Below are 144,179 nucleotides of genomic sequence, written 5' to 3'. Positions count from 1 at the left end.
GCCCATGCTCCAAGTGGGGCGGGATTCATAGAATCATAGTATTGTTAGAAGAGTTCCTGAGTAATAATAATAATAATAATAATAATAATAATAATAATAATATATTATTTATACCCTGCCCATCTGGCCGGGTCTCCCCAGCCACTCTGGGCGGCTTCCAACAAAAGAATAAAACACAATAATCTATTAAACATTAAAAGCCTCCCTGAACAGGGCTGCCTTCAGATGTCTTCTAAAAGTCTGGTAGTTGTTTTCCTTTTTGACATCTGTTGGGAGGGTGTTCCACAGGGTAGGCACCACCACCGAGAAGGCCCTCTGCCTAGTTCCCTGCAACTTGGCTTCTCACAACGAGGGAACCGCCAGAAGGCCCTCGGTGCTGGACCTCAGTGTCTGGGCAGAATGATGGAGGTGGAGACGCTCCTTCAGGTATACTGGACCGAGGCCATTTAGGGCTTTAAAGGTCAGCACCAACACTTTGAATTGTGCTCGGAAACGAACTGGGAGCCAATGTAGATCTTTCAGGACCGGTGTTATGTGGTCTCGGCGGCCGCTCCCAGTCACCAGTCTAGCTGCCGCATTCTGGATTAGTTGTAGTTTCCGAGTCACCTTCAAAGGTAGCCCCACGTAGAGCGCATTGCAGTAGTCCAAGCGAGAGATAACTAGAGCATGCACCACTCTGGCGAGACAGTCTGCAGGCAGGTAGGGTCTCAGCCTGCGTACCAGATGGAGCTGATAGACAGCTGCCCTGGACACAGAATTGACCTGCGCCTCCATGGACACCTGTGAGTCCAAAATGACTCCCAGGTTGCACACCTGGTCTTTCAGGGGCACAGTTACCCCATTCAGAACCAGGGAATCCTCCACACCTGCCCACCTCCTGTCCCCCACGAACAGTACTTCTGTCTTGTCAGGATTCAATTCAGTCCCTACCAAAAACCCTAGCCCCAGAAAGCAAAAGGAAGGATGGAAGTTAGAGTCAAACAATGTCTGCGGGTGGCGATGCAGGTTCCCCATTGCTGCTCTAGACACCAGCGCTCTCTGAGAGCATCATGCTCTTACTGAAAATGGCAATTTCAGGGTCTTAAAAGCAGCCGTTGCTTGGGGGGAAAGAACCATAGCTCACTGACAGAAAGCCTGCTTTGCATGCAGAAGGTCCCAGGCCAAATCCCCAGCAGAAACTCCTCTTTGATGTCATGGAGAACCACTACCAGAACTCAGGTACATTAGTCAAAAAACAGCGCTTTGAATGCATGATAAACATACAACACCAGATGGCACTGGAGAGCACAAAACTTTTCTCTGTGTGATTTTTACATAGTATTCTTTTCTTTTGTTACAACAATTTAATTTAGGACTTATTTATAGCGTTGTGCCCCCCCCCCCGGTGTAGATCCACCCCCAGGCAGTGTAGAACAATAGTCTTCAATGCCTTCTGACCCAAGACTTGCTTTTAACCAAACATGCCTTTCGGTATCCATTTCTTCCTATTTATTTTTTGCCATATATTTGCCCTGAGAGAGTTCTGCTGTTGCAACCTATCTCACATTCTGCAATGGTCTGGCAGTGAGTCCTTACTCATGAGATGGATGGTGCAAACAAGGGACCAACGCTGTGGCTTGGCATAAGGCAGCTTTCTGCGTTCCTATTTGGCTAATTTTCAGCAGGAAAGCTGGCTCTCACTCAGATCTGGAGTGCTGTCAAATAATAATAATAATAATAATAATAATAATAATAATAATAATAATAAATTTATACCCCCATCCATCTGGCTGGATTTCCCCATCTACCAGCTCTATCAGGTACTCCGCCTGAGACCCTACCTGCCTGCCCACTGTCTCACCAGAGTGGTATATTCTTTGATTATCTCCTGCTTGGACTTGCCTGCTCCCTGGCCCACTCACTCACCAGCAGGCACTGTCTGTCTGTCTGCTCCTTTCTTTGCCCCCTGGCACTGGTGTTCCTGGCATGCCCTCCACAGAGGCCACTGCCACCAGCATGGCCTCTGCGCAAGCTGCCACAGACACGGGCTCCACCTCCTCTGCTGGTGCTGCAGATGTGCTTCTGCAACCCAGTTTCCAGAAGTGCCAAGTGATGGAAGGAGGAAGAAGAGTGGTGACACGTGGGGGGCAAGGTAGGTTTTGCTTCCGCTTTTTGGCCCTTTGCTCTGGTGTGAGCCAACTGACTCGTGTCACAGGATGGAGTGACACCCGTCTTTTGGTCCTGCGCTGTCACTGGTATCAGGATCAGAAGCCAGGGCGGCTTCTGTCAACCTGGGATGTTCCACTTCAAACGGGACAGTTGTGTGGTGTGTCACGGCGCTCCCTTCCACAAGAGGTCATGGTAACCCCCCGACTTTTGAAGAGGATTCCACAAACTGATGGCAGATAAGGCAATCAGTTCTTCTTAGCCAAGACGGCTGTGTTCTTCCTCCACCTTCCAAGGCAGCGTGCCTCTGAAATCCAGCTACTGGGAATTGCAAGTGAGGAGAGCTGCTACTGTACCCAGGTCCTGTTTTCAGGTTTCCCATAATGGGCATATGGTTGGCATGGTGAGAACTGGATGCTGGGCTATGCTGGGCCTTTGCTGGGCTATGCTGGTGAACCTTGCCATCAAAAATTCATTGTGCAGTTTCACATCTGGTTAGCCCAAAGCTGCAGCTGTTCCTTCAGTCTCCTGAGGGAGTGTGCAAAGCCACTCCTTGATTCCTGCGGCGTTTTCCACTTTTCAATCGCATGATCTTGGGTGTCCAACAAAAGTTCGTGTGTGTGTGTGTGTGTGTGTGAACGGACGGACATGTATGTGTGACCCCTTCCTTCACATTCATCTGCTACTACACTCAGCAACCACACCCATCGCCATCAGCCACTAGTTCAGACACAGCGAGAATGGGTCATGCCTGCATATAAACATTTCCCTTGTTTTTAAAATACAATATATTGAAATACATGCAGGCTGATCTACTGCACTGAAAAAATACACCCATGGCTGAAATGCATGGTCATCTGTGAAGGAGTGTGCTTAAGAAGCGAAAGGTTGCCAATCTTCATTAAATTCATCACATTTTTATTTACTATGGTGATGTTTTAATAATGTCACTGTAGTATTTATTTTCCCAGGCTTCTGTTCCAGGTGCCTCCCTCAGCATTCACCATGGAGCTCAGAAGATCATTGGCTGTTAGAATATAAACCAGCAGTTCCTGGAATCCACCGTTTATAGCTTCATCAATAAATATATATATGAAAGGTTCACTTCCTCCCTTCGACTTGTGATGACATCTATAAATACAAAAAGCAACTATGTCACATACAATTAACGTCAAGAGCGAGTTTTCCTAGATGCTGAGCAGCTGCAGATACTGGGATGGGGCAGATGAGGCCGATTACTGAACATGCTTCTGGGCTCTAAACCAAGCCAATACAGAGCCTGGCTCCAATCTAAGCCAATACCGAGGCGTGCCTGGCAGCTCCTGCCATACCAGTTGCAAAGCAGTGAACTCCAGCTCTCAGGACTGCTCCCGCGCCATCCCATCCCGTCCCATCCAATCTCATATCTCTTGTGATGCAACGAGGAGAGCAGTTGACCTTTGCAAGCTGCAGAAGGGATGGGAAAGGCAAGGCACATCTCGACAGGCTGCTTGGCAGGGCACCATCTCCTGCCAAGTGCTCTGCTGTGGACCTGTCACCTTTGCTCAAGTCTGCCTGCCAGCCTGCTAAGCAAGAAACCAGATTCAGGAGCTCAAAGGGCCTTCCCAGGTGGCACTGGGATAGGAGAAGACATCTCCATAACATAGCTGTCAACCCTCCCGTTTTTTGCGGGAAACTCCCTTATTTCAATCCGTTTCCCGCTGCTATATCGTTAGATATCCTGTAATTTCCCCAGATTTCAAAGGAAGCAGCTCCCCCCCCTGCTGGCCAGGGAGGCTTCACTTGGCAACTCCCCCCCTCCCGTGAGCCACCCGCCACCCGGTAAAACGCCTCGCTCACTCACTTGCCGAGTGCTGCCGGAAATCGCCTCTGCGTGTGCCTGGGCATGCACAGAACCAATTTCTGGTGCCGCTCTGCCCATGTCTGGGTACCAGACATGCGGAACATGGGCAGCCCGGCACCGGAAGTTGCTTCTGCGCATGTCTGGACATGCGCAGAACCGATTTCCGGTGCCACGTAGCTGGCTGATCCCTTATTTTCCAATCTGGAAGTTGACAGCTATGCTCCATAATACTGCTGCTTGCCTCGCTTGGGGTACTGGTGGGCTACAGGTATAATAGACAAGTATAAAGATAACAAAGGGTATGGACAGAGCTGGCAGTAGAACACTCTGGGAACCTGCAGGGCATCTACAGCTGACCTCTGAAGCCTCCTGCATGTCCTCCTTGCTTTAAGGGGTTCTCCTTGAGGGCTTCTGATTGGCCAAAAGAAGCAGGACTAGAGGGACCTTTGTTCCAATCCAGCAGGGTTCTTCATATATCCTTCTTGTAGGCTTCCCATTAGGACTTCTGGCTGGCCACTGTGAGAAAGACTCAAATGATGGGCCTTTGACCTGGTTCAACTGGGCTCCTCTGATCTTCACATATTGCCTCTCGAAGATGGAGACCAAGCCACCAACCTGGATGGCTTTAGAAGAGGATTAGGCCATTTCATGGCAGATAAAACTATCGGTGGCTACTAGTCATGCCGCCTATGTTCTGCCTCCACTGTCACAGACTGTGTACCCTCTGAATACCACAAGTATTCGCAAGTGGGGGGGGAATAGCTCTTGTGCTCTGGTCCTGATTGCTGGTTCCACACAGGTATCTCCACTGTGAGAAGAGGATGCTGGAGCAGAGTCCTCCTGCCCTCCCCCAATTTGCACTGTGTTTCATTTGCACAGAAATGAATGGAGTGGAATCACATAATGTGCCTAATTAATTGCCTCAATTACATAAGTCGTAGCAGACAATGAAATGAACAATGTTGTTTATGGTGGAGGGTGAACCGCAGTGGAGCAGCAACAGCGCCGCCTGAGATGAATACAGGGCAGAATGGAAAACAACGCCCTTGTCATAAGCTGTGTGGTTTTCTTGTAAGGATTAATGTGATGATGAATGTGAGATGCTTCAAAAGGACTACACAGATTTTCAGTGTCATTAATATTTGCCCATGAGAGAGTGTGCACCAGAGAGAGACAGAGAGTGCACATGTAAGCTCACATAAACCTCGGCTGGGTCTACGTGCACCCGATAACCCAGCCTGCTGAGGAGAGGTGTCTCCTGTGGGTCCCTAAGGCTAAAGCACCCTGATTCTTCATTGAGTGCTAATAGCCATTAAAGATCTTGTTGCCATGGGGCTGAAATATCCAGAGGCGATATCCATTATCTGTAAACGGGCTGCTGGCGGGCAGTTAACAAAGGAGCTCGGAGGCGGCTGAGCCCCTGCAGATTTTCTGAGACATGCCTAAAATAGATGCAGGAACTCCCAGGGCTTGGGGGAGATGCTGAAGACAGCAGGCAGGCAGGCAGGCACAGAGAGAGCAAAGCATGACAGAAGTGTATGACATTGTGTATGGTGTAGAGAAAGAGAAGTTTTTCTCCCTCTCTCAATCCTAAAACTCAGGGACATCCAGTGCCGCTAAATGTTGGAAGGTCCAGGAATGTTGCACCCCCCCCCCACAATATCCAAGCGGTGTGAGCAGGGCCGTCTTTACCTGGGGGTGAAAGGGTTGAGGGGCACCCGGGTGCCAAATTCTGGGGAGTGCCAGGCACCCGCCGCTGAAGCCGCCTAAGCTCTTAATTATCTACCTGTTGTGAAAAAATAAATAATTTTTATCAAGCTAGAAAAACAAAATACATATAGACCAAGGTATTGCCTAAATGTATACCTACTGTTTCACTAAAGGACTTTCGACTTTGTGCGCTCATTTACCAAAGATGCGCCGTGCCAGGGGCGGTGCTTATCATTCACAACGGCGCCGTGCACACGAAATTAACTCTTACATCAAAATATTATGTTACGTATTGCCTTGAGCTGCTATGTGGCAGCGGGGTCAGCGGCATCTTTGACACAACTGATGTTTCTCCTAAGCAGGAGCCTAAACAATACTTATAAGTGAAATGTGGTGGTGGTGTATACTTAAGTATAAGTGTATTGTAAATAAATGAGCAAATAAAAAAGTTTGTTTCTTTTTCCTCCCTTCTTTCGTAAACAAGAGATAAGGCGTAAGCGTGGTGTCTGACATAAGCGTAATAAAAGTTGATTTGTGGGCTAAACTAAATTTGGGGGCGTTGAGCGTATCTTTGCAACCTGGTCACATATGCTAAAAACAGCGCTGGGTGTGAGATAGCAGGGGTTCCAGGCCTATGCCCAGAGTTTGTGCTTCCTCTGAGAATGAGGCACAGAGGAGACTGTGGTGTCTTCATGATATCTGGTTTATTTACACATATATGCAACCTGAGCCTGCGATGGAGGGGCTCACAGCATCAACACCTCATGTGAATGCCGGACAAGATGGGCCTTGGGCCTGATCCAACAGGAGTGTCCCCATGTTCTTATCCTTCTTTTTGGCCCCAGTCTGTGTTTGCTTCCCACCTTTGACAAAACAAAAATCAGTGCTTCCTGTGGACACAGCAGGGTTTGGAGCAGAGGCAAGGCTTGGGCCCGTTTCTATGGTGTGTGCAAACACTTATGTGCAGATTAATTCTGACTGCTTCTTGTGCCATTCAAATCAGAGTATTCCAGGGTGAGCTGAGTTTTCATGCTCTTTTGCTCCACGTTGTTCCCCAACTCCACTCTTGCATCATTTCCCCAAAACTTACTGAGCTTTTTGGGGGGTTTTGTGTGTGCAAAATCTCAAACAACAACAATTGAGCTATTTTTTAAAGGAAATCCACCAAAACCCACACTCCTCACATGTATGGGTTGCCATACATTCAGATTTTCCTGAACATTTCAGCAATTTCTGCCGGACACTGCTTCAGACTGCAGTATTCCGGCTACGTCCAAGAAATTCCAACCCTATTCCAGTTCAAAACTTCCATTCTGGCTCGGCTGAGCTCTGCAGTTCTGGGCTGGTGATGGGCCAAACTGCATGCTACATTATTCAATCTTCTGCCACTCCCCAAAGTATACTTAAAACTGGCCAATTCAATTAAAATGGACCCCAAAATGGCTTTACTCTATTTTCAAAGGACAAAGTCAGACACCTACAAGGAATTATTGCTCTTTTTATAGCAGCTCACGCAGAAATAGCACATTTCTTGGAATGAGAGGAAAGGTCTGCAATGAGGAAGTGGGCCAATGGAATATGGATGGCCACTGGCACATGCTGATGAACTAACACAGTCATGAAGGCTTGGTAGGGGCAAGGTGAAGCAAGATACTCCCCCCCCCGGCAGGTGATTGGTAGCCTTTTCATTCATATATTAATTCCAACCCCGGGGAACCCAGACCGCCACTTTCTCAGATGTCATTTTGGCCTCACCGATATGTGTAAGAAGTCTGAAATAGATATTATGCCCAGACTTTGAATGTTGAAAGATGGGGCGTAAGCATTATCCCAGGTGTGATATACAGTATATGCTATGTATAAACCACTGAGCCTCTTGGACTTGCTGATCGGAAGGTTGGCGGTTCGAATCAAGCGACCGGGATGGCAGGTGATTTGGAGGGTGGGGCACCCCGATTTGTCCTCCCGAAATGTTGGAGGGTATGACTTGATTTGACTGGGGGACAGGCTGTCTCCAGCATGTTAGTGTCTAATCCCTTATATCTCTGAGGTCTTTGGGGGGGGGGAGAGTTGCTGTCAGTGATCCCCCGTGGCTTGAATGCACAGCTCGCGTCCACCAGGAGTTTTTCTATGTCACTATTGTGGGTCCAATTTTGTGGAACTCCCTTCCAGCTGAGGTGAGGCAGGCCCCCTCGTTGTTGAGCTTCCTTTAGGGTTTTTATCTTATTTTTATTTTTATGTATCATTATTTATTCAATTTTCTGTTCTGCAATTTAGAACACTCATTTAAGCCTCCTTAAAATATCAATGACTTCCCTTCTTCTCTTTCCATGGTTCATTTTGAATATCATAAATCCCTGCATATTTTACAAAAACTAAACCATTCAGTAGGCCATCAAAATTGATTTACACTGTTGAATTTATCTTAATGCTGCTAGTGTTTTCAAGTGTACACAATTCCCCCCCCCATCAATTCAATAAACGTTTTCCAGTCTTCTGGTTTTTATTTTATTTTAATTGGAGCCTGCTTTTATAGTTTTAATATATTTTTTTAAATTGTTCTGTATCATGTTTCGTGTACACTGCATAGAAACCATTGTCGTTAAGCAGAATATAAATGGTGCCAACTTCCCTCAACTTCCTTTTCTGGTTCTTTAAATATTTGTTTCTTCTGCTTGTTTTATTCTACCTTAATTTGTAATCTTTTAGCTAAATATTATTGCATTCATATCGTTTTAATGCCGTATTTCCCAAATTACATCTTGTGCTTTATTATTCCCCCAATTATTGCTTCTTAACTTTTATGCTTTTTTTCTTAATTGTAAGTGTTTAGTCAAACCCTGCTAGTGAGTCTATTTCTTTACAATTTTTCTGTAGGTACATCATAAACGGTTCCCAGTTTTTAAAAAACAACAACTCTATTGTCTTTGTTTCTAAGTTTTCCAGTGAGTTCCGCCATTTCAGAGTATTCCATCACTTTTACTTGCCATTCCTTTTTTGTTGGTATCTTGACGTCTTTCCATTTTGGGGCTAGTAATATCCTACCCACTGTTGTAGCATACATAAATAGTTTCTTCCTCTCTTTTGGCAAGTCTTGACCTGTGATGCCTAGCAAAAAAAGCTCCTGGTCTTTGAAACCATTGTTGTTAAGCGGAATAGAAATGGCTTAAAAATAAAATAAAAAACAGCTTTGTGGACATTGCAGAGTTGGATTGGTGTCTTAGCACAAACCGAGGCATGTACCTTACAGCTCTGGTCTGTGACGTTGCAACCATATTTTTGTGCTGCACTGAATTCCGAAACAAAAGTTTTTAAACAATCAGACTGTGGAGAGCGTTTGTGTTCTGAGTCTCAAGAGGGGAGCCAGGACACATCTCTGCCTGAGCGGTTATATCAGGAATGACCATTTCCTGATTACAGGGGCTTGCTGCACTTACCAGGCCCAGTTCAGCCTGCCCCAGCCACTCATTCTTTCTGTTCCCATCTCTACCTGTCCCTTCGCATTCCCAGTCATCCTTCGGGAGCCCCAGGGTGGCCAGTAGTGGGCATCTACTGCCACCTGCAGGCTGTTGCTTAACTCTGGGCATCTCAGAGAACGGAAAGTAAATATGAGCAGGGCGGTTTGGGGATTCAGTGGTTCACCTTTTAATACAGATTTACTTAAATCACACCTCCAGAATCAATGTATGAACGGAAACACAGTTATCCTCTCGAATCTGCACTGTAGCAATGTAGCGTTCCAAACAAAAAAAGTGTATATTCAGAGAAAGTGTGCATAAGTATTGGGGGGGGGGATATTAGTGAAAATAGCAAGCAGAAATGCATTAAATTGGGGAAAAATGCTTGCACAAAGGCATGCGCTCAGCAAAACTGCATGTAAAATGTGTAGGGTTGCCATATTTTGCCAACTTCTACTTTTGCCGACTTCTACTTTTGCCGACTTCTACTTTTGACTACGGATCGCTATGACAGATCTCATTTTACATGCGCATGAAAAAGAGGCCATGTCCCGGAGAAAGAGGACATATGGCAACCCCACATGATTAGGAGAATTGTGCACCATCATGATACAGAATGTTCATGCACACTTTTCTTTTTGACATTGCATAACAGACTCACAATTATGAAGAGCTGAAGAGTGGAAAAACAAGAAACCAAAGTGCTGTAGATAGATCTGTCCATCCCCAGCTGAAAGAACCAGTAATACCTGCAAGTTTGGATGCTGTGGATATTCGGGGTAGACCTTCTGAAATTAGCAGACCTTGGTTAGTCAGGTGCTTGTTGTACAGAACTCCAAGACAGATGCTGCCCAGAGCCCTCTTTAACCAGTGCTCCAGTCCAATGAACAGCACTGAGCCTGCAAGCTGATATTTTAATTTCCCATAATGCCCCTGAAGTAGTGTCACTTTGGGGCATGGTGGGGAATTAGAATGGTGGATCCCCTCCCCATAGATTGCATTATGGGCAGGGGTCAGGGGACCATTAGAAGGTGCATTGCTACGAGGCCCCTCAGCCCTGGAGTAAGCCCACCCACACTTCATGGAGTTCCTCCACTAACGCATCTAGATGTTTTGCTTATCCGTCAACTAGTACCAGATATGGAGCCCTCGAAGGATGAACCAGGCACCCTACAGGTTCAGGACCTTGGGGAGTGAGCTGTCATGGACCGGCTGTGCACAGAAGAATGTTGGGAGGCACCTGGAATTGGTGGTGGGACAACAATGAATGGTCTGAGGGAGAAGCCTGGGAGGAGAGGGTGGTGGAAGCTGAAGAGGCAACAGGGTTTTGTGAGCAGGGAGAATCTGTGGCAGAGGGAAGTCCATCAGAGTCAGAAACTGAAGCAATCAGAGTCAGAAACTGAAACAAGCGAGGGAGACCAAAAGGTAGAGATGAGTCAGACTAGTGAAGAAGCCAGGGTGTCTCCCCCTCCTGCTGTGACCAGCTCCCCTCTATCCTGGTCCCCAGAACCAAAAGATGTATGAAGAGGGAGGAGCAGGGGTGGCATATTTTCTGGTTGCTTGGAAAGGGAATAGGGCAGTATATGAATTTAATTGCTTGATTGATAACCACTGGTTGAAAAACCCTAATGAAACATTTCTCCCACCGATCCCAAATTAATTTCGGGCTGAATCCGGCTCATGTGTCCCCTGGGTTGGGTCTGGCTGAGGCTAATCTGGGTCCCTGAACAGCCCTGCTGAATACTGCATCAAACACTTTGCAACACCATCAAAGCAGAGGCTGCTTACCATTATTTCATCACGTTTTTTTTTCTTTGATTCCCCCAGCCACTGCTTTGAGGTGTGGCTTAGCCATGGCAGACGTGCCCTGCAAGGAAATGCCCTGGGTGTATTTCAGGCAAATCTCGGTACAAAAACTGTGCATATATCAAGGGCACACTCAAACACGGACTGATTTTGCTGATGACTTAAAAAAGAAAAGAAAAAAAGATCACCAATCAATGTAGGAAGGTAGCAAACTCGACAAAACTGGACAAATGAGAAACCAAGAGGAAGGAAAATTGGGCAGATGCTTTCGCTTGCAAACTGTAGAGGGATGGGGAGGGAGGGAGTCTGGGTGCACCTTTAAAAATGCTAGGAGGTGTGTGCTCTAGTGCTAGAGAAGGTGAGTGCCTAGGCACCAAAGAGCAAGCCTTGCAAGGTTTATCCCCATGGAAAAGAAAATCTTCCCAAATCTTCCTTGCAGCTGTCCTTCCCCCCACTGCCGGCTGAGCAGGCCATGCTGAGCCCCTTTTATGTGCTCATTAAATGGGTCACCAGTAGGTAACAGGAGGAAATTACCCCTCATTTTATTCCGAGGAGCTGCAGACCCAGCGCTCCCCTGTAGCTAAACAGCAGGGTTGACAAAGGAGGTTTGAGAACGGGAGCTGGCAATGTGGCTTAACCCCTTCCGTGCCTCTTTCGTCCGCCTGGGGGATGTGCAACGTGATCGAGGGCTCCTGCTTTCTCCTGTGCTCTGTTTGCCTCCAGCTTCCCCTCCACCCGCTTCTTACCTTTTGCCATGTTGCCCATCCCCTGACATGGTAGGACATAGTTAAGTAGAGGGAATTCACTCCTGCAAAATGTAATCATCGCCACCAACCCGTGTGGCTTTAAACGAAGATTGGAACAATTCAGAGGGACAAAGTATACCGTGCCATTGGTTCATCTAGCTCAGCGTTGTCCACACTGAAGTTCGGGATTTCAAGCAGGAGATTCTCACAAGCCTTCTTGAAGATGCTGAGAGTCCAGCCTAAGGCTTCTGCAAGCAAAGTAGATGTCTAGCAGTGTGCTTCGTGGAGGATAAGACTATTGATGATTACTAGCAATGACGGCTACATTCTGACTCCGCTGCCAGGGCCAGTAAGCGAGTTGCCTGGAATTGCAGATGGGGAGCATTGCTGTTGTGGGCTTCCCAGAAGTAGTGGGTTGGCCACTATGGGAGTAGGATGCTGGACTAGGTGGAGAAGGACTCCTCTTATGTTCTTCCTGGCATCTTCCTGAGATTTAGAGTTGCTACCAAGTTTTGCATTTCTGGGTTCAGAAGCCCTCATGTTCTAAGTGCAAAGGGGAACATTGTTCCTGGCTGCAAGTAATATCTCAATGCAGATAGCACTTCCTGGATCAGGATGGGGTTGGAACAAACTCAGTGGGCAAACTCACTGAGACTCTCACTGGTTTGGCTCAGCGGAGGCACATGTGCAAATCTCCCTACCTCCCAACAAATAACAGTTGGGGATGGGAATTCCCCAAGCCAAACCGAGTCATTGCAGCCTGGGTAAGAACGTGATCTATGTGATGGACTCTGGGCTCCAGCCATCAAACTACCTTCTCAAGAGTTGACCAAGCCTAGATTGCTCTTGTTATTACTATTGGAACTGTTGTTCCTCTTAATAAGAAGGGAAGAGGGGAAAGGCAGGAGGGAGTGTGTGTTGGAATCTGCCCTTGATGTAGGTTGCTTTAGGCATTTGGGCAGAGGTGGACAACTTTCTGAGAAGGGCCATAGAGAATGCTGATTTTATGCCAGGAACAGGGATCCTGTAGACCTCCAGATGTTACTGAACAGCCCTTCCCCTCATGCCCAATGACCATGATTGCTGGGGCAAGGCTGAAGGGAGCTTTTAGAGGATCCCAAAACATCTGGAGGTCTGGAAGATGCCCTATTTCTGGTCAAGAGTGTTTCTATATTGCTTGAAATCCTCTCTGAACAATTGACTCCCATTGACCAGTTAGCAATTGATCCTTCCAGACCATTAACCATATGCATTTCTGTGTACACTTTCTCTCTCTCTCTCTCTCTCTCTCTCTCTCTCTCTCTCTCTCTCTCTCTCTCTCTCTCTCTCTCTCTCACACACACACACACACACACACACACACACTTTCCTCTTCTTTGGTGATCACTCGTAGCCGAGTAAAATGGTCTTCCATAAACACGGTTTTAACAATGAGTCTGTAAGTGACTGTGGAGGCCAATTCTGGATCCACAAGTCCTTCCACAGTGGGGACATTTGTTTCTGGGCGGGAGTTGATCACGGTGTGGATTTGCCAAGCGTACCTTCCCCTTAGTACATTTATCCCTTGCGTCCTGAGTTTGAGTGTCTTCAAAGCCCATTACACCTTTGGTAAAGACACACACACTACAGATAACTTGACTGAAGAGCTGTACTGCAAAATTCAGAGAAGTGCGAATTTCACAGGATGGCTCTTTTTCAGTTTTCACATTGTTTTGGAAAGGATGAATTCAGTTGGTTTGCCTTTAATGTGACTTGAGTCGAATTCCCTCCCCATCCCTAATGCAGAGAAGCCCTTACCGAGCCTTACCTAACTGGCAATTCAGAGCTACATCCAGCCATAATTGTCACCTCCTCCCACAAAGATGTAGCTTCTGGAAGAGTGGCGCTCACGTTCAGAGGTGCATTCATGTTCGGAGCCCCACCTGTGACCCTGCTTGCTAGGTGGGATCCCTTTGACACAAAACGAAACGAGCCTCTTTTACAAGGTCACCTTCAGCCCTTGCCTTGTAGTTGTTAGAAGTCAGTGCTTTCCCCTGGGTGGAGAAGAGGCCAAAGATTTTTTTTTAAAGGAGATAGCAAGCTATCAGCAGATGCTGGGGCTGTCAGAGCCCCATCAGAAATGGGTACAAAAGACTCCACAGTGGGGAACAGGCAGAGAATTAATTGGCCTTGTATTGACAAAAGCAGCAGGCAACACGGGATTGTCAAGGTCAGCAAGGCAAGGCTGGAATCAGGCTACCCAAACGTGTGAGATAATAGGCACTGAGAACAAATGCGGAGGGGAGGGGGGCAGCAGTGGGGCAGCCCATCAGCACAGCTAGTACACCGAGTGCCATGCAGAGGCAATGGCTGAATTGATGGCTGAGGTGCATGCCATTTGCTGAGCCTGCAGAATGAGTTGGGTGTGCAGGAGTGGGCTTGAAGGGATTTGGTCTGCATTGGTGGTGGAGGAGCATATCTTGAGCATGATGGGATGGAAATAGCTGCTGGAGGCTCCCCCCTCATCCCTCATCCCTACATAGCTCAGTGGTAGAGCACCTGCCTTGCAAGCAGGAGGTCCCAGGTTCAATCCCCAGCATCTCCTAGTAGAGTTGGAAGGGACTCCTGCCTGAAATCCCAGCGTAGACAATACAGAGATAGATGGACTTGTTCCTATATGGTCACCTTCCACAGAAAACCACTTGATGTTTTTGAGGGTAGGTGGTATCCAACTAAGCTTTATTCAGGCCTCCATGTGTCTCAAGAGACAATAGAGTGCACATCTGGGGGTGAAGCCAAACCTCTGTGCTAGTAGCACTGAAGCGACCTCCTTGGGGCATGTTTATGGAGGTCCTAGGCTGCCTAGATGACAAGACCCCCCCCCTCTCAGCCTTGCTTATGTGGACCAAAGGAAAGCAGAGCAATAAGCTTGGCACCGGCTTGGCTGCAGGAGTTGCCGGAAGGAAGCATACAAGGAGGCATCCAACCGCCTTAGGGACTCCACCCTGGAATTGTGTAGGGTTTACTCCTTAGCCTTTTCTTCTCCCGAAGATATTCCGGAAGGCAGCAGAGGTTTCTTCTGTAATTGAAAGACCGCATCTAAATATCCTAACAAATATACTTTTTCTAGAAGGGTTGCCATATGTCCTCTTTTTCCAGGACACGTCCTCTTTTTCATGGGTAGAGTCGTCACAATGATCCACAGTTAGAAGTCGGCAAATTGTCCGTCCCCCCACTCTTCTGAATATGGCAACCCTAATTTCTACTATATAATTTGGAAAGTGGTTTCCCTGTTTCTAACCAATTTTTTGTGTGTGATGGTTCCAGGGATCCAGGAACAGTTTGCATACAGCTGGACACCCTTTTGATACAGGATTGAAGATGGAACCTTTAAAAACTGCAGTGCTTTTAACCACGGGTTTCAGAACTGTACAGATTTGGGGGGCTTCTTAGAATTCTTGAGCAGCACTAGTGACAAGGCTGCTAAAACAGGATTATCTCTGCTGAGTTCCTAGGAGAAGACCATTCCTCCATCGTGAATTTTTCCTTTTTTTTTTAAATTTTAAAATGTAAACTTTATTGAATCATTCTTTAAAACATGTACAGTAAAATTATTTGTGCAACTAATCCATACAACAAATATAAGAATAAAACCACTTCCCAAAAATCGTGAATTTTTCCAATGCATGAATGGGGTTCAGCTGAGCCTACTTCCCAATTCTTTCCAGGCATAACCTTCAAATGAACATAAATGGGAATTTGTGATAAATGGTCCCAAAGCACCCACAAAACCAACACACCATTTGCATGGACGTCAGAGTGTTTTGAGTTTTGTTTGTTTGTTTTACAACTGGTGAAAATTAACATAGAATCAGAGAGTAGCTAAAAGGAATGGTGTGTGGAGGGGGTGGGGGAGGCAGAGCATTGAAAGCAATGTCTGCTCGCGTTTCCAGCCAACTAGGCTGAAGTGGCTGAGAGGCGTCAATGGTGCTGTTTGTGTGGCTGATTCCCAACACTTCTCACTTCCTCCTCTCCTCTCTCCGCTCCCCACACCTTCACCTCTGCTCCCCCAACCATCCTCCCCCACCCCCTCCATTCCAGGGACGCTACAGACACTTCCCGGAGAATAAATCAAGGCAAATTGCACAAGGCAGCCGATACACACATGTCAAACATTTCTTAATGGAGTAGCTCAGCGAGGGTTTCTGCCACCTGGGCGTGGGGGCTGGGGGGGTAGGTTGGCCCTCAACTTAGGGAAAGAGAAGATACGGAGAGGAAGCAGAGTGCAGGGGAGAGAAGAAGGAACAAAGAGAGGCAGGAGATAGGAAAGAGATTTCTTTTTGTTCTGTCTTTGCATCTCAGAGTATGAAATGATCTGGGCTTGTTTTCAAGGTGGAACTTTAAGGAATTCCATAGAATACAATCTGAACGTTGTGTGGTGCATGTTCAATTCAATCCTGTTTTCCCCTGCCACAATAATAATAATAATAATAATAATAATAATAATAATAATAATAATAATACTTGCCCTTCACCAGCAGGTTCCAGGCCAGCTTACCACACCTTAAAAGCAGTTAACATTGATGCACATGTGTGACAAAGAGTCCCCATATTGGTACCAGATTTTTTTTTTGTTGCAAACCACTTTGATGATTTGTTATAATCAAGATGTATCTACCAGTAAATCTTGTGAAATAAATAAGATTGTTTCTGCAGGGAAGTAAGAGCTTTACCTTTGTATAATAGACTAATTTCCACACACACTTGCACACTCTTTTTTTCTTCCATCCAGGCAAGGAAGAAGCATTATTTGGGTTCATGGCCACATCCCAGCCAGACAAAAGCATTCAAGGAGTGTACAAGGAGCAGCGGAGTGGGGGTGGGGGTGCTCTGAGATTCTCCAACCATGGGATAGGTCTCATCCAAGCCTCATCTTGGAATGAAAGGATTTCCCTTACATTTCTTATTCCTCTGATACTAGGGTTGCTAACTTTGTTCTGGCAAACTACAGGGCAGGGCGGGGTGGTTGGGGGCCATTCTCCCTCCCCCCATCTGGTGCTGAAGTGACTTCAAAGCAATCCATTGCAATCTATTGCAGCCTAACAGGATGGCCCTTCTGGAATTTGCCCCACCCACTCACAAATTTGTTAATCTGTCTTGGCTACACAGAACTTAAATACATGACCTTTCACACACCCTTTCGAAGACATGCATTGGAGAGGATCCCTAACTTGGGGAGAGAGAGAGAGAGAGAGAGAGAGAGAGACCTGAAATCAGGGCCAGATTTAGCTTTGATGAGGCCCTAAGTTACTGAAGGTAATGGGGCCCTTTATATGCCCAGCTGTCCTTTGTCAACAACAAATTGTCACAGTTTTTTTGGGTGTTGAATATATGCTATATGGTAATTTATGGACCTAATAGGTATCTAGGGACGTGGGTGGCGCTTTGGTCTAAACCAAAGGCTTACCGATCAGAAGGTCGGTGGTTTGAATCCCCGCGATGGAGTGAGCTCCCTTTGGCTTGGTCCCTGCTCCTGCTAACCTAGCAGTTCGAAAGCACATCAAAGTGCAAGTAGATAAATAGGTACCGCTCTGGCAGGAAGGTAAACAGCATTTCCGTGCGCTGCTCTGGTTCGCCAGAAGCGGCTTTGTCTTGCTCGCCACATGACCTGGAGGCTGTACGCCGGCTCCCTCAGCCAGTAAAGCGAGATGAGTGCTGCAACCCCAGAGTCATCCGTGACTGGACCTAACAGTCAGGGGTCCCTTTACCTTTAATAGGTATCTAAAGCCATTTGCACATAACAAAATATGTATTTCATCAAAGTAATTGTTGAACTGAAATTAAGAAGTATATTAATAGTGAAATACAATTAAGAAGAAATATATTAATAGTGAAATTAAGCTATAACTTAAAATTTTGGAAATGTACATCCAGTTTTTTCCCTTTAAGATTTTTGGGAGCCCCAAGAGAGTGGGGCCCTAAGCTATAGCTTGTTTAGCTTATACATAAATCCGGCACTGCCTGAAATACAGGACAAAACTGTATCAAGACAGGATGCAGCATTTTACATTGAAATACAGGACAATCTTGTATTATACAGGAGGGGTGGCAACCCTATCGGATACCCACTACTGCTTTTGAACTCCAATTAAACTAGAATAACTTCCAAAGTTACTTCCCAAATCAGAGTGCTTTTTGTTTGCCACAAATCTGTCCATTACTTTGCACCTTTTATGCTACCAGCGAATATGTGACCTCCACATTAGAAACGAGGGTGGAGAATTTGGAACTGCAGATTGTAAGGGGAATTCAGAAGAGGGTTTCAGAAGCTCCCCCTAGGATTACGTTGCAGAAGTTGGGCCTTTTTGGCAACCAGAGCGTTCAGGGTTTGCCTCACTGAAAAAGGGACATTGTACAGCTGGAGGGAAAGTTGAGATTTGGACAAGCAAAATGACCAAGGGGGTGGAGCAACACCACTGTGAAGAAAGGTTCAAATATACAACATTATTGTATATAATAATGGTAATAGTTTAGGGAAGAGGCGAGCCAATAGGGGCATGATAGAGGCTTATAAAATTAGTGCGGAGGAAATTGATCGGGAAAACCTTTGCTCTCCCGCTCATAATAATAGAACTTGAGGACACTCAATGATGCTGAATGTTGGAAGACTGAGAACAGAGATAAGAAAGAAACTTATTTATGGAGTGCATAGTTAAACTGTGGGATCTGCTCTCCAGTCCAGTTCTGGGCACCACAGTTCAAGAAGGATACTGACAAGCTGGAACGTGTCCAGAAGAGGGCAAGCAAAATGGTCAAAGGCCTGGAAACGATGCCTTATGAGGAACGGCTTAGGGAGTTGGGTATGTTTAGCCTGGAGAAGAGAAGGTTAAGGGGTGATATGATAGCCATGTTCAAACATATAAAAGGATGTCATATAGAGGAGAGAGAAAGGTTGTTTTCTGCTGCTCCAGAGAAGCGGGCACGGAGCAATGGATTCAAACTACAAGAAAGAAGATTCCACCTAAACATTAGTAAGAGCTGTTTGGCAGTGGAATTTGCAACCAAGGAGTGTGGTGGAGTCTCCTTCTTTGGAGGTTTTTAAGCAGAGGCTTGACAGGCATATGTCAAGAATGCTTTGATGGTGTTTCCTGCTTGGCAGGGGGTTGGACTGGATGGCCCTTGTGGTCTCTTCCAACTCTATGATTCTATAAGATGCCCATCAACTTGGATGACTTTAAAAGAGGATTAGGCAAATACAAGGAGGGTAAGGCTATCTGTGGCTAACAGCCACAATGTCTATGTTCTTCCTTCACTGTTGGAGGCAATATGCCTCTGAATACAAGTTTCTGAGAATTAAAATTAAGGAGCAGGCTCAGGTCTGGCTTGTGGACTTCCCCTGGGGGCATCTGGTTGGCCACTGTGAGCACAGGATGTGGAATTAGATGGGCCCTTGGCCTTATCCTGCAGCAGCTCTCTTCTTAAATTCTCACGTCGTTCTCTCCAAGCTGTTGAAAATGAGTTTGGTAAATGACTGCTGTGAGAAATGAGTTTGTTTGTTTTTTTAAAAAAAGTTTTAAAAGGGAGTTCTGTTTTGTTTTCTCCCCAAAAGTCAAGCAATAGGACAAAGGAACAATATAGTTCCACGTCTTCAGGGATTCTGTGCTCCGCATGGCTACGGGCTCTGTCATTCCTAGGTTGACTTTGCAGTGTCTTCAGATTAAGAGTGGCGCAAGTCCTGGAGAGCTTCTTTGACCTGAAATTTTGCTCATTTTTTTGCAGCATTTTCTGCGGTTGTGGGAGATCGTTCCCTCTTTACGCTAGCAGCAAACATGGCGCCCCGTTTTTTTTAAAAAAGCGCGTCTACGGACTGTAGCGCGTCTACAGACTGTACCGATAAAATGCTGGGCTTTCACTGTCCAATGGTATTGGGCTTCTGCCAGAATGCTCCTCCAATCACAATTAGCCAAGAGAACAGGAAAGGCGAGAATTTCCCAATTATCCTTATTTGGTGCGAAACACTCCCTCCCCTCCCCCACCCGTCATGTTTTGGAACAGGGGGGGGATGTTGATCTCTCCTGATGCGCACTGAACTTTTGAACCCGCGACGACCTATTTTAATTTTTTTTTTTTTTAGTTTTTCAAGAGTCATGTAAAGTTCATTGCCCTTTTGCACATTTGCACCACCAAGGGGACACAAGGGAGCACATCAAAAGCAATATCCGTCAACCTGAGGATGCATTCAAGATCCATCATTGTATTAGCAACCCCAGTGAAATACCAGTAGCTGTGGGAGGTGCAACGCGGAGCATAGGCACATGCAACAATATCTCTTTGTATAGAGCATGGGGACCTTCCTTCATCTGCACCAATTAGGAAGCTGCCTCGCTGTGAGTCGGAGGGGTCCGCAAGACCGACACCCAAATGTACCCAATTTTCGCCGGTTCAGTGCTTTTTCCCTTCCTGCCAGAGCTCATAAGGATCCAAACACCAATTTGCTGCGCACACAAGGGGTGTGAAATCCCTTCTCAAAGTTAATTGGAGCCGATTGAAGCTTCAGAGAGATCGTGGACAAGCGAATTCTTCCAGAGCGAATTGGACATGTTCTATAGATAAGAGCTTGGTGGGGCGTTTTCTCTTTCTCTCCCCCGCCCATGCCCCACAAAGCTTTGATCGGGGATGAGCTGCACAGCCATTTTGGCATCAGCGACTCTAGTCACAAGGCATACTAAAATGGCCGTCTCAGTCGCTTCTGATCTTGGTATTCTAAACGTTATGCTTTCCGGCTGGGCTGAATTGGATACCCAGGCAGACCCTGAGTGCTGAGCAAGCTCTAGATTTGGAAGAACCGCCCCCTCCATGCACAATAGTGTCTCCATCTCTACACTGTTGCCAGCACTCTCTTCCTTGCCCATGTTATAGGAATTCTAATGTCTTAAATATAGAATAAATGTGGATAATTGCATAAGGTATACACATACATACGTATATAAACCACATGTACAAGAGAGCAATCCACAAGCCATCTCGGCTCTCCTAAAGACTAAATATTTCCTCTGCCTGCTTAATCCCCCCTGCCTGGGAACAGACAGCAACCAGGGGAACGGATTCCTGAAGGGATTCCTCTCCTAGATCTATGAACTTCCCTTGCATTAATGGTCATTGTTTGCCCAGATGTTCTGCATTGAGGGATATCTGACCGGCCTGCTGATTGTCTTATCAAATGCTAATGTTTTGTGTAAACTGTGTCTTGAACTAAACTTGCTAAATCCTCAGGAATATCACACCTTGGCCTGCCTGAGCCGCAATAACCCCACCTTATGTGTGATATAATTTCTGACTGTTTGTAGAGGGGATGTGTTTCTTCTCCATGCCAAAATGCAAACCCTTAAAAGAGATGTTTCTTCTTGGTTCTGGGTCTCTCTTGCCTCCTTGCTAGGAGGAGAGGGAAAAATAAAGATCTGCCTTGCCTCCCACTGCATCCTGCCTCCATCCATTCATCTCTGACCGATCATGGACTTAGGGGGCTCAGGGGTCCCATGGGGAGTTGGACAGCAAAAGCCAACCACACCTATTTTTTTTTCTATATCACCCAGATATAGCTGTTGGGAAGATGAGCAAAGTAAGAGATGACATGATGGAAGTTTATACTGTAAAATCATGTGTGGCATGACGAAAGTGGATATAGTGATTTTTTCCTCCCCCCTCTCTCATAACACTAGGACTTGTGGACACCCAATGAAGCTGTAGAGTTAAATGATGGAACTCGCACCCACAGGAAGTAGCGATGGCCACCAACCCAGATGTCTTTGAAAGAGAATGAGATTAGTCCACAGAGAAAGCTTTCAATGGCAACTTTCTGCAATGACTATGCTCCGCTTCTGAATTCCAGTTGCTGGCAATTTCAGGGGAGGGGAGAGTACTCTAGTGCTTGTGGTGTAGTGGTTAAGAGCGGTAGACTCCTAATCTGGGGAACCGGGTTCGCGTCTCTGCTCCTCCACATGCAGCTGCTGGGTGACCTTGGGCTAGTCACACTTCTCTGAAGTCTCTCAGCCCCACCCACCTCACAGGGTGTCTGTTGTGGGGGAGGAGGGGGAAAGGAGATTGTTAGCCGCTTTGAAACTCCTTCGGATAGTGATAAAGCGGGATATCAAATCCAAACTACTCTTCCTCTTCCTCTTCCTCTTCTTCTTCTTCTTCTTCTTCTTCTTCTTCTTCTTCTTCTTCTTCTTCTTCTTCTTCTTCTTCTTCTTCTTCTTCTTCTTCTTCTTCCAGATTGCCCATGGGCATCTCTGGTTGGCCACTGTGACAATGGGATGCTGGACTAGATGGGTCAATGGCCTTTTCCAGCAAGCTCTTCTTAGGTTCTTAGGAGAACAGGTGGTGGAGCATCTTTCGGGCAGGTAAGTAAGAGAGCAAGGGGTGAAGGGAAAACAGTTGCTAATGGAAATACCCAAGTCAGCAGTAGGCTGATGAGAAAGTATCAACGGCAGTGAGGAGCCAGCATGAGGTGTCCTTCGGGGCCACCAGGGTGCTAATTGCTGGTGCTGATCTTGAGAAACATTTCCTATGGGGAAGCTGTGGGTCCTAATCGTGATGTTGGGACACTAGTTTCCATCAGCCCCAGCCAGCGTGGCTAATAGACAAGAATAGGGAGAGATGGAGTCCAGCAACATCAGGAGAACCACAGCTCCCCCCCCCCCCCGGCCGGCCCAGGAGCAGCTAGGGTTGCCAGACTCAATAGAGGACAGGACTTCTGTGCCTTTAATTGCCCTGCTCTCTTTTGAGTCTGGAAACCTTAAAGAGAAACCAGCAGACCCTTTGCTTGGAAATTAAACAAAGGGTCTGCTGGTTTCTCTCTAAGGTTTCCAGGCTCAAAAGAGAGCAGGGCAATTAAAGGCACAGAAGTCCTGTCCTCTATTGAGTCTGGCAACCCTAGGAGCAGCTCTTCTTTACCCAGCATTCTTTTCCCAATCCTATGTCTGACATCTGTGCTCAAGGTCAGCCATGGGAGAAGCTGATTCAGAGCATGTGCACCAGCTGTTGGGAGTTGGGGAGTTGAGGCCTTTGAGAGATGCCTCCTTAGAAGCAGAAGGCAGAAGACCAGGGCTTTATTCTCTGCACCTCGTTCCCAAAGCACACATTTGTCACACGCTTTTGCCAGGAACTGCTCATAGGTCACACTTCCCCCCTTCCACTTGAATTAAAGTGGGATGGCACACATCAATGTAAGTATGCAAAATAAGATTTACCTGGATGAGTGATTTTGCCGTATGCCGCTGTGCTCCACTGTGAGTCAGTGTCCTGCATGGTGGCCATTGTTTGGAAGCAAGCCAGCAAGCCCAGATTGTTAACTCACACAGAGATGCAGGGCACCTTCCTTAGAGGGCAGATGATCCTGACGTTTCTCTGCCTCAAGAGTGATCAAACAGTCTCATCCCACTTAACACAACAGAGCTAGCCTAGTTAACACCCAGAGCCATGAATGATGCAGCAACCGGACATTAATTTGTTAATTTGCTCCATTCTCACTGTGCTCTTATAGCCATTTTCTCAAAACAGCCCTGAGCGTGCCCAGGGCTGGCATGGAATTTCAGGTTTAATCTATTTCCAGTCTGGTTTACTGAATAATTGCAATTGGAGGGTCCTCCCCTACACTTGTGGGAGTGGGAGCCTCCTCTTGGGGAGCTTGCGCTTACACGACTCAATGTTTCGGTGAAACTTTCCTCAGTCCGTTTCCTCCAACACAGGGCACAGGGATTGAGGGTGACCTGCTGTGGGTCACTGCTTCATGATCCTGTGGATTTTCACACAAACGGCACAGCTGCAGAGGGGAGAGGGCAGTTTCTAGCTCACAAATCTGAACTGTGTTGAAGGGAGGCAGCAGAGTTCTGATTGGTGAGGGAGAAACTTTCAGGCTAAAAAACCAGGAAATAGAGTGCACCCTCAGGCTAAGGCAACTGAGTTTCTCAGATGGCTGCCAGAGACCCAGCAGAACCCAAGCTTGGGTGCTGCCCAGTGACACAAACAACGCCACTCACCACCCTCTCTGACAACCCCTGACAGCATTTTAGCAATGAAAGGGGGGCAGTGCCACTTTTGAATGGAAGCTACTCTCAGTTCCCATCCACTGTGGCGCCCTTCAGTTGTTTGGGGCAACCAACCCTTATCAGCCCCAATAAATGTGTGTTGGTGAAAAGCTCCTATAGCTTTATGAGCTCTGTAACTTTCATAGGCTGGGTTTTATAGACCAGGGTTTCCTAAACTTGGGTCTCCAACTGGTTTTTTTTTGGACTACAACTCCCAGGACCAGTGGCCAGGGATGATGGGAACTGTAGTCCCAAAACATCTAGAGGGCTGAGTTTGGAAAACCCTGTATAGACTATCTAGAAACTGGGCATTGCCTTTTGGGTAAACAATGATGGCAAGATAGCCACCATGGGTGGGCACCAAGCTTCGCTCTCAAAGGTGACACCACTAGGTGCCCAGTAAGGAAGGCCTTGAGTGGCAGCATGCCTGGGTCAGGGCACTGAAAGGCCTTTTGAGACCCTTCACCAGTGCCCCAATACCACCACCCCCACACACCATGCTGTGATGGGCACTAAGGGGCTCATTGCCTTCCATAAAGGGGGGATACAGTGGTACCTCTACTTACGAATTTAATGCGTTCCAAACGCACATTTGTAAGTAGAAAAAATTGAATCCCATAGGAATGCATTGGGAGAAAAAATTCGTAAGTAGAAAAAATCCTATCTAAAAATTCGTAAGTAGAAAAAATCCTATCTAAACCGCATCCAAGATGGCGGACGGAGCTCCATTCATAAGTAGAAACATTCGTAAGTAGAGTTATTCGTAAGTAGAGGTACCACTGTATATGGAATTCAAATCATATGAAACCAGGGCTCCAGTCTTTACATTTCTAGCTCTGCCTACTTTTACCTGTGCCCTTACCTGCCTCTGGCATGTGGAAGCTTGCCCAGAATGGAATGTGACCTTCAGGCTGAATTCCACCCCCCCCCCAACCCTGAGGTAAGCCACTAGGTAGGCTTATGGGGAGTGAGGCAGGCTACATCAGGCAGGACTGACTAAAAGCCAGAGGCATCCCTAAGCTTCACTTCCATTCTGCATGGTTATCCAACGAGGCAGTCGACAGCCGGCGAACAAAGAAAAAGAGCCCGCCAGTGAGTGCTTCAAACTTTTACACTTCACATTTATTTTGAAAAAAAAGTCTTCTTAAAAATACTCCTACAAAGGCATCGGAGCAGCAGATTTTGTTTCCTTTATAAATACATCTGGTTTATTATTATTATCATTATTAATTATTATTCTTTCCTCCCCAGCAACATCAAAAGATGCACCACGGAGCCAGGAGAAGGCCCTGGTCGGAATGGAAGACACCCCCATGTGATCAGGGCTGGAACGCCACTTACCTATTCACATTTTCTAAAAAATACAAACACGGTCAGGGGAAACAGCAAATGTCGCACACCCAAGGCCACAGCCCGTGGGCAGATGGAGACTGCACAGGCATTCTGAAGTAGAAACCTGTGCGATAAGTAGAAACCATTGAGCAGGGAGAGGAGGCTTGGCGACTGAAGACGCTGCTCTGAGCCAGAGCTGAGGTGCAGGGCTGCAGGGTAGGGGTGGGGTAGGAGAGAACCCAAAGTGGCAACAAACGCCAGGCCAGTTTGGTTTTCATCTTGAGACTGGTGATAGTTGGTGCATGGGGATCTTCTGGGGTGGGGGTGGGGAGATCCTTTAGCTATCATTCCTGCATTGCAGGAGGTTGGACTAGATGACTCCAGACGATGCTGAAGGAATCATTCTATGCTGCTATGACTTTTTTCGGGGCTGTTTGTTGCAGTTGGCAGCCACTCTTCCCTCCTACACCTGCTGCTTCCCCACCCCAACCCCCGAGTAGTGTTCATTTCAACCTCTTGGTTGGTTCCAGCCAATCAGGGATTATGTACTGGATGCAATGATACCAGCCAATCAGGAATCACAGACTGGATGTGAACTATGGTAGCCAATTGGAATGAGTGCTGATGGGCTAATGTCAGTTGTGGCTAAATGAAACCCCTTTCAGAGCCAGCAAAGTGCTTTCTGTACTGTTCACAGGGACACACCTAACCTATCAAGCAGCACTGCAAGGAGGGAAAGATCTCTCAGAAACCACCCCAATGTACTTCCTTCTAATCCTGATACGGTTGTAGGTGAAACTGTCACCTGCTGTTCTAACCCTTGCATTAAGAGATCTCCCAACTTGGTGGCAACGGCAGTGGTGTTTCCAGTTGTCTTTCTAGCAGCATTAGAACACAGGGGCACTGGAAGCAGCAGGCAGGGGTCTTTCCCAGCCCTGCCTGGAGATGCTGGGGACTGAACCTGGGACCTTTCTGCATGCAAAGCAGGTGCTCTACCCCGGAGCTACAGCCCATCAACCAGTTTCATCCTTATTGGATCGGGCATGGAACTTAAAAACCAAAGTCTACCCCTGGAACTGCTGATGGGGCATGAGTCAAAGGAGGTCCAGCTGGAAGAGGACAGCAACTATCTGAAAACAAGGCCAGGCTGCATCAGTTGCTGCAGGGCCCATCCAGAATTTAAAACAGTATGGCTTTCTAGATGTTGTTGGACTCCCATAATCCCTGACCACTGGCCCTGCTAGCTGTAGGGGCTGATAGGTATTCACCAACATCTGGCTCCTCATTGCTGATCTGTAGAGCATGGAAGTGTAGACAAAACTGAAAGGGGGCACAGACAAGGCAGCCTGCAAGAGCCAAACCAGAGCCTTCTAGCCTGTTTCTCTAGGCAGCCCAAGGCCTCTGGAAAACCTGTTCTCATGAAAGAAAGGCAAGGAAGATGCTGAGGCCATTGAGTCTTCCTGGAAGTCACAAGAGGGACAGGCTGTAACCCCACTTTATAGGTATGATTCTCCAGTAGAAGGAATATCCACTGAGGATGAACCCAATCTGCCCCATGTCTGTTCTCTCAGCATCTCATATTTTCTTCCACCCTTTGGATAATTAACCCATCATTATCCTCAGCAGTGTGAGATGGCCCCATGGGGAAACGGCTTCCATGCTACTGGACATGTGTGAAGGGTGGGGTTGGGCAGCAGAGACCAAGATCTAACAGAGGGCTGGGGAACCTGCAGCCCTCCCAATTTCTATACCCCACAACCATTGATCAGGCTGGCAAGGGCTGATGTATATTGGGAAACCAACAGCACATGGAGGACTCAAAGCTAAGCTTTAACGCATAAAAGAAGACCAGATGAGAAGAAGCCCAACACACAACTCATTTGTTCCACTGAATTCAATGGGACTGACTTCTTGAGTTGGCATGTATAGGATTGCACTGCAAGGTGGGGTTGTTCATGGGTAGAGTTTTAAAGCAGGGGGTGGTGAACTGGATCTGGCTAATGGGCTGGATCCTTACAACCCCCTCCCACTATGGGTCAGGTTTGGCAGGTTGCAGGCAGCCTGCCCACCTGTCAATCACCTGACATCAAGGCCAGGAAACCCATTTTTGCCCATGTGGTTTGGAAGCAAACTGTGTGGGTATAGGCACTGCACTTCACCTGCCCTGGTGATCAGCTGATTGGTGGTAACAGCAACACCCCCTACTTCCAGCCACATCCTTATCTGCCCCACACCTGACATAAAGTATGTCATCAGATGTAGGACATGTGAGCATGGCTTGACCAAAACAGTCTAGTGTTCCAAATCTGGAGACTGGTGGACCTAATGAAGCTAGCTAGGAGAAGCTTCTCCACCCCTGCCTTAAACCAAGGAAGTTCAATTCCAGTTCAGTTACTGTTCTGCTTAAAAAAGAAAAGAAAATCACAGTGAAATATTTGAGTGTTCTATCAAACTTTTGCATTTAGGAATTGCTTTTCTCTGCTCCTCTCTCCCAGCAGCCCCAAAGTGCTTGCCTTTGATATGCAAATCCTGGCTCCCTACTGAGAAAGTTGCTCTTTCCGACACAACAGGCCACCCCTCTCCACTCCTAGCCCTATCACAGTGTCCAGAAGTGCCAGGGCCCAGGGCCTGACGATTTATTGCTATCTTCAACAGAACGCTGCCAATCCCGTTTCAGCTCCAGGATCGCTGAAGAAAATGTGGCAATGGCAGAGGAAGGTGGCAGGCATGGGATGAGGAAAGGGTGGGTGCTGGCTCAGCGTGTTGGAAGAAATCAGAAGGGTGACTTGAGCAGTTGCAATGGGGTGATGCGGACCGACAGGACAGCTCTGGTGAATTAAAGGCAAGTGCTTGGCATGGCAGAGTCCTGATTCTGAACACCGCACTTGAAATACCTGCAAAATAAGTCTCTCTGCTGGCTTAAGGACAGAGAAAAGAGAAGTGTGCGTGTATGCGGGGGGGGGGGGCAGGAAGGAAGCACAGTCGAGGAGAAGTAGGGGAGATTTCCAGGATCCTGGTGAGGTCACAATGAAATATCTAGCATAGATGGGTGAGTCCCATCTCATTAGAAAAATGGAAGAAATGAGGCGAGTCTCCATAAGCCCCCTTCTCTTGAAATCATAGTCTGCATTAGGCGTGCTGCGAGTACACGCTCTCTCTCACACACACAGTGAAATGGCTCAGGTAGATGTGTGTGTTGTGTTGTCTTGCCCGTCTGCTGGTGATGACAGCTCCCCTGCCCTCCCTCCCGTGACACCAGCAGCACCCAGTGGAACAAGACCGGGCCTTCGTCAGGAGGGAAGGGTCAGGGCAGCTTTAGTGCAAAGATACGCCAGGTCCTCCCCCGTGCAAAGGAGCTTGCACAGAAAACCAGAAGGCAGGCAGTGGAGCACAAAGGCCAAGGCTGGCTCAGGTTCCAGGGGATAGCTTGGTGTGGCGCTAAATGGGGATGGCTTGAAATGGGACACCCTCCCCCACCAACCCAAGGGATCAATGCTACCCATGGCATTGTAAGAGCTCTTTGCTCTATACAGCCAAGCTACACCTGATTCTGTAATAACTGTATGGGATGATGACAGATTTCAGGACATTGAAATCTGTTTCTCCCTGCCATGCGCACATACCTCTGGCAAAAGTATATGTACTTTTGCCAGCATTTGTATTTATTTATTTTTAAATCAGCCCAGGTAACCTATCTACAGCAGCCCAGTTCAGGAGTAACAGAAAATTGGGGCTTTCTGCCATGACAAGCTAAGGGTTGTATCTTTCCTTTTCTCCTTTTCCTCTTTTCTGGTCACAAGGAAGAGATCAGATGTTTTTGATCTGTTTTTAACCAAGGCACAGTTCCCCACAATGTCCGAACTCAAAGATTGAAGGTTTGTTTAAACTAGGATTTAAGAACAAACCAGGATCTGAAAAAATGTTTCAGTGCTGGTTGAGCTCATTAGCTCTACTTTAATTCTTCATGACATCTGAATACTGGAAACCATGATTTGTTCAAAGCTGGAAACCAGGAGCCCACCTAGGACTCTAACCTTATTTTACGCAGCCTCGGACACCTCCAGAAGCTGCCCCATTCTTCTGCCCCATCAGAGTTCCCTTCTTCCTGTTCCCCCCCCACTCTCCCAGAGTTTTCCTCTCCTTCTGTGTACTTTCATGACCATTTGCACAATATTTAATTGATAAAAAATGAATCTATGCTTTTATTTGGGGATACGTTTTATTCTGGATTTGTCTTTAGTCTGGATCCCAGATTGTTCTCTCTAAGGTGAAACAAACCACAGTTCGCTAAAGTTTGGATGTCATGGGGAATTGTTACTACTTTAAAATTAGAAGCCAAAGTTTACAAACTCCTTCTGATTTGCATGAAAGAGGAAGCATTGCTCATTCATGTAGCAGATGTCTGCAATTTTCCATTATCCTGAACCAGGCCTTTGTCTCTCGAACCCAGAGAGATGAAAATTATGTGAGATGAAAAACTATTGGCACTGCTGGTTATCATTACCTTCTCCTACAGAAATAAGAGACCCCGAGCTAAGCAGAGTGACCCTTTCCAACCTGTGATCCCCCTGACAGTGGCATGGTGGGTTTCCAAACTATTCACAACTTTCCCTGTTCTTTGAACCTTCAGAAGGGCAGACTGAGTCAATGAGGATAGACTTTCTGCAAGGTTAAGCTCCAACCAACAGTCCTCCTCACAACCTGCCAGAGCTTGGCCATGGCAGGTCTGAGACCCACAATACCACCCATGTGCTGAGCACCAGCTGGGCTCCAACTTGTGGCTGCCAAGACTGAGATATGGGGCCTTGGGCTGGAGGTTAAAAGTCCTGCCGTGAGCCTTTCCTGACAAGGCTACAGGCTCCCCTGTTGTTGACCTACCTCCACTTTTGTTTCCAGTCTCCTCAGGATGCTCAAGGACAGTTGAGGGTGTGTCAGAGGACTTCAAGAACCATTGGCCCCATGCTCCTCCAGCCCTCTTAGATGTTTCTTCACTCCCAGCTGAATTTCTCAGTTTAAGGCCCCCTTGGAGCAATTCCCAGGTTGGTATCTTTTTGAAAACTATCACAACATCTCTGCACGAGATTCAGCAAGTGGTCCCCAATATGAAACAGCAGACAAGCCAACTAACTTTGAGACAACTGCTAAGGGATGACAAAGGACTTAGGAGCAGCCTGGCAGAACATGGGGAGGGGTTAGAGTGTGTCTGAAATGCTCACGGCCCCCTGGGAGTGCTCAGCCAGGAAGCTGTCCAGGAGGAGACAACAGAGTGTCCCTGGGGGAATAGAACAGTGGATTTGCCATCCCGTTTTCATTTTTTTTGTTAAAACAAAACAACTCGGCTCCCCCCAAAATAATAATTCCCCCCTCCCCCCACATCCCATTGTAAACAAAGTAGAAAAAGATGGAACAACGACAACCAGATGGAAATGCACATCAAATCTACAACATACTGCATGGAACGGGACGAGAGGGGCAGGGAGTTTCCCGCCGGAAGCAGGTCATTGGCAAACCATGAAGCCTTTCAAATGTCTTGTGCATATTGATATGTAGGAGCTGCCACCGGGAAGTGCAGCGTGCAGAGCCTCTAGGAGGCGCCGCTTGCAAAAACAGTCCCAGCGCAACAGAGACCAAGACCTCCGAAAGCCCCATGACTTTGCTTTCCCCAGTGTGGGGAAAAGATTCTCTTTCATACAGAGGAGGAGGTATGGGTGGGTGGGTGAGCTTCGCCTGGATCCAGTCCTTCAGAGGAAAGGAAGTTAAAAAGACGTGTCCATCTCTGAAGTCTGTGACTCTAGAGGTGACCCCATTACATGGGTGGAAAGTTTGCCGGCGCTTGTCCCCTCTTCGGTCCGCAGGTCTGCTGGCTGTTGTGGGAAGGGGAGGGCATGCCCAGCAACACATGCAGTTTTGTAACCTCCCCCCCCCCTCCCTGAAGACTTTCTGGTCCACTCTGTGCCCCAGGAGGTCCAACTCGTGCAAAGGTGGAGGGCGAAAGGGTCCCTCTGGATCCCTCCCCAGCTTGCTTGTCTCAGAGCCCTTAAAGAGAAATCCACTGCGGTTCTGTTTCATTTTAAAACATCCTTCTAAATAAGAGTCCTTCCTCTTCCCTTTTTTTCTGGATTCTTGAAGTCTGCAGCATCTTTGCCCTGTGGCTGCCCCTTCCCTGTAGCTGCTGTCTCCATGGGGGAGCATTAAGACCCGCCCAAGGGCTCAGACACACAGGGACAAAAGGGGAACAGGACCTTGAGGGAGAGGTGTGTGCAAGTACCCAGCTTCTCAAACCTCCACGGACTGGATTTGATTCATCTGTGCTCGCATCACCTGGATACTGTTCAGGATTTTCTTCTGGTGCCCAGCTAATGTGACCCCTACTCGCAGGATGTCCCTAGGGGAGGAGGAAAAAAAACCCACAGCAACAACAAGAGAGAAGCATTAGTGGCAGCAAAAATTGGGGGCACCGCACACTATTAATTATAAACTCAGTCATAGGATCATAGAGTTGGAAGGGACCATGAATCTCAACATGTGGTCTCCCATCTAGTTTGAAACCATACTGGACCCTGCTTAGCTTTGCTAAGTGGTCAGCCAAATGCCTTCGTGGGAAGCCTACAAGCAAGACCTGAGTGCGACAGCAACTCTCCCCACTTGTAATTCCCAACAACTAGTATTCAGAGGCATTGCTGAGAACATAGGCCTCATGGCTAGTACTCATCCACCTCTTCTCCCCTGGAACTTACTCCATGTTCATTTGGGACACCACATCGAAGTTGGTGAAGCCAGCACTGGCAAAGCTCTCCTTGTACTGCCCCATCTTGATGGCTTCAAGCCACTCGTCCACAGTATTGAAACTGGAATAGTCTGGAATGGTGCGGTCCAGTAAGGGGAGGTTAATCCTGGAGTTGAGGGGGTGGGGTGGGAGAGATTGCAACAAATGAGCAAAAGAAAAGATCTGGATTTGTTTGGCATGGGAGAAACCCACCCTGATCATTTTCACAAGGGAAGCGCCTAGCACCTGCTTTGCATGCAGAAGGTCCCAGGTTTAACCCCTGGCATCACCAGGTAGGGCTGGAAGACCCTCTTGGTTCAGGGAGATTATAAGACCTGACCCACATTCTTGGAAACTCTAATGATTCAGGGGCCATGATGTGCATGGTGTAGGACTTCAATGAGGACAGGTCCCAGGCTACTTTCTCAGGGGAGAACCCCGGGTGCTTCATTTGGGAGCCTTGTGGTCAGGGAATGCAGCTTGGCCACCACCCTGTGATTCAAAGGATGAGTCTCCTGCAGTGCCTCTTTCTTGCAAAAGGCAACAATGGCAAAAGAAGGCAATGGCCCTTTAGCCAACCAGGTAGTTCCCTCCTCCCCACCCAGGGGCTGGAGCTTGACACATTCCAGGAAGGATCAGCCTGCATAAGGCTTCAGTTGGCTCTGGCTCTCTATCCAGAGGTCTTCTCAGGCAGTTGCCTTTGCAGGACCCCTTGGAGCTGTCCAAGGTCCTGTAGGCTCCCTGCTTGACTTGGGCTCCTGACTACTAGACACCACCTGCCTCCCTTGTGAACCTCAAGCATCTTCAGCACTCAGCAGTAAAGCACTGCATGTAGGCATCCCTGACCCAAAGTGCCAGGCTCTGGGAAACCAGAAACCCATTTTAGCTTGGGTAAAATTCTGGAGCAGCCTTCCCCAACCTGCTGCCATCCAGAAGATGCTGAACTCCACTTCCCATCAACCCTAACCAGCATGGAGTGATGGGAGTTGTTGTCTAGTCAACATTTGGAGGGGCCGCAGATCCCCCACTGTGTGCCCTGCTCCCTACCCAGAGGAAAGGGGTGCCATGGCTTTCAGGCTGTTTGGGTTCCGGATCATCTTGTCCAAGGTGTTGACAATCTGTCCAAATTTGGGCCTGTGGTTACGGTCCTTCTGCCAGCAGTCCAACATGAGCTGGTGCAAGGCACTGGGGCAATCCATGGGTGGTGGGAGCCGATAATCTTGCTCAATGGCGTTTATTACCTGCAAGGGGGGGGGGAAAAAGCCCACATGCATCTTTTTGTCCTGTAGATGCTGACTGCTAGCCAACCACTGATGGCTAAAGGACACCGTTCTCATGGAAACAAATGTGACTTGAGAGTTCATTCACAGGTTCAGCCACAGCTTTCCCCTCCTTCGTTGTCTGAAGCGGCTCATTAATTGGCCACGTCAACAGACTTAATCCACATCCAAAGGGAAATATTGCCTAAGCATCCATCGGCCTTGACGTCTGACGGGCAAGGCTGCCGCTCCCAATCTGTAATTGGGGATGTGACAATGCACATTATGCACATGCAAATACACACACATGAATTTGCTCCACCCCCCCCCCGGGAACTCCTCTCCTCTCCCCTCCCCCACCTACTACGCTAGCCGCACAAATGCCCTGCTAGAGACATGAGAGGCTCTCCCCTCTGCTGGTGTTCGCAGCCCAGGTCGAGGAGGCTAATCGGGGGTGAAGTTACTGAACGCTTTGCCCTTGCTGGAAAGATCACTGTCAATTAGCCAGCAATGGCTTCTGGGGTGGAGAGCTCCAGGGCTGGAGGAAGGGCAGGAGCACAGAGCAGAAGGAGCCGGTCAAGGAGAAAGGCTGGGAGCTGCTACGAACTGAGGCAGCTCCCTGAGACGATCATGTTCCTACAGGGGCAGGGATTTGACATCAGACTGAGAATGACAGCAGTCCACAGGCTGAGACAGAATGCCTCTCTTGGCTTATGATTATTATTAATACCCCGCCTATTCCTTAGACTGGGACTCAACATGGCTTACAGACAAAAATACAAACCACAGATAAAATACAAAAACATATAAAAGGCCATCACTAAATAATAATTAAACCTTGATAGAATTAAAACAATGCAGGGGGGGGGGGGAATCTATCAAAATGCAGATATTAAAAACAGCACAGCACTATTAAATGCCCTTTCCTTAAAAACAAACAAACCATATAAGGCTTAATAAGTCATAACCAGCACTTTGAATTGTCCCCAGAAACAGACTGGCAGCCAAGTGGAATTTCAGCAAATCCCTGCCAGACCTCCATCCAACCTCTGCTTTTTGTTGTTGTTGTTTAGTCGTTTAGTCGTGTCTGACTCTTCGTGACCCCATGGACCAGAGCACGCCAGGCACTCCTGTCTTGCACTGCCTCCCGCAACCTCTGCTTAAAAACCTCCAAAAAGGAGAGCTGACCACCTTCTGGGGGAGTCAGCCAGCTCCACTGTCAAACAGCTCTTACCATCCGGAAGTTCTTCTTAATATTTAATAGGAATTTCCTTTCTCGTCATTTGAGTCCATTTGTTCAGGTCCTACCCTCTGGAGCACCAGAAAACCATCTTGTTCCATCTTCCACGTGACAGCCCTTCAGATATTTGAAGATGGCTACCCTATCATCTCTCAGTCTAAAGATACCCTGGTCCACCAGCAGTCCCTCATACTTACATCTTGGTTGGTCATGTCCCAGTACGGCCGCTCTCCATAGGACATCACCTCCCACATGACTATCCCGTAGCTCCACACGTCGCTTGCAGAAGTGAACTTTCGGTACTGGATGGCTTCCGGTGCTGTCCAACGGATCGGGATCTTTCCGCCCTGTAGTGGGGGTGGAGCACAGGGTTTCTCGCTTGGGTTGCTTGCATCAGCCCCAGCCAAGTGGAATGGCTGCTAATGGAGTCAGTGGGGAACAAGTAAATAAGAGTTAGCCCTAACCAACTTCTTGTAAGGAGGCTAGTATGTTGGCATAGGTCCAATTGCACCTGTACTCATACCTGGCAGCACCGCAGCACCATTAAGAAGAGGAGGAGAAGAAGAGTTTGGATTTGATATCCCGCTTTATCACTACCCAAAGGAGTCTCAAAGCGGCTAACAATCTCCTTTCCCCTCCTCCCCCACAACAGACACCCTGTGAGGTGGGTGGGGCTGAGAGACTTCAAAGAAGTGTCACCAGCCCAAGGTCACCCAGTAGCTGCATGTGGAGGAGCGGAGACGCGAACCTGGTTCCCCAGATTACGAGTATACTGCTCTTAACCACTGCACCACACTGGCTCTCACTCATTAATGCAAGTGTAAGTATCTCATCCCCTGACTCCTCAGTTGAATATTTCACCGGTTGATGAAGTGATAGCATTCAATGTGGGCTGCTGAGCCTAGGTTTCTTCAAGCAAGCAAGGCTACCACTAACCCAAGAATCCTCTCCATAAGATACTGGTTTGAAAACTATGGGAGTCACTCCATATATGTCCACTTGACTGCTTCAATCAGCAGAACTGGCACCAGTACAGGTGAAACATAATACCCATTCCGCGTTGGTAAGAAATCCTTATTTTAATGTGGCAGAATCTACACACTGGAACTCAGGCAGCTGCCTTCACCAGGGCCGGCCCACCCATGAGGCAAGGTAAGTGTCAGAGACTGGGCAGAGGAGGAGGAATGCTGGAGACCGCCTCCCCATCCTGACCCTTCCAGGGAGGAGGAAGAGGAAGACAGTATAGATTTACAACAGTGGATTGAAGGAGGTCACAGCTCAGAGGTAGATAAGGGGAAAAGTTGGGAAATAATGGGAGAGGAGGAGGAGGCAGAAGCGGAGTAGCAGATGACTGACACGTTGTCATTAGAAAGCACCCCAGACCCTCCGTCTCCCAGAACCCGGCGAGCCTTAAAAGTAGGAGAGCAAAGAGCTCAAAGACAGAGGGCATGTAACAGCACCCATAGGAGTGACGAATAAGGAAGTGGGAGAGACAGGTGTGTGTGGAGATTCACTTGGGACAACGCCATTATCCAAGAGGCTGGGTTCGATAGCCTTTCTCTGTAAAGATTGAAATAAAAAAGGATGGTAAGAAACCTTTCCTTGTCTTTATACTTTCCTGAGCAACCAGCCGGGAGCAACTGACAGCATCCTGGCAGTAAGGTGAATGCCTCAGGTGGCAGGATCTACAGGGACAGAAGCTCCGAATGTAGATCTTTATTGCCCCCTTGTTCCTGATTTAGACCTTCACTCGCCCCTTCTTCCCTAGTGGGGAAAGGGGTGCCATTTTGTGGTTTGCCTCTGGTGCCAAAATATCTTGGACTGACCCTGTACTCTTTTCAGTGCCTGCTAGAAACCGTTTTGTTTTGGTTTTTTTAAAAAAGACATGCCTACACAGACATGCAGAACATGGATGTGTATTTTGACATGTTGCTGATTTTACCTTTTGAATGTCTTAAAGGGCTGCTTTTGCACTTTTTACTGATAATTTCATTTTATCCTCTTTGCGAAACGCTTAGAGGTGCTGTTTTTCTCTTTACAATCAAGCGGCGCATAAAGTTTATGCAACAAAAGTGAATAAATACAATGAGAAGGGAGCTTTCGAGGCACGAGAGCAAGATAGAACTAGAACTCCCATGTTGAGATGCAGTCGGCTTTTGAATACTAAATGCTTGTGCGGGGGGAGGGGGACACCCCCTTTCTGTCCTGTTGGTAATGCTCCCCAGTGGCAACAAGTTGGGTACCGCTAGATACAGACATGCTGAATGAGGCAGATCTTTGCTCTCAATCCAGAAGGGTCCCCCCCCCAATATATTTCCTTATTTTCAAGGAAGGTCAGGAAAAATTAGGTTGCCTGTTTTCACTTTACCGATCCAGTTCTGTGACAGTACAGCGCCAGACCCCCACCCAGCGCTGTTCGCACCGACCAAATAAAAAATGCAACGGGAGAGGCTTCATTGCCAGCATCAGTGATGCTTCAGCAGCCTCGCTGATCATCAAAGAGGAAGAGCCATAAATTCTTAACACTGCCGTGCCGGGTCTGAGTTAAGAGGCCTTTGGCGAAGGCCATTTCTGTCTGCTGCAGAGAAAAGCCAGATTCCTGTGGAAGGTTGACCCAGATAAGGTGCCCCGTGACCCTTCCGACTCATCTCTCCAGAAGAAACTTCTTGTGTGTGTCTTCTCTCCTGTGCATGATTGGGCTGAGCAACTCACGCCATTGGGAGATGTCCCTGGCCTGCCCAGAGTCCTCTGATCCACTGTGCCAACTCTAGAAACAGTTTTCTTTGTGTTTTTATGGGAAGCATTTCTTGAACCATTTGCGCCAGGGGCGGGGAACCTTTTTGGCCCCACGGGCCAGAATCTCACCAAGATTCTGTCCTTGCGGGCCAAATTCGACAGGTGGAGGGAGGCTTCCACCTGCTAACCACATGATCTTACAACTACGCCATGTGCGAGGTGCTGCTAAATGAGTTGTGTTGCCCACCTCCCACATCATTTTAGCAGACTTCCATGGGGTTTTCTGCTAAAGCGATGAGTTGGAGATTCTGAAGTATACCTGTTCCCAGCTCCTTGTGGGCAATGGACACTTAGGTCCATTAATCTGAGTAGAACTCAGTTGAATAGCATCAGAATAGAACGCCCGTGATGAAGCGGTGGCAAGGCAATTTCTCAGGAGGGGAACATAAAGATGAGCTTGCTGGATCGGGCCAATGGCCCATCTCATCCAGCATCCTGTTGTTATGGTGGCCAACCAGCTGTCCGTGGGAAGCCAACAAGCAGGAATTGAGCACAAGAGTGCTCTCCCTTCTCCTGTGGTTTCCAGCAACCGGTATTTAGAAGCATTTCTGCCTCCAACTGTGAAGGCAAAGCATAACCATCATGGCTAGCAACCATTGATAGCCCTCTTCTCCATGAATTTAATCCTCTTTTAAAGCCCTCCAAGCTGGCCATCACTACCTCTTGTGGAAGTGAGTTCCATAGATGACCTATGCACTGCATGAAAAAGCCCTTTCTTTTATCTGTCCCAAATCTTCCAATTTTCAGCTTCATTGCATGCCCATGAGGTCTAGTGTTTATGAGAGAAGGGGGGGGGTTCTCTATCCACTTAAGTGTGGTGCATGTTTTTCCTCCCAGAGATTGACCACCCACCTGAACACCTGTCAGGGACTCGGCAGAGGAGGAATGGTGGAGACCGCCTGACCCTTCCAGAGAAGAAGAAGACAGTTCAGAATTACAACAGGGGCTTGAGGGAGGTCACAGCTCAAAGGCAGATGAAGGGGAAAGCTGGGAAATAATGGGAGAGGAGGAGGAGGAGGAGGAGGAGGAGGAGGAGGAGGAGGAGGAGGAGAAGGAAGAGGACACACCAGGGGGAGTGACAGCTGACGGACACGGTGTCTTTAGAAAGCATTCTAGAACCCCCCTCTCCCAGAACCTGGCGAGCCTTGAAAGTAGGAGAGCAAGGAGCTCAGAAGCAAAGGTCCCTCAGCGCCACCCATAGGGCAGTGATGACAAATGGGGAAGTGGCAGAAAAAGGGGGTGGAGAGTCACCTGGGACAACGCCATTATTCCAAGAGGCTGTGTTCCCAAGCCTCTCTCTGTAAATATTGAATAAAAAGCAGATGATAAGCACTTTTCCTGGTCTTATCCTGGTGCCGCCTGACACCACCTTGGAAACCACTGAGTTTCCCCTCCATCCTGCCTTCACCCCGGAAGGTTTCCTTCCTGTGTCTTACCAGGGCGCTGGTGTAGGTGGGATCTGAGGTGTCATCTTCCAGGAAGCGGGAGAGGCCAAAGTCCGAGACCTTGCAGACGAGGTTGCTGTTGACGAGGATGTTGCGAGCCGCCAGGTCACGATGGACGTAGTTCATGTCGGCCAGGTACTTCATGCCAGCGGCAATGCCCCGTAGCATCCCCACCAGCTGAATCACAGTGAACTGCCCGTCGTTTTGCTGCAGGGTAGAAGAGAAAAAGGTTGGCAGGGTCAAGTGGAGATCACGGTTGGATAAAAAGAGGTTTCAAGGAGAATTCAGGCCACCAAACCACCTGGCTAATCACCTTGGCTCATAGGATCAGAATTGTAGAGCTGCAAGGGACCCCAAGAGTCATCTAGTCCAACTCACTGCAATGCAGGAATCTTTTGGCCAATGTGGGACTCGAACCCACAACCTTGAGATTAAGAGTCTCATGCTCTTACAAAAATATATGTATATAGAACTATATATATATATATATATAGAGAGAGAGAGAGAGAGAGAGAGAGAGAGAGAGAGAGAGGGAGAGGGAGAGGGAGAGAGAGAGAGAGAGAGAGAGAGAGAGAGAGAGAGAGAGAGAGAGAGAGAGCTGTAGCAATAACAAAGACAATCAAAAAATTTAAACGAATCCTCATGATAATTTATCAGATTTTTGGTGTGAATTTTTCCTATTATACACATTTATGTAAGTGGTTTTGACTGATACACACATTTCTGCAAGCCATTTCCCCTAATTTAATGTATTTCATAGAATCATGGGGTTGCAAGGGAACGCAAGGGGAATCAAGTCCAACTTCCTACAGTGGAGGAATCACAACTAAAGAATCCCTGATGGGTGGCCACCCAGCCTCTGTTTAAAAACTTCCAGTGAAGGAGAGCCCACCACCTTCCAAGGTATTCTGTTCCATTGTCAAATAGCTCTTGCCATCAAAAAGTTCTTCCTTATGTTTAGTTGTAATCTCCTTTCTTGTAATTTGAATCCACAGGTTTGGGTCCTCCCATCAAGAGATGCAGGAAACAAGCTTGCTCTGTCTTCCATGTGGCAGCCCTTGAGAAATTTGACGATTGCCCCAGAGACCTGAGCACTGCAGGTTGCTGCTCTTCAAGGGCTTTGCACTAATCAGACCCAGTCAGTTGGTTCCCTATCCAGAGGGTGCGGTGGGGAGGAAATTCTGTCTGACGACATTGTCCTCCAATATGCAGGAAACAAAACATGTACAACAGCTGCTCCTTGGGGAAGGAGGCTAACTTAGTGGTAGAGCATCTGCTTTACATGCAGAAGGTCCAAGGTTCAAATGGCACCTAAAGTAGGGCTAGGAGAGACCTTGGCTTGAGATCCCGAAGAGTTGCTGTCACTAGTGTGTAGACAGTACTGAACATGATGGGCCATAGGAAGTGACAGCTCCCTATGTTTCTATGCTCTCTTTGACTGCTTCCTACCACTCAGCTCTTAATACACTTGGTGGAGTGAGAGAATAGAGCAGCTGTTCTCAACCTTGAGTCCCCAGGTGTTGTTGGACTACAACTCCCATCACCACAAGCTAAGAGGACCTGTGGCCAAGGATGATGGGAGTTGCAGTCTAACACTATCTGTGGACCCAAGGCTGAGAAAAGATGGTATAGATTAAGGATCCACATGGGTGGGAGGTAGGGAGGGGAGGGGTTAGATTGCTGTTTGTATGATCTTGTACGGCCCTACATGGAGGTGGGTGAGTGATCTGTTTGTAAATTATGCTTAATGAGAACAGGGGGCTGTCTCCAACTAAGCCCTACACAGAGTGGACCCATGGAAGCGAGTGGACCTAAGTTAGTCATGTCCCTTAAGTACAACAGATCTGCTCTTACTACTAGCATTAGGTGCAACCCAGAGACTTTGTGTGCAGATGCAACATCGATTCCATTTATTTTGTTTAGCTGTTAATGATGTTTACATGTGGAATTTTAATTGTATTTTGGTTTTCGATTTACATTTGCAATGCTTTTCTTCAATGTTTAAGCACCTGCTTCGCATTCTCACTAATTATGCTGCTTTAAATGTGCTTCTCCACTCTCTTTTTGTATCCGGTTCTCATATGTAGTGTTTCATTTTGAAATATTGTAATGTTCAATTTGATCGGTTAAGCAAGGTTGCAGGTGGAATAGAAATGATTTAAACGGATAGAAAAAAAAGGGAGTCAACGTGATGACATATTTAGCCCCTTTTCAGCTGATACCCACCTCGCCCACAATTCCAATTGTGTGTGTTTGTCACCTGCTTTTGTGCATCTCTCTTCCAGGTCTTCAGAGAGGCTCACAAAGAGGGCAGCTGCTTCCATGAGGAACCTCTCCCCAGTCATTGGACCCACTCCCAGCCTCCCCCATTAACAGCGTACCCGTAGGAAGGAATCCAACGAGCCGTTCTCCATGAATTCAGTAACGATCATGACAGGGGGGCTCTTGGTGACCACCCCCTCCAGGTGGATGACGTTGGGGTGGTCAAACTGGCCCATGATGCTGGCCTCGCTCAGGAAGTCCCGCCGCTGCTTCTCGGTATAGCCAGATTTCAGCGTCTTGATGGCCACAAAGCTCTCCCTCTTGCCTGGAAGCTTGAGGTGGCCGCTGCATACCTCGCCAAACTCCCCTAGGGTGGAAAACAGGGTGTAGGAAACAAGAGCGCCCTATGTTTCTGAGCTTCGGGAGTGGGTGGGGGAGAGACAGCGGTTACCTCCCACTGTTCCCCATTTCCCCGCACCCACCCCCAGTTCAAAAGCAAGGCACGATCCCTCCCTCGGTCAGAGCCACCCATGGGAAGGTGAGGCACCCACACTGACTGGGCCTAAGGCTGCGCCAAGCGCCTTCCCTCATTTCTTAGCATCCTTGGATCGTAGAGTTGGAAAGGACCCAAAGAAGCATGTAGGCCAACCCAATCACATCCCAATAAAATGGGGCCATTTATGCAGTTTTGACAGAGGTGGGGAGGGGGGTTGTTGAGAAACTCTTTGGCGCTTTTCCTGGTTGGTGATTGTTATTCCCCTGCCCAAAAAAGGGAATGTCCTAAAGTTAGCAATTCTCTGAGTCATTTTTGGAGAAATGGTGGTCCACATAAGAGGCCACCAGTTTATGCAGTAGCTGCCATTTTCCTCCAATATTCTTGTTCTATATCTGAGATATTCTGAATGGGTGGGGTAGGGGGGGGGCGGGGTCAGTGGCTGCTGCTGAAGAGGGCTCCACTACCATCTAGGGAAAGAGAGAGAACCCCACCTCTGCCACCATTCATCCATCACCTCCACTTGAAATGGCCCCTGTCCCACTCTCGATTTTCAAGACGGAAGTTCAAAAATGCGGGGTTTTGGCATGGCCCCAGCTGAGTGTGCACTCTGCCACACCCTCCCATTGACACACTCTCCCGTGGCAGTTTGGGTTGCAGCACAGGCACCAAAGGGCGGGGACTTACCTGCACCAATCACCTGCTCGATTTTGACACACGAGATGTCAATCTCCTTTGCAAACTCCCTGACAGCCTCATTGGGGTCTTCGTAGGTGAAAGGGTCGATGTAGATCTTCATGCCGGGAGTCACTGCTCAGGGGTGAAAAAAGGATAGAGATGTGTATCTGTATCCCTCCCTCTCCCTCTCCCTCTCCCTCTCCCTCTCCCTCTCCCTCTCCCCCTCTCCCTCTCTCTCTCTCTTTCTGTGTGTGTGTGTGAGTGGTTTTTTTTTTCATTCAGCACACTTAAATAACCCGGCCCAGCACCAAAGAGCTCAGGCCAACAGTTCTGTTTCTCCCACTTTGGCACAACCTTTGGCACCCTTCCAGCACCCTTAACAAACTACCCTTCCCAGGATTCTTTGGGGGAAGCCATGAGTGTTTAACGTGGTTTAACTACGGCACTATAAATGTATAGTGAAAATGAGGCCAAAGCAGCAAGATGAACCAATTCTCCCCGTTTGCCAACCAGTTCTCTCCCTTCCCATTCTGACCACCACAGCACACTGCCTTTATTGCAAATGTGCAGCGATACCTGGAAGTGTCTGCATGAGCCTGCGGTCAGCCTGCACGGGGAAATGCTTATGCGCAACTCAGCTGTGTGCCTCTGGTGGATCAACTGATATGGCATGTATTGTGGTGGGATCATTGCAGCGTCAGGAAACAAGCACAGGGTAGAAACTGCTCTTATTCTAAAAGGGTGGTCCTGGTTTTGCTGGCAGGGTTGCGACATGGGAAGTTCTTGCTACCGTTATGTGCTGGGATTGTGTTTATGTCAATACATATCGGGATCCAGTGGCTTTTGAACTCGGCACCATCACCACACCAAAGATCTATCTGGCTGTGCTTACTTCCAATATTTATGGGAGATTTACTTCAATTTAACAAAGCAAGATATACTAATAACTTGTTTGCTAACAGCTGCTTGTTCAGTCGTGGCTCAAGGCAGGAAGGACCTTTCTACATACTGCATTACCAACTGGTTTCAAAGAGCCTTCTTTACAGGGCCATCAAAGAAATTGACCCACAACTCCGGGTTCCCAGATGAGAAACAGACCTGATGGATTTTGTGGCTTTTTGCAGCTTATTTAATGACAGTCACACACACGGCAAATCTTATTGAAATAGGATTTCATCTTGCACTGTTTTTGATTTTGTGAGTTTTTGATCTGCTGTTTATGTCTTATCTTGGATTATTACTGCTGTACTGCCTTTTTTTTTTTTTTGGCCCGGTTTTCTTTTTATCTTTCATCTCCTTACCATATACCTGATCATGCTAAAAAAAAATTCCCCTTTGTTGTTGTCGAATTGTTGAAATAGTCTGTTAGTCATATAAAACAGTTTTAAAAATTTATTTTAAAAAGAAACTGTTTTTATACTTGCTTTGCTATTTGGCTGTTCCATTTCCCTCCTTATTTAGGGTGGGGTACTTGGCGATTGCATGTGGAGTAGGGGCTCTAACTACCTGAAGCTAGTATCCAGTTTTCTCATTTATACAGTGCCTGTGTGTAAAAAAGAAAGAGAGAGACTGTAGGGCCGGTCTAGCAGATGTTGCTTTTTACTCTCAGGAATAGTGAGGTCTAGGCAGGGGCACCGCAATAGGGGGCGGGACGCCCCGGACTCCACTCTGTGGGGGGGCAGCACAGCTGTGGGGGGCAGCACGGCGGCCCTCGCTACTGTGGTGGCGGCGTGACTGCCATCGTGGAGGCCCCAATGTTTCTGGCCTCGCCCCTCGCGTCTTCCTGGTGGGGCGGAGGCAAGGGGCGGACCAGAGAGCAGCGTCAGCAGCGGCTACTGATGCCCCTCGTCACTCCGCCTGAGTAGGAAGAAGCACACTACGCGCTACGGAGCGGGTTGCTGGTGGCGGTGCTCCAGCGCCTGGATCCGGGCGAGAGACGCCCCTCGCCGCTCCACCTGAGTAGGAAGAAGCACACGCCGCACTACGGAGCGGGTTGCCGGCGGCGGTGCTCCAGCACCCAGATCCGAGGATCTGGGCGCTGGAGCACCGCCCCGGCAACCCGCTCCATAGCGTGACATGTACGTCGTGACGCGTGTGTCGTGGTGCATGCATCATGATGTGCGATGCATGCGCGCGACGGGCGCCCCACCCCCGGCGGGGTGTTTTCTGGTTTGCCGCCCCAGGCAGTCAGAAGGCTAGCGATGCTGCTGGGTCTGGGGAGGAGGGAGCGATGCCTCAGACTAGGGCTCCAAGTGACCAGGGCCCAACACTTGATCCTTGCACCACTAATAATAATAATAATAATAATAATAATAATAATAATATATTATTTATACCCTGCCCATCTGGTTGAGTCTCCCCAGTCACTCTGGGCAGCCCCCAATCGAATATTAAAACAATACAGCATTAAATATTAAAAGCTTCCCTAAACAGGGCTGCCTTTCAGATGCCTTTGAAAATTAAGATATGTCTGTCTAATGCCCTTTCAACTGCAGGTCTGGCCGACTGTGCGCTCTACTTCAGAGGTGGTACCAGCCACCGTGAGCATTGTCAGCTGATCAGCAAAGGCCATTCCCTGGGTAGCTACGTTCTGTTCCCCTCCCCTCTGCATGCATGATGCTGTCCCCAAATCTGCTGAGATTTCAGGAGCCTTCATGGGGAGGGGAAGCAGAGATCATTCCATTGCCCAATTAAAAAATCCTTACATTGATGGAACAATTTGCTTAGTGCTTTGTAATAATAATAATAATAATAATAATAATAATAATAATAATAATAATTTATTATTTATACCCCGCCAATCTGGCTGGGTTTCCCCAGCCACTCTGGGTGGCTTCCAACAGAAAAATAAAATACAGTAATAATAATAATAATAATAATAATAATAATAATAATAATAATAATAGAATTCACCCCACCCCACCTCACCCCCATCCTGGACTGCACTGCCATGCAATGCCCTGGGTTAGGAAATCATTTATGGCGTGAGGACAATGATTTCAGCCAGAGGTGGGGAGCCTTCTCCAGCCCAAGAGCAACGGTCACTTCTGGGCAAGCTTCTGGGATCAAGCAAGTCAGTGGTAAGTGGGCCTCTCTGTAGCCCTCTCCCATCTGTGTTTTCTGTCCCCAGACTGTTTGGAGACACACCTCCATTTCTGGTGCCCAGCTCCATCCTCCACTCCACCCTATATCTATATCCTCTGCTCTACCACCAGAAGCCTGGCTCTTATGGAGACCTGACTGACAGCTGGGGACTTTTCGTGTGCAAAGAACAGCAAGGTGTGGGGCTAGAGCAGGCATCCCCAAACCAGATGTTTAGGCCTACAACTCCCATGATCCCTAGCTAACAAGACCAGTGGCCGGGGAAGATGGGAATTGTAGTCCAAAACATCTGGAGGGCTGAAGTTTGGGGATGCCTGGCCTAGAGGGTGGAGCATTATTTGGAATCTGCTATGAAGGAACTCTTCAGCCTTGGTTCTCCTAGATGTTGCTAGACTACAAGGCCCATCACACACAGCCAGCATAGCCAAAGTTCAAGGATGGTGGGCCTTGTAGTCTGACGACATCTGGGGAGCCCAGGTTGAAGGAGGTGGCTCTAAAGAACTAAGTTTGTCCAGAGGGTAGGGTGCCATCAAACGATGGGGGGCAGAGGTCCAAAGGCAGTGAGGCAGACCAGGAAACAACCTCCCCACCCCACCCCTCACCCCATACATACTGTACATACTGTGGCCGCTGGTATAATGCTGCAGCTTGTCGGTGTACTCGGAGTCTGCACGCTCAAATCCTCGTCTTCTGGAAGGAGAGCACCGGGCTGAGCGGGAGGCAGATGGACTAGCAGAGCAGGGGGGCAAGTCTGGGCTTCAGCTCTCAGCCCAGAGGCACAGAGCATCTTTCCCGCACCCCTCCCAGCCTGGAGCCCACCCCTTCCCCCCCTTTCAAGTCCCTTCCTCCCTATCCCGGGAGGCTGCATCTGCACTGGGGTGCATATGGGGCAGCCATTCAATTTCCACAGAGGCTGCACATACAATCTGCACTGTCTCTGGGGCCAGAGCGGTGCCTGTGTAAAGCATTCACAGGGCAACCCATTTGCACCAGCCACCTCTCTCCCACAAGGTTTTCCCACCCACCCTTGGACCAGCAAGAGCCAACCATCTCAGAGCATCTTCTACCGCTGCTTCTTTTTAGGAATGTAATAAACTGCCTCTGTCGGTCTGGCCCAGTACCGCCTGCTCTGACCAACAGAGGCTCTCCAGGGTCCTGGCTGGAGATGCTGAGATTCAAAACTGGGACCTTCTTCTGCATGCAAAGCAGAATGCTTTACCCCTGAGCTAGCATAGACGTGGTTCCTTTCAGACCGGCACCACTTTCCTCTGTAGCACTGGTTTCTCCGCTGTGCATTGTTTGATGCAAGAGCTGCGAAACAGGAGCAGTGCAACATCTCTTATGATGCCTGCTGGATCGCTCCCAGCTTCCCTCCCCACCCCCAGGATCCCCACCTGCCTCTTCCAGTAGCAAAAGCTCCCTACCTGTTGCAAACAAGGACGATGACCACCAGTGCAATGAGGAAGACGAGTCCTGCAGCCGAGGAGCCAATGATGAGCGGCAGCTTCTCCTGGATGCTGGTTTGGTACTCAGCTGTGAGGAACAAGAAAGAAGAACAAGGCGGAGTTTATTCCTCGGTTGGATGAAGGGGACCCAGTCCCAACCAAGGTTGGCACTGAGAGGGAGAGCTGAGTCACTGTGCATTTGAAAATAGAACCTCTCTAATTTGCACATCCTGAAACAATAGGTGAAGAGAAGCCATCCTTTGAAATGTGGACTTTTCCGAATTTTGCAGTGCAAAGTAATGCATGTCAGATCACGTATCATAAAATGCATATATTGGTGGCCCAAAAATGTGTACAGGTAACTCACATCTTATGCAGGGGTTTACGTTCTGGGGATCACACTTATATGTGAAATCGTGGCTACTCAAACCACCTCTTTGGAACCATTTAAGTATTGATGAATTTTCAAGAGGTATTTTAAAATATATTTGTTGTTGGCATCCAACTGTCTTGAGAGACAATGGAGTGCCCCTCCGGGGGTGAAGTCAAATCGCTGTGTTAGCAGCACTGAAGTAACATCCCCCTGGCGCAAGCCTGGGCAGTCCGTGGGGAGGTCCTGGGATGCCCAGATACCAAGACACCCCCCCCCCCCGGCCTCACTGATGTGGTCCAAAGGAAAGCAGAGCAATACGTTTGGCACCAGCTAGGCTGGTGGAGTTGCTGGAAGGAGGCGTACAAGGTGGCCATCCAACCGTCTTAGGGACTCTACTCCGGATTTGTGTAGGGTTTACTCCATAGCCTTTTCTTCTCCCGAAGTTACTGTATCTTGCAAGGCAGCAGAGGATATATATGTACAGTATATATGTGTAGATACATGCTCTGAAACTGATATAGAAACACGTAGAACTGAGCTTAAGATTCCCTAACTGGTGCAGGGAGTCTTCTGCACCATATCTCACCTTCGGTCATGGTCTGGAAGTACATCTTGCCGCTGTAACGCCCATAGCCTGCCACAGTGCGTGCCCGCACCTGGAAGACGTAAATGGTGCCAGCTTTGAGGTTCTGCACTGTCACAGTGTTGGTGGCGCTCTTAACTGCCGTGGCGTTGAACTCGCTCAGATCCTGCCAGGCAAACAGAAGCCAGCTGATAAAACGAAACCTTCTGGGCACCCCCCCGCCCCCAAGATATATCACCCTAGGCCTCTTCTAGGTCAGCCTTTCGAACTTGGGTTTGCAGCTGTGTTTTACTTTACTGTATTATATTTACCATACTCGCAGTGCTTCTATGTCATTTTATATAATTAAGTCACTGTTTTATATGCATTTATTCCGCACCATAGTACTTTTTTTTTAAGATTACAAAAAATTGTATACAAATATTTATGCCCATTGGCTGAACTATACTAAGGATAATTTTTTAATATATATTTATGATACTGTAATCATACACATAGTTATTCTGTGCCATTTATATAACTGGTGCAATATTGTCTGTGGTTTTGCATGTATTAAAGCTCGTAACAATATGCAAATTATCTATTTATATAATAATAATAATAATAATAATAATAATAATAATAATAATAATATCCCATCCATCTAGTTGGGTTGCCCTGTCACTTCTACGGTATCTATCATATCTACCCCTATCATATCTACCTACCTACCTACCTACCTATCCAATGCTCTCTTTCTAAAAAACATGTTTAGGGGTGCTCTCATTTTGACTCAAGAAAATCACCATTTTATAGTTCAAATCAGGAAAAATAAATACAGTAAATGGACAAAAGTACGAAGATTCACAAAATGTTCAGGGCTATGCATACCCCTGCGTACCCCCAGGAAAAAAGTGCTCTCTCTCTCTCTCTCTCTCTCTCTCATATCTATATCTATCTATCATCCATCCATCTACCATCTATCTCTATCTATCTATCTATCTATCTATCTATCTATCTATCTATCTATCTATCTATCATCTATCTCTATCTATATCTATCTATCTATCTATCTATCTATCTATCTATCATCTATCTATCTATCTATCTATCTATCTATCTATCTATCTATCTATCTATCTATCTATATCATCTCTATCTCTATCTCTATCTCTATCTCTCTCTACCTACCTACCGGTATCTATCATCTCTCTCTCTCTCTCTCTCTCTCTCTCTCTCTCTCTCTCTCTCTCTCTCTCACACACACACACACACACACACACACACACACCTATCTCTCATCTATCTCTCATCTATCCGTCTATCCATCCACCCACCCACCCATCCATCCATCTATCCGAACATCCCCTCACCTGAAAGTCCTTCAACTTCCACTCCACCCTCCTGAAAGTCTCCCCCTAATATTTACATGGGGACAAAGATCTGGTGAAGGAGGTGGTGGCTCAGAAGAGACACCCCCCCCTCCCGACACACTGCACCAGCACTGATTCTGCCGCTCTCTCCTGGCTTTGCTGTGGAACAAGGATGGAGCAAGGCAAAGCCAGGGCGCCCGTTTATGCAATATAGGTCAGGACCTATTTATCGGCTCAAAACGGTGGGCTCTCCCCCCTCCCCTAGCTCCTGCTGGCCTGAAGGGAACCAAAATATAGGTCATCTGGAGGGAACAGAGGATTAGCCCTTTCCACTGTGAATTGAAGTGTGGGGTGCGGGAAGGACATTTGTGACTTCATGCAATCATGGAGTTTTAATTAGCTTTTTTCCCTGATACATACACCCCCTCTTTGATACACATGCAATTCCTCGCAACTGGGGAATGAAAGAGATTGTGGCTCCCCATCATAAGCATTTCTGTCTGCCAACAATTCTTGCACCCGACTCATTCTAACTGAAGAGCGCCTAACTCAATCTGGTTTAAAACTGCATGATCTTTGTAGAGCAAAGAAGTTTAGGAATTCATTGAAGAAGAACAGGGTATTTATAATCATCGCAGGTGTCCATGGAGGGGATATATTAATGGAAAATATCTAGTAAACCAGATTGCTGGTCGGGTTCCTACTGAGGGTATTTGACGAGCCAACATGACAGTGAAGAGCAGGCATCCCCAAACTGCGGCCCTCCAGATGATCCCATGATTCCTAGCTAACAGGACCAGTAGTCAGGGATGATGGGAATTGTAGTCCAAAACATCTGGAGGGCCGAGGTTTGGGGTTGCCTGGTGAAGAGGGAATGATGATTGGAGTGCTCGTTCTAGGATACTATGGCAGTGGACCAAGCTGTATTGTATCTTTTGAATAAATTTTATATTTTAATTTTATATGTATAAGCTATTTAGATAGTCAGATAAAAGCTATTTTTAGGACTTGAAGTTAGTGGGTTGGCAGCAACGGCAGACGCTGTACCCTTCTGTTTACCTTTTTTGCTGCCTGTTTTTCAAGATTCTGAAAACAGTGACAATCACACTCCCCGTTGCTGGGAACACCATTCATTCATTTATTTTCTCATAAGGCTCTACGGTAAACGCATGAATCATTGCCCTCACTCTCAGTTGGCTTTGGATGGCATCCCATGGAATCATCATGAAGCCAGATGAGAGCAAGGGCACTAATTTCTGCCCTCACTCTTGAGCTGTGTTTCTCAGCCTGAGAACCACTTTCCATTCTGGGCAACCTTGTAGGGGCCACATGACGGTGGTGAGTGAGGCCAGAGGCAGAAGTGGAGAAAAGCAATAAATATAATATATACCTTTGTACAACAGGATAGTTTCTATACACACCGCTCTCTATCCTGTATCCAGACAAGCAAGAGGCATGCTCAACATTCAAGGACACATTCCAGCCAGAAAAAAGACTCAAGGAGGGTATGAAGCAAGACTGTTGAGGGATATGGTTTGGGGAGAGTCCTGGGGGCCAGACAGAGAGCCTTGGAGGCCTCAGGTGCCTCCTTGTTTGCACATCCCAAATTTTGTTAGAAATGCCCCTCCCCCCAGCAAATTTCATATCAGGCCAGCAGAATGGGAGGGTTGGCTGAGAGGATTTCAGCTCAGCACTAGTGAGGGTGGAGGGGAGAAGGCGATGCAATTGCATGTCAAGTGAAGTTTGAGGAGAGGGCCCAGAATCGGTCCGTTTCCTCCCCCCCCTTCAACCGCAGCTCCCAGTATGAGGTTCAGAAGTGGCTCTCCAGAATAAAACCAATGTTGTTCTTTTCCAGAAAAATGTAACACACACATTGACAGTAATTGTCAGTTTTCCATTTCAAAAAAGAAAAAAGGAGAGAGAGAGAGAGAGAAGGGAGTTTTCCCAGCGGGAGACGATTCAAAGCCTCTTCTAATGCCAGAGCTCTAGAGGAACTCGAGAGGCTCACTTCAAAGAAACTCTGTCGGCAGATTCACTAATGCAGAGATCTTACTGGAATTTGAAATCCAGCTCTGTGTCTGGTGCTCAGGTGCAACATCAAAGTGAGATATGGGAGACGCTTTGAAGGTGTGTCTTCCCACTTATAACCAACTAGGCCAATTAGCTTTCTTATTGGACCAATGTATTTGACCCAGAGTTCATGGATGCTTCCTCCAGCTCTTCCTCCTCCACAGCTGCCTCATACTCCACCAGACCTATTGGGTCCATCTAGCTCAATATTGTCAACCCTGACTGGCAGCAGCTCTTAGGGGTTTCAGGCAGGGGAAACATCCTCAGTCCTACCTGGAGAGGCTGTCGAGGACCGAACCTGGGACCTTTTGCATGCAAAGCAAATGCTCTGCCTAAGGGTTGGGCGATATCTGGTTTTCAACATTGCAATATATCACAAGCTGGCTGGTCTCTTGACTGAAACTGCCACAGCAAGTGGTCTGCCATAGAGTGCCACAGTTTGGTCCCTGATGACTCTCCCTGAGGAGAACTGGCAGTATGCCCCAACCCATGCCCCTCTGTCCCCTGGTACCTTCTCGTAGTATTGCAGCTCATAATCCAGAATGACTCCATTGGGCTGGTCGGGCTGTGACCACGAGAGAGTGATGCTGTCCACCGTCCGACTCACCTGGTGCATGATGGACACGGCTGAAGGGGCTGTAAGAGAAAGAGGTCCGTTGCCTTAGCCAGTGTGTGATCACTGCCCTGCAGGAAGGAATACGTTTCAAGGAAGCTCCTCTATATGGTGATGCCACATCAAACACTTACTGACCCTCAGCATCTGCAACTGTCATGAATGCTGAGTCACCATAAAGCCATTGTTGGTGTGAATCCCATGTCAGTGAACTGGTATGTCCCGTGAGCTCCTTCCCCTCTCTCTTGACAACTCTCCTGTGGCTGTTGAGCTGCAACACTATTTCAGGCTCATTCTGAGGTTACCTGCTGATCAAGCAATAGTCACAGCTTGTTCCAACTCTGCAGCCTGGACTCTTGCCTTGTTGGCTGAAATTCTTTGGCCGAGTTCAAGGTGTCACTATTGTCGTAATAATATAAAGCCCTTAACAGCTTGGGACCATTTTACTCGTGAAATTGCCTTACCCACTCGACCACTTTTATCTGTGGAACTGGCTCTGTAACCAGTGTTCTGCATTTGCAGTAAATAGATTTTCTACCATGGCAGCAACTTTGGAACTCCCTACCTATTGACACCAGGCAGAAACCTTCACTGTACTCTTTTTGGCACTAGCTAAATTTATTTTCGTTCATGCAAGACTACCTTGGGATTGAATTTTGCTGAGCGTTTTAATCTGGTTTTTTGCCTACTGTTGATTTTAATTATTTTTGAATGTTTTAAATTTTAATTATTTTAATTAAATTTAATTTTAATTATTTTTGAATGTTTTTAACTGACAATTTTACTGCCTTATTCTTTTTGTAACCAGATGGGTGGGGTATAAATAATAAATTATTATTGTAAATTATTATTATCACTTTGAGGTTTTGTTACAATAAAAATAAAGCATTATATGAAACCATACCCTCCAACATTTTTTCCAATGAAATAGGGACATTCTATTCCATAATAATAATAGCAATAATTTTATTATTTATACCCTGCCCATCTGACTGGGCTGCTCCAGCCACTCTGGGCAGCTTCCAACATATATAAAACCACAATGAAACATTAAACTTTTTTTTTTAAAAAACTTCCCTATAAAGGGCTGTCTTCAGATGTCTTCTAAAGGTTGTAATTAACTTATCTCCTTGGGTTTTTTTTGGGGGGGGGGTGTCACATGACTGCATACCCTCCAACATTTCTATGATGAAAATAGGGGTGTCCTAAGACAAAGTAGGACATTCCAGGATCAAACCAGAAACCGGGACAGCTTCTGTAAATCTGGGACTGTCCCTGGAAAATAGGGACACTTGGAGGGTCTGCAAAATTCGTCAAACAGTAATAAAAATGCCCTTGTGACGCGGTTGGGCTAGCTGAGCACATTCCTATCGACTCCTTCATTCGTTCGGTAAGCGACAGGTACAAAATACCCAAGTGATGGATGATTTAACCTCACAGCAGCCAAGAGCCCAGCCCCTGAATAGTTTTTGCACTTGTACCCCATTCAAGAGCTCTTTGGTCAGAGCTCATTCATTGTGTTGTTGCCACAAAGGTGCCTCAGTCATTTTCCTTAAGTTTTGTTCAGAACTCCTGACTGATCAGGTTCGCCGACTGATTCTCCTCCTCAGCATCTCCCTTTACTTCCCATCCTTTGCTAACACAGGACAACTACGTACAGCATGATGTGATCCAGGTCGGGAGCAGGGGGGGGGATGGGGTGGAGTTCTGGTGTCTTGGAAATGAACACTAATTTGTGGAAATGGGCTGTGCTATGCTCAGGGCAATTCATTACAATGAAACTGACATGTCTCAGTTGGGAACTGCCAGCCAACTGAGAATTGTGTCAGGCAAATGAGAGAACAAAAGGCCCCTTTTGTGGCGGCTTTGTGGCCCCCACCGGGTGCAGGGCTAGATGGGGAGGGGAAGATTACCTAGTCCTGTTGTTAACTAGGTTGCGTCTCACATGTGCGATGTGTCTGAGTCAGGGATGTTGGCAGAAGTCCAAAAACCTTAACACAAACCTAGACCACCTACAGCTACCACTCCACGAAAGTTGCCTCTTAGTTAAAAAAACAGCAACATGGTGGCTACCAGGAAGCCGCCACCGTGGGGACACTGAGGTGAGTGAGAGTCTGCCTCTCTGATCTTCTGAACTTGATGAGTAAGGACATTTGGAAATTTGAAAGTCTGGATTTTCCTGATTCAAATTTCCAAGTAGTGGAGCACTCGTGACCATGTTCGTCCTAGGACAAGCATGGAGAACATTCTTTTATTAAAAATAAAATATTTTTTATTAATTTTTCATTAATAACAATCCAATGGAGGCCACATTAATACAATGCCAAATCATGCCAAATCACAATACAATTAAACAGTTCCGAATTTAACATTTTTGGATGACTTCCCATGTTCCGGCTATCAGGACTTGATGTTATTCCTTGATCCTGCACCAATTCTCTTAATTAGTCCAAGTTCTCCAAGCATGGAGAACCTTCTTAGCAGCCACATTCCTTTTGGGGAAACCTTTTGTGGGCTGCTGATGCTGGGTGGGGCCTGGTGGGGAAGTGGGCAGAGCCCACTTTTACTTTCGTAGAGTAGGCTAGGTTCTACACATTCTCACACACACCCATCCAGACAAGCAAGAGGTATTAACACTTGAGGAGGGTGGAAATTAGGGCCAGGGAAGAGGGTGGCTGGGGTTGGCATGTAGCCTAGGAAGAGTTCCAAGGGTCGGATAGAGAGGCTGGATGACCACAATTGACCCACCCCTGCCCAGGGAGGTTGGGTGAAGACAACCACACCTCTGCTGCTATGCCTAGTTCTCCTTCTCTAGGTGGGCAATGGGGAACCTGTTCTGTTCCTGGCATTGGACTGCAGCCCCAATCATCCCAGGTTGGAGCTGAAGGGTGTTTTAATGCAGCAACATCTAAAGGGCCAAAGATCTCCCAATTGCCGTGTCCGACTCTTTGTGACCCCATGGACCAGAGCACGCCAGGCACTCCTGTCTTCCACTGCCTCCCCCAGTTTGGTCAAACTCATGTTGGTAGCTTCAAGAACACTGTCCAACCATCTCATCCTCTGTCGTCCTCTTCTCCTTGTGCCCTCAATCTTTCCCAACATCAAGGTCTTTTCCAGGGAGTCTTCTCTTCTCATGAGGTGGCCAAAGTATTGGAGCCTCAGCTTCAGGATCTTTCCTTCCAGTGAGCACTCAGGGCTGATTTCCTGAAGAATGGATAGGTTTGATCTTCTTGCAGTCCATGGGACTCTCAAGAGTCTCCTCCAGCACCATAATTTAAAAGCATCAATTCTTTGGCGATCAGCCTTCTTTATGGTCCAGCTCTCACTTCCATACATCACTACTGGGAAAACCATAGCTTTAACTATACGGACCTTTGTCAGCAAGGTGATGTCTGTGCTTTTTAAGATGCCGTCTAGGTTTGCCATTGCTTTTCTCCCAAGAAGCAGGCGTCTTTTTGTGGGATGTAAAACTAGGTGCAGTCAAGTCACACCATTTCCTAGAGTGACCACATGGAGGGACCATCTGACCAGGTCAGCAGTGGACTTCCTGCCATTGATCTGGGACAGACTTCTTCTGCATGTAATTGAGATGGGCATTACCTGTACAGGTAAAATATAAGGACAGGGCAGAGGCCATGTTCTCTCTCTTCTGACTACGCACTCAAGCTGACCACATCTTAGTGAGAGATCCTCTCTCGGCTTCCAGCCAAGAGAGGAGAAAATGGAGTCTCACTCCATATGATTAGACTCCACATGTATATATTACTTTTTCTAAGCAAGCCTGCCTCCTGAGATTGTGCTGTTAACTCAGGATGTTAACTCAGGATGCTGTTAACTCAGTATGAAACTTTTTCATACTTTTAAAGAGCACTGTGTCTTTTCTTTTAAGAGGGATTCAGGGGGAAAGTACCAGGAATATATATATATATTATTCTAGAGGCTTTAGCAAGCCTTTCTGCTGTGTATTAAAGGGAAATGTAACTCTGCTAAGTTTGGAGCTTGTTAACACAAGCTAGGATAGGATATATTAAACAATATCTCCTCATCCACACCCCTGAACATTCCCACGCTTTTAATTTCGTGACTGCTGTCACCATCTGCAGTGATCAGGGAGCCCAAGAAAGTAAAATCTCTCACTGCCTCCATTTCTTCCCCTTCTATGCCTTCAAAAGGGGAAGGCATCCCAGTGGACTGCTTCAACCCCTCTTCCCCAACTGCATCCTGGGGCTCAATTTGCACCAAACACACAGCAGCATCTGCAGCTGCCACAATAGTTTCCTGGTGGGTACCTCTAGTCCCTACTCATATAGGGACTTGGCTCATACAAGACCATTGGTCCATCAAGTTCATCTACATTGACTGGCTGCAGCTCTGTCAGGGTTTCAGGAAGGAGACTTTGGGACATTCCATTGGGGGGGGGGACTCAAGGAAGTCTTCTACAGAGGCCTTCTCTGTAGTGGCTCAGTGTCTGTGAAATGTTCTCTCCAGGGAGGTTCGTGTGGCTCCTTCATTACATATTTTTAGGTGCCAGGTGAAAACATTCCTCTTCCAACAGGTTTTGGGGCTGATTAATATCCTACAGCCTTTTAAATGGGTCTATAGAAGGTGGGGGTGTTGTTTTGCTTTAATTATTTACTTGTGTTTTAACTTATGTTTTATTCTGTGAACTGCCTGCAGATCTTTGGATGAAGAGTGGTATAATAATAATAATAATAATAATAATAATAATAATATAATAATAATAATAATAATAATAATAATAATAATAATAATTTGGGAGGAAGTTAAATTATGAGAAATCTTTGAAACGGGAGATGTCTTATCAAGATGGCATGTGGGTTTTCATAAGCCCACAGTCCCCGATGCAAATATTTCTGAGCCCAGAGATAAGACTCTTGGTGACAACTCAAAAAGACATCAGGAAAAACATAAGAAGGCCCATCTAATCCAGCGGTCTGATCTCACAACGGACCACCCAGCTGTCTACGGGAAGCCTGCAAGCAGGACTTGATCACAACAGCACATATCTCCACTTGTGAGCTGATATTCAGAAGCTTCCTGCCTCCAACAGTGGAGAATACCTATCATGGCTAGTAGTCATTGATATTTGTGTCCAACCCTCTTTTTAAGCCATCCGACTTGGTGTTCATCACTACATCTTGAGGGAGCAAATTCTGTGTGTGACAAAGAGCTTTCTTTTGTCCCTCCTGAATCTCTGAACATTCAGCTTCCTTGGATGTCCCTGGGTTCTAGCATTTTGAGAGAGGGAGAAAAATGTTTCTCCATTGAGGGTGTTGGAAGGAAGAATTCTGAACATGCGCACACAACAAAGTGTTTTGGAGTATCTCAGAGAGTGATGTGAGCCAAATCACACATCTTTGGAGCTGAAACAGCTTTTCCCTGGGGGTCAGCAAGGTTAGGGGGTGGAGAGCATGGCTTGATTTGCTGGAGTCATGGTGTGTGTGTGTGTGTGTGTGTGTGTGTGTGTGTGTGTGTGTGGTGGGGCTTCTGCTTTCCCAGCACATTTGCAGTGACACACTTTGCTTGCTCCTGTCTTCTGCTCTGAGTACCCCATGACCTGGATTAGCAGGGGTGAGGGTGGCTGGACGATGTGTGAATGGCCTTTGAACAGGGATTTGAACCTGATTGTTATCTGATCCTTTGTTTTCCTGAAAACTGCCCCGCACTGACATTTAAATGCTGATTTATTTACCATTTTTTAAAACAGAAGCTTGTTTAGGAGAGAAAATGCTAGTCTGTCCAATTCCAGGCAAGGGACCACCCCAATAGGCCATTTCTCTACAATCTAATTGGTTCCCCGCTTCCCCACTTTAGCACAATTCATATGGACATAGGAAGCTGACCTATATTGAGTCACACCACTGATGTAACCAGCTCAGCACTGTCTACACTGACTGGCAGTGGCTCCCCAGGGTTTCAGGCAGGGGGAATTGCTAGCCCTACCTGGAGATTATGGGGGATGATCCTAGGACCTTCTGCGTGCAAAGCACACCCTTCCCTCAAGACATGGGAAGCTGACTATTTATCTATCCAGATCAATATTGTCTACACTGACTGGCAGCAGCTCTCCAGGGTTTCTAAAAGGGACACATTTCAAGCTGTTGATTCTGGAAAACCTGGGACCTTCTGTCCAGTACAAAGAGCTGACATGCCCCCCCAGGAACGGCTGAACCCACCTCAGCCCCAGGCACCATGCCCAATGACCAGAGAAGATGGGAGTCAGACTCTAGATACTCTGCAGGTGGCGAGAAAGAAACTACTGAACTGTGATGCTTCAGGGTGAAGCCATTAGGCCATAAGATCTTGCTGGATCAGGCCAATGGCAAATTATTATTAGTATTACTACAGTCATACCTCGGTTTAAGTACGCTTCGGTTTGAGTACTTTCAGTTTAAGTACTCGGCGCGGACCCATCTGGAACGGATTAATCCACTTTCCATTACTTTCATTGGGAAAGTTTGCTTCAGGTTAAGTACAGACTTCCAGAACCAATTACACTCATACTTCGGGTTAAGTATGCTTCAGGTTGAGTACTCCGCGGACCCTCCCTTCCTCCTCCCCTCCACGTGGCTTTCCATCCCGACCCCCCCTGCAAGACACGAAGCAGACAAGCTGCCTCTCTCAAGCCGCTCCTCTCATTGTGGGTGGGTTGGGGAAGGGAGCTGGGCGGTGGGGGTCAACTGACATGTTGTCTGGGACGGCCCTGGACCACATGCTGGCCATGAAACCACGACCCCGTCTCCAGTTTCCCCTTTCATGGCCTGAAACCCTGCCAGCACCAATCCATTTTCACTGTTCCTCTCTCTCCGTCTCTCCCTCGCTCTGTGTCAGCTGCCAGGTCTGCAGAGCAAATCTGGTCCTCGCGAAGGAGTCTCCCTCCTGCCCACCCACCCCCTGCCCGCAATCAAAGGGTCTCCTTGGGCTGTTGGGGCTCAGCCGCCAGGCTTGGGTTACGTGCAGCAGAATCGGTCTCTGATCACAGTAATCCCCATAACTTGTGTTGAATCGCAGGGGCGGCTGAGCCCACCGAAACCCCCTCTCTGTCCCCCCCACCCCAAGAGCTCCGAGGAATGAGACGGGGCAAGGAGGAAGGACAGAGCAGCTGGGGGTCTTCCGGACTCCCCCCACCCCCAGCTCCAAACTTTCACTCAAGCGTTCTTCCCCTAGCATCAGGTTACCGTTGGCCACCATCAAGCCAATGGGGGAATTCTGGTATTTTCAATTAACGTCCGGCAGACACGGCTGTGCTCTGAGGTCAGGGTCAGAAATGTCTCATGGGAGGGCGGCTGCGTGTGGCTGAGGGGTGGTAGGGGGGGGGATAGGGAGGACACACAAAGCTGGACTAAGCAGATTCAGATACACAGGCTTCCCTTATCACTGGAGATGGAGCTTTTGGGGAAAATTCCAAGGTCAGGAATTGCTGGGTTTTCAATTTTTCCAGCTTTAACTTCAGTTCCTCCCAATTTTGCATTGGTTGTTTTTTTAAGACTGCATGAAAATTCACACAGCCATTGATGTTTGCATTTTCCTAATATGCACATTTGGGGGTGGGGGCAAGGCATACATATTTTTGCAAGCCTAATTAGAATGCATTCACCATTATGCACATTTAAGTGCTTTCCTATTCCCAAATAGATGCTCTTGCATACCAAGTTTTGGGCTGCAGAAAAGGATTGCAAAAGTCCAAACTTCCAAGGACAGCTGTTGTTTAGATTCCCTTATTGGTTCTGGAAGTGTGAGTGAAAATGCAAACTAAGCCAATTCCCCCTCCATCCCCATTTCAAAACCAGAAGTGGAAATATTATAATAAGAAGAAAATCCTCCTAATCACTTGACTTGTCCACATCAAATGTTATTCTGTCTCTGGGGCACAGAAATGTCACAGCCGTGGGTTCGAGCCTCACATTGGGCATAAGAGTCCTGCAATGCAACGAGTTGGGCTAGAACACAGTCGGGGTCCCTTCCAACTCTACAACTCTATGATTCTATGAAATACTTGGAGAGTCCCTGTTCTTTGAAAGGGAGTTTCAGAGATGAGGGGCCCAAACTGAAAAAGGTCCTGTTGCCCATCACCACCCACCTTCCTCCAGATGTGGATGGGGGGAGAGGAGATGGAGCAGGGACAGAGTCTGATCTCAATGGTGAGAAGTGTTCTTGAGGGAGCAGGCAGATTTCTAGACATCCTTTTCACAAGTCATACATAGAGGAATCTGTGCACACACACAAACTCACAGACCGCGATCTTATGCGACCCACAGCTCGAGCCTTATCTTAGTATTTAAACACCACCAGTGGAAGTGTGGGGAGGGTATAGGGTGTGCTCCTTATGTCTCCACCTTTTGTGTGTCAGCCCATTCCACCTTCTTAAGTGGGCAGGTCTGAAGGTGGATTCTGAGCACTTTGGGATGAATGATAGCATTGCTATACATCTGGGAAATCCCCAACATGTCCTGTTTGGGGGGGAGCCTACATGCCCATCCAGGGGTGGGGATGGGGATTTTTACAATTGTAAGCAAATGTCTGGCTAAGGTTCTGTTTGGGGCTCAGAGGTAGCCTGAAAAAAAAAAACTCAACAACTTTGTTCATCCGGAAATATGGCAACCCTACGAATGCACTTAAAACCTTCAGCGCAACCAGGTGTTCAGAAGCTTCAAATCACAATTAGCTGAGTGCTGCTAGAACGGAGGTACCCAGGCTATTGCCTGCCAGGTGTTTTGGATGACAACTCCCATCATTCCTATTATCGGCAGTGGCTGATGGGACTCGCAGTCCACAACATCTGGAGGACACCATATTGGCAAGCCCTGTGTTGGAAGCCCCATTCCTGTTTAGCACGCCAAGGTCTCCTCTGGGCCCAGGGACAATTTGGGACAGGGCTCACACCCTGCTGCCTTCTTCACGCGTTCACTTTGACCGCACTACGCATCATGCGGACCTCGAAATTTCTGTGCCTGGTGCTTCCTACCAGATGCAGCTCGTCACCTGTGGCTGGCAGATGTTGTTGGACTCTGACTCCATCCCCAGACACCATAGCCAATGGTCTGAGATGAGAACATAAGAAGAGCCTGCTGGATCAGGCCAATGGCCCATCTAGTCCAGCCTCCTGTTCTCACAGTGGCCAACCAGATGCCTGTGGCAAACTTGCAAGCAGGATCTGAGCACAAGACCACTCTCCCCTCCCTGTTTGTTTCCCGCAACTGTGATCCAGAAGCATTGCTCCCTCCAGCTGTGGTGGCAGAGCATAGCCATTATGGCTTGTAGCAATCAATAGCCCTCTCCTCCACGAATTTGCCCAGCCCTCTTTTCAAGTCGCCCAAGTTGATGACCATCCATGTCTCCTGCAGGAGTGAGTTCCATAGTTTAACTAGGCGCTGCACAAAGAAGTGCCTTCTTTTATCTATCCAGCAGCTTATTCTGGAACTCAGAGGAACTTCTTCTGAGCAGAAGTTAGATTTTTCCGGGGGGATTTTCCAGGGCAGGGGACCTGCTGGAAGAAGGCAGCGTGGGCAGAGCAGCATGCGCCTGCACTCGGAGAAGACAAAAGTCTCGGCCTGCCTCAACCTCCCTCAGCGCCATCATTCATGCTCGCTGCTGCCAGACCCTCTTGTTGTTGTTCAAGCTCCATGCTGGATGTGTGTGTCTCTCTCTCTCCCTCTCTCTCCCCACAGCTTCTGTTTCCAACTGCTAATGATGAACATCAAGGCTGCCAGGCTGTGCAGAGAGCTTGCGAAAGAATCCTGCCTCTAATTACGGGAGAATTAGCGAGCAGACAGTTACTGTTTAGCGCTAATGAACAGATACATTAAGGAAGGCGTTGTGCCCGGGCTGGGAGCCTCAGCTCAACGCATAATAAGGCCGAGCCGAGCCGAAACACGCAGGGGGAGCAAAGGCAGAGCGGGAGGTTTCCCAGTCTTCCTCTCTCTCCCCCCCCTCTCCATCGCTACCCTCCCTGCTACCCCTTCCCTCCCGCCAAGGTGCGAATGTTCACAGTTGCTGCAATAAAGTCGCAACCACATTGCTTAATTACAAGGGGTGAGATCTGAGCATGCAAGAGGCAGGCCTGACAGCTCTCCTGCTCTGGCGGCTCACAGAGGCAGCCTCAACAAGCGAGGGAAATTAAGGAGCACATCAGAAGTTCGGCCTTTTGCAAATCCCAACATGCACTGACCAGATCCACCCCCACATATTGCCTTCAACTAAGTCCTACTCAGAGTAGACCCACTGAGGGAAAATAGACCTGAGTCATATCTATTAATTTTAATGGGCCTAGTAGGTCCAATTTTGTATATAGTCTTAAATAGGCATAGGCAAACTAAGGCCCAGGGGGCGGATCCGACCCAATCGCCTTCTAAATCCGGCCCACGGACAGTCCGGGAATCAGCGTGTTTTTATATGAGTAGAATGTGTCCTTTTATTTAAAACGCATCTCTGAGTTATTTGTGGGGCATAGGAATTTGTTCATTTCCCCCCCCCAAAAAATATAGTCCCCCCCCACAAGGTCTGAGGGACAGCCCCCTGCTGAAAAAGTTTGCTGACCCCTGGTCTTAAGGCTTTGATCCTAACACCACTTACCTGGGAGTAAGCCCTACTGAATTCTATAGGGCTTACTTCAGAGCAGACAAGGGGTTAGGATTGTGCTGCAAATGTCAGGTTCAGAATTTAAGGTATCCCCGAGATTACACACTTCCCAAATGTTCCAATGCAGTTCTCCAATTATTATTATTATTATTATTATTATTATTATTATTATTATTAGGACCAAAATGTGGGTGAGTGGTAATGGTGATAGATTTCTCTGCATGTGTCAGTTCAAATCCTACCTTTGCCAGCATGTTTTTGAGAGAAAGTGTAGTGTAGTGGTTAGGGTGTTGGGTTAGGCTCTGGGAGACCAGGGTTCAAATCCCCACTGAGCCATGAGACTCACTGGGCAAACGAGGCACAGTCTTTCAGCCAAACCTACCTCACAGGGTTGTTGTGAGGATAAAAAGGGGAGGAAGAGAATCATATACGGTGCCTTGAGCTCCTTGGAGGTTAAGGTGGGATATAAATGGAACAAATAAACAAATAAGTGTATTTTGAGAGGAAATAAGTTTTAAAGAACGTATTTGAATACTTATTCAATTGCAATTTTTCACACACACACATCTGATTAATGCAGAAGTGAGTCAGAATGACTACTACTGAAACCTATGTGAAAGTGGGGCTGCATGAGATGCTATTCCTGCTTCAAGTAGATCTACTGAAATTAATGGCTGTGATTAATTTAGGTCAATTCAATGGGTCTACACTTTGTGGAAGTTAGCTGGATGCTGGCAGGGCTTGGCAAGAGTTGGGGGCAATCTAAATGCCCCGGAAGAAATTCAAGTGAAGAGAACTTTGTAACCTTTCCTAAACATTTCCACAAACCAGCATAGTCTCCTTTCTCCCCAGTGTTTGGTACCCTGAGAATCCCATCTTTCCTGGGGGGGGGGGAGGATAAGCCTCAAACGGACAAGATATTAGTCCTCAAGTTTGTGGGGGGGAAATGCCTCCTTGGCTTGGCTTGGCCTGGCCAGCCTCTACGCTAGACTAAAGTGTTTGTTTTCTTGAAGTGTGGAAATCTATCACCTGAATAACTGTTGGGAGCCTGTCAGTATTTGTAAATGCACAGTGGATTCAGATGTTACAATTAGGATTCTGCACACCTACCAAGCCATGCTATGTAAACAGAGGTGTGGGCAGTGCCGGATTTACATACAAGCTAAACAAGCTATAGCTTAGGGTCCCACTCTCTTGGGGGCCCCAAAAATTTTTAAAGGAAATGGATGTACATTTCCAAAATATAAGATTAAAAACAAATAAATTATAACCTACATACAGCAAGAGTGTTTTGTGTTGTATAGGCTCCTATGATGTAAATCATGGGCCCCGCCTGCTAGCCTGCTCCCTAAAATATCACTGGTTTGTTGTTGACAAAGGACAGCTGGACATATAAAGGGCCCCATTACCTTCAGTAGCTTAGGGCCTCATCAAACCTAAATCCTGCCCTGGGCGTGGGCCTCTAATGGCCAGTCCGAAGGAGCTGACTTTGTGTCTCGGTAAGGGAGATGAACAAGATCCCAGAAGATGCTATTTTCTCAGTGGCAGAGTTTTTTCAAAATGCCCACCACCTCGTGGAACTGGCAGAAAGGAGGAAACTAGGTGTCATTTCCTGCAAATCTCAGTGCCTAATTTATATGCACAGATTTCCCCCCCCCCCCACACACTAATTTCTATCTCGCTCCTTGATCTTGACAAAAAAAAAACCCTATTTCCGCACATACCCATACCCATTACACCCTTATTATGTATGTATACATTCAAGGTTTCCTAAATAAACCAGCACATAAACAGATACACTCAATGAGGCGTATAACTTTATAATCAAACACATATGTATTAATGTTTATACTGTAAAACTACGCTGCAGTGATACAGTGGACATGGTTATTTTATTATGTATTGGGTTGTAGCCTACTCGGAGAGACAATGCCCCTGTGATTCTGGACAAATAGAAACAATAGAGCCTGTGCTTCTCCAGTGCCTATATTATAGAGACATTCGTATTAGCTACATCTCCCCACTGCTCCATAAGTACCCAGGGCGCACAGGACAATTCTATACCTCCCTGCTGCTTTCAGATACCAACCCTGCTACAACATACAATGTTGCCAGGTTCTGCATAGCAGCGTTCCAAATCCGTTGGATAATGATCTGTGCTGCAAACTGGATTTAATTCATACTCATATCGGAGTGCTCTGTAAATTGATAGCGATGGTCTTTAAAATACTAACCTTTTACGCTCTTCTGCATCTGTTTAATGCTCCTAATGCTTCTTTTAGATTATTTTAGCTTCTTTTATATTCTTATAGTCTTACCTTCTGTTTTAATAATTTTTAGTTTCCCAAAAAGGTTTTACAGATATTAAATGATTGTACCCCACCCTAATTATGCTGATCTATGACTGTAGGAAAGATTTGATTTGATTACTTAGATGCATTGAAATCAATGGGTCTACCCTGCGTAGGACTAGCATTGGATTCTACCCAGTGCTAATCCTGCACGCAGTAAGACCTATTGAGGTTAATGAACATTCCTAACTTAGGTTCGTTTTCCCAGTAGTGATGTATGGAATTGAGAGCTGGACCATAAAGAAGGCTGATCGCCAAAGAATTGATGCTTTTGAATTATGGTGCTGGAGGAGACTCTTGAGAGTCCCATGGACTGCAAGAAGATCAAACCTATCCATTCTTAAGGAAATCAGCCCTGAGTGCTCACTGGAAGGACAGATCCTGAAGCTGAAGCTCCAATACTTTGCCCACCTCATGAGAAGAGAAGACTCCCTGGAAAAGACCTTGATATTGGGAAAGATTGAGGGCACAAGGAGAAGGCGACGACAAAGGACGAGATGGTTGGACAGTGTTCTCAAACATGAGTCTGACCAAACTGGGGGAGGCAGTGCAAGTCAGGAGTGCCTGGCGTGCTCTGGTCCATGGGGTCACGAAGAGTCGGACACGACTAAATGACTAAACAACAACAACAACGGTTCGTTAATTTTAATGGGTCTATTTTGGGGTATAATTTTGCATATAGTCAGACTTTTAAAAAACAAAGTAGGATTAAAAACCCAGCAATCTGAGTGCTCACTTGCAAGAGGTGCTTCAAGGCAGTCAAAGCTTGGTTAGGTCAGATAAAGCCATTGAAAACTGATTCCTGATTTGATGATTGGAGAAAACATTGGATTATAGAAAGTAGAATAGTTGGGTGTTACCTTGGAGTGGATGTTTTGAATATTTTTCTATATATAGCTGACATAAAGAATAAGAAGTTCTGCTTTTTCTCTCTCTTGCCCCTTGCCCCCTTTTTTGTTTTCTTTTTGCTTTGTGCTTTTCTTTAGTTTCTTTTAACTTTGATACTCTAAAAATAGGCATTTGATAATAACCTTTGTATATCTTTTTTTCAAACTTTAATAAAATCTATTCCTCCTCCACCCCTAAAAGAAACAATTTATTCTGCAACAGGTTCTGTGGACTAAAGCATATGCAAGAAACAGATTTGGAAATAGGAACAGAAGCTGAATCTTGCATTCAGGGGGCAAGCTGGGGCAAGTTTCCCTATAAAGCTATCTCGGCCAGTGCCAGATTTATGTATAAGCTAAACAAGCTATAGCTCAGCACCCCACTCTCTTGGGGCCCCCCAAAAAAATTAAAGGAAAAAAACCTGGATGTACATTTCCAAAATATAAGATAAAAATCAAATCAAATAAAACCTACATACAGCAACAGTGTTTGTCTTGTGTAGACTCCTATGATGTAAATAATGGGCCCCGCCTGCTAGCCTTTTGTTATGTGCAAATGGCTTTAGATACCTATTAGGTTCATTAATGACCATATAGCATATATTCAACACAAAAAACAGTGACAATTTGTTGTTGACAAAGGACAGCTGGATATATAAAGGGCCTCATCACCTTCAGTAGCTTAGGGCCTCATCAAACCTAAATCCGGCGCTGATCTCAGCCAGCATCATGGAAACCATGCAAAAGATACTTCAGAAATGGTACTTAGCCCTTTTAAAATTCCATATACCCATAAGCATCCTTATGGGTATTTATGTGCTGGCATGGGTGTAGGGAAAGAGGCAGCTATAGGCATTTGTGGTTGACATGACCAAAGATGGCAGATTTTGCAGAACAGGTGTTTAAATAAGATCAGTAAAATTTCACATCAGCATATCACAAAGTCTTGCATCACTGGATCTCTTGTTTAAATGAGAATCAGGAGTTGGTGGATAAACCACCAATTGGATTTCTCTTTGTGGCAGCAAGTATGGTTATAGCCACATCTTGGAAGGACTGAAAAGGTGCACCTGAATGCTTGGTACGAGTGAGTATGGCATATCGCGCTTATGGAAACATTGACTCACAAATTAAGACTGCCAAGAGGAACAAAGCACATTCTCCTGTGCAGGAGAATGGCGGCACTTTGTTTCATTCACAAATTCTCCCAAAAACCCAAGACCGGTTCCAACAGTCTGTACTAATTTGTGGATCACACAACAAGGATGTGTTTTATAGATGTATAATGTTATAAGTTGCCGTGTATATACGGGAATACAGGTTTTCTTTTGGGGGGGGAAGGAGTGTGTCCGCCAGAGAAGTAAACAATAAAAACAACAAGAAGGAACCTGGCAATGGAATGGAACAGATCCTTACCAGCTTGGTTGGTGGTGATGTTGACAGAGGCAAACTGGGGCGAGAAGGGGCTCTGGTCAGTGACGCCGTTCACCGCCTGTATCTCAAAGGTATACTGGGTGTGGGCCAGCAGGTCGCTGATGTAGACGCGTTGCTCGGCCAGGCCAAGCTGACGTGGTGTGAACTGGACGTTGTCTCCACACCGGGTGCATGCCCCCCGGCCCGAACCGCAGCTCTTGCAGATGATGTTGTAGACCAGGTCCTCGCGCCCCCCTGAGTCCCGGGGCGGACTCCACTCCAGCATGAGGGAGGTCTCGTTCACGCTGGAGATGACGGCCTGTGGGGCTGACGGGATTGCTGCAGGAAGGGAGGAAACGGGGAGGTAAAATGGTGCAGGAAAAGCTCCTCCCAAGTGACAGTGGGGACTTTCAGGAGTGCCAGAACTATCCTAAGGCTACAGCCCTTACAGGCTCTGTTTTGCATCCCAAATGTTTTGCCCTGGCTGGAATTCTTCAACTCTGATACTGTTTGCCTGGATGGAGGAAACAGAGGCAGGTGTGTGTGTGTGTGTGTGTGTGTGTGTGTGTGTGTGTGTGTGTAGAAACCAGCTTATTGGATAAAAGTAGCATTTACACTCATTGCTTCCTGGCATCTCTAGGTAAGCTGGTGAAAGACTCGTGACTGAAACCCTGGAAGCTGCCACTGATACTGAGCTAGATGGACCAATGATCTATGCCTACAGGACCCTGAAGGATGAGGTATATCGCCCTTCTAGACTTGCCCCCCCCTTTGTGGTCAACATACTGGTACATGGCATGTCCAACGGATCAGAGTCTGAGCGGTAGTAGTTGTTGCGGCAGACACAATTCGTGGCTCCTTCTGACGTGGTCCGGCTGTTGATGGGGCAGTGGACGCAGCCCTCGTCCCCCTGGTTGGCTTTGAACGTCCCTGAGGGGCATCCTGGAAAACGAAAGGGGATGGGAGTATCATATTAAAAGCAATGAAATAAAGGGAGGTTTGGAAATGGGTGAGGGATGAATGGATCTGCCAGTTTCGATTTCTCTCAGATTCTCTTCTTCCGAATCTTCCATTCGTTTCACCACATTTTGGTAGAAATTTGCATTTAGACAAAAAACCTCATGAAAACACATCGGCATTCTAGTGGAAATTTCTGCTAATAAACAGTTCTGCCTAATATGCACAATTTCGCAAGGCTTTTTATATGACATCTCCCCAAAATATATTCATTTTTGAACACACTCTTCACTGGGAGAGCTGCACTGCAAAATTCGGAGACAGAATCTTGAAGGATATTCACAATTTCGTTCATGTTTTGGTTTGAAAGCTGCCAGTGATTTAGTTTCACGTTAAAATGCAGACGGAAGTGAAATTCTCTCCCGTTCCATCGTGGGCCTTGGGGGTGGGGCATGTGTATGCTCAGGAAACCCACTTCTCTGCAATGGCAACATTGCTTGCTAATATATTTCGAAAGATTTGTAAACTGCTTAACCTAAGGAGCACACCCTATAAAATTATAGATAAAGCACAGCTAAAAATTATAGATAAAGCACAGCTATTAAACAGCCGATATATATATGTAAACTGGTTAATATTAAAATAAAAATCTGTACAACTTTTAAAACAAATATACACAACTAAATTAAATGAGTCAGTAGGCTTGCTGAAATAACAATAATAAATTAATAGTTTTCAGCATGCATCTGACATGGCATTTAAAGTACAGGTAAAGGTAAAGGAACCCTGGATGGTTAAGTCCAGTCAATGGAGACTATGGGGTTGTGGTGCTCATCTCGCTTTCAGGCCAAGGAAGCTGGCGTTTGTCCACAGACAGCTTTCCGGGTCATGTGGCCAGCAGGACTAAACAGCTTCTGGCGCAATGGAACACCATGACGGAAACCAGAATGCACAGAAATACCATTTACCTTCCCACCACAGCAGTACCCATTTATCTACTTGCAGTGGTGTGTTTTCGAACTGCTAGATTAGCAGGAGCTGGGACAGAGCAACGGGAGCTCACCCCGTCACAGGGATTCGAACCGCTGACCTTCTGATCAGCAAGCCCTAGGCTCTGTGGTTTAACCCACAGTGCCACCCGCGTCCCTTAAAGTACAGGTAGTGGCATACTAAAAGATGGATTCCTTGCAAATGTGAAATGAACACAATGTGATGCTTGAAAAAGCACCAGTTCCGGGGTGCAAAGTGGTCAAATAGCAAGGGTGGAATTGGGTAATCTTTGGGAATATGGCGCCCTGAGTGAGGCCACAATTTGGTGCCCCCAAAGGGATCTTCTCAATTATGGATCTTCTCAATTTGGCGCCCTCCTGGCGCAGCGCCCTGTGCGGGAGGGCCGCCTTCACCGCCCTAAATCCAGCACTGCAAATAGGCATGCGTAGGACAAAGCAGTCTGCTAAGGAAACTGATCCTAAGCTGGAGAGAAATGCATCACTTTCTCAAGCTGCAAGCCTCTTTGGTTTCAAATCCTGGATTTATGTGTGTTTTGAGTCTGCATGCTTCAGACCCCCATATTTCTGAACTGGAGTGCCCTGACAGATCCTAGAACTGCCTGTTCTTCCCTCTCTGTCTGACTGTCTCAACTGCCCACCCCCCTTTGCTATTTTGTCTGGGGAAAGAGTTCCTTCTGTGTAATCCGAAGCATCGCTCATTCCCTTGACAATAGAGGCAGCTCCAGTAAAAGCTATCACCTTACCTCTTTTGTATCTCTCCCAGTCCCCCACCCTGTTTGCAGAAAGACCTCCTACCATAATCTCATCCAAGATTTAGGATGGAGCTCACAGCAACCCCTCCTCTAATTCTTGTGGCAGCAGCAGCTGGGAGGTAAAGTTGAGATTTTTAACTCACCAGCCCCCTCCCTCCACAAACTCCAGGCTGTTCCAGAGCAAAGGACCCATCCTAAGGCACGGGAGCTGTGGGCTTTGTCTCTCCTGAAACAGCTGCAAATCCAGCCCCTCTCCTTTTGCTCCAGTCTCCGTGGAGTTTGACATGTGGGAGGGACATAGCTCAGTGGAAAAGCATTTGCTTTGCCAGAACAAGGTCCCCAGTTCAATTCCACCTACCCCACCCGCCGCATCTCCAGGTAAAGGCTGGGGGAGACACCTGCCTAAAAATTCAGACAGCTGCTGCCAGTCAGTGTAGACAATATTGAGTTAGATGGACCAATGGTCTGACTTGGTATAAAATGGATTCCGATGTTTCTGTATGTATGTGTATGTTTTAGGGCTGGGCGATATATAATCCAAAACCGGTTTCATATTTTTTGACCTGGCAATATATTGAGAATCATGATGTGTGTGTGTGTGTGTGTGTGTGTGTGTGTGTGTGTGTGTGTGTGTTATGCAAAAATCACAATGTGGGGGGAACCATGAAGCCAGCCAATGCCTCGACATAGCTCCATCGCTATTGCACACACAGCATATAATGATGCTTAGATAGTGGTATATCACAAAGTTGAAAACCAGATATTGCCCAGCCCAAGTATGCTGGTGTGTGTGAGAGAGAGAGGTGGGAGGGGGGGGGGACTCTTTTAGCTCACTTTGGATCCTGCCAGTTTACATAGCTACAGCCAGGGGTGTAGTGAGGGGAGTGCCAGAGGGGCTGTGGCCCTGGGTGCACCCAAAATTGATGGGCATCACCATTCAAATGGTATGTCTTGCGATCAGTTATGTGGTGCGGAGCTTACTTGGACACCCCCCTTCCCAATATTGGCACCCCTGGTTATTACGTTAGCTTAACTTGTTGTAACCCTGGAATCACCTACATAAGGGCAAGCCTGCTGCATCTGACCAATGGCCCACCCAGTCCAGATCTCCTGTTCTCACAGTTGCCTGTGGGGATTTCTTGGGCTTGTTTTTCTCTTGTGATCAGATGAGGCACTACTGTGCAGGTCAGAAAACTGCCAAACTGGTTTGCAGAGCCCAAAGAAGGTTGCATTCTTCATGTTTTACTTATCTCTACCATAAACATCCTCCTCCTCCTCCTCCTCCTCCTCCTCCTCCTCCTCCTCCTCCTCCTCCTCCTCCTCCTCCTCCTCCTCCTCCTTCTTCTTCTTCTTCTTCTTCTTCTTCTTCTTCAGCTTTCCCCAGGAAATGCTTGTGACTGGTCCCAGTTCAAGCTGCTGATACTGGTGTGCAAAGCCCTTTACAGCCCAAGACAAGGATTGTCTCACCCCTAATACAATGAGGGTCTCATTTGCAGGGTTTCCAACAGAGGTGTCACATGCTGCCAGAAGTTTGGCACTGAGAACTTTGCACCAGCTCCTGCTTCTGGGCCAAATTCAAGTCCCTGGTTATGTGCTGTTGGTGAGAAGAGTGAGGAATGGGAAGGAGAGCTGGTTTTCATATATGCTTTCTTGAGAGGAGGAGTGAGAGGGAATGAATGTCTCTTGGGCGGGGTCAACATGCCTTCAGCATACTCATAGCAAACTCAGCTAGCCTAAATGGTTTTTTTGCGGGAACCACTTGGCTATAGAGGTGCATTGCAAAACTAAGAGAAGTGCAAATTCTGAACGTTGGCTGTGCCTCGGTTCACACATTGTTTTGGAAAGTGCAAAGGAGGTAAGTTTGCCTTTAAACTCAAACTGAATTAAATTTCTTCCCCATCTCTACTGTGGTGGGTGGGACATCCACAGACCTGAAGGGAGCTGCATTAAGAATGAGCACATTTTAAAAATAATTGTTTCAAGATTTTAACATTATTATTAGGTTTTAGTAGTGGCTTTGGCTGTTTTAAACATTGATGCTTTGCTAATTTATATGAACGATTTATGTCCCATCAAAGAATTTTCCCAGGGCAGCTTATATTTCAAGTGCTGCCTTGTGGATCTAGGTTGCCAACTGACCAGGGTGCTGGGGCAGGAATGAAACAGATCTGGCCTGCTCTTCAGCCAAATATTTTTCGCTGTGTGAGAAGGAACTCCCTCTCTCCTGGCCCTGCAAGCGCAGCCACAGGGTCAAACTGAAGAAACTGGCAGCAAGTGTCCTGCCATGCATGGCATGAGAAAAGTGGATAGAGAAAAGCTTTTCTCCCCCTCTGATAGCACTAGAACTTGTAAACATCCAATGAAACTGAATGTTGGGAGCTTCAGGACAGATGAATGGAAGGATTTCTTTGTGCAGTGCATAGTCAAACTATGGAACTATCAAACTAAGGGCTATCAAAAGCTACTAACTACCCTTCACAGTTGGAGACAGCAATGCTTCTGAATACCAGTTGCTGGAAACCACAGAAGGGGAGAGTGCTCTTGTGCTCGAATCCTGCTTGAGAGTTTCCCATTGTGAGAACAGGATTCTGGACTAGATGGGCCATTGGCCTGATCCAGCAGGCTCTTCTTATCCTCTTATGTCATATACAGGTTTTTTGCCCTGCAAATATGTAAGAGCTTTCTCTAGAGGGTTTGGAAGTCCAGAGGCAGGTGTGTGTGTGCTTTTTTCAGCACCCAAGGGGCCATATTCTGTCATGAGCCATGTTCCAAGGGCTGCACATCCTTGTTTGCTTATCTGGGCTTTTGGAAGAAGAGGGACTGCCGCAGAACAGAAACAGCACTGCTGGCAATAAACACAGGATGGAATGGAAAAGGATACCTTCTTCCCTGCCCAGAACATGGGTCTATTTCGGAGCCTGCACTGTGTCCAAATTCCATGCTGAGTTGGTTGACTTGTAGAAAAACCACTTCCAAGGTGGGTGAAAGGCTGCCTCTCTTCTTACTATTCTTTTATCCCCAGAGCAGCAGCTTTTGGCCAGAGAGATGCACATCAAAGTGCCTTCCCCTGGGACAATGGATAATAAAGATGCGTGATTGGCCCTTCACTCAGAAAGAGATTGCAGGTGGTTGCCCCATTGGAACTAGTGGAGACTCAAGCAACCACTGCTGCTTACCACATAAGTCTGGGATGGAGAAGCTCTTACAACCCAAGGACCAGATTCCCTAATGGACAACCTTCCTCAAGCCACACACCAGAGGTGGGAGGGGCCAGAGGCAGAGCAATAGATCTGAGGCTCACTTTCACAATGTGGCTAATATTCCAGCCATGCTGACTAGGCTGACACACACCTGCTTCCAGGCAAGAGGTATCATTCACAGTTCAAAGAGACATTGTGGCTGGAGAAGAACACCCATGGGCAAAAGAAGAGTCCTGGGGGCCAAACATATTTGCCTGGAGGGCCACATTTGATCCCTGAACCCAAGGTTTCCCCATCTTTGACATAACTAGACTTAGCTGCAATGCACTGCCTTCCTCTCCAAACCAATTTGATTATGTTTCCCCACTTGAAAATTGGTAAAATCCCACTTCCTCAAAAAAAGTGAATGAGGTGACAATGGTGGGAAAGGAGGGAGAAGCAATTTGCCACAGCCCTCCTCTGACACCATCTCAACCCTAATCTTGATCCATGCAATGGTACCAACTCCATCATGCATTGCCTTGTATAACTCCATTGCAAGCAATGAGAGAGAGAGAGAGAGAGAGAGAGAGAGAGAGAGAGAGAGAGAGAGAGAGAGAGAGAAAGAGAGAGAGAGAGAGAGAGAGTTGTGCTGCCAGGAAGCTTGCTGCTCCAATGAGGCACAATGAACAAAGGCCACTATGAGAGACGATGGGGAGACCACTGGACTTTCCTCATTGCAGACAGCTGCATATTATTCATCACACATGACCAGCAGATGGGAAATGGCCATTGGCAGCAAACCACTGACCACATGATTTTCCTTCCTCCTCCCCCAAAGTCTGGATTTACCTGGCCCTCCCTTATTGCAGCACGAAATTGGGCAGCTGGAATATGTTGCATGGGGCAAGGTCTGTGCCAGTGAGATTATCCTTCTTCCTGCATGGCATTGACCCTAACCCTAACTATTACGGATGATTTCCAAAAGACATGGAAACAGGCAGTGATAAACATGACAGCAACTCTAGGTCTCACACCACAGATTTTACTCAACATGGGGTATAAACAAGCTTTAAAAACCCATTAAATAGTGTGTGGAAGACACAGAACACCAAGCAGATCTAGCCAGGTCCCCGAAATTCCTAATTAGTGAAACCAGGAGATACCTCATCGCCCAAATGCCATATAAAACCAATCTTGATATTCCAAAACAGAGAAGGGCTTTCACTCTGACCCGTTGCCAGGCTTTCCCTTCAGCTATCCAGGAAGGCCGTTTTAGGAAGACACCGTACGAGGAGAGGAAATGCAGACCTTCCAAGTGTCCCTATTTTCCAGAGACGTCCCTGATTTACAGAAGCTGACCCGATTTCTGATTTGATCCCAGAATGTCCCGCTTTTCCTTAGGATGTCCCTATTTTCAACAGAGAAATGTTGGAGGGTATCTAGTTATCTGATTCCCAAGCCATCTGAATGCATCCCTGTATAGGAAAGGTTTTTTTTAATGTTTAATGTTTTATTATGGTGTATATCTGTTGGAAGCCACCCAGAGTGGCAGCCCAGTCAGATGGGTGTGGTACAAATAGCAAAGTTCTTCTTATAATTATGGAATAGGATGTCCCTGTTTTCGTCAGAGAAATGTTGCAGGCTATGGAAAGGCCCATGTGGCTCTGGGAAACTGGAAACAACAGAACATGCATTTTTTCACTGCCAATTCCATACCGGCATAGGAGCTATGTTCACCCTGCCTATACTATACAAATTCCCAGGATGTACATAAAAAAAATCTATATCCCTATTACTCCAAGATGAAAACTCAAATGTCACATACTCAGCTGCTAGATTTTGCACTGCCATGATGGACATCTGTCAAAGGATGGTCTGACAGCAGGACCTGTGCTGCTTCACGCTCCCTCCCTTATACAGTGGTACCTCGGGTTAAGAACTTAATTCATTCTGAAGCAAAGTTCTTAACCCAAGGTTAAGTGGAGTCTGTAACCTGAAGCATCTGTAACCCGAGGTACCAGTGTAGTCACTTTTAGCTGCTTGTCTTTTGTTTCTGTTTTAAATTTATGTGAGTTATAATCACTTTTAACTATTAGCTTTTATCTCTTTCCTCTTTAAGTCCCATGTGCTTTATTTTATTCGCATGTTTTTTATCTCATGCTGGTCTGCGACAGTAATAAAGTTTGATGATGATGAAGGTCTGTGCCAGCAGGGGTGGGTAGTGAGGAAGAAGCAACTCCCGGCCTCTCTTTAGCATTTGGTTAGAAACCTGAGAATCCCAGCTGCCTGTTCAAATGAGAAATGAATCTCCCAGCTCTCATGATTATTATTGCCAACAGCAAGCCCATATGCTGAATCGGAGGTGGCAAACCTTTTCCATCCTAAGTGTTGCATTCAACATCTGGACAGCCTTCTGAGGGCCGCATGGCAGTGATGGGCAGGGGCAGAAGTAGGCAGATCCACAAAGGTGTTTTTTTTTAACCTTTGTGCAGTAGGCTTGTTTCTACAGACATTCCTACCCCTCTCTCTGTCTGGCAGCCAGGACAGGGAAAAGGCATGAGTTCAAAGCTGCAAGGCTTAGGAGGGTGCATGGCCTGGGGAGAGTCTTAAGGGCCAGGTAGGAAGGCTTGGAGGGCCTCCTTTGGCCTCCATGCCCAAAGCTCCCCACCCTGGCATTAAATTAAAACACAAATCAAACAGAGAAATTGGGTGCTGTTCCCAGATCTCCTGCTGCATCCCCAACCTGCCCTTCTTCTTTGTTGTTGTTGTTGTTGTTGTTGTTTATTAAAAAAACAACTTTACTTATACAGTTGCTGGACATGCTTCAGAATGCAGTGCCAAGGACATCCTGCCCACCCACAATATGGCCAGACCTAAATTTGCATCTATACATATAAACCAGCACCTGCAAAACAGTGTGCCTATTTGTGCTTATGGGATGGTGGTCTGCGTTTTTCTAAGTATCCAGTGATGAATTTCCAGCCGAACCCCAAAGTTAATGTCTGGCATAGAAGCAACTTACTGAGAATCACTTTCACTGATTCTCAGCTGTTACTATAGATCATGTTCTCTATTGGCTGACTGTGCTAATGTCCTTTTCCATGTAGCTGATGCTTCTCTGTCTGTCTGTCTGTCTGTCTGTCTGTCTGTCTCTCTCTCTCTCTCTCTCTCTCTCTCACACACACACATACACACACACACACATACTGCACAGATAATTTGTAGCATCCTTTGAAAGCCGAATTTTGGAAGAAGTGCAAATTATGTAAGATATATGCATGATTGGTTTGTTTTTTTTAAAAAAAAATTATGGACACATATAATGTCATGGTTGTTTTGTTGCAACTGTTAGTAAAGTCACTTAAATAATACAGATGGCGTCCAGAAAGAAATTAAATCCTGATAACACTTTAACAAGAGAAACTGAACCAAAACTGAACCAAACTGTGTAAAATTTGAGGAGAACGAAACAGAGAGGTTTTGTCTTTCTTATGTCAGGCCTTGTACATAGCAGGGAGACATTCAACCAAACATACAATGGGAAAACTCCCTCAGAACTATGCAGCCAATCAGGGCACATGCTATCTCAGCAAACATCATGCCGCTCCATCTGGTTGCTAAGCAACGCCTCCTCCACCACCCTCTTAGGGTGAGTTGAACTATTGATAGCAGAGCTGACCCTTACATTATAAACTGATTGATCCTTCTAGCTGCTCCCCCCCCCCCCGGCACAGAGAAGAGAAACTTGAAGCTCGATGAAGCCCTGAGGTCAAGATCTGGCTCATGAGCCAGAAAACAGCAGTGAGAAACCTGTCTTTCATATACCCAGATTTTAAGCAATAGCTTTCAAGCCAGGCCCTTTCCCATCATTTCTGAAGAGCTTTCCACATTTGCGGTTATGAATTCCAGAAGCAGAGCATCACACTGGCTCCGTGGGCCACATGGGCTGCGGTTGGGTCCCTGCCATGTGGCTCATGCTTCGCTTTGTGCTCCCCACATCTGTGCAGCTGCGCTGCGGCACCAAATCTTCCATTTTTATCCAATGGAGCCTGGAACAGGCACAGTGGGGGAAGGGGCAGGGGAGAGAAGCTACTCTGCTCTTTAGAATATATCTACGGGTGAATCTATCAATTTCATTGTGTGTGTGTGTGTAAATTTTATTTTCAGTTTATCAGTCTTACATCATACAAACATCAAATAAAAATATGAATATCCCCTTCAACTCCCCTCCCCCCTTTCATGGTTCCTTCTGTTGAGAAGCATCTCCTTTCTAACTCCATTTTTTATTTACTCCTTTACTTTTCCTCAGTCAATAATCTTGACTGTGAGTTTTAGATTAATCCTGCTAATGGATTTAATTGTTAACAATGGTTTCTCAAATAAATGACATATTTCCCCCGCATCCTGTCTTAAAAGAATTTCAGTATCTTGCCGTTTCTCTCTTTTTTCAGTCTTAGGTTCAACCCTCCATGTTTCTGCATCTTAAAAACAAACAAACAAACCCATAAGTTTTCCTGTGAAAACTCGTCGGCATTTTAGTGTGAATTTCTCCTGACACATTTTTTAATGCAACTTTTCCAATAGACACATTTTGGCAAAGCATATTTCCTCTAATGCTTAAAGGTAAAGGGACCCTGACCATTAGGTCCAGTCGTGACCGACTCTGGGGTTGCGCGCTCATCTCGCATTATTGGCCGAGGGAGCCGGCGTATAGCTTCCAGGTCATGTGGCCAGCATGACAAAGCCGCTTCTGGCAAACCAGAGCAGCACATGGAAACGCCATTTACCTTCCCGCTGTAGCGGTTCCTATTTATCTACTTGCATTTTGATGTGCTTTCGAACTGCTAGGTTGGCAGGAGCTGGGACCAAGCAACGGGAGCTCACCCCGTCACGGGGATTCGAACCACCAACCTTCTGATCAGCAAGCCCTAGGCTCAGTGGTTTAACCCACAGCGCCACCTCTGTATGTTATTTTCACTCATCATGGAATCAAAGTGTCGAGTCGGAAAGGACTCTAAGGGTCCTCTAGCCCAACCCCATGCAATGCTGGAAATGAATGTGTTTTGACGAACACCTTCCCCCTAGAGCGGGCGTGTTTTTTCTCTCTCTCTATACTACTTGGCGAGAGAGCTGCACCAAAAAACTTGGAGAAGCGCACAACAGTGTGTTTCAGTTTGCATCTTGCTCCGGAAAGTACAATTTAGGCATGCTCGCCTTTAAATGCAAACTCAATAGTATTTCTTTCCTGCAGTATTTATATATTGTGTCTCAGTTGGGGAGATGGTTCTCCACCGCTGTGCAAAATCTAGGAGGCCCCATTCCCTTCTCTTAAAAGTCTTTATAAGTGGAGCCTTTGCCCCTCTTCCTGGTCCGATTCCAGAGACAGGGGATAATTCCTGGCCAGCTGCTCTCCAGAAGGAATCCCCACGTCTTGTGCGTTTGTTGGGCTTTGTATATAAACTGTTCCTTAAAAGCTTGCATCTATTTCCTGGGCCTGGCCACTATTAAGGAGGCAGCAGAGACCAAAGTCGGAGAAGTGAGTGGGAGACATCAAAGTGGAGCTGATGAAAAGCTGGATCTCCTCTCAGCACTCGCCGGACTATATCATAAACCCTTCTCACTTTAACTAGTGTTAAAACAAAGATAATCTTATCTCGGGGGGGGGGGGGCTTTCTAAAAGAGAGAAGCATGGCCTTTAAAAGGATTGTAAACCTGACAGCATGCCACCCCCCAGAGACCAAGAGTGGTTTGGATCTAAGAGGAAAAACAAGTAATTTCGCAGAGGAAAGGGCCCTTGCTAGTTGTCTGCTCCTGGGACAAGGCTGAGTTAAGAGGATGAAGATGGAGAGAAAGAGAGTGTGCAATGGAGCAACATGGTGTCAGGAATCAAAAACAATGTTCTCCAATTGTCCTAATTTAACCCATCTTCTTCCTTGTTTTGGGGAGGTCAGCAGTAGGTGCCAGCTCAGGCCACATTCAAACCACATTCAAACCACACATGAAGTGCACAGATGCCACCTTAAACAGTCATGTCGTCATGTCTTCTAGAGCCTCCAAGTGTCCCTATTTTCCAGGGATGTCCCTGATTTAGAGAATCCCTGTTTCTGATTTGATCCCAGAATGTCCCTCTTTTCCTTAGGATGTCCCTATTTTCATCCGAGAGTAGGGAGTCATCCAGCTCCCAAGCCATCTGAAGGAAGTCCTGTATGGGGAAGTTTTTTTAATGTTTAATGTTTGTGTGTGTGTGTGTGTGTGTGTGTGTGTGTGTGTGTGTGTGTGTGTGTTGGAAGCTGCCCAGAATGGCTGGGGCAACCCAGTCAGATGGGTGGATGATGATGATGATTACTGTATTGACATCCCTGTTTTCATCAGGGTATGTGGTCCTTTCCCCAAACTGAACTTCAATAACTGAGTGTCCCAGGACAGAATGTACACATCTGGAACCCTGGTTTGAGAAAGCAGCTTATAGGGTGGTCACTGACACATTGCCAAAACCAAGGAAATAAATCATCAAAACAGGGGGAAGAAGAAGAAGAAGAAGAAGAAGAAGAAGAAGAAGAAGAAGAAGAAGAAGAAGAAGAAGAAGAAGAAGAAGAAGAAGAAGAAGAATTTGGATTTGATATCCTGCTTTCTCACTACCCGAAGGAGTCTCAAAGTGACTAACATTCTCCTTTCCCTTCCTTCCCCACAACAGACATCCTGTGAGGTGAGTGGGGCTGAGAGACTTCAAAGAAGTGTGACTAGCCCAAGGTCACCCAGCAGCTGCATGTGGAGGAGCGGAGATGCGAACCTGGTTCCCCAGATTACGAGTCTACCGCTCTTAACCACTACACCACACTGGCAGGGCTCTGCATAAAATTGGCCCATTTACAAGACGCCTAGAAATAACAGCTGTGTTTTAAATAGAAATCCAATGCATAGTAGCTAGAGTGTTGGACTTGGACCATAGCTGCCAAGTTTTCCCTTTTCTCGTGAGGAAGCCTATTCAGCATAAGGGAAAATCCCTGTAAAAAAGGGATAACTTGGCAGCTATGACTTGGACCTGTGAGACCAGGATTCTAATCCCTGCTTTCCTCAAGTGCTTGTTGCCTGGCTTGCCTGGATGATGCCTGAGGAGGTTCAGGCAATGGGGTTTTGTGCAAAAGCCTTTGATTTTTGCAAGACCAACTGTATGCAGGTAAAGACACATCCCCTGCCCTGCCCACTTTTTTTGCCTCTGGCTCCCACCCATGCCCAGCATGCGGCCCCTGGAATGTTGCTCTCTAAGGCAATGTGGCCCCAGGGCTCAAAAGGCTTCTCCATAGCCGTTAGACAACACTGCTTTGAGGAAATCAGGATGTCTTTATTGTGCCTTATTAAAGCGCTTGGAAGCTGCTTTGAGCTGATTTTACAAAGAAAAAGCGGGGTATACATTTTTAAATAAATAAATGCAGTAGAATGAAAGGATTGGAAGGATTGGCGGGGCGGGGGGTTAAGCCCGCCTCCCCACCTCCTTCTTCAGCCTCAACATTCCAGTTGGTGCGCTTCAGCCCCTGATCCCGAAATTAAATTAAAACCGTGACAGGGACAGTTGATTAAAGCAGAATGTGAGACTAATTAGGGGTTCTGACACTGGAATTGTCAAGATCAGTGCTGTTAATTAGCTGCTCGTTAATGTCAGCTCCCTGTACTATATGGGAATATTTAGTCACTTTCTGTAGGAAAAACCGTCCAGGGTGAGAAGGTGAAGGGGGAATTCCTTACAGGGGCTTTTATCTCAGAAAAAAAGGGCAATTGAGGAACCTTGCATAAAAGTCCACTTATGCCTTGCATACAAATGCAGGTCACAGAAGCCCATCCGACGTTTTCCGTACAGCAACACAGCACTGGTGTGGGAGAAATCTGATTCCACTCACATTTCTGGGCAAACCTAATTCACACTTTTCAACACAGTATGACAACCAAGGGATCATTCATATTTAACTTTTGCACCACACTTTCCTGGTCTGAGTCCGAGCTCCCCCCCCTCCCCACCAGCTTTCTCCAGGAAAACCCACTCTTTAATGCAGAATTGGAGCAAAAAGTGATTCGATATTTGCTGTTTGCTCTAATTCAGGGTCTGTGTGGAGGAAGCAGAAAGGGGGGGGGACACCTGTCAGACGTGGACCAGACCTATGCCTAGAAGTGTGGAGCAAAGGCAACTGTAGATGAGCCTTGAAACATCATCATCATTATCATCATCATAATTTATTTGTACCCTGACCATCTGACCATGGGACCCAGGTTGCTCTGTGGGTAAAACCACTGAGCCTAGGGCTTGCTGATCAGAAGCTCAGCGGTTCGAATCCCTGTGGCGGGGTGAGCTCCCGTTGCTCGGTCCCAGCTCCTGCCAACCTAGCAGTTTGAAAGCACATCAAAAATGCAAGTAGATAAATAGGAACCGCTACAGCGGGAAGGTAAACGGCGTTTCCGTGTGCTGCTCTGGTTCGCCAGAAGTGGCTTTGTCATGCTGGCCACATGACCTGGAAACTATACGCCGGCTCCCTCGGCCAATAATGTGAGATGAGCGCGCAACCCCAGAGTCGGTCACGACTGGACCTAATGGTCAGGGGTCCCTTTACCTTTACCCTGACCATCTGACTAGGTTGCCCCAGCCACTCTGGGCGGCTTCCAACATATATAAAAACACAGAAAAACACCAAACCTTAAAAAGCTTCCTTATCACATTCTCCTAATAAATTTGTTATCCTTCATACAATTCCTGCAAGGTTAATCTAGACATAGCCAAATTTTAGTTCCCAGACCTTGTTTTCCCAAGTACTCATTCAAACATTCCCATTGTTTGTAGATCTTATCTTTCGATTTTCGTCGGATCAAATCCGTCAACTTCGCTAATTCAAGATATTCACATAACTTATTTAACCATTCAGCTTTAGTTGGAGTTTCCTGTCTTTTCCATTTACTTGCAACTAAAATCCTTACTGCCGTGGCTGCATACATAAGGATGTTGACTTTATCACAGGGGATATCATTATATATAATTTATCATAGATAAATTTCTGCTCTTTTAGTAAATGACATTTTTATCAATTTTTTAATCTCTTCATGAATCATCCATCTCCCAATATTTTTTGATCTCTGGGCATGTCCACCGCGTGTGGAACCAAGTGAAAGAGTAAAATTCAGACTGAATAATTTAAAAATGACAGAATGTTTTGGTATGAACCATACAAACGCTGTATGAATTGCAGTGGAAGTCTTTTATCTCTCAATGTCTTCTTTCTTGTTTCCTCTCTTTTTGCTTTCTCTTCTCGCTTCTTTCTTTCTTTCTTTCTTTCTTTCTTTCTTTCTTTCTTTCTTTCTTTCTTTCTTTCCTTCTCTTTTCCTTTGTCTTTAGTATTATTTGAAAGATAATTGTAATGTGATGTAATATGAACGAAAAACAAAGCTTGTATTCTGTGTTATATGTTTAGTTTTAAGTTAATTATATTTAATAAAGTAATATTTAAATAAAATAAAAAGCTTCCCTATACAGGGATGCCTTTGAATGTTTCTTAAATGTTATATAATTACATATTTCCTTAACATCTGATGGGAGGGTGTTCCACAGGGTGGGCGCCACTACTGAGAAGGCCCTTGGCCTGGTTCCCTGTAGCTCTACTTCTCACAGTGAAGGAACCGCCAGAAGGCTCTCGGAGCGGGACCTCTGTGTCCAGGCTGAACGATGGGGGTGGAAACACTTCTTTAGGGATACTGGGCCGAGATTGTTTAGGGCTTTAAAAGTCAACACCAACACTTTGAATTGTACCCAGAAACATACTGGGAACCAATGTAGGTCTTTCAGAACTGGTGTTATATGGTCCCAGTGGCCACTCCCAGTCGCTAGTCTAGCTGCCACATTCTAGATTAGTTGTAGTTTCCTGGTCACCTTCAAAGGTAGCCCCACGTAGCGCACATTGCAACAGTCCAAGTGGAAGATAACCAGCACATGTACCACTCTGGCGATACAGTGCGCAGGCAGGTAAGGCCTCAGCTGGCATACCAGATGGAGCTGGTAGACAGCCGCCCTGAACACAGAATTAACTTGTGACTCCATGGACAGCTGTGAGTCCAAAAAGACTCCCAGGCTACGCACCTGCTCATTCAGGGGCACAGTTACCCCATTCAGAACCAGGGAGTCCCCCACACCTGCCTGCCCCTGCCCCCAGAAACAATATTTCCGTTTTGTCAGGATTCAACCTCAATCCGTTAGCCGCCATCCTTCCTCCAACCGCCTCCAGGCACTCATACAGCTACTCTTGGAAATGTTCATGTCTCCCATTTTTGCATTGCAATTTCCCAGCCAAGTGATGTGTACAGAAATACATATGTTGGGGGGTATAGTGTGCATAAATTAAATAGCATACAGAATGCATACAGAAATTGCATGGCAAAAAGTATATTTTGCTCTTCCTCCCCTCCCCGCCCCCAACCTTTCCCAACACACTGAAGGTGCTAATCATGTTAATGAAAGCACAGTGGCCTCCGCAAGATGCTTCTGCCCAAACTGGGGAAGTGGGTCACGCAGGACAAGGGGAAGGGTGTCTGCGTGTGTCAAGCCCTCTGCTGAGATCAGGTGCCTTGCTCTCTCCCCTGTGGGGTTAAGTCTCCATCGCTATGGCAACTGCACAGCTTTCTCTTGGCCTCTCACCTTGCCCCATCGGGAGTGCCAAGGGAACAGATGGGGAAAGGTCTGTGGTTCTCCCCACCACCACATGCATCAAATCGTCCCCGTAGCCGAGCGAAAGCTGTTCTAGGGACAAGGTCCGTGTGGACCCAGGACATCGAGGGTTAAAGCCAGGGAGGTCTGGAGCTGTTTCTTGTTGCTTTCTCGATATTCCCTTCAATCATACAAATACAGAGCTCAGACGCTCATTCGATCTTGGTGAGTTTTATCAGCAAACATATCTACTCAGAAGCAAGTCCTATTAAAATCCAATGGATCTTACTCCCAGAGAAGTGGAGTTAGGGTCACAGCCTCAATTTATCACTTTCCCAAATGCAGTAATAACATACCAGAGCATTTGTAAAGTTCTCTATCATGGACTGGCTGGATGCAGAGGAGTGTGTGTGTGGGGGGGGGAACTAGTTGGGGAACTCCCAAGGGAAGAAGGCCCAGATCCAGGGGACTGGTGATGCGATGGCAATGAGTGATCCGAGGGAGAAGAAGGAACAGACTGGGAGGAGGTGGTGTTGGAAGCTGAGGAGGCAACGGGGTTTAGTGAGCAGGAGGAGTCTGTGGAAAAGAGCCATCCAGAAGCAGAGGCTGGAGAGGAGGGGGGGGGGCAAGAGGCAGAGATGAGTCAGGCTGGTCAAGGAGCCAGGCTGTCTTCCCCTCCTGCTGTGACAAGCTCCCCTCCCCCTGGTCTCCCAGAACCAGAAGAGGTATGAAGAGGGTGGAGCAAAGTCAGGCACAATGGCAATGACTCAGATTTCTTGGGAAGGACCTGGGTGAGGAGAGGACTGGGGGAACTATGGGAAGGCGGGGACCTTCAGCCCCCACAACTGCCTCATAGGGACAAGATCTACCAGGATCTTGCTGTGCTCACCAGGCCTGGCCTTCTGAGTCAACCTTGTTTCCTTGAATGAAGAGTTAACTTCACTGACACAGTGTGATTTATTGCTGACCTGCTTCTGGCACTGGCCCTCATTCTTGGGACTCTTCCCACACATCCCTCTCTCCAGGCTGCACCCCTCACTGCCGCTGCTCCAGAACACCCTCAAGTGTTTTCTGGAACGTGTCCTTTATCCATGCCAATGGCTCTCACTTGCCTGGATCAAGAAGTTATGTTGCCATGAGTAGACATCTCTGGCTTTTGCATGGCTTGAACGCAATCCACTGTGAGAGTCTCCTCCATTGCTCCACCCACATTGGCCTCTGGTCTTGCCCGCACAACCCTCACATGCGGCCCTGAGAAACATGTTCATGACATAATGCGGCCCTTGGAGTGAAAAAAGGTCTCTGACGCAGCAGCATCTCACTTCTGTTTATTTTCTGATTAGGATTCTCTTCGTTGAGTGGGATGGAGCTACGAATGGCAGCTGGAAGATACTTTATATTGAGGGGAATTGAGACTTGGGGATCCAATAGGGATGGCAAAAAAAATGCATGTGATGAGTTGATAAGAAATACAGTTTATTGGCTAGTAAGTTTCTAACAGGATTAATAAAACAATGTTGGTTTCTTCTTTAAAATTATCCATCTTCGGGATGCTGAGTTCAGTAATGGACACAGTTAAGAATCGTGCATATTTAGTGTGTCTTCTGAACTGGCAGTGTCCTGGCTCTGGTCCAATGTTTACCATAATTGTACCATTTCTCTTATAATTTGTTGGTCCCTCAGTGATTTTTGCTGATTAAAGCATCTTTTAAAGTTACTGATTAAGCATTTGTGAGGATATCACTAAGTGCCAATATTGCAACACAAGCTGTCTCGCCCAGTTTCCTCCCCTACGACGACAGCAAGCAAGCAAAACATCCGATCTGGAGTCCTCCTTTGCTGGAAAAATGGCACGTGTTGTCCAGGTGTCTCACTGTACCGGAGACAGGAAAAGTCCCATAATTTAATTGGTGAGTACAGAGAGTTATGTTTAATGTCCTGATAACGAGTGGCAGTTCCAAGATGTCTGGGATGTTAGGAAGCATCACCTGTGGTTGGGTGATAAAGATATTATTTTTTTCTCTGAGGGTCATTCTCTGGAATTAGATGTACGTAAAAATGGACTCTGATTGTGCTAAGTGCTTTGTCTGTGCATGTGTGGTTTTGCCACACCACTAAGAAACAACTGAGGTGGGATGGAATGACAGGACGGCTGAAAAGGCATTATCTTTGCACAAGATCACCTTGTTTCAAAAAAAGGGAAATGCTCTCTTCCTGGGTTGCCACCACCCTGAGCCTCTGAGGGTGAAGGGACTACCAAGAGGGCCCTCTCTGTTCATCTCAACCCTTGAGAGGGTCTGTAGGAAAGGAGGCAGTCTTTCAGATATTTTGGGCATGAGCCATTTACTGAGCCCTTCTGCATGCAAAGCAGATTCTCTTCCACTGAGCTACAGTCTTTCCCCGATAAACCCAAATTTCCCCATCACTCTCAGTGCACATGGAAGGGACAGATGACCAGCTGTGCCATTTGAAATACCCACTGCTTATCACAGCTCAAAGGAGCCATTTCCAGCAAGCTAAGAAGTCCCTTTCAGAGGCCAGTCTTGCTCATTTAAAGCTCGCTACCTAACCACAGGTGCCCTGATAAACACACACACACACACACACACACACACACACACACACACAAAAGATATATTTCCCAGAGACACCTCCTGGAAGATGCTCAGGCTTAGCGCGGGATGGGTGTCCACCAGCAGCTGTCAGGGCAGCTGTTGCCAATTACACAGCTACTATTATTTATACATCTGTTTCACTGCATTCATATCCTGCTTCAACGTTGAGGAGCTCAAGGCACCCTACGCGGTTCTGTCCCTTCTGTTTTTGTCCTTGCAACGGTCCTGCGAGGCAGGTTAGGAGGAGGGCACACAAAGTTTTTTGAAAAATAAATAGGAAGCAAGGGATATTTGGACTGGGGTCCAGTGCCCACCTCCACTATGATCCCAGTTTAGATCTGCTGCCTCTCCCCCACCCCCGTGCTTGCTACTTGCATGGGGACAGAAGTTTCCTTTGGAAGGAAGGGGCTCCCCCGGTCAAAATAGCAGGCATGATGGGGCAACTCCAGATAGGGACTACAACAGAGGATGAAGGGTTAACCACCACCACCCAAAAAAACAACAACCCCGCACACATAGGTAGATAGTACTGTAATGGAAATCTGGGGTGTCATACACATATCGGAAACCACAAATTGACAATTTTTTGACCCAAAAAACCAGTTGCTGAACACTTTAATTCTGAGAATCGCAGCCTGTCCGACTCATCAGTAAATGCTATAGTCATGCCAAAAGGTAGATCTTGTGGATGAACATGTCTGACACTTTAACAGCACATGACCGCAATGTACAGCATCACTTAGCATTCCCACCCTCAAACTGCCACCTTGGAAACAGCGCAATTGTCGAAGGCAGAAGCCGAAATGTTTTGGTGAAAGGATTTGAAATTTCTGATACATACAAACAATCAGTGTCTGCATGCTAGCATGCCGCATGTGTGAATGTTATAAGCAGAGCCCTTCTGGATCAGACCAATGGCCCATCTAGTCCAGCCTCCTGTTCTCGCAGTGGCCAGCCAGATGCCTCAATAGGAAACCTGCAAGCAGGTGCCGAGTGCAAAAGTCCTCTCCCCTCCTGTGGTTCCCAGCAATGGACATTCGGAAACATTACTGGCTCTGGCCAGGCAGGCAGAGGAAAGTTGTCCTAGTCAGTAGCCACTGATAGTCTTTATCCTCCGCAATTCTGTCCAGGCCTCTTTCAAAGCCAGTCTGGTTGGTGGCTATCATTGTCTCTTGTGGGAGACAGTTCCATAGTTTAACTTATGTGCTGAGTGAAGAAATACTTTATTTTATTTGCCCTGAATCTTTCAGCATTCAGAGTCATTGGATGGCCCTGAGGTCCAGTCTCTCACATCTAGTCTGTCTCTGAAAGACCTGGAGTCGGTCTTATTTCCAGTCTGCCCCATCTGGATTCTGCACATTTTTGCATACAGTCTACCTTAAAATACTCATTTTATAAGCAAAAAGGCACCATCTTTTCAAAGGCTGTGCACACACCAACCAGCTTGTAGCCTGTTTGGAGTCTGTTCCGCTGTCAAACAGCTCTTACAGTCAGGAAGTTCTTCCTATGGTTTAGTCAGAAGCTCCTTCCTTGCCGTTTGAATCCATTGGTTCGGGTCCTGCTCTCTGGAGCAGCAGAAAACAAGCTTGCTCCATCTTCCATTGGGCAGCAATTGGGCTATTTGAAGATGGCTGCTCTATCACATCTCAGCCTTCCCTTCTCTAGGCTAAATATACTCAACTCATTCAACCAGGCTTGGGTTACAGACCCTTGATAATCTTGCCCACCCTTTCTGCACACATTTCAGCTTCTCAATATCCTCCTTAAATTGTGCTGACCAGAACTGGACACAGTGCCATCCTCTGACTCAAAGGGCACCATCACAGAAGCTGTGATGCTCGAGCATCTTAACTTAAGCACCTTTCAGGGATGGCGAAGCTGGCAACTGGGACAGGACCTGCTTCTCCTCAGTGAGGCCGGGTTCAAGGTTAGCTGTTGCTGAAGCAACATTAGAGCTCAGTGTGGTTCAGATGCAGGAAGCTGTCTTAGCCTGACCCATCCAGCTGCTACCGTCCCCGCCAAACTAACAGCATCTCTCCAAGATGTGAGCTGGGGAAAGGCCTTTCCAGATATCCTACCAAGATGTTTTAAGCAGAGTTGTTAAAGACGGAACTGGCAAGTTTTCCCTACATGCAGAGAACTGGGAGAGAGGAACAGAAGTGGGTGTGGGGAGGAATAAACCCTATCCCAGACCTTCTTTTTCTCTCTGTGTGTGTGGGGGGGGGATGTGAAGTGCCTTTCTGCCACAGCCTGGCATCCTGCAAGGGACAGGAGGCCAGCAGCCAACACAACCAGCCAATCGTGCCAGCCATGCCAGTGGGGCACAGATTCCAGCTGCCTAAAGTGGTTTCTATGGCAATGGGCTCAGTGCTCACAGTGGGGCTTAGGAAATGCAGTCAGACAGAGACACACATACACAAAACAGAGAGCTGCTTAAAGCCAGTTTGGGGGGGGCATTTGCAAAAACGAGGCAGGAGAAGAGCGTAAGGCCCGGCTGGCCTAGGGAGGCTTTGACCTCCAATGAAGGAGAGCCTAGCACCTGTTAAAAGCCCAGCTGAAGGCAGAGAGGACTCCTGCCAGACCTCTAGTGGCAAGGAGTTCCACAGGGCACTAAAGGCTCAGTCCCTGGTAAAGGCCAACTGAGACTCAAGGACATTGGGGGGGGGAGGCACAAAAAGTGGAAATTTCAGTGTTCAATGAATCAGGTGATATTTAAGGTACTTTAGTTGTTTGAGAGGTTATTGTGTGTTGCTATTTTTAAAAAACAAACAAACACATGCAACTTTTATTTACTATTACTTGCTCAATTTGGGTAGCCCCCCCCTTTCAGAAATTCTGAATAGATTATTCTCACTTAAATTTGCCAATAGCCACATACAACAAAAGAATGTACGGGTGCATGCATTCATGGCAATCCCTCCCCCTCCCACAACCCTATGACCGTCTTTTGTGGAGCTTCATAAATGGAGATGCGCACAGAAAGAAAGCATCTGAGAAAAGCAGTTTCAGTTTAGGGGGGGGGGGAGAAGCAGACGGGGACACACACCTCATCATCATAATAATAAATAAAGATGCCTAGCAGTCTATTCTGCCATTCTATTCTGACAGTCAGTCAATAACACACTGCTAAAACGAGGCTGCTGAAATCTAGGTTATAAAAAGCAATGATTCTCAGGTTAATTCACAAAGCCCTAAATCACCTGCTGCAAAGATTGGATATGTGCAGCTGTGGGTTGTGGTTCTACGCTTCCACTGGGCTGAGGGACCTTAGTTCACCTGCCACAGATTTGCTCCCTGGTGGCTCCAGTTAAAACAGGGCCCCTCTGTCCATTGTAGGGCCCCAGTTCCCACCAACCCCAAGTTAGCACAGCCAGTGGTTAGGGATGATGAGAGCTGAAGTCCAACAGCACCTGGAGAGCAACACATTTCACATCCCTGAGTTAAAAAGGGTCCGAGACTTTGGAGAGCCTCTGCCACTGCCAACTGGCTTAATCACTACTGGGATAGATGATGATGATAGAATTAAAAAAAAAATCTTATGAGTTGGAAAGGATCCCAAGGGTCATCCAGTCAAACCCTTGTGATGCAGGAATTGCAGCCACTGCTGCTGATGCAATGGCAGGATGAGCACGTTTGCCAATTAATGTTATTTTACCTTCCTGGCGAATTTTGAATATTGCACCATGTATGTCACTTTGAGACATTTTTGTGCAATAAGCAACAGATAAGTGTAAGCAATAGTGACAGCAGAGTTGCATACAACTTAGGATTTAGTCAAAGCAGTCCTCCTGGAATCCATTGGAACCAGGTTAGGCATGTGCATTGATTTAAGTGTGTCTGCTTCAAGTAGGACTAGCTCTGGCTACAACACAATAAATAGAGGGACAAATTGTATCCACCTTGGTGTAAAGAAAGGTTTCCACATTACAATGTTACAGCGAAACTTCCTTCTGGCTTTTATTCCCAGGGCGCATGCAATTTGAGGTTGGGTGGGAGACGGCCACATATGCAAGAAAATCTCTCTCTTTTATAAACACACATAGCCATGCAAATACACACACAATTGTGCAGGTGCCCCCGGTTTCCCACACATTAAATGTGTAAATATTTCAGGCAAGGTTACAAGGGAATGGAAGGTGCTGCAGCGGCTTCAGCAAAAGCCAGGCGCTCCCCCTGCTACAACCCCAGCCTACATTCTCTCCTGATCTAAGAGGGAGGAAATATAAAACGCCAACCCCAAGCCTTTGGTTTTATTCCAGGGCAAACCTCGTGGTTTCTCCCTCCGCCTTGTGGGTTGTTCTGCAGTCTTGCAGTTTGCTGCTCAGTAAATTTCCACTGCATCATTTAAACTCAAGTTCTGTTTGTTAGTTAGTTTTTAAAGCACAGACACACAGAGCCTAGATAAGGTAAGCATCTACTTCTGCCCATCCATCAAGTTTGTGGACAAATACAATGGTTGGCCTTCTTTTCCTGAGATTTCTATTTACACCCAGGGTTGCCAACATGGTAGCATCCAGTTGCTTTGGATTTCGACTTCCTTCAGCCCTTACTTCCACAACCGATAGCCAGGGACGATGGGAGTTGTAGTCCAAAACGTCTGGAGAATGCCACATTGGTGATCCCAGACTTACACAGTTTATGGAAGGTCTCAGGCAATGTTGTGCCAAAAAATTGCACCCTCCCAGCTTGGCGAGCATTCTCCATCGATTGATTAGATTTTAATTTTAATTTTAATGTATTTAGTCTTGTTCTTAAGTTATATTTTAATCAGTTGTTTTATATCTAGTGTTAGCTGCTCTGAGCCTGGCCTTGGCTGGGGAGGGCAGGGTATAAATAAATTTATTATTATTATTATTATTATTATTATTAGGAAAGAGATGTATTCAGGAATTATCAAAATGGAGAGAAAATATTTTAAATAAAAAAAAGAAGCCATAGAGGCCTGAGCTGGAGTGTGCTCCCAATCCATTATATAGGGCCCAGACCAAATAAAGAGAAGCATCTTTTTTTTCTAAGCAGGGGATGGGAAGGGGCCCCGCATCTGAGACAGGGAGCATGAGTTGTCTCCAGCTAAGTCCTACTCAGCACAGACCCCCCCTGAACCTGAGTGAGCCGTGTCCATTAACTTCAGTGGATGTACTCACATTGGACACAATCACAACTTCTGGATCAGGACCCTGTGGCTGCTTTGGGATCCACATAAAAGCAGCTGGTTTGAGGACACACTCTCTCTACACACACACACAATGTGACGAACATTATGCATAATATTAAAGATGCATTTTGTTCCCGACTCTCCCCATCATCCAAACCAGCTGAAAACAGAACGGAAAGTTTAAGAGCCAGCAAGGGAGGCCTGCGGGGAACTGAGCATCAGCAATCTTGTAAGAAGCAATAAGAAAAACCAAAGAATGACTCACAACTAATAAATAAGATTTCTAGGAGTCGGGGAGGGGGGCTGTGCATGAGTTTTAAAAAAACCATTTAGTAGTCTCTCATTGTTTCCAAATGTATTTAATGGAGCCTGCTTCTTTCTTCTCCTTTTGCTGCTCAGTAACTGAGGGTTTTCCTTCCGCCCCGCAAAAGTGGCAGGTCTACATGAAAGGCACCCTCTGCCACAAACAGAGGACTGAACATGGGGGCAAAGAAGAGCAAGCTTTCTGCTTCAGGAAGTGAAAAGTGGTTCACATATTTTTCAAATGGTTTTTTTGTGTGTGCCTTTTCGGGTAAACAGCCCAGACCTCGGCCTTATGCAGCAAGGGTGAGTTTTAATCTTCCCCACAAGTGGGTTCTGCAAGGCCATTTTGCAGCGTGACCTTATTTCCTACCACAGTGCTGCTCAAAGCGGTGGTGAACCACCACTGCTGCAGACAATATTGAGTTTTCTATGTACTAACTCCACTGGTGATGCAAGCTGGGGGTGGGGGGTTGAATGGGCAATGGGCAGTAGCTCCTTGAATGGAGACTGGGATCAACAAGCAAAGGGAAGTGGGTAGATCAAGGGAAGCCAACATAGTGTCCATAAAAAGGTGTTAAAGTCCCTTAAGATGTTGTTAGACTCCCATCAGCCCCCAGCCAGAAAATCCAATGGCCAGGGATGATAGCTCAGGGTTGATAGATCACACACACACAGAGGCTGTAGTTCAGCAGCAATAGGATCATAGATTTGTTATTTATTGGAAGGGAAACACAAGGACCATCTAGTCCAATCTCCTGCAGTGCTGGAATCACATCTAAAGAATCCCTGCCAGAGGACTATTCTTATTATAATTTATGTACTGCCCTATACCCAGAGGCCTCAGGGCGGTTCACTGAAAAGATCAACATAAAAACCACAATATATATAATCAAAATAAAAACAACCCAACAACACCCCCCCAAAAGAGCCACATTTTAAAAGGGCATTGGATAGGACTATCCAATGAAGGTGAGTCCACCACCTTTTGAGGGAGTCCATTCCACTGTGAAACAGCTCTGACTGTCAGAAAGTTCTCCCTCATATATGGTTAGCATCTCCTTTCTTGGAATTTGAATCCATTTGGTTTGGGTCCTACCCTCTGGAGCAGCAGAAAACAAGCTTGCTCCATTTGCCATGTGACAGCCCTTTGGATATTTGAAGACTGCTACCGTGTTTCCCCTTTTTTAAGACACCGTCTTATAACTTTTTTCCCTCAAAAAAACACACAGTGGCTTATTTTCAGGGGGTGTCTTTTTTTAAAAAAAGTGCTGGTACAACTGGGACCCACTGGCTCAGGACGCTCAGTGCTCTCTTTTGCGCGCTGCTGGGCGCGTTGTTGGCGCTGCCAGTTCCGAGCGCCTGCAGGGTGGGGTGGGGGTGGCAGTGCTTTAAACCCCCAACCCTTTAGAAAGCAATGGAAGTTATGGACCATAACAATCCTTAAGAGGCGCAGGTCTTAAAAAACCCCTGGTATCACCCTTGAAGCACAGCCTTCCAAAGTCAGGGGGGAAGAGGTCTGTTTAGACAAAGGAAAGGATCGGGGGTGATTCTGCGCCCTGGGACCCACAGAACTACTTTAAAAATCCCAACCTGGGGGGGGGGTCAAATAGTGAAGCCCCATAGCCCTGTAGCAACAGAAGGCACATTCTGAAGCACCCGAGCTGTTCGGTTCCATAAAAAATCCAGGAATTGTAAAATTAACAACAATAATGGGGGGCACTCTATCCAAAGAGTTAAGAAGGAATGGGAAAGTGTTGAGTTATATATGGAAAAATATGGAAAGGAAAGTTAGTTAAAGATAAAAAATAAATAATTATCGCAAGGGAAAAAATAACATCATAAAGGGTAATAATATTAAATATAAAATAGACAACACAACAGAAAAAGCAAGTATATGACTAAATGAGATCGCACAGGAGTGAGGGAAGTGGGGAGAGATGGAGGGGGGTAAGGAATGGAAGGAGGCAATGGTTGGAGGAGGGTATAGGGGGATGAATTAAAGGAAAATTAAGACTGAGAGGCGCATGGTTTTTGTTTTTTAAAGATGCAAAGGCTTGCAATCAGCCAAAGTATAGAGCCCAACTTCCAGGAGACTGCGATCTACTTGCGGATTTATAAACTGGAGGTGATCTACCCCCGTTTTATTGGTGTTCAGGTCAGAGTTGTTTTTAGAGAGAGGAAATATCCCATTTTTGAGGTTAAAGTAAAAGTTCCTGACCTTTTTTTTATAATGAGGAAATGCTGCTAAAACTCCGTTCTTCATTCCACGAAGGGGAGAGGGGGCGGGGCCGGGTGCTCAAAGACAAAAGAAATGGAAAAGGAGATAGCGATCAACTGCAGCCTCCTGCAGCCGCCGGGAGAGGCAGGGGCTGCAGCCGAGTGCTGCTTCGCAAACAAACGGGGGAAAGTGCTTAGAACCCAGAGAATCCAGCTGAAAAACACGAAGCAGCAACAGCAATTGCACACACACCATCCCAAGCCAGCACAGTAACCAAGTCTCAAAAGCAAGAAAGGACTCAGCAAACACTGCTGCGGCCGGCGTTGCTGCTGCTGACTCGGGGAGCTCAGTGCTCTCTTCCGCACAGCGCCTATCACTATGGCTTATTTTCGGGGTACGGTTTATATTTCTCAAATGCTTAGAAATGCTGCTATGGCTTATTTTATGACTACGCCTTAAAAAGGGGGAAACACGGTATCACTTCATCTCTCAGTCTTCACTTCTCCGGGCTGAGCAGACCCAACTCCTTCAACCATTCCTCAGAAGGCTTGGCTTCCAGACCCTTGATCGTCTTGGTCACCCTCCCTCTGCACACGTTCCAGCTTGTCAATGCCCTTCATAAACGGTGATACCCCAAAATGGACAAAGGACTCCAGGTGTGGTCTGACCATGGCAGAATAGAGTAGGACTATGACTTCCCTTGAGCTGGACACTACAATTCCATTGATGCAGCCCATAATTCCATTGCCCATTGCCAGTCACAGCGGACAATACTGAGCTTGATGGAGCAATGCTCTTTATAAGGCAGCTACCCATGTTCCTATGTCCTCTCCCATTCAACATTGCACAGAAGGAGGAGAGATGTGAATTGCTCATCGTGTTGCAGGGCTGCAGAAGGGAAAGCTGTTGGTGCTTGCCGAAACCTCTTCCTTCGACACCACCGTTAAAGGTACACGAGCCCCATTCTGCATTCACACACACACACACACACACAGTGCACCCAACCCTTCTGGGTCTTTTTCTTGTCCTATGCTGCTGCAAAGCTTTGGTCTCCACCCGCTACTTTCTCATTGGTGCCTGGACTGTGATGCCAATAATAGAGGCGGCTCTGTGTGGCTGTGGGGGGGGGGGGGAGGAAGCCTTCTGTGTGCGTGTGTGCGAGGGACACAAAAGCACCCGCAGCTGTGTGTTTGCAAACAAAGCGGCCGAGCCGGGAGAGGGCCTGAAAGCAGTAATTGTCTTTAATTAAAGGAGCTGGGAGCTATCTCAGGCGGCGACAAAAGGCTGCAAAGCAACTCTGCCGCTCAGCGCTGCTGCGGATGGGTGTTCGCAGCAAGGCGGGGAGCAGAGGTGGGCCGCCCACCTCCTACAAACACACACACACACACACACACACACACCAAAGGGGCCCAGAGGGAAGAAACCCCCTTCCTCCAGGGCTGTGCGAGTCTCCCAGAAGGCAGACCACCCCAGGGCTTGGCAACTCAGGTCTGATGCCTGCCAAGCCATTCCCTGGGGGCCTTGTGGGCATTCCTGAACAGGGATAGGCACCCTGAATGAGGGCTGCAGCCAAAACCTGAGCTGGCCATGATCAGAGTCCAGGGACCTGCCTCTTCAGACAGTGGTGGGGGACTGCAGGCCCAGTTGAATGTGGTCCTCCAAGCCTTTCCACCTGGCCCTTGGGACTCTGCCCAGGCCATGCCTCTTGCTGGCCTTGACCTATGACCTCCTCAAGTGCCTGGCTGTGGCTATGGCTTACGTACATAGAGGTGTTTCTGTCTCCCTGTATTGTCTCTGACTCTGTATGTGTGTTTTTGTGTAAACCTCTGAATTCTTTTATGGCTGAAATAGACCCTACAGTGTAAAGGTAAGAATCTCATCTGCTGCATATGGCCACTGCAATGTTGCACACTCAAGAATGCCACCCTTGGGCCAAAGGAGGTTCCCTACCCTACCCTGGACTTGACCACCAGCATCCAGACTGACAGGCAGCGCCAAAAATTATGGGATGGCTGTTTGACACATGAACTGGAGTGGCAACAACACAGAACTGCTTCTCAAGGGACAAGATAAAGGTAAGGTAAAGGACCCCTGGATGGTTAAGTCCAGTCAAAGGCAACTATGGGGTTGTGGCACTCATCTCGCTTTCAGGCTGAGGGAGCCAGTGTTTGCCCACAGACAGCTTTCCAAGTCATGTGACCAGCATGACTAAACCGCTTCTGGTGCAACAGAACACTATGATGGAAACCAGAGCACACGGAAGTTTACCTTCCCGCCACAGTGGTACCTATTTATCTCCTTGCAGTGGTGTGCTTTTAAACTGCTAGGCTGGCAAAAGCTGGGACAGAGGAACAGGGAGCTTGCCACCGTCAAGGAGATTTGAACCGCCAACCTTCTGATCAGCAAGCCCAAGAGGCTCAGTGTTTTAGGTCACAGTGCCAACCACATCCCTCCTCAAGAGACACCTAAGCCAAAAATCTTTCCCATAGCTTCCCTCTAACACTTCTCCAGCTACCTTCCAAGGCTGGGGTGGGCTTTGCCATGTACATATGGATTTATTTCCTTATACTATGTAGCATCCCACTTCATCCTACTGATGGTCCTATTGGCACCAAAGATGAAATCTTTCCATTCAAGGCCCATTCAAGAGGCTGACTTTAACCAGCTTGCAAATCGCAAGACTTGGCTATGAATGGAAATAAACAAATGTGCAGGTGATAATTCTGCAGCTGCTGTTGTGCTTAAGAACTGCTTAGGACCCACCCTTCCAAGCTGCATGGCCTTCTGAGCCTCCCTGCACCCAAAAGAGCCTCTGGAACACACAACAACTTTGTTGTATCCACATGGTGTTCACTTACCAAAACGCAAAATGCGACTGCACATCAGGTGAGTCTGTGGCGCCATATACTAACAAAGCGCAGAAGTTAATGCTCATATAGAAATACTCAGATATACTCTCATTATTCAGAATTGTGCATACATTGAAAATGAAATATTTGTCTTGCCAGGCGGAAAAAAAATGTTTCCGCAACCCATTCCGTGGTGTGATCAGCAACTGGGATACGGAAGAAACACAGATAAAATGTTGAGGGGCTGAAACAAAAACCTGACCTGGCAATATTACCTGCTACAGGTTGCATTGTGAGTCACTTTACAACTCTCCTCTTTTATTAGAAGACAGTGTGGTGCAGTGGTTGGAGTGTGGGACTAGGACCTGGGAGACCAGGGTTCCAATCCCCACTCAGCCATGAAACTCACAAGGTGACCTTGGGCCAGTTGCTGCCTCTCAGCCTAACCTACCTTGCAGGGTTGTTGTGGGGACTAAATGACAAGGGGGAGAACCACGTGGGTCCCTTTGAATCAAGTTCTGTATCAAGTACCTGACCACCACAAGATGAGATGTAAAGTCCCTTCCTACCCCTTATCCCCCTTTTTTCATATCATTTTTATGAAGTCTCCAAAAATATTTAAAAGCATTTATCAGCATATACAATTTTTAAAAAATAAAAAGTTTCTCCTTGACTTCCTACCCCTCCTTTCCTGATGTTTGTTTTTTTACTTCTTTTTAATACAGTGTGCTTTATAATACATATATTTTTATTATCTAAACCCGCTGCCATTTAATCTTTCAATAAGCCACTGCTTATATTTCAAATACTGCCTGCGACTTCATATATGAGTGATAATTTGATAGATAATTAATCAGTGGCCTCCATTCTTCCTTAAACATTTTGTCATTATGTCCTCTTAATCTGGCAGTTAATTTTGCTATTTCACCATAGTCCATCAGTTTCCTAAGACATTCCTTCTTACTTGGTAATCCTTTCCCTTTCCAGTTCTGTGCATATAAAAGTTATAGCAGCTGTTGTCACATATATAAATAAGCCAGTCACCTTTCTCAGGACCTCTGTCCCCATTATTCCAAGTAAAAAGGCTTTAGCGATTTATCAAGTTAAACATCCTTTTCAATTCATTATATACCATTTCCCAAAAGCCCTTCGCCATTTCACAGGACCACCCCATGTGATAAAATGACCCTCCTGTTGGCATTTTCAGCATATACTTGGTACATTTTTGTGCACACCTCCCTTTGACCCAATAGCTTCTTAGTGAGCCAATTCCGAATCGAGCAAAATGACATCTGTCCATCGCGAGGTGTCAGGCGTGGGGAGTCCTCCCCTCCCTTCGGTAACTTCACCGATAAGAATTAACGAGCAGTTGATAGATTTGTAGTCCTTTTATTACAGCATCATGTTTGGAGCACAAATGCACAGCGCTCCGCAAGGAGGGCAGTTGGCTACTCTAAATCCTCCTTCTGACTTCTGCAACATTTTGGGCACCAATGGGAAGTCCCTCCCTCCCTCTGACTCCTTTGCTCTCTGATACATTTGGACTTCTGAGCCCATGGTGAGGGGGGGTGTCCCCCATGCTCTCCAGTGACGTCTTAACTAGCTGCCCCCTCCCTTCTGGTTATGTTGTCATTATCTCACAACTGGGCAATTCCCCCCTAAGCTGTTCAGCTCCTGTCTGGCTCTGCTTCTGAACACGCTGTGGACAAGAGGGGGCGCCACTCTTCCCCCTCCAGCTCTCCATCGGAGAGAAGCTGGTCTGCTATAGAATGCATTTCCCAGTCCTCATCTTCAGACCATTCCCTGACACAAGGCGAGGCAGAGAATCCCACTTCTGCTCCCTTTCCTTGCCCCATGCGCCCACCACAGAGGAGCCAAATGGACCCTCGACGGAAGGTCATCTTACCTCTGCAGACTGTCCCGTTCTCCACCGATTCGTAGCCCGACTTGCACATGCATCGCCCAATGGGGACCAGCCACTCCCCATCCCCATTACAGTACAACTTGATCGGTACATCCACCTCTTCGGCGTTGGGGATGCAAGTACCCCGAGCCGCTACCAGTGACGTGCTCTCGGCCCCCGAGAGCGTCTCCTGGAAAACAGCTCCGTTCTGGATAATGCGTGGGCACTTGCGGTAGAAGACGCGAACAGCGATCAATGACATGCAGCCCCCGTAGTCCTGGAAGGCCAGGTAAAAGCCGTTCTTGGAGACGGGCCCAAAGCTGCGCACCTCGGTGTTTATCTTCATCACGCGGCCCCCCAGGTCCACCTGGGAGAAGCTCTCGTCTGCTGCAATGGTGTCGACCTTCACCCAGGGGTTCTCCATCCAGGCGGGGAACGTCTTGGTTGCGGCGTCATAGTCGGACTCGTAATAGTAGAGGTTGAAAGTCTCCTTGCAGGACCCGGGGACGTTGGGGATGCTGCTACAATCCCGGACCGAAAACTTCATCTCCACGTGGATGCGGTGGGCACCCCTCCTGCGGATGAACTTGGTCCTCAGCCAGTTGTTCTGGCTGGATTCAAAGACGTTGCACACCTGGTAAGTCCGAATCGTGTTCATGTTCTCGTCGTAGCCGCTCACTTCTTCCCACTGTGGAGGAGGAAAAGCAGAAAGTCAGAGCTCGGCACGCACAGCCCCGAAGGCATGGGGCAAACAGACAAGGCAGCAACGCCCCAGGGTTTTAGCTGAACAGGTTGCGTGCCTTCTCAGGGGTGTCACTAACCCTATTGCTCAACCACCAACCCCACCTGCCCAAGGAGCTACAACACCAGATGGTGAAGGGATGAGAGAGAGAGAGAGAGAGAGAGAGAGAGAGAGAGAGAGAGAGAGAGAGAGAGAGAGCAATATTTTTGTTTTAACTAAAAATGCTGTAGAACAGCTACAATACAAATTTGATACAACTGAGAATACAGCACAAAGCAATTCACCGTGCAACAACAGCAGTTCCAAAACAGCTCAAAAAACCCAGCCACGATCTGTTGATTAAAACCTGAGAAAATAAAGTAGTTTTAAAATAATCAAAACCCCACCTGCAGTTTCAGGACTCCAATGTTTTATTTAATTTACTTATTTTGTAAAAGAAATTATTGAAAATCACACACACACACACACACACACACACACACACACACACACATATAATATGGGTCGTGTGCGATAAAAATCATTATAGAACATTTTAAAATACACAATGCCAGAACAAAGGAATTCTCCCAAAATGCCTGTCTGATTTCAAAAGGAACAGTGCTCCAAAAGTGCTGGTTGCCGCCAAGCTGAAAGCCTTGGTTCGCATAGAAACGGAATGAATTCGAGATGATGGTGGGAGAGTTGGGAGGGTTTCTGGAGATGACTGTGGCAACCTTTCCACCGTATAAAGGACAAGGTGGCCCTTCAAGCCACCTGGTTCAAGGAATTTATACAAATAGCAGTAACACCTTGAACTTAGCTGGTAGTTTAATGGCAGCCAATGCAAAGACTGGAGCAAATAATACTTTGCATGGCTACTCCATCCGCTCAGCAGAAAGACAAGCAGCTATGGGCTCCTCCCCCAAATTTGTTCATTCATGCTATAACCTCTGTTACTAAGCGTTAGTGCCTGAGCTTGCTTTTTCCTCCTCCCTCCCTTCACTTTTCCTTTTGTGCTGTGTCTCTTAGGTAGTGAGCCCAAAAGCAGGGATTGTCTTCTCACTGATCTCTGCATGCCACTGGATGAGCGGGGTAAAACACATCACCATCAAATAATACATTTGTTAGCTAAGTAAGGACAATCTCCTGCACATTTAGTTCCTTCAAAATCCTGCGGCTGGAGGTAGAAACAAACAATATTTCCCATACAACCCGGCCCCACCCCTGCTCCTGATTCATACAATTTAAGGCAGGGAGAGGCAATGTGGGACATATCTGGCTTGCCTCAGCTTCCCCTCTGGAAATGCTTTCATCCCTCTGCAGGCCAGAGCTACTGCCACTCAGGTGAGTTAGCACATGGCAGCAGAGCGGGAATTCTCAGTGGGTTAGATATAGCCCACATCCTAAGGCTGCCTCTAGCCATCTTAACAGGGTCTTAAAAAAAAAAAGATGCAGAAAACATGTTCGGAGAATAATGTGGAATGAAAGCAGGGATATCCCAGAGGGAGCAACTCCTACTCAGATGCATAAGCTGTGCTTGTCTTGTAAAAGATGAATAGTGCCTAAGAAAGTTGGCTGAGGCTGTAGGAATATTAGGGAAGGGGTGTAACTCAGCGGCAGAGGATCTGCTTTGCATCCCAAAGGTCCCGAATTCAATACCCGGCAACTCAAGGTCAGGCTGGGAGAGACAGGGAGGAGCTGAATCCCTCAAGAACTGCAGGTGGTCAGAGCAAACATGAATGAGCAACATGGATCATCCGTCTGACTCATTATAAGGCAGCTCTCCATTTTCCTAGGGTAAAATGGCACCCCAAAGGGCTATTTCTACATGCAGTGGGGCTGCTACTCAAGAGGCAAGGGGCCACCCAAGCGTCTCTAGCTGGTCCTCAGGACTCCCCCAGAAGGCCATGCCCTTCTCTTCCTTTGGACCCACCCTTGAGAGTTTTTGCCTGGCTGAACTGTGTCCTTGCTTGCCTAGATGGAGGGTGGAGAAAGGCATGTGGGCCTCTGTAGAATCATAGAGCTGGAAGGAACCCCTGGGGTCATCTAGTCCACCCCCTGCAATGCAGGAATCCTTTGCCCAATGTGGGGCTCAAACACATGACCCTGGGGTTAGGAGTCTCATGCTCTAACCACTGAGATAGCCTACTGCTCAAAGGTGAAATTTACAGCCATTGCTCTGCTTGCTATTGCTGCTTTCCTCATCTCTCTCTCACACAAACACATGGTAAGTGGTCCAGAAGGGAACATGGCCGTTGGGCTCAAAGAGGTCCCCTATCTCTGCTGGGCAACCTCAAGGATCCTAGAATTGTAGAGTTGGAAGGGACCCAGAGGATTGTCTATTCCAACCACCTGCAAATGCAGGAGCCACGGTTAAAGACTCTCTACCCTCTAGTTCTTCTGCATCCAAGGTGCAGAGCCAGCGCTAGACATTTTGCCACCTGAAGCCAAGCATGAGGTGGTGCCCCATCCTCTTTCCATGTACGGAAGCCAACTGGACAGGTAGCTGCAATTTATTTCAACACTGGCAGTGGGAGAGTATCCTCCACCCCACAAGGCTCGTTTGGGGTGTGCGGGGCAGGATATGCTGCGGAGGATATCCAGCTCTGTCCTCCCGGGGAAGGAAATTGTTGGCGAGGAGAATTTAGGAGGAATAGCCAGGGAATTTGCTGCTGCCACCCACCAAACATCTACCACCTGAGGCAGTCACTTCCCTTTGCCCAAGGGTAGAGCCAGCTCTGCAAATGTATGCAATCCACCTTTGCCTCTGCACCAGGCTGCATCCACACGGCAGTTTCTTCCATTCTCCTGGCATTTCCCCAACTGTTAATTTCCATGTTATGTCTGAGCTTTCATACGATGCAACAGCCACTTCCAGAAACAGAGCTCTCTATCTAGCACAACTTCTGTGTGATTTGCTTGCAGAAAAAGAATATATTTTCAACAAACACTCCTGGTGAGTGGCTCTATGTTTCTGTGAGTGGTTTTCACATTGCGGCAAAGCTCAGATATCAGCCTGAGATTGCGGGAGGCACCGCTATCGCCCATGGTTTGGAGTGCCTAAGATCCCTGCAAAATCTTTTTTTGTAGCACAGATGATGGGGTGAGAGGAAAACATGATAGGCAGAAGTCCTGCCATATTGCTATCAGCTCCCTTAGACCAGGTGTAGGGAACCTTCTCCTGCTTTGTGGACCAAAATTGACAGGTGGGTGGGGCTTACCACCGTGCCAATCCCCTGATGTCACAATGATGTCAGGCGAGGTGGCACTTTTCAGTCCCCAAGTTGGACCAGACATGGGGCTTGTGAGGGAGTTTCCTGCAGGGAACCTCCTTGCACTCCCGAAGCCAGCAGAAAACAGGATTGGGCTCTGCCTCCCCACCCCTGCCTGAGACAAACTGCCTGTCTCCATCCTGAGAAACAATGGCATTATTATTTCCCCTCTCATCTCTGCTCAAAACATGTACCTGTATGGCCGATGCTTACCTGCCGGTTGATGCCGCCTTCTTATGGGACATGGATTTCTGCAATTTTCTTGGCCAGTATTGAATTTTGAAAATTATAGTTCTCGGGGAATGAGATGCTGCGCACTGAACCGATAACAACTTGGTGTGAAAATGCACTTTCTGGCTGAAAGTGGGGGTGTATATTTTTGGATGGCAGGTGCCAGACCTTGAAGAATCCTTAGGGAACCACCTCTTTGGGAAGAGCACGTAGGGGTGGAGAGAATCATTCAATTGTCCGGTTGGAAGGGACCTCTAGGGGTCATCTGGTCCAACCCCCTGCAATGCAGGAACCACGGCTAGAGAATCTCTGGCAGCGGCTACCAAACTGGTTTCTCAGAAACAGAAACGCTTGTCTCGAAGTTTGTCATAAAAGAAAAATGCAAATGTGGGGAGAAGGGGGAGGGAGGCCCTTCTGTGACTGACAGGCCTCGCCTCTGATCAGAGAAAACGCCTTTGCGGGAAGGATGGATGCTGAAGCGATGTATCCATTTGCTCCTGTCCATTCTGTTCTGCGTTGTTTGATAGTTCTGCTTGTTTGTGAAACGCTGGGCATCACAGGCCTTCTGCCTCTATGTCACATGCCTGCACACATCCACTCCTGTCAACTCAGCTTTGCATTTTCACCCCCCCCCCCCGAGCCCCTGGTCGCCTGCCCTAGTGACATTTGGTTCCAACTGAGAAGAACACAAGTCAGGAATGGAGGGGATCACAACTCCTGGCACCTGAAATTCTGCAGGTTACTTTCCTAGGGGCACTTTCATGACGCATGCCATTTTGGGGAAGGGGGTGCCTTTTTGTTTTGTTTTTTAAAAGCAATTTTAATGTAGGGCCATGCACGGCCCCTGATCTGCAACTAATCCCCTCTGGTGCCCTGGAAACCATCCACTCCGCCCTGGATCAATTTCTGAGGTGGAAATAAGGCTTTAAAAACCCCAAACGCTACTACACAGAAAGGTTAAAACAGCATTTTAGGGGGGGGGAATGGTCAGGAGGGGCACCAAGGAGGATCCAATCCTCCTGGTAAGCTGGAGGATCTGATCCTAGAATTATACGGTTTTAGTGTTGAAAGGGACCCGAGGGTCATCTAGTCTAAACCCCTTCCAAATCCATCCTGTGCAGGGCTGCTCCTTTGCAAGTGGCTTCCCTGCATGCAAGAAGAAGTGGCTGGCACTGTTCAGGATCTCACCTGCAAGAAAGCTGCTTGCAAAGAAGAAACTGAGCCCCACAGGATAAATGCCTCCTCATCAGCAGTTGGGCAGAGGCGTTGACCCTGCAGGTTGTGAGGCATGAAGGAGAGTGACGGTGCTGGGTCTGCCTTCTCATGGGAAGATGACGCCCCAGGTCAAGGAGCTCTCGGGCCTTCTGCAGTTTTCCCATTCCACCTGCCTCTGCTTCCTGCCTGATGCCCCACCCCTTGCCAAAGGGGCGGGGCAAGCCGCCCATAGAGGTGGTGCACTGCGGGGCCTCTGGAGTCTGCTTGCCTCCACCCACTCAGCCGCCCTACAACTGGGGGCAGGGAGGCAGTGGGTGGACTGTTTGGGCAGCGCGGAGCCTGCATGCGTCCAAGCCACTCAGCCAAATCTTGTGCACACTGCCCCTTTAAAGATGCCTAAATATAAAAGCACTCCTAGGCTGATTTATCTATGTTTTGCTCAGTTCCCTGATCCACAGACACCTGTCTCCAGTTTGCTGCTTTTGTACAAATTCCCCACTAAGGCATCTGAAGCATTAAGCGATTCCTCTTTAACCATCCCCAAACTGTAAAGGCTGTCCTTGCAGGAGTACCCTTGCAGCACTCCATCTGAAATTTGGCAGGGTCCGTCCTCTCACGGGAGGCTAACAAGCATGAAGATATCATTCATTTCCGCCAAAAAATAAAAGAGGCTACAGATGGCTTCTTTTAAAAATAATAAAATGAAAAAAGGGTTCCCATCACAAAATCCCTGGACCTATCTGCCTGCAATTTGGCAGGCTTCGTCCACTCGTGTCGAGCAACTCTGTCCGCAAGTGTCATCAAGTTCTGTCAAAAGGGAAACAAGTTATAGCCTCTCTCTCTCCCCCCCCCAATCAATTTTTCATGCAATAATTAAAAAAAGAGGGAGGCACAAGCTTTACTTTCATTTTTCTAAATTGGGATTTGGGTTGGAACCAAACTGGGAAACTTTCAAAGTGCTGAATCGGTGTCCGAGCCAAATCTAGTAGTTACTGCACACAGCTCTGCCCAATTACAAGAAAATAAGATTTAGACCAGACATCCCCAGACTACGGCCCATGGGCCGGATACGGCCCAAAGGCCTCTTTTATCCGACCTGCGACGATCCCCGCCACCCGCCACCCACTCTTATCGGTGCGGTGCGGTGCGCCTGCCCACTTCCAGGTCGAAGGAGTGCCAGAAATAGCTTGCGCATACACACAAGCTATTTCTGGCGCTCCTCCGACCCGGAAGTACTCGAGAAATAGTGTGTGTGCATGCATATGGGTGCTCGCTCCCCCACCCTCTGGCCCACTGCGCGATCGCCACAGCGGGCACCAGCCCAAAGCCAGGTAAGTTTGGGGACCCCTGATTTAGACACAATATTAGGAAAGATGCCCAGACGGCACACACTGTTTGACAGTGGAGCAGATGGTCTCAAAAGGTGGTGAATTATCCTTCGCTGCAAGCAAAGGCTGGGTGGCCCACCTTTCGGGGTTGTTTTGGCAGGGGATTTCCTGCATTAGCAGGGTGGCGGTGGATTAAATTGGATGACCTCTGAAGCCTCTTCCAACTCTACTATTATTTATTTATTTATTTATTAAATTAGTATATCGCCCTTCATCCATAGATCTCTAGGTAGTTTGCAACATGATAAAAACACAAAATACATAATAAAAACAAGAACAAACAAACCAATACCCCCCCCCCCGAAGCATTTAAAATGGTGTAGGATGTTCATCAGCCAATGGCCTGGTTAAAGCTTTCACCTAGAGCCTAATAATATATTTTAACTACTCTATTCTGAACTTAAAAATGGAAAGCATAATGGTGGTGGTTGACAAAAGAGGTTTAAGATGTCCTCAATGCAAATCTTAAAAAATGTAGTATAAACACAGACAACTGGAAAACACTGGCCTGCGAGCGCTCCAACTGAAGAACAACCTTGACCAAAGGTGTCATGGACTTTGAAGATGCTCAAACTCAGGACGAAAGGGAGAAATGAGCTAAGAGGAAGGCAACGCTTGGCAAACCATAATCAACTCCCATCCGGAAACCTATGTCCCCATTGTGGAAGGACGTGTGGATCCAGAATTGCCTCCACACTTACGGACTTACGGACTCACTGTTCAGACTTGAGGACTCACTGTTCTGTTCATGGAAGACAATCTTACTCGGCTATGGGGGATCACCAAAGAAGAAGAAGAACAGTGTATAATGAAGGCGCCAGCCAAAACTCCTTGAATCATGCCTTCTATTTAACCTCTGCACCCCACCCCAGAGATGGGCATTTCTGCTGGTCCATCAGAATTCTTCATCAAAAATTAAAAGGTAAAAGAAGAGTTCTGGAGAAGCCTGGCCACTGGAACTTCCTGTGATAACTCATCAAAACAGGAGTGACTCAACAGCAGCCCTCTAAATTGCTTCTGAACCACAACTCCCATAAGCCCCTCCTAGTTTGGCCTGTAGTCAGGTCTGATGGAACTTGTAGAATCACAGAACTGTAGAGTTGGAAGGGACCATGACGATCATCTAGATTCTAGTTCAACCCTTTGCAATGAAGGAATCACATCGAAATAATCCCGGACAGATGGCCATCCAACCTCTTCTTAGAAGCATAGAATTACAGAACCTTAGAGTTGGAAGGGATCCTGAGGGTCATCCAGTCCCCCCCCCCAATAATGCAGGAATCTTAACTTGAACATACAAACAGAACCACTTTTGTTGAAAAAGAGTCCCGAGGCAGTTGCTGGTGGGGTTCAAATAGAGGAGAGAGGTTATTGCCTTCACTCCCCACTGGCGGGATTCCCCAGGAACTTCTGGTTTCCCCCTGGAAAACAGGCGTACCCATGAATACCAGGAACAAAATAACAAGAAATGTCTTTGGTACCTTGCTCACATGTTTCCAAGAAGTCTCTGGGACCAGCCACAGGAGTAAGATGGACTCTGTTGACATTCACCCTTTCTTAGAAAGTCTGCTTAGGTTCCAAATAGCACCTGAAACCTGCTGTGTCTGTACTTCTCGAGTCTCAGCAGAACCCAGAAATTGTTGGTTCATCCTGGCTCCCTTCAGCCCCTGCTTAGATGTGCTCCCCATCCTGCCTCTGTCCTCCTCCCCTTCCCTCCTGGCAGCTGCTCTCTGCTCCAGACTTCCTCTCTGGCTAATTGATCCCAGCTCACACCCTACAGGATCGCTGTGGCAGTTCCTGCCAGGTGAATTCTGTCACCATGACCCAAGCGGTTCAGGTTTACTGGCTACTGGCTGGACTCCCGACGCTAATAGCAAGAAAAACACTTGGCGTCCACATAGCATGAAGCAGTCAAAGCACTCTGCACACACACATTAGCTCTGCAGATCTTGCAACTAATCTGCAAGGAAGCTAAGTGCTATGATTTGCCCCCATGTTACAGATGGGGAAGCCTGAGTCTGCAAGAGCGTCCCAGCGTGCCTAAGGCCAAGTCATGAGTTCACAGCTCTGGCCAAATTTGACTCGGGGCTTCAGTGCTCAGAGAGCACAGTTCCTCGATCAACCTGCCTCTGCTTTGAGGGAATGCTGAGTGATGTTGGACACCCAAGCCAGCCATGTGGGGGGAAAGTCCAACACGTCCATTGGATGGGCACATTTGAAATGGAGAACGAAACCTCAACTGCTGTATAGATGACATCTAGTTGTTATCAAGATGGAATATGTCAAGGATTCTTTAGCTGTCGTTCCTGCATTCCAGGGGGTTAGATGGCCCCTTATGATCCCTTCCAACTCTACGATTCTATGGTTCTGTTATTCACAAGACCAGGGCATTGCCTGATACATGTGGCCCCTAAAAGGTAAGGTAAAGGTAAAGGACCCCTGGACAGCTAAGTCCAGTTAAAGGCGATTATGGGGTTGCAGCGCTTATCTCGCTTTCAGGCCAAGGGAGCTGGCATTTGTCCACAGACAGATTTCCGGGTCATGTGGCCAGCAGGACTGAAATATAGTCGAGAGTGAATTTCATGCTCTTTATTCAGCTTCTAGTAGCAAAAAGGAGAAGAAGAGAAGGAAGGAATGGCTCTTTCCCCCAAACGTCTGCTTATATACATTATTTACACAATGGGCCTTGTGCGATTGGCTACTTGTGGGCCAATCAGGTTGCGGATTGACTTCTGCCAGCAGCCTGATTGGCTGCTCCTGCAGGCAAATCAGGTTGCTGAATCACTTCCACCTGGAGCTGGATTGGGTGGCTCCTGCGGACCAATCAGACTGCTGCATTCAGGATCCTATTGTTCTAGGATTCAGCTCAGTACACAACAAGGACTAAACTGCTTCTGGTGCAACGGACCACCGTGATGGAAACCAGAGCGCACGGAAACACTGTTTGCCTTCCTGCCACAGCAGTACCTATTTACTTGCAGTGGTGTGCTTTCGAACTGCTAGGTTGGCAGAAGCTGGGACAGAGCAACGGGAGCTTACTCCATCAAGGAGATTCAAACTGCGAACCTTTCGACCGGCAAGTCCAAGAGGCTCAGTAGTTTAGACCATAGCTGCCAAGTTATCCCTTTTTTAAAGGGATTTTCCCTTATGCTGAATAGGCTTCCTCGTGAGAAAAGGGAAAACTTGGCAGCTATGGTTTAGACCACAGCACCACCCACATCCCTATGTGGCCCCTAGAAGGCTGCCAAAGAGGCTATTTGGCCCTCAAGCTGAAAAAAGACTCCTCACCCCTGGCCTAGCTGGGTGGAGGCAGTAAACTGCAGTTGTACTGCTCTGCTTTCTTCCTGACAGAACTACAATTCCCAGCATGCTTACCATACTAGTTCCCAGGGTTCTTTAGTGATGTGTCTTAAATGTGCTTCAAATCTACCGGTATAGTGTGTACACAGCCCATGCTGTTGAAGAGGGCATTCAGGGCCTTTACGAGTTTCAAAAAAAGCAGATCCACGCGATACATTTAAAACACATCCAAGGCTCAGTTAGCGCACATGGCTTCCCCTAAATAATCCTAGAAACTGTTGCTTGCTAAAGGTGCTGGGAATTGTAGCTCTATGTGTGGGGGAACTACAGTTCCCAGGATTCCCTGGAGGAAGTCACATGCTTTAAATGTGTGCTGGGTGCCCTTTAAACGTGTGGTGTGCATTTGCCTTGAGTTTCCTTAACTAGCTTCTTTTCTAACTCCTAGCAAATCACTACCAGCTTTTGCTTTTTATTCTTGCAGCTTATTTGATTGACCAGTTGCCTATTGATTCGGGTTATGCATAATATGCCTATCTTTAATTTGCATTTGATTCTTCTAGTGCAGATGCCTTCAGTTTAAAATGACGGGTCATATATATGCATATTTTCTTTTAACAAATGAAATGCAGCCTCTGGAAAATTCCCTGCTTCTGATTTGCTTGGGGGGGGGGCGGTCCTGGCTTACTGTAGCTGCTTGCTAGGTTATATCTGCAAGCAGATTGTGTGTGTGTGTTGAGACTATCTGGGGTAAATTAGCATTTCTTTGGATTCAACACCACAAAATGCTTTATTTGCATGCCCACCCACCCCCAAAAAACCCTATTCAAAGTGTGATGCCTAAACATCAACTTGCTTCCTGCAATGGCATCCAGAGAGTCCCCACCCTCAATTAAACACCTTTTTAAAAAAATAAATTGCCATGAATTTAATTAATCAACTAATTGCGTTCATTAGCGCTGTCAGCCTTATCAGAATTATTATGTGAGAGTTTGCGGCATTCCGACGGAAAATTACCTAGGCATTTTCCTCTGTGCAATTCGCAAATGAGCAGCGAGCATTTGGAGCCTTCTCCTTATACATATTACATGGAGGGTTCTGAAATTGGCTTGGGGGGGGGGCTTTTCATCAAAAACCTGCAAATCTTCTCCCTCCCTCTCCCTTGTCAATATTGAAGAGGCTCAGCGGTAGATTGCATGCTTTGAATACAGAAGGCTCCAGGTTCAATCCCAGACACCTCTGGTTTAAAGGATTGGGTTGCAAGGAGTGGGGAAAGTCTCTGCGTGAGATCCTGAAAAGCTGCTGCCAGTCAGAGTAAGCAATATTGGGTTGGATGAGCTAATGGTCTGATTCAATATAGGGCAGCTTGTCAGGAGGGCATGGCACAGGTTTGAGGTTCAATCCCCAGATCAGGGAAGCAGGGGATGGGCAGGACTCTTTTCAGCCAGACAGCCTGAGAGTCAAAGAGTTGGAGCTGGCATTAGGCAGCTACCAGTGTTGCTGCCTGTCGTGCACTGCATGCTTTGCATGTTTGCAACCCTGCCAGATAATTCAAATTGTATCCACCCTCTCCCACCACCAAGTCACCACAGCACAGCTTGAAACCCTGAAGAGCCACTTGAAGCTAGCCCGTTTCCCTCTTTCTTGGAGACCAATATAGAAAGTTGTCCCTGACCAAGGAGACCTTTCTCATGTCTAAAGATGGGCATACATTTGATTTACATTTATAGGCAAACCTGCCTTCTTCACACTTCCCACATCAGCACGCAAACTGAAAAAACAGCTGCCCTTCAAAATTCACACTTCTCCATATTCCGCAGTTCACCTATCCGGCCGAGGAATGAGTACAAAAATGCAAAACACTGGGATAAAAATACATATATCTGTGAAAATGACTCCAGAGATGCATTCGATCAGGGGAAATGGTTTTGCCGAAATGTGTATATTCGGAGAAACCTTCACAAAGCGCTGATTAGTTTTCACAAGGACATTTTTTTTTAAAAAAAGCAAATTGGTGTGGAAATGGGGAGAACTGAGTTGAAGATTGGGGAAATGAGAAACGCCAAAACTGATAGTTTCAGACATCCCTGCTCATGTCGGATTGGCGAAGCCCCTCTCCCCCTCTCCGGTTCCTGTGCCTCTTCCCCACAAACTCACCCCTGATGGTGGACGCACTGTCCAGCCTAGCTCTGCCGTTGCCGTGGTGGAGTCCATCAGTGTTTCTGCAGGTGAACAGAAAAGAAACAGAAGTCAGAGGTCACCTTCTCAACCAGCCCAAGCTTAGAGTTGACCCCATTTGGTTTCTGACCCTAGAGCTAAGCACTTTAGCAGGTGGTGCTTCCCCCACCGGGCTGATGTTGCAGGAAAATGCATGCCAATCTTACCCAAACGACAGCAATGGGATTCCAGGTTACGACCCTAACTCCGCTTGCCTGGCAGTTAAGTCCCACTGAATTGGACAGGATTCACTCCTGAGTTAACACTGGTTAGGAACGCACTGCTAAGTTTCCCACGGAGTTTTGCCATTCCCAAATTGTCAAGTTCTTCGCTTGAAATATATATCAGAATGAATAGTAGTTGAAACTGAGTGGAAGATCCTATTCCAGAAGCTGAGTGGAAGATCTTATTCCAGATGCTCACTGGAATAAGTGAGGAAATTAGGCATAATTTGAGATTTTGACAAGGACTAGAACCTCCAGATGTTTTTTATATAACTTTGCGTTCCTTCATTATGTAAACAATTGTTGTTGTTGTTTAGTTGTTTAATTGTGTCCGACTCTTCGTGACCCCATGGGCCAAATCTGGAACTGCATTTGATATTATTTTTAATAATTTTCATTTCATTCCTATACCGCTTTATAGTTTGAAGGAACAATCTCAAAGTGGTTTACAACACAGTCGGACATCAAATCAATCAATCCAGAATAAAACATCACTGAAGAAAGTCAGATATAAAGTATATATTCAAAGCAACAAAATTAACAGGAAACTGAAACATCTGTATCGGTGTCTGTGTGTAGACACCAGCCTACTCTACAAATGGTAAGAGTTACATTTCTTGCTTTGGCCAGTTTAGCTTCTGGCCCGTCCACCACAGGCAAGCAGCCCCCAACAGAGGGAGATGTGACCCTCAGACTGAATTGGGCTTCCCCACCCCGGCAGTCAGAGATGACCGTGTGGCGCCAGAAGCACTCGTCCTTTGCAACCGTGAGAATCATAGAGCTGGAAGGGACCCCTAGGGCCATCTAGTCAAACCCCCTGCAGTACAGGAATCTTTGGCGGGGCTCAAACCCACGACCCCAAGATTAAGACCCTCAGGCTCTGCTGTTTCCTCTCACCTCAGCAAAGAGCAGAGAGGGTGGCTGATGGGGGACATCAGGGTGTGAGCCAGGAGAAGCCACTCGACCGCCTGCCCTCCTATGGCAGGACGAGAGAGCCGGGGATGCTGAGGGGGGGGGGGCTCTCCTTTTGTGCCGTTCCAGCCCACGTCTGTCTCTGCAGGCCGGCATGCTGTGCTTGGCATTTAAAGCAAATCCTCCTCGGCCGATGGGAACGGGCAGGCGCAGGCCTGGCTGCCATCCCGGCAGGAGTCTGTGCCACTTCCCCACCCCCCCGGCCCACTTAGCCAAGCCAGCCCGACCCGGCCTGCCCACATCGATGGGCTTTTCATTAAAATGTCCATGCCGCCATGGCTGGCTTCCCTCCAGGCTGAAGGAGATGCCAGGGCTGATTGCCGCTCTGCCCCCCCCCCCCCGGGACCAGGGCAGGCGTATCTTCAATGGTAAAAGTCCAGCTTTCCAAGCAGGAGTAGTGGATTGGGGGGGGGACGACGTTGGCAAGGCATTAGCCTGCCCAGCGTGGGGAGAAACTGTGAGGCGTCTCTCAAGGCCCAAGTTGTTGTGGGCAGCATTCCCAGACGTGGGGCTGGGGTGCGGGCAGCTGCAGAGGCTGGGGGAATTCGGAAATCTTTTGTGCCTCCATAAAGGCAACCTCTCCTCCAACCGTTCCCCCTTCTTTATTCAGGTGGATTCTTCTTCCCTCCTTCTCTGGCTGAGGAATTCACCAGGGGTTTTCGGGTGTCCCCCCCCCCCTCGCGTCATTACCTCATTAAATAAGCATCCCCATTGACATTGGGTCTACCCCCTCCCCACGAACTATACTGAGTGGAATTAATTGCCCAGATAATTAAATGCTTCTTTTTTTCCTCCCCCTTTTTCCTTTTCGCAGGCCTCAAATCTTTCAAGTGCAAACAGCAGCCGCACAGACACCAAAGTCTCCACGGCACACGACCTGCCACATCTCGCCACGCCGAGGCACCGGGTGCGAGGCAAGGCCACACACAAGGCAGAAGGGTGGCTTTGGGGCTGGGCCCTGGGGCTGCAGGTGCAAATCCATGGGGATCTGCTCTGCTGAAACAGCAGAGAGGAGAGTAAAGTACAGTGGTTAGAGCTAGGCTTGCCTAGTCCTGCGCTCCCATGATCCAGTCGAGGAAACCTCATGGAAGGTGAGGTTCATAAGAACGTCATACATGCATGCCGGATCTGTTGAAGCCAGAGTAGCAAAATCACAGCTAAGAACCTAAAATCATATATATGACTGACACCCTTCTTTGGAAATTAATCCCATGTCCAGACTTTAACATTTGAAAGCTTTTCTTGCAAAAACATTTGAAGCACTACATACTGTAAGCCACCCAGAGTGGGCGGGGTATAAAGAATAAAATTATGACGGTGATGATGCCACTTTAAACAGTCATGGTTTCCACGAAAGGATCCTGGCAGCTGTAGTTAACAAACAGTGCCGAGAGTTGTGAGAAGGCCCTTTCCTTCATGGAGCTACCATGTATCTGCAGGTGTTACTACTCGCGGGTATCTGATGTGACCGAATTCTCTGAAAAGTTTGGGGAAACGAAAATGTTTTGAGTACGTTTCAAAATAGAATAATTGTAGGTGCCTGTCTACAATTCAATAGAAACAGCATTCCAAATTACTGGTGCCACTAAGCTAAAAAGCTTTGGTTTGCATACAAAGTAGAGGAATATGTGAATAACTGTGGGAAAGTCAAGCCGGCTTCCTCAGATGATTACAATAACGTGGCCTGTGTTTAAGAGCCATGGTCCTAGACTGTTGAGGGCTTTATGCCCTAATTTAATTAATTATTACTATTAATGGCGGATATATAGCCCACTTTTTCCTCCGAGGAGCCCAAAGTGGTGCACATTTAATCCCTGCAACAACCCTGTGAGGCAGATTGGGCTGAGAGGCAGTGACTGGCCCATGGTCACACCCAGTGAGCTTTATGGCCGAGCAGGGATTCGAACCCTGGTCTCCCAGGTCGTAGTCTGATACTCTAACCACCACACCACACTGGTTCTCACTAGCAGTAATATTGGCTTGGTGATGTTCCGGCAAGCAGTGAGGCGCTTTCAGCACCAAGGGTAATATGCTGATGTGGAGCTACTGCAGCCAAAAGGTCTGATCAGTAAATGATGACTCCACCCAGGGTCTCTGAGTCCTACAGGAAGTTCTGCAGGGTGTACAAGCACCGGCCTTGACTGCTTGGCTCCAGACAGATCCTGCTTCCTGCTAGGAAGCTGCTCAGGGGGTCAAAACCTCATGAAGATGAGCCAGGGCCGGGAGATATCCTGCCATACCCTCGCCGCGATTATTTGCTCTTGGCCTTCTGCATTTCCCCAACAGCCAAGAGCACCAGATTTCGGTGTTTTAACGGACAGGCTGCAAAGCAGGCAACTGTTGCCAGCTCCACACGGGCTTCTACCCAAGAAATGGTTGGCGAGGAGGACAAGAGAGCAGGAAAAGGGACTCCGTTTTGGGATGCTCCAGCGGCAAGAGCATGCGTATTGATGGCAAGCAGCACAGCAGGGCGTGTACAAGCATGCAAGTAAACAGGATGGCCGGCTTGGTGGTGCTTTTGTCTCATCCAACAGGGCTCTCCACGGGTGCTTACTTTCCCCTATTTTTAAAAAGCATGCATGTACCCTTGCGTGCGCACGCAGATCATGCTCAATCACATGTGCAATCCCAGTCATGTGCAGCAGAAAAAACAACAACGGGCAGGCAGTCAAAATGCATGCCAGCATTTCTGCATCGCAAGGAAAATCCACATGGCAGTAGGATATTCCAAGGTAACTTTTTGATTAAGTTTGTATTTAACAGCAAATCTACCTCATTTGCATTCTCTAAAACACAGCCACCCTTCAAAGTCCAAATGCAGTTCTCCAGCCAAGAAAGGTTTACAAAAATGCACACGCTTAGGAGGAAAGGCTATATTTGGGGCTTTTTATTGGGGGGGGGGGATAAAAGGGAGTGATGTGGAATGATCATAGAGGCGCATAAAGTTATGGTGCAGAGAAACATTCGTAGAAAGTTGAGGTTTGCATTGGATGCTCTGCCCACTTCTGTGGGCACCCACCAGTGACATGTGCCTCCCCTCCAAAGATTTTCCAGGAGGAAAAGTTGCCCTCAGACTGAAAGACTTTCCCCACCCTTGCTTTAAAGGCAACCTGGTGCACAGAAACAACGCTGCTGAAGTTTATCCTTGCTGTAAGGTAGAAAGGGAAATATTTGGCTGCTCCTTTTCTGCATGTGGGGATATTGTTAACATGACAAGGACAGGGGAAGGGAGCCATCCTGCCTAGCTTTGATGCAATGAACCAAGACTGGAACCCACCACCCAGGGACCATCCCTTGCATCAACAAACATCACTTCTTCTTGATCCGGGGATAGACAACACCTGCAACAGGTTGTTGCAGCTTGCAGACTCTCCAAGTGCCCCTATTTTCCAAGGACAGTCCCGGATTTGCAGAAGCCATCCCGGTTTCTGATTTGATCCCAGAATGGTTTGGCCTCACTTTTCCTAGGATGTCCCTATTTTCATTGGAGAAATGTTGGAGGGTATGGAGTTATGCGAACCCCAGAACAAGGAGAAAGCAACTATACAACCTTCAGAAGACATCTGAAGGCAGCCTTGCATAGGGAAGTTTTCTAAATGTTTAATGTGTGTGTGTGTGTGTGTGTGTGTGTGTGTGTGTGTGTGTGTGTGTGTGTGTTGGAAGCTGCCCAGAGTGGCTTGGGCAACCCAGTCAGATGGGTGGGGTAAAAAGTATTATTATTAATAAATATCATTATTATTATTAAGGATGTCCCTATTTTCATCGGAGAAATGTTGGAGGGTATGATCTTGAAAATGCCAGGCTGCTTGGGTTGCCTCCAGAACCAGTTTTGTGCCTGGCACTCAGGCCTGAGAGCAGACAAGGGACAGGCTGACTTGTTGAAGATCCATAATTTGACAGCATGGAGGAGGGGCCTGGTGACCTCCCTCACTAACAATAGCCCAGGACTGAGCAAATTTTGCCGTTTTCCTATTGGGTGCTGGTGCAAAATTGGCTGTTGAGTGTCACCTGCCTTTTTTTTTTGCCAGTAGGATTATGGGCTGTTGTGTGGCTGTCCCATCCGGGACCACCTGCCCTAGCTTCAGCTTGGCCCATGTCATGTGACCTCCCAGGCCTGCTGTGTAGCTATTCGCGTTGGCACTGCATGTCGTTCCCTCATCTGAGCATCTGTAGGGGGCAACTCTTAGGACTGGCAGGGAGGCCCCTCACTGCTCCTTGTAGGACTTGCATGTTCCCCCAGAACAGGGGTCAGCAAACTTTTTCAGCAGGGGGCCGGTCCACTGTCCCTCAGACCTTGTGGAGGGCTGGACTATATTTTGGAAAAAAATAATAATAATGAACGAATTCCTATAACCCCGAGATGCATTTTAAATAAAAGGACACATTCTACTCATGTAAAAACATGCTGATTCCTGGACCGTCCGCGGGCCAGATTTGGAAGGCGATTGGGCCACATCCGGCCCCTGGGCCTTAGTTTGGGGACCCTGCCCCAGAACATGCAGTGCAGGGTGATTGACATTTAATCCCACTGCATCAACCCTAAAATGAGGTGGGGTGAGGGCGGGCTCTGTATGAGTAGGAGAAAAACCCTACAGGAAGGTTTGCATCCCAACTCCTGCCAGAGGTACAGATTTTTGCGGTCTAGCCTGCTCTGATTCCTCAGAGCCAGCCGGAGAACGGAGAACAGCTGTGCTAGCAGCTAAAGCAGGCAAACTGACCTAAATCTCCACTGAATGAGCCCAGGCTGGCCTAGTATCAGAGCAGGGAAATCAAAGAAGTTCTTCCAAAACCCCGACCATCCCAGAAGGGTTTGAAGAACACAAAGAGAGCCCTGTTAGATCAGGCCAGTGGCCCATCTAGTAGTTATCCAGAGCCTTCCCCTCCGTGAACTTGATGCATCATCTAAAGCCATCCAAGTCGATGGCCAGAGCCACTAATGGCAGAGCAACTAATGCAAATTTCACCGCTAGCTTGTACACAAACACCCCTCTTAATCTTCCATCCAGGAAAGCAAGAGTCCTCATCAGAGTTTGGGAATATGTTCCAGCCAGCCAGAGAGACCCCAAGGTGGGTGTCTTCTAGCAAGGTCAGTGAGGGGTGTTACCTGGGGAGAGAAGGTGTGGCTGGGGAGGGGTGTGTGGCCTGAGAGAGTCCCAAGGGCCAAGTGGTGAGGCCTGGAGGGCCGCATCTGGCAGCCGGGGCTAAGGTTGCCCACCATTATCCTAGAGAGATGCTGCTGATTACTGTGGACCAGTCTTCCCCAACCTGACACCCTCCCAATGTTCTGGATGACAACCCCCACCCCATCAGTCCTACATGGAAGCCACCTGCTTAGAGGAGGCTGCTACAGCCAATCATGAGTGAGCTGGAGTTATAGAGTTGGAAGGGACCCCAAGGGTCATTCCTGCAATGCAGGAATATGTCTGTATGGGGATTGAACCCATGACTTTGGCGTTATCAACGCTACACTCTAACCAACTGAGATAACTGGGGATCTGACTTTTCAGCTCCAAACCTACAGTGTGCATTCTTCTCCTGCTTCCCCCTCTCCTTTCTCTGTCTCCCAGTGGTCTGACTTGGTTTAAAGCAACTTCCTTTGCAAAAGTCCTTTTCCAAGCAAGGTGATGGGGGGGGGGATAGCATAAACAAACCATGTTCATTGATTTCGGTGGCTGGGACATGAGAGTACAGTAAAAGAACGACTGCAACACATTGATTTGCAGCAAGCAGCCTTGTTGCAAGACACCATGGAGATGCACATGCTTTGCATATATTCCTTAGTGGAAGATCACATGTATGGCATGCATATTAGTTCATATGAGTTTGCCATTCATAAGAACGCAAGGAGAATTCTGCTGAATGCATCTAGTGCAGCAACTTGTCTTAAGGCACTCACAGCAGCTCGGTTCCCATGCCCATACATTTCATTCAGAAGGTGTGTATCTTAGTGATACTCCCTTAATCCAGCATTGTCGCTGGAGGCTCAAGGGCCTTTGATGCCTTTTAACAGCTCTTCCCGGGTCGCTCCTGGACAGGGATAAGATTGGGGACGGAGTCCCATGCATTGGTAGCCTCAAGCTGGAATGTGCACAGAGGAGGACAACCGAGATGATCAAGGGTCTGTAAACCAAGCCTTATGACAGTGATGGGCAACCTTTTGAGCTTGGTGTGTTGAAATTCGCTAAAAAAACAGAGCATAACTTGGGTTATGCTCACTTCGAGAAAAAAACCATAATTTCATGGTATTTATAGTTTAGATAACAAAAATGTATAATTGTTTCCCCTTTTAAAAAAAGGAAAAAGGGGAGGGAAAAAGTATTAAAGTTTTTTTAAAAAAAAATTCGGTGGCTTGGGAGCCCATCCGGCAGCTCCTGCAGCGCTGGTCACTTTCAGGAACTCCGCAGCTCTGTGCCGACCACCGTATTGCCTCGCCGGAAGTCCACAAGGCCCCCAGAGATGCATCGCCTGTGGCATTCCGCCGCCGGCCGGAAGTGGGGTCTCGGCATGCGGACGCATGTCACCGAAAATGGCCATGCGTGTCAGTGCTGACACGCGTGTCATAGGTTTGCCATCACTGCCTTATGAGGAGTGGTTGAGGGAGTTAGGCATGTTTAGCCTGCAGAAGAGAAAGCTGAGAGGTGATATGATAGCCACCTTCTAATATATGAATGGGAGATGGAGCGAGCTTTTTTTCTGCTTCTTCAGAGGGTAGGACCCAAACCAGTGGATTCAAATTATGAGAAAGGTGCCGCTGATTGTACTCACTCCAAAATCACAATGTGCAACCCTGGCAACCCTCGCTCTAAATTAATGATTTGTCGCATAGGAAAGGACTTCCTTTCATCTGTCCTAAATCTACTGCTCATTCATTTCACTGAATGCCTGAGTTATAGTACGTCAAGGAAGGGGGGAAACTTCTCCTTTCTCCACACCACAAAGAAGTATATATATTTCAGTGACATGGGCACCCTTGCCATCTCTGAAAGCCTTTTGATGTATTGCAAATTAAAAGCATCATCTGCCTCATGAACTTGAAACAGGGCTATGTAGAAATCTTAAATAACAAAATTGGGTCTCTTCCACATACCTCAAGGTGAAACCTCATCCCCCCCCTTTTTTAGTATAACATGGTTTGATTTAAACACCTGTGCAATCATGCAAGGGGTTAGGAATACCTGACAAGCAGGGGGTCAGGTAACATGAGCAGAATCTGACCCTGCAACACACACACACACACACACACACACACACACACACACACACACACACACACACACACACCCTCTCTCTGCAACTTTAACCCACTTGAGAGAAAATGCTTAGCAATGCATGAGCTGCATTTAATGCAGGCTTGGGAGCTGGGTAGAGAGTAGGGATGGGCAAAACATCCAAAGGAATCCAGAACTGGGAACTGAAGCAAGATCTCTCCGAAGCAACCCAAAGTGAAGCAAGGATTCCAAGGAGCTTAAGGGTGCTTCTGTGATCTGGATGCAGATCAAAGAAATTAGATAGCAACAGTGTTAGAAACTCAGAGCTAGGCGCCAACTGGCTCCTTAAACCACAGCTGCCAAAACAGAATGCCTAGTTGACCCCTTTTAGGGCCAGACGGCAGGAAAGTCAATACGTTTTTCAATACGACTTTTTGGTTCCTGAAATTCATTCTGATTGTGTAGATATAATATCATGAATAGAATTCTACAGTGTGTGTTGTTAGTGTGCGAAAACAGGCAAGATCAAAGGATCTCCAGGTAGGCACCTCCAGATGGTGGAGACATCAGGCATTATCCTGGCGCCCGGGTATCTTCACTTGGTTGCAATTGGCTGATAGCCAGGTGCAAAATGCGCATGGCACCCGGTGAATTTCGAGCGCTGGAAAGGAAGCATGTTAACGAATTTGCCTGAACTATGTGGCCTCTATATCCATGGACAGGAGGCAGGGAAATGCTTGCATGCCCCGCTCCCAACATCTGTGAGCATTGCTACATATGCTCAATCTACAACCATCCTGATGTTGAGCAGAGAATATCCAAAGGCAGCTTCTACTTTTTTTGCATGAATGCCGGTAGAATTATCTATGTGGTCAAACATCCGAATAAAGATGGATCTCCAGTCATGCGAGGTGTTCTACTTGCATTCAAGTGAACATTAAATAGATCTCCCCTGCAGACCTTCTCCGCTCAACATGGGGTTGGCTGGGAACCGAGGAAGGCTCTGGTTTCCATCCCAAAAATGAGACGAATGCATGGCCATTAGCAATTGCTGCTTCCATTTCCTTTGGGGGGGGGGGTTGTCAGAATTTTCCAGCAATCCTAGGAATAAACTACGGTGGGTGATGTGTGCAAGATTGTCACAGGCTAGAGATAGGCAGATCCACCTCTCTCTAGTGCCCTAAGGAACGAGCTCGCTGTTGCGAAAGAAGTGCTCTTGTAGATGAGGCTGGAGGAAGGAGAACCATTGCAGAAGAGCAGATTCCGTCCCCTGAATTCCCCGCTGCCATCAGGAAGAGCCGGATCTGCCTTGTGTCACGGAGGCCCAGTCCAAAGCTTTCACCAATGGAGGGCTGAACGAGAGGCTGTTTCCAAACACGCAACGGCTTTTAGGGGCATGATGAATCATCCACATTTCCGAATCCGTGCGCTAAAAGAAATGTGCAGCGTAAGGAGACAGAATGCAGCGCTGGGAGCATATTCAGTGCTGAACAAAAGCATTAGGTGGGGAGGCTGGAGCGCAGAGGCAAATTTTCCCAACCCCACTGAGGGCAAGCACAGCGAGTCTTGGCTTTGCACATGATCTCCGGCAAGGGGATTCCCGCTTCCACAGTTGCACATTTCCCCCCCCCCCAAAAAATATGCCCAAATATGGCATGACGTGTTCGATCTCCAGCTCTGTCCAAAAACAAAGGACCCTGAAACAGACAGCATTGACAAGATTCAAGAAGGGTGTCCAAATCCCAGGATTTCCACTCAAGATGTTTCCTGGCACAGTCTCCCCAAGTATTTTCTTTTACTCTTACAAGGCAACTGCAACTAGGACTATCCAATCTCTGCATCCCTCTGACCATGGCGGCAATCCTCCCAGCTCAAACAGAACATGACAAAACAATGGGCATGCAGCAGACTGCGACAGCTTATATAAGAAGAGCCTGCCTGGCTCAGGGCAAAGGGCAATCCAGCTCAGACTCCTATTTCCCACAGCGTCAGGCAATGGTGATGTTGATATCTTACCTATCATTTGCCATAAGGTCCCAGGCAGGAGGACCGTATAAAAATACAACAGGTTGCTTTTGAGGTTAGCTCTGCTCATGCTTGAAGCTGATGGGCATGGCATACAGCCCAGTTCATTTCAACGGGTCTACTCTGAGTAAGTCTGAGTTGGCTACATGTTCAACCCATGATTAACATCTGTTAAAGCAATTTGCAATCAGAAGATGGGTCCTAAAGATATACATATAGAATCAGTGAATCATAGGCTTGTATAGCTGTGATGGAACCCAAAGGATCATCTGGTCCAACCCCCCTGCAATTCAGGAATCACAGCTTAAAAAATCCCTGGCAGAGGAGCATCCGATTTCTCTTTAGAAACCTTCAATGAATCTGAGTTTACCACCTTCTGGGGTAGTCCACTCCACTGTCAAGCAGCTCTTACCATCAGAAAGTTCTCTTGGTGTTTATTCACCACCAGGTGAATAATTTGTAATTTGTAATTTGAACCCATTGGCTTGGGCCGTATCCTCTAGAGCAGCGGGGGGGGGGAGTTTGCTCCATCTTTCATACGTGTGTGTGTGTGTGTGTGTGTGTGTGTGCGTTAAAGGTCAGAGTAAAGAGGTATCTTCAGCATAAGACAAACACTGTACGATAAGGTGCTGGACTCACATCTGTGAGGAGGGTATCCCACCGTTTAAGACAGGGGTAGACAACCTACGGCCCGGGGGCCGGATGTGGCCCAATCACCTTCTCAATCCGGCCCACGGACGGTCCGGGAATCAGCCTGTTTTTACATAAGTAGAATGTGTCCTTTTATTTAAAATGCATCTCTGGAGTATTTGTGGGGCCTGCTTGGTGTTTCTACATGTGTAGAATGCGTGCTTTTATTTAAAATGAATCTCTGGGTTATTTGTGGGGCATAGGAATTCGTTCATATTTTCCCCCAAAATATAGTCCGGCCCACCACATGGTCTAAGGCAGGGGCGTAGGAAGATAGGGGCAGTGGGGGCGATGCGCCCCGAGTGACGTGATCCCAGGGGCGCCATCGCCGCTGCCCGCCCCGCCCCCAAAACATGCACCCTGCCCCTGTGTGCAGCGCGCCCCACCCCAAAACGCGCATCCCGCCACTGCGCATGATGCGCCCCGCCCCTAAAATGCATGCCACGGCATTGCGCATGGCGTGTGCCACGTCACTGGGGGCAGCACGCCTGCTCTCCGCCCCCGGTGCCAGAGCATGAAGCTCCGCCTCTGGTCTGAGGGACAGTGGATCTGCCCACGGCTGAAAAAGGTTGCTGACCCCTGGTTTAAGGGCTGCCAGAGAGACCGTCCTCTCCCAGGCCACAACTTCCTCCAAACTTCCAAGGGCAGTGGAACTACCAAGAAGCCCCCACAGATGCATCTTGGTACCCCACAAGCCTGGAATGAAGGCAAGGGTCCAACAAAATCTGGATATTATCACCTCTGAACATGACTGCATGGCTACCAGGTACAACCAAGGCTCCACATCTACAAAGTAATGAAAGGATTGTCTCCATCCTGCAGTCTTGCCCCCATCAAGGTTGCAAACCCCCCAGAATTGATACTTTGGGGCACCTGAAAAAACAAGCACTTGGGGTCTTCAAGCCAACAGGGGTTTCGGTGCACACAAACACTCTGCCCCCCCTGCAAGGGACAAGACAAAGCAGTGAGTTCTAGAGATGAGTTCTGAGGTCACGTTCCAGGAGCCTGTCATTGTGGAGAGGCCTCCTCCCACACTCTTATCCCAACAAAGGCCACCAGAGCAATCTCCATCCTCCAGCAGAAGCCCTCAGCCAAAAAGAAAGGTCCTTTGGCTGCTTAACGGATCCTTTATAGAGTCTTTTTACAGGGAGGGCGGGTAACATAATCCCAGCCTCAACATTTCTTTTGACTGCTCTGCGAGGTTTCAGCTGTGATTCAACTGTTGGCAAAGTCCCACGACCCATAAAACACAAACAGAGAGAGCCCAGCACTGCAGAGGAAGCCCCGGGGTATAGCAATGAACTCAGTCAAAGGCCACGTAACCAGGCTGATCTGGGGGACGGCAGGGGGGCTCAGCTGCAGATCCACACTGCTTGGATGACGAGGGGTGGGGAGTGGAGAGATGCCCCATTCCAAAGTTCCCCATAGCCCATGCTATTCTGCCCAGAAGAAAACCGACGGCCACATCGCTGCTCTCGCTCTCTCAGAGAGAACTGACGTCTCTGCAGGGGGAGGCACCCTATTTTAATGGGATGCACTTCCAATGGAGGCGGGGACAGAGGAACGCCAGAAGAGCCTGCTGGATCAGGCCAACGGCCCACCTAGTCCGGCACACTGTTCTGCCAGTCGGATGGACTCCTGTTCTAACAGGGGGCGGTTTCGTGTGTTCATTAGGAACATCTGCAGATCAGCAGGAGAGCTGGAGCATTGCACGCAGAACAGCTCAGGTGCAACCCCCAACATAGGAAGCTGCTTTTTTGTGTGGAGTCAAATTACTGGTCCGTCTACCTCAGCATTGTCTACACTAACCGGCAGCAGCTCATGAAAATGCTTCCAGCAAAAGCGCTTCCCAGCCCTACATGGAGATTGAACCTGGGACCTTCTGCATGAAAAGAAGATTCTTCCCCCCTCCCCAGTCTTTCCTAATACCTGGCCATCTCCAGGTAAGGCCAAGAGTGCCCCCTGCCTGTCTGCCATTGTCATAAACACATGACCTGCTGTGCTGTATTTAGAGAGCAGGTACTTCACCATCTCAAATGTCTTTTTAAGCTGTACTGATAACTATGGTATTTAGGCACGTCTGTTTGTAGTAAGTGCAGTTTTCATTTTTTAAATCAGGTTATTTAATTCTTTTTAAAGGCGTGCGAGAGGGGAGGGTGAAGGAGAGAGAGAGAGAGAGGCTGGCTATAATTGATTTTTTTAAATTAAAAATCCAATTTAAAGTTTAAGCAAATCTTTCCTGTAATTATTGCTCGAAGCATCCAAAGTGTTTTTTTGCCCTGGATTCAGGCTTGCTGGTGTCCTCATTTGCCAGAGCACTTCAAGGTCAATATCAACCTCGCATTTAATGCATAAATAGAAATTATTAATAATAATAATGTTGATCATCACCCTAATCACAGCCACCACCATCTAGCAGGGTACTGAAACAGGGATAGGGAACCTCAGCTCCAGCAGCCAAATGCGGCCCTCCAGGCCTCTCTATGTGGCCCTCGGGCCCTGCCAGCCACACACCCTTCTCCCCACGCCACACCCCTGACCAGCCCTGCTTTGCTTCTCCTTTCTTGCTTTTCCCTGGCTGGAATGGGTCCTTGAACTCTGACAATTCTTCTTGCTTGCCCGGAGGGAGGATAGAGAGGCGGGTGTCAGGGTTTGCAGAACCTCGCCTACTGTACAGTGGTTAAAATTCCCACCCACTTTTCCTTCTAGTCCTGGCAACCCCTGGCAGGTGGCCTCTGGAAGGCTGCCCAGATGAGAATCTGGCCGTCAGACTGAAAAAACCTTCCCCCACCCCTGTACCAAAAGGACACCTCTTGCAGTGCCCATTCAGTCTTCTCTTGAAACCCTTCTGGTAAGGGAATCGCCCAGGCTGCTTGGCTGATCTTATCGCTTCAAACGTTCTGACGCAGCTTAGCCCAGATCTGTCTTCCTTGTCCTACCTTTGGTGGATAAAAAATACAATGATTCTCCCTCTCCTTTCTGACATGCTTTTAAATATTTGAAAGGGGAAGGGGGGGAGGGGGAAAGAAGTCAATGTGCTTTGCATTCTCCAGATTCGGCAGCCCACGACCTGCCTGCTTCCCTTACAAAACTCACCTGGGATCTTACGCCACTATTTGATGGGATGCCGGCAGATGCCACTGAGGACCTTGGCTGCAGAATGGACTTTCAACAGGGGCTGAACAATACAGTGGTACCTTGGGTTACAGACACTTCAGGTTATAGACGCTTCAGGTTACAGACTCCGCTAACCCAGAAATAGTACCTCGGGTTAAGAACTTTGCTTCAGGATGAGAACAGAACAGAAATCGTGTGGTGGCAGCGGGAGGCCCCATTAGCTAAAGTGGTACCTCAGGTTAAGAACAGTTTCAGGTTAAGAACGGACCTCCAGAATGAATTAAAATCTTAACCTGAGGTACCACTGTAAGAGCGCTTCTTAGGTTGCAATCCTGAACACAATGGGGCTTACGTCTGAGTAAGCATGCAATACAGTTGTGCTGTAGCTCAGTGGTAGAGCATCTGGCTTGGATTCAGAAGGTCCTAGGTTAAAGCCTTGGTCTCACCAGGCTGGGGAAGTTCTGGCCTGAAGGCAGTGTGCTTTAGTGGTTAGTGCATTGGAGACCAAGATGTCAGTCCCCACTCAGCTATAAAGCTCATTGTGCCTTCCACTGTATTATTATTATTGTTGTTATTATTGTTATTTTCACTGGTATATACCACTCTTCATCCATAGACCCCAGGGCAGTTCACAGCATAAAAATGCAAGATAAAAATACAAAACAAAAACAAAACAAAACAAAATAACCACCCCTCCCATAAAAACATTAAAAAAGTATAGGATCATAGAATCAAAGAACTGTAGGGAAGGGACCGTGAGGGTCATCTAGTCCAACCCCCTTCAATGCAGGAATCTTTTGCCCAACATGGGGCTCAAACCTATAACCCTGATATTAAGGGTCTCATGCTCTACTAATTTAGCTATCTGTCAGGGACCGTGCTGAGGAGAACTGCACTGAGGAGGAATAGTGGGAGCCCTCCCCCTCCTTCTGCTCCTGCTCTTGAATCTTTCCAGGAGCAGGAGGACAGTATAGATTTGGAACAGTGGCTTGCAGAGGGGCGTAGTTCAGAAGGCAGAAGCTGAGATATACTACTGGATGGGGAACAGCTAGGAGAAGAAACACTGGAAGAGAGGGGGTTAACAGATTCACAGTCATTGGACAGCATTCTTCCGCTCTCCCCAAGGTCAAGAAGAGCTCAGAAAGTCTCAGAACAGAAAGCGCAGAGGGTACAAGCTCAGATGACAAGATGATGTAGATTAATAGGGATGGAAGGGGTGTAGGCCTTAATTGGGAGCACCACCATTCCTAGGTAGATGCTTTCTTTTGTCCCTTGCTATGTTTATTAAAGAAACTAACTTTTTGCTTGATCTGGTTATTTATGGCCACGGAGAAGGAAGCCGATTCCTCAAAGCCTGACACTATCCTATATGTATTATATCACAGGGTTGTTGTGAGACTAAAATTTGGAGAAGAGAACCATTTCCCACCACTGTGGGCCCCTTGGTGCATGTAAGAAATTAAAAGTTGAAATAAACCCTGAAGAGTTGCTGCCAGTCAGAGTAGACAATACTGACTTAATTGAACGAGCAGTCTGAATCAGCCTGAGACAGTTTCCTATGGTGGGAAGGGTCAGCGCTCTGTGGTCGAGCACCTGCTTTTCACACAGAAGATCCCAAGCTCAGTCCTTGGCATCTCCAGATATGGCTAGGAATGTCCCCCTGTTTGGAACCCTGAAGAGGTGCTGCCAGTCAGTGTAGACCATACTGGACTAGATGGCGCAATGATCTAATTCACTTTTAAGGCAGTCTCCTCTATTGGGAGGAATGCACAGTAAAATGCTGGTTATTTTTTTGCTTTTTTAAACACAAACTGACGCAGAGAGATGGAGAACTGGACATAAGATTGGGAAAAAAAGAAAACCGAGAGACACCTACATTGGCAAATCCCATCACAAGCTGTGAAGCCTCCTGCCATGTCAGTGAGACAGCTTTGCTCCTTCTTGAGCCCAAGCAATGGACCTTGGACAGCTCTGGAGCTCAGATGTTGTATGCAAGCAAATCCTTGCTATTTATTCTTTTATTGAATTTGTAGCCTGTCCTCTCTCCCCAAGGACTCCAGGTCAGTAAACAGATACAGTACACAACTTAAAAACAAAATGCAAAAACTATCTAAAACACACACACCCTCCCCAAAACAATTTAGAATGTGCTCTGCTGCCACTACTCTGTGATCCCTCATATCACAACTTCATCCCCTCTGACTTCTCAAGTCTTGGGGGTCAATTTGTAAACCGGCCCCCGGCCTGAAAAACAAGTCACACACCAACTCAGTGAATCGCCTGTTGCTCCTGGATCTGAAGTTGAAGCTAAAAAGGCATGAAGCCAAACGTGGATAGAAAGTGGATAAAGAAAAGTTTTTCCCCTCTATGCTAGAACTGGTGGACATCCAATGAAGCGGAATGTTGGAAGAGTTGGGACAGAGAAAAGAACTTCATGCTGTTAATCTACGGAACTCGCTCCCCCAGGAGCCAGTGATGGCCACCAATGTGGATGGCTGTAAAAGAGAATGGGACAAATTCATGGAGGAGAGGGCAATCAAGGGCTACTAGCCGTGATGGCTATTCTCTGCCTGCATAATTAGAGGCAGCAATGCTTCTGAATGCCAGTTGCTGGAAACCACAAGGAGGGAGAGGGCTCTTGTGCTGGAATTCTGCTTATGGGTTTCCCATTTTTGGACATCTGGTCAACCACTGTGAGAACAGGATTCTGGACTATAATGGGCCACTGGCCTGATCCACCAACAAGCTCTTTTTGTGTCTTATGTTCTCATATATTTCCTTACACGCCATCTCCAAGCTGTTACAAAACAGCCAACCTTTAAGTTTCAACATAAAGCCCGGTTTTCCCTTCTCTCTTCCCTGTGAACCCCAAATCCAATTTGATTAACATCCAGCCAAAGGAAATGTTCTGGAGAACTCGACATTTTGTTCATGATTTTGTGACATTTTCATTCAGGGATGAGGAGCGTCAGGTCTGGCAACAAAATGCAGCCCTCTGGTCCTTTTGCCCTAGCTATCTGGACTCTCCCAAACCACCCCTCCTCTTCCCAGTCCACATCTGGCCCTGCTCTACATCCTCCAGAGTGTTCTTGCCTGGCTGAAATTTGTCCTTGAACTCTAATGATGCTTTTTGGAGGACAGAGGAGGACTGAGAATAACTAGGGTACAATACAAAGATAAACCTTATATGTGTTTCTCTGCCCACTTCTGCCTCTGCCCTGGCTGCTGTTGGCATGTGGCCCCTGGAAGGTTACCCAGGAAGGTATGTGGCCCTCAGTAGTTAGGGATGGAAAAGACCCCTGTCTGAGATCCAGCAGAGCCACTAGATAGAGCAATGCTGTGACACAGTGCAATGCAGATTTCTGTGCAGATTAGCAGCATCCAAAGCTCAGTTGCATGCAAAAGCTTTTGAGTTCAATCCCTGATATCCCCCAGTAGGGATGGACATTGGACTACAATTCCCATCGACCATTGGAGATACAGGCTGATGGGAGCTGGAGTCCAACGGTCTGTCCGGAGGCCACTCCATTTACATCTCCATCGTCCCAAATGTAGACAACCCCGAGTCAGACAAACCAACGACCTGACTCAACACAAGGCACTTCCTGCAGTGCAAGGATGACATACCCTTTCTCGGCTTCCCATCGTCTGTTGTCTCCCTCCTGCCTATTTTTAGACTGTAAACTGCTCAGAGGTCTGGACCTGTCATCTCATTCTTTCTCCAGAGCAACTTACGTGGATGGTGCTGTCTAAATCACCGGCATCATCAGTGCTGCCAGCCTATCAGGACTCTTCCCCCTTACCCCGTGACCCAAAAGAGAAACACCCTCCTGTTGCCACCAATGACAAAATGTATTCTCTCTCCCCCCCCCCACAATTCTTGGTGGATGTGAAAAGGGGAGCAGGAGAAAATTCTCCCTCCACTTCCTATTCAAAAAAAGTACATAGATCCTGTCACCAGATGCAAAAGGAACTCTCCCTTGTTCACCTTCCATGATTAAAGAGGGCTACCTCTCTCTATTTCAAACCTGGATGTGCTGATCTAAAAATATTTAGCGTAAATATTTTAGTTGCAGGTTGTTGCATTTCAGACGGAGACCTTTAGTGCCGTTGCAGATCATCCCTGGTTGCCACTGAAGATGGGGTAGCTGTCACCAGCCTCAGATGGTTCCAGATTCAAATGTGCAATTTAAATGTGCACATCCAATCATGCTCTTGTCTTTCTTTGACATTAACATTCCCCCTGTTTATGTCTAGCAGTGGGAGATCTCCCACGACTGCAGCCAGGGCCACTCTTTCCCTGCCCATCTGTTTCTTTTGTGATTCTGCTTGGCTCTGCAAAGCATTATATTTGAAAGCATCAGCAATGCACACACCGCAGGCCTTCTGAGTGTTTCTGTTTCATTTTCTGTTTCTCAAAGCAGCCTGCTTTGCTTCTATCTGGGGAAGAGATCTGTGTTACGGGATGCCTTCTCCAGACAGATGGCGTAGGATTAGAACCCACAGCCCTTCATTCAAGAACGCCAGTGCAAATATCCAAAGGACTCGGCTGGGAAGGTCCTAGGAGAGACAAGCTTTAAGCCTAAAAGGTATTATTGGTTGGTGCTTTTGAGGCAGCTTAATTCCTTCTCTAAAGTGGGAATGAGGAACTTCCAGCCCTCCAAATGATGGGAGCTGCAGTCCAACACCATTTAGAGCAGGCACCCCCAAACTACAGCCCTCCAGATGTTTTGGCCCACAACTCCCATGATCCCTAGCCAACAGGACCAGTGGTCGGGGAAGATGGGAATTGTAGTCCAAAACATCTGGAGGACCGAAGTTTGGGGTGTCTGATTTAGAGGGCCACATGTTTCCCTTTCAAGCTCTACATCTGGTCTACACGTGGCCCTCCAGATATTGCTGAACTACAGCTCCCATCATCCCTGGTCAGTGGCCATGCTTGCTGTTGCTAATGGGGATTGTACACTTCAATATCTACCGTACATCTCTGTCCTCTTAGAGGCATTGAAAGGGAAGGAAGCATTTTGTTTTTGTGTAACAGCTTCTCTCTCTCTCTCTCTTTCTCTCTCTCTCTCTCCACACAAACACCTCTACTGCTCACACTAGGGACGTGGGTGGCGCTGTGGGTTAAACCACAGAGCCTAGGGCTTGCTGATCAGAAGGTCGGCGGTTCGAATCCCCACGACGGGGTGAGCTCCCGTTGCTCGGTCCCAGCTCCTGACAACCTAGCAGTTCGAAAGCATGTCAAAGTGCAAGTAGATAAATAGGTACCGCTACAGCGGGAAGGTAAACGGCGTTTCTGTGCGCTGCTTTGGTTCGCCAGAAGCGGCTTTGTCATGCTGGCCACATGACCTGGAAGCTATACGCCGGCTCCCTCAGCCAATAAAGCGAGATTAGCGCTGCAACCCCAGAGTCGGTCACGACTGGACCTAATGGTCAGGGGTCCCTTTACCTTTACCTTACTGCTCACACTGACTTTGGTGAAAATAAAAAGCTTCAGGTGTTACGAAACCTTTAACTGCCTTAGGCCACAGATCCGAAAACTAGTGCATGCAGTGTTCCACATAAATTCTGAATCTGAACTCTGCACCCCACCACCATGGTGAAAATCAAGGTGCTTTAGCCTTGTTGGCAACTCTGTTTTTGATTTTTATAAGGTGCTGAAGATGACAAATCTTAAGCTGGGACCTCTCAAATATTGCCAAACACATCAGCTGAATGCAACTCTAAAACAGAAGAGAGTTAAGTGCTGCAGCTGGTCTGAAACTTGAGAGAGCCATTGCTGCCAGTCCCAAGAAAAGCTTTGCTGAAAAGGAAAAGGGGAAAAAAGGGCCCTGCTGAATCACCACCTCCTGCAGGAATGAGTTCCATAGTTTAACCATGTACCACATGAAGATGTCCTTTATTTCCTCTGTCCTGAATCTTCCAACATTCATTGGGTGTCCACAGGTTCTGCTGTTGTGCGTGTGAAAGAGAAACTTTCCTCTATCTCCTTACTCCATGCCAGGCACCATTTTATAAACTTCAGTCATGTCACCCCACACTCGCCTTTTCTGTAAACTAAAAAAGCTCCAAAACACTGCAGGCTTTCCAAAATCATGGTTAATCACGGCCTCAGTCCAGTATACCTGAAGGAGCATCTCCAACCCCATCGTTCTGCCCGGACACTGAGGTCCAGCGCTGAGGGCCTTCTGGCGGTTCCCTCGCTACGAGAAGCCAAGTTACAGGGAACCTTCCCGGTAGTGGCACCCACCCTGTGGAATGCCCTCCCACCAGAGGTCAAAGAGAATAACAATGACCAGCCCTTTAGAAGGCATCTTAAGGCAGCCCTGTTTAGGGAAGCTTGTAATGTTTGATGGATTTCTGTATTTTAATATTTTGTTGGAAGCCGCCCAGAGTGGCTGGGGGAACCCGGCCAGATGGGCGGGGTATAAATAATAAATTATTATTATTATTATCATAATCCACTATGACCTCAAGGTCTTGTGATCCAGGAAAGCAATTCTCTTGTTCCTATACCCTTTTCATACCATGCCCAAGATGAAAGCCATTGCATGTTAACTCTTACACGCTGTCAAAAAAAGAAACATGTGCATCATGTCAGCTACCAAACACCATCAATTATATTGCATGCCGGCTTGTCACAGATAGTCAAATACCATGGGCAAGAGCTAAGCACTGTATCCAATGGATGTACCGTGGACCCATCAAGTTAATGAACACAACTAACTTAGGTCTATTTGTTTCACAATGGGTCTGCTCTGAGTAGGACTTGCCAACCAATACAAAACACTCGATGAATGTTTGGTGAATACAGGGCATCAACACCTGCAAAGGTGAATTCAGAAGGTCAGGTACAAGAGCTCTATTGGATCAAGACACAGGGGGCCCTTATAAATGTCCACCATCCTGTTCTCATCAGTGTTAGAAAACAGCCAGGCACCAAGCGCATTTTGCGACTGGAGTGGGTCCAATTGTGACCACGTGGAGATCTCTGGGTGCCAGGTTGGCGACTGGGGAAAGCAAAATGTTGCTTAGGGAAGGATCTGAAATATTTTCCTTGAAGCTTGAATTTGTTTCATTCTAGGTTGTTTTATTTGATGTTTTAATGTGCCGTAAACCACTTTGTGATTTGTTCTTTAAAATATAAAGTGGTATAGAAATGAAATTAATACTACTACTAAAAATCATTTATCATTATTCCTCTTAGGGGCAAAAACAATGTCTAGGCATTGCATCGTGGTGACCTTAACCCAGGTTAAAGGTGAATAGATCATATATCTGAGTTTCTAACACTGCTCACCATGGCCAAACAGATGCCCTAATGGAAGCACATAAGCAGGTCCTGAGCACAACATCAACACTTCCTGCTTGTGGTTCTGAGTAACTAGCATTCAGAGGCATACTCTCTCCGACAGCAGGATCTGTCTCTGATGGCAGGATCTGCCTCTCGTTTATTTTAACTAGGAGGCAATAATTGTCAGGAAAGCGGAACGCAAATACTGTACTGTATAGGGAAATAAGTCATGGCCTTCCCCCAAGTCCCCTTTGCTTTCCCAAAGTTCTCTTCACCTTTATAGGCACTGAGTAATTCTCCAGGCCCAACCATGATGCCTAGGCTCAGCCAAATGTCAGTGGTTGGGGGAGATGGGCAGTAATGTGATGTCGTTTGACTTCCACTCCCATCATTCTCTTGCCTTTTGGCCCTACCAACTGGGGCCAATAGGAGTTGGAGTCCAAGACCCCTGGGAGTCATCGCACAAGTTTTACATCACAACAGAACTCCCACCATGATCAGCTGGTATTCAATTCTGGCCAGCTCAGTTGGTTTAGAGCGTCTTGCTGATAATGCCAAGATTGCAAGTTCAATCCCCATATTGGACAGCTGCACATTCCTGCCTTGCAGGGGGTTGGACTAGATGATCCTCAGGTCCCCTCTCAACTCTGTGATTCTATGATTCACCATTATAAATGAGGATGAAATGTTTTGTGTGTATGAAGTACAAAGGAAGCTGCCTTATACCGAATGAGGCCATTGGTTCTCCTAGCTTTGTACTGTCGAAACTGATTGGTGACAGCTCACCAGAGTTTCAGACAGGGGTCCCCTCCCAGCAATCCCCATATATTTATTTGTTAAATAAAACCAAAAACTAGCGACAAAACCATAATTAAAACAACAACAACCTTTAACACAATTCCAGTTCAGATAAACATTGGGAAGGGTCTCAAGCTTAAAAGGATAGCTGGAAGAGGAAACTGCTCAGAAAAGGCAACAGAAACAGCACCTGTGTAATATTCAAGGGCAAGGTGTTCCAAAGGGTCGGTGCCACGACACTAAAGGCCCCGTTTCTCCATTGTGAGGAACGGACCTCCTGAGAAGATGCTATCGGCAGGAATGCGGTGATCAATCAGTTACATAAGGGGTGCACCTAACCCTTGGCTAGATTTGCCAAACGATTGAACCTGGGACCTTCTCCATGCAAAGCTGATGATGGAATGCCCTCCCACCAGAGGTCAAAGAGAACAACAATTACCAGACCTTTAGAAGGCATCTCAAGGCAGCCCTGTTTAGGGAAGCTTTTGATGTTTGATTTCTGTATTTTAATGTTTTGTTGGAAGCCGCCCAGAGTGGCTGGGGGAACCCGGCCAGATGGGCGGGGTATAAATAATGAATTATTATTATTATTATTATTATTATTATTATTATTATTATTATTATTATTTACTGTTGAGCTGAGGCCCTTCCCTTAAGACATAGAAAGGTGCTAGATTATCCATCCGTTTAGCTCAGTGTTGTCAACTCTGACTAACAGCAGCTCTGCAGGGTTTCAGACAGGAGAATTTCCTGTACTTGGGTACTTCCTGCAATGACAGTACTTTAGGAAACCAAGTTCACATGGGGCGGGGAAGGGGGCGGGAAGCAACAGATGCCTGGCTTTGGCAGAATCTTAATGCCAAAATTGACACAGGGGAGCTGTTATCAGATCTCCCAAGCTTTTTTTTGTTCTTTGCTTTAGTGGTTTATATAAATATATTTAGCCACTGGGATTCCAATTTTGATTACACCAATAGAGCTGGGGAAAGGGGTTGTTCACACTTTCCTCCATGCTGCATGCTGGCTCTAAATCACACAAACTCTCTCTCTCTCAGCTGCTTCTGACTGAGCATCATGAGGAAGGGCCTTAGCTAAGCAGCAGAGAATCAGCTTTGCATGCAGGAGGTCCCAAGTTCAGTCCCTGGCATCTCCAGGTAAGGATGGGAATGCTCCCCTGCCTGAAATGCTGGAGAGCCACTGCCAGTCAGTGTAATGAGCTGGATGGACCAATGGTTGGATTTGGTATAAGGCAGCTTCCTATATTCCTAAACCCATTAGGTGTGTGTGGAGGAAGGAGTTTTGAGTTTGGAAAACAAATTAGAATAGATTTAAACAGCCACTCCAAAAGCTGCTTCAACTGAAATCCGAACACCACCACCCCTCTCTAAAGCTAAATACTGTAATACGGTAATAATATTGGTGGTTGCATTCATAGATCTCCAGCATTCTGCTTGACACTTGTGGTCCATCCATACACAACTCAATATTTACATTATGGTGCATTCTCTGCGCGCGCACACACACACATACACACACGTTGAGTATTCTGTGGCAGAGAACAGTGGTTTAAATGGTTTTAACTGGGACTGGGAAATTCTCATGAGGATTAGAAGTCACATCACCTGGAACCCACCCACCCGCTCCAAAAAATTGAATCAACAGGACAGAGGATGCCACAATAACAGGAAGATCCGGGACTGCCCTTAGAAACCCAAGAAAGTCATGGCTGATGAATCTAGAGCTACAAGACAACTAGAGCATATGGAGGCTGCATGGGGGGGGCTACTCCCCAAGCGGGTTTTTCTCCATTTTTAAACCCTCTTGAACTTATGCAAATACATAAAAGCCTGCTGAACCCCAAATATTGCAACAATAATCCTGCTCACAAATCAGCCTGCCTATGAAAGCGCTATGCGGTCAGCATTGCAACCAAAATATTTGGCATCTGTGGTTGCCACCAGTTCACCACCAGGACGTTGGGGGAGAAAAAAGTCAAAGTTCAAACAGGGCAGTAGGTGGCTCCCAAATTAAATCATGAAGCGAAATGTGTGCCTGCCTCAGTCCTGGACGTGGGTGGGGGTGGGGAATGACACGCCCCTAAAAGTGACCATTGCATGTCATGTCTTGGTTTTGTGCTTGGCGTATCCCCGGGAAGGAAGGCCACAGCCCATTGCACATGATGGCCAAGAGTTGGGCTTTTAACTTAGCACGTCGTACTACAGCACCAGGTGGTAACTTCCAGGTCCATCTGGGCCCACATCTAGCAGGAAATGGAGAGGGAAGATGGGTGCTCTATTTCTGCGGAGACAGAATGGGGGAGGCGGAACCAGTCCTGCGACTTGTGTCTCAAAATGGCGTTGCACAAGCAACATCCATTCGCGGTGGTCAGTGAAAGCAGTCCATCACCCCCTCCAGACCACTTCCTAGCCGTGTGACTGCAGGATGAGGTCCATTCATGCATCAGCCTTCCTGCCGTGAGCACATTCATAAACACATAGGCACAAGCACCAGGCAGGGCAACACCTGTGAGATGAGAACAACCACCACATTTCTCCTAGAGGGCCAGTGAAGGCAGCCCATTGTTACTCCACCTTGCAGAACATGACCGGCTCCTACTGGCCTCTGAGGGCAGCCCACCTTTCTCCTGCTCCCCAAATTTCTGGCCAACTGTCACAGGATGAGGCCGTTCATTTGGGGACATCATTCCTGCTAGTTAATGAGGACCATTCTCTCCTCGTGGAAGAGGAATGCAGAAGGTCCCAAGTTCTATTCATGGCACCTTCTCATAGACCTGGGAAGAGCCACTACCTGGAACCCTAGAGAGCTGCTGCCAGTCAGTGTAGACAATACAGAGCTGTATGAATCGATGCTCTGACTCGCAGCTTTCAGTGTTCCTGTTTGGGATAGGCCTTCACATGCAAAAGGTCCCAGATTCAACCCTTGGCGTCTCTAGAAAAGGCTTCCTGCTGAAAGGCTACAGAGCTGCCACAGAGTGTGAGCAATATTGAGCTAGACTGCCTGCCTCTGCTTCCTGTGTCCCTAAGCACCCCAGGTGACGGCCACCTGTCAAAGGATGTCAAAGGATGAGGCGATCGCCCAGGCACCATTCCCGCTGGTTCGTGAGGGCTCCCCTATTCTCCTCCTGCAACACCCCTACCCAAAATGAGAGAGCAAGTTCCAGCCTGGGCTGCGGCCACCTCCCAAGCATCGTGCCTGTGCCCGTTCCCTTTCCATTCCCCAAGCAGCACAAAAGCCCAACCACGCTCTGGAAGCAGAGCCGCGCCAACGCCAAGAAGCGAGGCAGCTTTCAAAATCCAAATGGCAAAGCCACGTTGGAGGAGCCACCGTTGGAGAAGCTACTGCTGCCCAGCCCAACCCAGCCCAGCCTAGCCCGGGCCGCCTTCACGAAATCCTCGTAGGCAACTCGCTGGCCGGGCCTCCTTCCTCCTACTGGCCGCTGCCATCCAGGCCAGAGCCGGGCCAGGGAGCGGCCTTTCAGCGTGCCCCGGACTCCGGGCTCCGGCGCGCGTTTGCCAAGACAGCGGCCGCTTCCCAGAGAGCGCCGCCCGTCGAGGGGGACTGTAAGCAGCAGCCGGCGCAGGAGAAAAAGCGACGCGTTGCTGGCTCTCCCGGTCCGAGGAAGGGCTCGTGCTGAGCGGCTCCCCTACCCTCGACCCTCCCCCTTCCTCTCGCCGCCACCCCCCACTCCCCACAAAAAACCCCGAGCGCTGGCCGTCGCGGGGCGCCCTTCTTCCCGGCTCAGCATCATCGCGGTCGCCCGCTTGCACTCACCTTCCACGGCGGCTGCCAGGCGCAGCAGCGGCGGCAATAGCAGGAGCCCGAGCCGAAGCAGGAGCGCGCCCGGGCCCGGCGGCGGCTCCATGGCGCGGCGCTCTCAGGGGCTCTAGGCGGCCATGGAGCTCCGAAGAGAGCGGCGAGGCCGGCGGGGAGAAAAGGAGGAGGAGGATCGGGGACTGGATTGGGGTAGGGAGGAGGATCGGGGAGGGGGCGCTGCCTGGCTCGCTCGCGCCCCGCTTGGACGCTCGCTCGCTTGCTCCGTCCGCGACCGTGTCCGCCTGGCGCTCTGGGAGAGCGAGCGAGAGCCGCGGCTTCTGGACGGAGGCGCGCTCGGCTGGCCGCCTGCCTGGAAGGCTCGGGATGCTGCAAAGGCAGGCGCGGCGAGGGGAGGGGAGCAGAGGGGAGGGGGCGCGGGGAGGAGACTGGCGGGGGGAAGGGGCGGCGAGCGAGGGGCTGCTGCCGCCGTCGCCGCTCCGCCCGCTTGCCTCGCCAGGGCCGCGCCAGGAGGCCGGCGAGCGTGAGGACTTGGGCACGTCGCCGGCCTTTGCGCCCCTGCGCGCTCTTGTGGATTCCGCTCTCCACGGGAAAAGGCCTTGCCCAGCGCCTCCCTAGAGCTTTCCAGCATATAGAGGGTTAATCCGGCATATTGGGGAGGGGGGAGCGGGGCGGAGAATTGGACGTGTGGCTGCAGAAGCCTCTGTGCACATGGAGATCCACTGCGAGGGGTGTGAGAGGCATCCGTCCTACGAGCATCTCACCCACCGCACCCCCCCCCCCGGGAGATAGGCTAGCGCTCTGGCTCTCAGTGGCGGCTGCTACTCCCTGTTGCGGAATGGAGTCTCAGTGTTCAGGAGCAGTCTACCAGATGATGGGGAGTACGGGCTTCTCAGAAGCTTTACTGCTGGCCAAGGTGGGGTGCAGGTTAGATATGTGTGATATCTCAAGGGTTGGCACATGGAAGAGGAAGCAAGCTTGTTTTCTCCTGCTCTTTGGCGAGGGGGTAGGACTGGAACCAATGGTTTCAAGTTCCAAGAAAGGAGACTCCAACTAAACACTAGTAAGAACTTTCAGACTGTTTGACAGTGGAACAGTCTCCCTCTGGAGGTTGTGGACTTTCCTTCCTTGGATGTTTTTAAGCAGAGGTTGGATGGCCACCTGTCATGGAAGCTTTAGCTAAGATTCCTGCATTGCAGGGGGTTGGACCAGATGACCCTTGGGTCCCTTCCAACTCTACGATTCTATGAAATCCTGGGCTCACTCAGGGATTGTGAAATAAGTGAAACTAACCACCTTAAAGGGAAGCAGACTGTTAAGTCCAGAGTCTATTAATTGCTACGCTGCACCACTGTCAGGGGGAAAGTGGAGGCTGGACCACTCATACCGTAGGTCTGAGCCACCAAGGTTCACTCTAGAGGAGGAAAGTCCCTCCAGACATTGTGGACTACAACTGCCATCCTCTCTGCCCATTGGCCATGCTGGCTGGGGCTGATGGGAGTTCAAGTCCAGCAACACTTGTCCAAGGGAAAGACACCTAGCAACATGCAAAAATTATTTATGTGCTTATTTGTAGATTCTCCACTACCACCACTTAATGTAAAGACTAAATGTCTTATGTAAAAACAGAACAACGTGCAATAACATTTTATTTGAAAAGCTAGATTAAAAACAAAACATAACTCTGTCTCACAAGTCAAACTGAGTATTGAAATCAGTAGACCAGGAGTAACCGGAAAATTTTGTTCTTGGTGCAGTACACAACTGCCCATTGCAGCAAGAGGTGGAAATGATTGCCTCTGTGTTAGATGGCTTTACAAAGACATCAGACACTTCCCTGGAATTGGAGAGGTCTGTCAATGACTTTGACAGAGCCTCCAAGATTAAGGGAAGTCTACCTCTGAATACCAGTTGCTGGAGAGCAAGGATGTGAGTCCGCTGTCACCTTCATGCCCCTTTTGTGTGTGCTTCTCAGAGGCACCTGATAAGCTACCAGGATGAGAGTCTAGGTGGGCCTTTGACATGATCCAGAAAAAGGCTCTTCTGATAGCCCAGGAAGTAGCATCTTTCTCCCAGTCTGGTTGGCTTGTGGCAGGAACAGGAGGTGGGGTTCATTACTCGTTGCCATGAGATTTGTCACTCCTCGGGGTATTGATCTGAATTGTTGTTGAGAAGAAGAAGAAGAAGAAGAAGAAGAAGAAGAAGAAGAAGAAGAAGAAGAAGAAGAAGAAGAAGAAGAAGAACAACAACAACAACAACAACAACAACAACAACATAGCTCCCTTCATCACAATCTCTCAGGGCAGTTCACAGTATACCTTCTTATAGAAATTGGTTGTACCACTTGTATTGGAAAAGGAAAGGACACCTTCGGCGGTTGGTTCCCCTTGGGACTAATAGGCAGAAGAAGGCAGGAAGCCCAACAGTGGACAAAGGCATTGCCACCCCCTGATTGGTTATAAGTAAGAAGATAGTTTGCTGGGGTCTTCCAGAAGACAGATGGAGATGGGTGGGGCATTGCCCCATTCACCTCAATGGCTCTCCCTTCTGTCAGTCATCTTCTTGCACCCTCCAAACATTTGTTTAGAGCTTTGTTTCCAGAAGAACTGTGAGTAGGTGAAAGAGTCTGGGTTGCCCCCAACAGTGTTTTGCCCAGAGCAGACCCACTGCAGTTAATAGACAGAAGTGAGCCATGGCCATTCATTTCAATGGGTATACTCTGAGTAGGAGCAGCACTGGGTACACCCCCTCTGTGTTTGCCAGCAGTTTCCTCCTTCCTGCCCTGAAAACCCTTCACAAACGAACCGCTTCCAAAATATCTCCCAAAGTGGGTTTTCTGGCTTTTGAGGGTTGAGAATAAAATTTTGAAGGGGGCGGGGTGTTACTAGGTGGTAATGTCACCCACTTGGGGGCTTCATTTTGCTGAGAAGTTATTGGGTTGTATTTTTACCTGAGCTTTCTGCTCAGTTAAATCTTTGGTGTGTTAAATGAATGGTTCATTGTGGGTGTCTTACAGTGTTATATTGACACTGTACATGCATTTGATTCAGTTTATGAATTACTTCCTACAAAACAGCACAAGGCAATTTAATAATAAACAGACACATGTAGTACACACACACACACACACACACACACACACACACACACACACACAGAGTGTCGTATAAAAACACAACTAAAACAATTTCAATATATATATATATATAATAACAAATCAAGTATAGAAATAGAATGGATTTGAGGTTTTTTAAGAAAAAAAATTCTCCACTTAAAAGGCTTGTTGAAAAAGTAGCCATGAGAAAATAAATTATACTCAGAGTAGGCCCATTGAAATTGATGAGCCTAAGTTAGTCATGTCCATTAACATCAGTGAGTCTACTCTAAGTAGAAATAGTATTGGATAGAACCCACGTTTTCAATAGGTGACATTTATATTAGTATTAGTAAAGGTAAAGGATCCCTGGACGGTTAAGTCCAGTCCAAGGCAACTGTGGGGTTGCGGTGCTCATCTTGCTTTCAGGCCAAGGGAGTCAACGTTTGTCCACAAAAAGCTTTCTGGGTCATGTGGCCAGCATGACTAAACTGCTTCTGGCACAATGGAACACTGTGACAGAAGCCAGAGCGCACGGAAACGCTGTTTACTTCCCGCCGGAGTAGTACCTACCGGTATTTATCTATTTGCACAGGTGTGTTTTCGAACTGCTAGGTTGGCAAGAGCTGGGACAGAGCAACGGGAGCTCACTCCATCGCAAGGATTCGAACCGCCGACTTTCCGATTGGGAAGCCCAAGAGGCTCAGTACTTTAGACCACAGTGCCACCCATGTGAGCTCTCTGACAACCCATTCATGGGCCTGTGTTGTCTAAGCATGCTCAGTAAGCCTTAGTTCCCAAAACCAATCTTTGGGATGGGGGGGGGGTTGGCTGGGCCACTGAAAGAAGCATAATTCCTTGACAGTGTGAACAACCTGCTAAGTGTCTGGCGACAGCAGTTGACATTTGTCCATTGCAAAGGCAGAGTCTCATCTCTTCCCCTGCCACATGCCCTCCAAGACTTTGCCGGGGTAGGCCCCCTTCTTGCACAGGGAGGGGTGCCCAAGGCTCCCCCATGGCATTCTTACACATTGCTGAAGGCTCTGCTCTGCCTGCTTTTATTCACTTGCTCCCCAATCTCCGCTCCTCTGGCAAATCGAAAGCCAAGAGAGTCTAATTGTTTCTCTGGGTTAAAGACATACTACAAGCAGACAGACAGGCAGACAGGCACAACATGTCTGATTCCAAACAAACAAACATAATATGCCTCGGCATATGTTTCTCACAGTTCAGAATGAAACGCACCAGCTCCGGGGTGTTCATTCTTGTGTATTTCTATGCGAATCTCGCTAAAGACAAGATGTGTTTCAGGTAGAGAGAGAGAGAGAGAGAGAGAGAGAGAGAGAGAGAGAGAGAGAGAGAAAGAGAGAGGAGAGAGAGAGAGAGAGAGAGAGAGAGAGAGAGAGAGAGAGAGAGAGAGAGAGAGAGAGAAGGAGGCTCCTTCAGATTATCTGTTCTTAAGCATTCATCCTGATTTGCTTACCATACTTTTCCGTGTATAAGAGTAGGATTTTTTATTTAAAAATTATGTTCAAAATTGTGGGTCGTCTTATGCACAGATACAATTCCCCCCCCCACCATTTTCTCAATTTGGAGTCCCCCAAAATAGGGGGCGTCTTATACATGGGGACATGTTATACACAGAAATGAATGAAGCTAAGTTTGTTGTGGTCATTAAGTTTCAGTGAGTCTACCCTGAGTAAGGCTAAAATTGGCTACAACCCCCATGGTCTAAACACCGCATAAGCTTTGTGCAAGCAAATCAGGATGAACCCTCAAGCTTGTTTTTGGCATCTTCAGAGGGTAGAACCCAGATGAATGGATTCAAATTACAAGCAAGGAGATTCAGACCTAATGCTGGGAAGAGCTTTCTGGTGGTAAGAGCTGTTGGGCAGTGGAATGAACTCCTTCGGAAGGTGATAAACCTTCCATCTAAAGAGAAGCTGGATGGCCATTTACCAGGGACTTTTTTGGGCTCTGATTTCTGCATTGCTGGGGGTTGACCCTTGGTGCAACTTTCACCTCTAAAATTCAATGATTCTATGACCTGTGATCAAATAACTAAGAATTGAGTAAGCAAATTAGAATGAATGCTCATTAAAGACCAGGCATAGGATTGTATTCAACAAAGGTTTACAGTGGTACCTCGGGTTACAGACGCTTCAGGTTACAGACTCCGCTAACCCAGAAATAGTACCTCGGTTAAGAACTTTGCTTCCGGATGAGAACAGAAATTGTGTGGCAGCGGTGTGGCGGCGGCAGGAGGCTCCATTAGCTAAAGTGGTACCTCAGGTTAAGAACAGTTTCAGGTTAAGAACGGACCTCCAGAACGAATTAAGTTCTTAACCCGAGGTACCACTGTACTCAGAATAGATTCAATAAAATTAATGAACTTGTGTAGTAATGGAAGAATCTGTCCATTTTGGCCCTCTCACAATAAAATAAAAAACATAATTTTATCAATCTGGATTTCCAAGGTAGCCTACAAAAGAGAACCATAAAACAAATATAAAACAGTTCAAGAACACCAGACACAAAAACAGTTATCGTAGCAATAGTAAAAATACAAAAAAGCAATAGATATAAAATCAGTTAAATTCAGTTATCCACATTTTGCAGCATAAAAAAATCCCAATCAAAATCCATTAGCATTTTTGTGTGAATTTCTCCTATTAAACACATTTTTGTATGCACTTTTGATGTGTGATGCATTTTAACGCATTGGTTTTTTTTAACCGACATGCTCAATTTTATGCACATTTCTCCCGATTTTATGCCTTTAATAATTGTTGGGTTGGTGAACTGCATAGCAGAATTTGAATTTTGCTGTATGGATTTTGCGTTATAGCTGTGTTTCCGGTTTGAGTATTCTTTTGAAAAGTGTGAATTCGATAGATTGGGTTTTAAGTGAGTCCTGAATTGGATTTCATCCCTACCTCTGAGTAAAAACTTAGATACAACTAAATCTTCATTCAGTTAGATACCAAGTCCAGACTTCACTCAGCATCCATCCTAATTCAATTGTGGGGAGTTACTTTTCATTAATCCTTCTCTGAACCCACATTTTCCATTGCATTTCCCTACCACTTTCCAAACAAAAAAAGAGTCTACTTTTATAATGAACTCTTTCCAGACCACACCCCTCACCTGCCCTGCTTTGCAATGACCCCTGAGCATTTTTGCTTAGCTGGAATGTGTCCTTGAACTCTGATAGACTCTTGCTTGGCTGGAAAGGTAACATTTGTTTTCATTGCCCCGCCCACCTTTGCCTTTGATCCTGCCCATCATTGGCATGTGGCTCTTGAGAGGTTTCCCAGAAGGGAATCCGGCCCTCAGGCTGAAAGGGGTTCCCCACTCCTGGGCTGGAGTATTTTGACCTGGTCTAAGGCAATATCCTATATATTCATCTTGTACGGTATCTCCATCCTACAGGATTTCATGGGCCATTTCTCCCATTCCCTCCCGCGGAGCCACTTTAGCAAGGAGTGAACAGAATCACCTCTTCACGCAGAGGCCATCAATAATTACTGCGCTGACATCTTTAGGCACCTGCATTCTATCCTCCCTCATCTTACCGCCCCCCCTCACCCCTGTGAATGGTGCAAACTTGCCTGGAGCTTGGATCCAGTTCTGAGTGAGTGCACACAGCAAATCTTTTCAGCCAGAGGGAACAGTCTTAAGGAATTCCTCCTGCCTCCCCCACCCCCACCCCCGGTGCTCCCTGCATTCAATTGCCCAGAGGAAACTTACACAGAGACATGCACACATACACACTGAGAGAGAGAAAGGAAGATGGGGTGGGTGTTTGGTGACAGATCTCAGCTTAGCAGTGATCTGTGGCTGCTGCTTCTCAGCTGCTGTTAAGAATGTATGGAAACGAGGAATCTGCCTGACACCGCGTCAGACCATTCCAACATTCACAGTCCTACATGAAGATGTTGGGAATTAAACAACCTCCCACGGGAGGTTGTGGACTCTCCTCCTTTGGAAGTTTTTAAGCAGAGGTTGTTTGGCCATCTGTCATGGATGCTGTAGCTGAGATTCCTGCATTGCAGGGGGTTGGACTAAATGGTCTTTGGAGTCCCTTCCAACTCTACAAGTCTGCAAATCCATTGGTCCATCCAACTCAGCAATTCAGGCCAGGACAATCCCCATCCCCCAATG

General features: G+C 47.4%; 1 protein-coding gene across 3 annotated transcripts; it reads right to left on the bottom strand.

The window, feature by feature from the left end:
* Positions 1-24,873: 24,873 nt before the first annotated feature.
* EPHB2 (EPH receptor B2) lies at positions 24,874-137,237 on the bottom strand. 3 transcript variants are annotated; one of them, XM_088671698.1, is made up of 16 exons: positions 136,922-137,237; positions 110,739-110,803; positions 98,458-99,142; positions 67,619-67,774; positions 66,836-67,171; positions 51,481-51,605; positions 47,551-47,713; positions 46,571-46,679; positions 45,769-45,875; positions 42,054-42,176; positions 40,993-41,240; positions 38,603-38,818; positions 34,568-34,717; positions 32,919-33,112; positions 31,843-31,998; positions 24,874-31,490 (listed from the first exon to the last, which is right to left on the bottom strand). In XM_088671698.1, exons 1-16 carry the CDS (start codon positions 137,010-137,012, stop codon positions 31,382-31,384), a joined length of 3,033 nt encoding a protein of 1,010 aa, XP_088527824.1. In that variant the 5' UTR covers positions 137,013-137,237; the 3' UTR covers positions 24,874-31,381. The 3 variants fall into 3 exon arrangements, with proteins under 3 accessions (XP_088527824.1, XP_034975784.3, XP_088527825.1); XM_035119893.3 differs by having other exon boundaries at positions 45,769-45,836; XM_088671699.1 differs by lacking the exon at positions 24,874-31,490 and having other exon boundaries at positions 31,839-31,998.
* Positions 137,238-144,179: the final 6,942 nt, after the last annotated feature.

The sequence above is a fragment of the Zootoca vivipara genome, chromosome 6, assembly GCF_965207765.1.
Source record: "Zootoca vivipara chromosome 6, rZooViv2.hap1.1, whole genome shotgun sequence".
In the NCBI taxonomy this organism is placed as follows: domain Eukaryota; kingdom Metazoa; phylum Chordata; class Lepidosauria; order Squamata; family Lacertidae; genus Zootoca; species Zootoca vivipara.
Note: the sequence above shows the minus strand (reverse complement) of the source record. Positions and strands in the feature narration are given on the sequence as shown.

Coding starts and splice junctions, on each gene's coding strand:
- EPHB2 (XM_088671698.1), bottom strand. CDS start 137,012: ATGGAGCCGCCGCCGGGCCCGGGCGCGCTCCTGCTTCGGCTCGGGCTC. Junction 99,143..110,738: donor CAGTGCGTCCACCATCAGGG/GTGAGTTTGTGG, acceptor CCTCCTCCACAG/TGGGAAGAAGTGAGCGGCTA. Junction 47,714..51,480: donor AGCTGCAATACTACGAGAAG/GTACCAGGGGAC, acceptor TTTGCCTGGCAG/GATCTGAGCGAGTTCAACGC.